The sequence below is a fragment of the Oncorhynchus mykiss genome, chromosome 13, assembly GCF_057628025.1.
Source record: "Oncorhynchus mykiss isolate SJ-2025 chromosome 13, ASM5762802v1, whole genome shotgun sequence".
NCBI lineage: Eukaryota > Metazoa > Chordata > Actinopteri > Salmoniformes > Salmonidae > Oncorhynchus > Oncorhynchus mykiss.
This window is the reverse complement of record NC_143034.1, coordinates 56,684,405-56,828,583: the sequence shown is the minus strand read 5'-3', so window position 1 is coordinate 56,828,583 and position 144,179 is coordinate 56,684,405. Positions and strand designations below refer to the sequence as shown.

At 42.0% G+C, this 144,179-nt stretch overlaps 1 protein-coding gene across 9 annotated transcripts; it reads left to right on the top strand.

Moving 5' to 3' along the window:
* The first annotated feature begins 56,758 nt into the window (after window positions 1–56,758).
* Window positions 56,759–130,691, top strand: LOC110486600 (protein shisa-6). Of its 9 annotated transcripts, none has more exons than XM_036941318.2 (9): window positions 56,759–57,104; window positions 57,659–58,655; window positions 64,794–64,942; window positions 70,805–70,897; window positions 71,688–71,759; window positions 121,843–121,908; window positions 123,057–123,077; window positions 124,064–124,204; window positions 127,309–130,691. In XM_036941318.2, the coding sequence occupies exons 2-9, from the start codon at window positions 58,111–58,113 to the stop codon at window positions 127,935–127,937; spliced, it is 1,716 nt and encodes a 571-aa protein (XP_036797213.1). In that variant the 5' UTR covers window positions 56,759–57,104; window positions 57,659–58,110; the 3' UTR covers window positions 127,938–130,691. The 9 variants fall into 9 exon arrangements, with proteins under 9 accessions (XP_036797213.1, XP_036797214.1, XP_036797212.1 ...); XM_036941317.2 differs by having other exon boundaries at window positions 56,838–57,104; window positions 124,064–124,231; XM_036941319.2 differs by lacking the exon at window positions 71,688–71,759 and having other exon boundaries at window positions 56,783–57,104; window positions 124,064–124,231.
* The last annotated feature ends 13,488 nt before the right edge of the window (window positions 130,692–144,179 follow it).

The window sequence follows — 144,179 nt, the reverse complement described above, 5'->3', positions numbered from 1 at the left end:
ATGATGTATTTAGATGGACAGCTTCACAAATGGGAAACTATTTATGTGCATGTACACAGATACAGAGTCATACTTAGAGAGTGCATCTCTCTGAGATACTGTAGGTGACATGTGCATCCCACCTTTCTCTTATTGGTCTCTTTCAGAAGTTTCAGTTGTGATCTTGCCTACAATCGATGACAAATCACTGGAGATAAAAATCCACATACAGTATATTTAAAGATCAAATGGGAACTCCCCACAAACCCGGTAAACAGTTTTGATTGAATAGTATCCTACAGTACATTAGGTAGTGAACTCCCAGTGATATAGATCAGTCCTCCTGTAAGTGTTAGTCAACAAGCAGCTCTCCTCAGAGTGTGACTCACTCTGGACTGACAAACTCACTACTATTGCAAATGATCATCTGAGTGCTTTTCTTCCAATGATCCTCCAAGGAGAGAGGATGGTAAAAACGTCCTTCTTAAGATTCCACTCCAAGCTGCTCTCGCTCTCTCAATTCAATTCAATTCAAAGGGCTTTATTGGCATGGGAAACATATGTTTACATTGCCAAAGCATGTGAAATGGATAAACAAAAGTGAAATAAACAATAAAAAGTGAACAGTAAATATTACATTCACACACTGTGGTATTTCACCCAATAGACATGGGAGTTTATCAAAATTGGATTTGTTTTCAAATGATTTGTGTCTCTGTGTAATCTGAGGTAAATACAGTGCCTTGCGAAAGTATTCGGCCCCCTTGAACTTTGCTACCTTTTGCCACATTTCAGGCTTCAAACATAAAGATATAAAACTGTATTTTTTTGTGAAGAATCAACAACAAGTGGGACACAATCATGAAGTGGAACGACATTTATTGGATATTTCAAACTTTTTTAACAAATCAAAAACTGAAAAATTGGGCGTGCAAAATTATTCAGCCCCTTTACTTTCAGTGCAGCAAACTCTCTCCAGAAGTTCAGTGAGGATCTCAATGTTGACCTAAATGACTAATGATGATAAATACAATCCACCTGTGTGTAATCAAGCCTCTGTATAAATGCACCTGCACTGTGATAGTCTCAGAGGTCCGTTAAAAGAGCAGAGAGCATCATGAAGAACAAGGAACACACCAGGCAGGTCCGAGATACTGTTGTGAAGAAGTTTAAAGCCGGATTTGGATACAAAAAGATTTCCCAAGCTTTAAACATCCCAAGGAGCACTGTGCAAGCGATAATATTGAAATGGAAGGAGTATCAGATCACTGCAAATCTACCAAGACCTGGCCGTCCCTCTAAACTTTCAGCTCATACAAGGAGAAGACTGATCAGAGATGCAGCCAAGAGGCCCATGATCACTCTGGATGAACTGCAGAGATCTACAGCTGAGGTGGGAGACTCTGTCCATAGGACAACAATAAGTCGTATATTGCACAAATCTGGCCTTTATGGAAGAGTGGCAAGAAGAAAGCCATTTCTTAAAGATATCCATAAAAAGTGTTGTTTAAAGTTTGCCACAAGCCACCTGGGAGACACACCAAACATGTGGAAGAAGGTGCTCTGGTCAGATGAAACCAAAATTGAACTTTTTGGCAACAATGCAAAACGTTATGTTTGGCGTAAAAGCAACACAGCTCATCACCCTGAACACACCATACCCACTGTCAAACATGGTGGTGGCAGCATCATGGTTTTGGCCTGCTTTTCTTCAGCAGGGACAGGGAAGATGGTTAAAATTGATGGGAAGATGGATGGAGCCAAATACAGGACCATTTTGGAAGAAAACCTGATGGAGTCTGCAAAAGACCTGAGACTGGGACGGAGATTTGTCTTCCAACAAGACAATGATCCAAAACATAAAGCAAAATCTACAATGGAATGGTTCAAAAATAAACATATCCAGGTGTTAGAATGGCCAAGTCAAAATCCAGACCTGAATCCAATCGAGAATCTGTGGAAAGAACTGAAAACTGCTGTTCACAAATGCTCTCCATCCAACCTCACTGAGCTCGAGCTGTTTTGCAAGGAGGAATGGGAAAAAATGTCAGTCTCTCGATGTGCAAAACTGATAGAGACATACCCCAAGCGACTTACAGCTGTAATCGCAGCAAAAGGTGGCGCTACAAAGTATTAACTTAAGGGGGCTGAATAATTTTGCACGCCCAATTTTTCAGTTTTTGATTTGTTAAAAAAGTTTGAAATATCCAATAAATGTCGTTCCACTTCATGATTGTGTCCCACTTCTGGTTGATTCTTCACAAAAAAATACAGTTTTATATCTTTATGTTTGAAGCCTGAAATGTGGCAAAAGGTCGCAAAGTTCAAGGGGGCCGAATACTTTCGCAAGGCACTGTATGTGTCTCTAATATGGTTAAAGAAATATCAAAAGGTTTTTGATAAAAATCGACCTGTTGAAGGGTTTTTCCCTGCACAAGGCTCTTAAAGAAACAGAAATCAAATAGCACCCAGGCGGAACGCAGTAATGTTTACTCATTACGAGAAACCTTTTCCATTCTTGTATTGGGTAAACAACACTGCTCGGCGTCCTTGCAGTGATGTTTTCCCTGTGCAATATAAGTTCCACTCAGGTGTAGGAAATATGATCAAACATTTGCTCAGAGTAATGTGGCATCTCTGATCGCCACTTCCACAGTGGGTGTTTATGCCTCGGGAATTATTCAACATATGACCCATAATGCATTCTCTACCTATTAATGAGACAATTCTCATTATTTCCCCCTTCTTATCACACTCCCCTGCAACAAAACAAAACCAATCTGTGTCTGCATATAGCCTCTGTTTGGATCAGGAGAAGAAGAAACAAATCATTCCTGAGCTCTTGTATTATTTCCTCTGTTTTTAAAATGTTGATCTTCACCTCTTTTGAAGAAGAAAAGAATCAGGTGATCAATTAGATATATAAACAAAGGGAGTTTGTCTTGTAAGGAAGGGGGGAGACTATTCTTTGTTTTCCATAGGGAGCAAATTGGGCTTTAGATCCATAGCAGATATGTGAGGGTAATGTTATTGTTTCTTTGGGTTCATAATGACTTCACAAGACACCAATAATACCCACAGGTGTGTAAAAAAAATATTGTTTACTGGAACAGAACTCCCTTGTAGGAGGAAATGACAACAGAACATTCCCACAAACACAATCTATTTGGAAAATCACAAAATGAAGCACTGTTTTGAAACAGCCTCAACCTCCTGCCTTAATTTGTGCTCTCTGTGTGAAAACCCTTTCCATAATCTGGAGATGTATGAGTCACATGTAATACTGCCACATCAATGTCAGCAAAATTGCTGACAATTCTGTGCATGCCGCAGATGTGATTTATCACCATTTGTGTTTACAACATGCAACCCCTCCCTGTAAGTCATAGAACACTTTATGCTCTTGGCCTTGTTAAGGGAACAAACTTAAATCTAGCCACAGCAGAACATACGCAATCGATACACAATCAGGTTATCCGGTTGTTTTTCCTCAGTTTGGTAATTACTACCTCTTCTCCCTGCAATGGACACAGACTATATGTCTCTGAGTCTCTTTCCAGGGTGTTGTCTCTAGCTTCTGGGTCTCTGAATATATTCTTAGCCACCTATCTCTTCATCTTGTCTAAGTCCGTCCCATATTGCTACGTCTCGCACTGAGAACCCATGGTAATCTGGGCTGTGGCATCTGTTTGGCGCAGAGCCTTGATAAGGAGTTTATTCATTTTTAGGGAGGAGGAGATGGGGGACAGATATGTCAGGGAGATCATTTGGTGGCAGCATGTCCTCTACTAAGACACGTCACCCTATAGTGCCTCTAGTCTCTTCCTAGTGTTAGTATAAGGCTGGCTGGAGCAGGGCGAGCACTGAGATGCAGATGTGGAATGACGGGGAGGGCATATGTTAATTGGAAGTCAGATGAGGATCCTGGGTTCTAATTTCAGAGGTCTTTCTCCTGAGAAGAGGGCACCATCTCACAGAGGGGTGGTGCTCCAACCCATTCTGCCCAACCTTACCCCAACCCTTCATCCCCCAACCCCATTCTGATCAGAATGCAGACGATGTCTTCTGACCACCTTGTTCCTTTCTTGCATTACAAATACAACGAATCCTGGTTGTCTAGAACTGCATAGTATCTGGAGTCTTGAGGATATCAAAATAAACACAGATTTCTGTTGTTACAGGATGTTACCATTGGTCTGCAAAAGGTTGAGGTTGCTCCGCAGACAATTGCTTGAAACATCAAGTAAAATATGTTTTGCCCTAATTTCCTCCATACCCGGCCACTAGACTACTGCTGGGGGAATCCTGGGACTCAACGTCTGTGTCTCTGAGAGTAGTAATGACTGTCCCCAGGTGTTTCATGTAGATCTGTCTCATGCTCTATCCTCTGACAGTGCAAATTCTGAAGAAGCTGCTTGATTGAGGCTTCTGATTCTGCTCAGAATGATTCTGTCTGAGACGGAGAAGAAAAGCTGCCAACGAACGGTTGCTTCCAGCCTGCTGACTGTCTCTGTCTGGAGACACACGATAAAGCCTCCTTTTTCCATGTGCCCATACATCAGCCGAGAAGCACACTCACACAATATCTCCCACCGCTAAAGTCTTCAAACCATATCAATAAAGCCCATGTGTGAGAAAGGAATTTAGGACACAACCAAGGGTGTACTTGTACTGCACTGCTGGTATATGACATTTATATGAATTGCTTGGCATCTTTGGAATTATTAACTTAAATAATGTTGGCTATTCATCTTTTTATTTTTTACATTCAATTGGATTCTAGAGTAGAATGGAAATGCATATTTTTAAGATTCAAAAGACACTCGCACATCTGATTAATCTTTTTTGCAGGTGCATGGTAACAGTTGGACAAGATGAGGGAAAAAGGAAACCACATGAGAGACAGTGCCTTCAGAAAGTATTCATACCCCTTGACTTATTCCACATGCTGTTGTGTTACAGCCTGAATTCAGCATGGACTAAATAGATTTTTATTCTCACCCATCTACACACAATACACCATAACAACAAAGTTAAAACATGTTTTCAGACATTTTTGCAAATGTAATAGATAAATATCTAATTTCCATAAGTAGTTACATAACTACATGTTAGAATCCATTTTGGCAACGATTACAGCTGTGAGTCTTTCTGGGTCTCTAAGAGATTGGCACACCTGGATTGTACAATATAATTCTTCAAGATACAGTATGTCAAGTTGGTTTCAAGTCTTGCCATGGATTTTCACGACGATTTAAGTCAAAACTGTAACTAGGCTACTCAGGAACATTCAATGTCATCTTGGTAAGCAACTCCAGTGTATATTTGGCCTTGTGTTTTAGGTTATTGTCCTGCTGAAGGGTGAATTTGTCTCCCAGTGTCTGTTGCAAAACAAAATCCTCAAGGATTTTGCCTGTGCTTAGCTCTATTCTGTTTCTTTTTATCCTAAAAAACTCCCTTGCCAATGACAAGCATACCAATAACATGATACAGCCCCCACCATACTTTGAAGAGTGAAGAGTGGCACTCACTGATGTGTTGTGTTGGATTTGCCCCAAACATAAGGCTTTGTTTTTAGGAAATAAAGTTAATTTCTTTGCCACATTCTTTGCAGTTATACTTTAGTGATTTATTGCAAACAGGATGCATGTTTTGGAATATTTGCATTCAGTACAGATTTATTTCTTTTCACTTTGTCATTTAGGTTAGTATTGTGGAGTAACTACAATGTTGTTCATCCATCTCTAGTTTTCTCCTATCACAGCCACTGGACTCTGCAACAATTTTAAAGTCCTCATTGACCTCAAGGTGAGTGATTTCCTTCCTCTCTGGCAACTGAGTTAGGAAGGTTGCCTGTATCTTTATAGTGACTGAGTGTATTAACACACCATCTAAAGTATTATTAATAACTTCGCCATGCTCAAAGGGACTTTGTGCCTGTGGGAAACTAAGTCAAGCCCAAAGAATGTAACTTCAGCTTTCTGGAACTTTTTATGTAGCCTTGGTGTCCTACTTAGAATTCAGTGTCAATAGCACTGGCTAAGGGCTTTGTGTGCAGTGGGCTGCCGTCGATTCGACTTCCGCACCTCACTCACGTCTAGCACACACTGTGCTAGTCATTACCGGAACAACATCCCAGCCAGCCTGATGAAGACCAGACTGGGTTTGGGTTTGGAGCTCTTTAGCTGCTGGTATTTCTATTTCAAAGCCATATCTAACAAGGGATGATAAAGAGAAGACAGCCCCAGATGAGATGCTGCTTTAATCAATACACTTTAACAGGTAATTAGCCTGTTTTGGCCCAGGATTCCATTCCACTGATTAATGTCAAACTCAGCAGGATGATTGGTGACTGGGAATGTGTTTCGTTCAAAATGCCACAAACCTGCTTATCTCTTTACGCCAGTGATGAGGACACAATAGAAGGCATGAAAAGAGCAAAGTTTGAGAATATAGTAATTAGCAAGTTACTCTGCAAGTAGAGGATTGAAACATACAATTATCTGAAACACTTCATTTTCACAGTCACACTGTAGTGTGTTAATATTTATCAGATATGTATTATACTGTATAAACCTCACATGCGACTCATAATAAATAAGACTATGCAATTGATATGACAAAGTCTAATAAAATGTTTAGCTGATGCCATGAAGATGATTTAGCAATATGCAATAGACTATAGTTGGGTTACAGTAATAGGAATTGTCACGGCTCCTCCTCTGCAGTGCAGGGGCGGTTCCTCCTGCAGGCAGAGGAGTGTCATTAGTGATTGTAGTCACCTGGGCTCAGGGTGTTTAAACTGCTGCTTCACCAATCACTCTCTCTCTGCTCCTCCAGGTATGATCCTGTTTTGTTTGTTCCTTTGTAGTTTTGCATAGTTTTCACTCAGTCATTCACACACACAGATTCACGCATCCCTGCACTTTACATACACCTTACATTATGTTACTTTCACACCTCATTCCTTTTTCTTAGTTTAAAGTTAATCGTTTTGGTTTACAATAAAGAACCTTTTTGATTGGCCTATACCTGTTACCTGTTCGCTGTCACAGGCTATGAGCCGGCCTGTGACAGCATGTCAAAGGCAGATATTTATTATTGTAAAAATGAATGATAACATTATACAAGGCATAAAGCTTAAGTTACAAGACAATACTCACGTAACAAAGTATTATTCTAGGCATGATGGGAGAGGGAGAGAGAAGTCATCGGGGTGGAGAGAGAAAGACAGAGTGCAAGTAAGTTAAAAAAAGAGACAATGTATCTGACACCCCTTTATAATATGACCAATAGCATTACTGTTGAGTTAACGTCCAATCAGATATCAGACCTCCAGGATGTTATCGCAACAGAACCGCTGCTACCTTGAGGTGTGACATAATGTGGGTTGGGAAGAGTCACTTCAGGGGCTGGGCCGCCCTATGACACCACATACACACACAGGACTACCACACACAGAGTTGGTCGTTTTCTGGCTGAAGATAAAATGGAGTAAGAAGCAGAAAAAAGCAATGGCCTCCTGAGTTGAGCTGTTAACCAAAAGCTAGTAACCAAAAGGTTGCAAGGTCAAATCCCTGAGCTGACAGCTTAAAAAGCTGTCTTTCTGCCCCTGAACAAGGCAGTTAATCCAATGTTCCTAGGCCATCATTGAAAATAACTTGTTCTTAACTAATTTGCCTAGTTAAATATAAAATAATCATGATTTTATAGTGACATATAATGACATTACAATTAATGGAAATTCCAAAAACAGAACATTCAATTGTCAAAACGTTGAACATATTTCATTGTCTCTGTCAGATCCATATTGGGTAGACATCAATAGAAAAATAGGACATTACTATGAATTAATAAAATATTTCAGTTGTGTAGATTTATTAGTTTATATTTGCTGACTTTATTATTTTTAATTCCTTAAAATAATCATCTCATCTCTCCTCGGACAGTAGCAGTCAGCCAGCCAGCCAGGCCATCTAACGTTATGTGCTCCCCACACTGTACTGTCTTTAGTCGTCCTAATTAGCTAGCCTGCCTAAGTATGCTGCAGAGCTGTCTGACAACATCAATTTACTAGTTCTTCAAAGTAGATAAGGTATACAGTGTCTTGCAAAAGTATTCACCCCCCTTGGCGTTATTCCAATTTTGTTGCATTACAACCTGTAATTTAAACTGATTTTTATTTGGATTTCATGTAATGGACATACAAAAAATAGTCCAAATTGGTGAAGTGAAATTTAAAAAAGTTATAAAAAAAAAATTATAAACGGAAAAGTGGTGCGTGCTTATGTATTCACCCCCTTTGCTATGAAGCCCCTAAATAAGATCTGGTGCCACCAATGAGCTCTCCAAACAAGTCAAGGACGAAGTTGTGGAGCATTGAACATCCCACAAAGCACCATTAAATACATTATAAAAAAATTGAAAGAATATGGCACCACAACAAACCTGCCAAGAGAGAGCCGCCCACCAAAACTCATGGACCAGGTAAGGAGGGCATTAATCAGAGAGGCAACAAAGAGACCAAAGATTACCCTGAAGGAGCTCCACAGCGAAGATAGGAGTATCTGTCCATAGGACCACTTTAAGCCGTACCCTCAACAGAGCTGGGCTTTACGGAAGAGTGGCCAGAAAAAATAAAAAAATAAGCCAAAACAATTGGTGTTCACCAAATGGCATGTTGGAGACTCCCCAAGGGAAGAAGGTACTCTGGTCAGATGAGACTAAAATTGAGCTTTTTGGCCATCAAGGAAAATGCTATGTCTGGCACAAACCGGGCAGGGTTTGCAAACTATTACAGACTACAAAGGGAAGCTCAGCCGTAAGCTGCCCAGTGACACGAGCCTACCAGACGAGCTAAATCACTTCTATGCTCGCTTCGAGGCAAGCAACACTGAGGCATGCATGAGAGCATCAGCTGTTCCGGACGACTGTATGATCACTCTCTCCGTAGCCGACGTGAGTCGGGTCAACATACACAAGGCTGCGGGGCCAGACGGATTACCAGGACATGTGCTCCGAGCATGTGCTGACCAACTGGCAGGTGTCTTCACTGACATTTTCAACATGTTCCAGATTGAGTCTGTAATATCAACATGCTACAAGCAGACCACCATAGTACCTGTGCCTAAGAACACAAAGGCAACCTGCCGAAATGACTACAGACCCGTAGCACTCACGTCCGTAGCCATGAAGTGCTTTGAAAGGCTGGTCATGGCTCATATCAACACCATTATCCCAGAAACCCTAGACCCACTCCAATTTGCATATTGCCCAAACAGATCCACAGATGATGCAATTTCTATTGCACTCCACACTGCCCTTTCCCAACTGGACAAAAGGAACACCTATGTGAGAAGGCTGTTCATTGACTAAAGCTCAGCGTTCAACACCATTGTACCCTCAAAGCTCATCACTAAGCTAAGGATCTTGGGATCTGCAACTGGATCCTGGACTTCCTGACAAGCCGCCCCCATTTGGTAAGGGTAGGTAACAACACATCTGCCACGCTGATCCTCAACACTGGAGCTCCCCAGGGGTGTGTGCTCAGTCCCCTCCTGTACTCCCTGTTCACCTACGACTGCATGGCCAGGCACGACTCCAACACCATCAATAAGTTTGCTGACGACACAACAATGGTAGGCCTGATCACAGACAACGACGAGACAGCCTATAGGGAGGAGGTCAGAGACCTGGCCGGGTGGTGCCAGAATAACAACCTATCCCTCAACGTAACCAAGACTAAGGAGATGATTGTGGACTACAGGAAAAGTAGGACCGAGCACGTCCCCATTCTCATCGACGGGGCTGTAGTTGAGCAGGTTGAGAGCTTCAAATTCCTTGGTGTCCACATCAACAAACTAGATTGGTCTAAGCACACCAAGACAGTCGTGAAGAGGGCACGACAAAGCCTATTCCCCATCAGGAAACTAAAAAGATTTGACATGGGTCCTGAGATCCTCAAAAGGTTCTACAGCTGCAACATCGAACGGCAATTGCTCGGCCTCCGACCGCAAGACACTTCAGAGGGTAGTGCGTACGGCCCAGTACATCACTGGGGCTAAGCTGCCTGCCATCCATTATCTCTACACCAGGCGGTGTCAGAGAGATGCCCTAAAAATTGTCAAAGACCCCAGCCACCCCAGTCATAGACTGTTCTCTCTAATACCGCATGGCAAGCGATACCGGAGTGCCAAGTATAGGACAACAAGGCTTCTCAACAGTTTTTAACCCCAAGCCATAAGACTCCTGAACAGGTAATCAAATGGTTACCCGGACTATTTGCATTGTGTGCCCCACCCAACCCCTCTTTTAAGCTGCTGCTACTCTCTGTTTATCTTATATGCATAGTCACTTTAACTATACATTCATGTACATACTACCTAAATTGGCCCTACCAACCAGTGCTCCTTCACATTGGCTAACCGGGCAATCTGCATTGTGTCTCACCACCCACCAACCCCTCTTTTTACGCTTCTACTGCTCTGTTCATCATATCATATACTACTTCAATAAGCCTGACTAACAGGTGTCTGTATATAGCCTTGCTACTCTCTTTTCAAATGTCTTTTTACTGTTGTTTTATTTCTTTACTTACCTACACAAACAAACACGCACGCACGCACGCACGCACGCACGCACGCACGCACGCACGCACGCACACACGCACACACACGCACACACACGCACACACACGCACACACACACACACACACACACACACACACACCTTTTTTTTCTCGCACCATTGGTTAGAGCCTGTAAGTAAGCATTTCACTGTAAGGTCTACCTACCTTCGGTGCACGTGACAAATAAACTTTGATTTGACATGATTAGGTCCAAAATAAGCCCATAGAAATGCATTGGGTTTATTTTGTACCGATTTTGGTAACAGTGAAACGTCTCGCTTCGCTTTATCGTCTCTGAGCTGGAAAAAAAATGGCACAATGGATTATGGTCATTGTAGTTAATCACCACATTTCTGCACTGAACTAGGTTGAATATTTGTTTAGTAAAAACTACAACTCCCTTCAGCCCAGTGTCCCACATAGTTCTTGACTTGATTTCTCTCATGAATTATTCCATTTCTCTCTATAGAAACGGCATGTTGGGCGCACAAAAAAAAAAAAGACGTGGAATTCAAGTAATTGAAAGACCATCGAATTGAAATGTTAGCCTCCCAGCTAGCACATTTGGTTCCTTGGAAGTTGGGGGAACATACATTTCTGATTTCCCATGAGTTCCAGGAACGAAGCCATACGTTTCCTGACACGTAAAATTGAAAGTTTTTTAATTTGCAGTGAGATTCTGAGAATGTTTTACTATGGTTCCCCAAAAAGTTTTCCTGGGAGGTTTAATTAACATTCTGAGGATGGACATTATAAGTCATTTGAAGGTAATAAAATAACATTCTGAGAATATGTTTCAGCAAGACTTTTAATAACACTGCTAGCTTAGTTTGGGTTAACTGTTAAATGTTTTGAACTCCAAGCACAGATAGAACACATGCAAATGAATTTGCTTAGGCATTAATCATGCAAACACATTTCTTTTTAATTGTGGCACATCGTCAGTGATATTGAAACCAATGATCTTCTGTTCTATTTCCATGGAATTAGTCCACTGTGCCACCAGTATGGAACTAGCATACCATGTTTTCTTAACTCACACAAAGCTGTTCATTTTAGTCTATTCAAACAGACCCTATTTCAAAGGAAACAATCACTCATTAAGATCAGATCTGGCCAATTAGTGGGCACAGCCAACACACCTGAACATAGCAAGATAGAGGATAGAGAGTTTTGTTGATGCTGAGAACAGATTGTATATGATTTTAAATAACATTCTTAGAAGGTTCTCTGTGCGTCACTAAAGTTTTCTTGTGGTTTTTATGGAAACCTGTTGGAAATGGTACTGAAATTCTCAAATAAGTACGTTGTTTCTTAACATTCTCAGAACAACGTGAGAACATGACTTCAAATAGAACCATTGTAGTGGAAGAATGAAAGAAGGTGATACTCGCGAATAACAACTTGCAGGTGCCGAGGCCCAACATGATGACTCAAACACAATTTATGACATTTTTTGGATGGCTGACCATTTGTGGGCTATCACAGGGGTCAAACACACCTTATGTGTGGTTTTCTCCTGGGAGGGACGTTCCCACAGAACCCTAGGAGCACGGACACCATTGGAGGTGTGAAGACAGATGAAAACTTGTTACTGTGAATTGACATTTAATGTTTGGATTGTTTTAAGAGTTCATAAAGAGCTATAAATGTTGATATGTTTTATTGTACTGTAAGTGCTGTGGATTTACAGGGAAATTGTGTTATTTTGTTGAGCGGACAGTTGAAAAAATAGCAACACTGGTGCGCTTTTATCATTTAAATTGAGTTGATTAGAATCTGCGTGTGTTTTCCGGTCTTTTGTTTTTACTAGCAAAGTGCAAAGAAATGTTAATTCAGGTTGGGGGTGAGTTTCTGCTTGAATTTGATTAAAAGGACAGTGAATTTGTTCGTTCTTTGAGAACTTGCTACCAAGCTCCTGTCTGTATTACGCACATCATTTATTTTCTCTTCAAGATCTTTCTGAATTGAAGAAACGGGTAACCACGTTAAGTCTTAGCCTATTGGTGATCCTTTACTCTGAGTAGTCTGTAATGTATCATGTATTTCATGTACACTGTAATTGTTTGAGTGTTAATTCCATTGTGACTAATACATTCTGTTAGTTGAATTGAGTAAATGCATTCCTCATTTTACAGAGTAATTCTTTGATTGACTATGCGTTCATAATTTAGTAGGTCTATTGGTAGTTGTTATATAAACTACACATGCTTGGGTACCACCTTGACATCTCTTATTTGCTTGCCTCAATAGATTAATGCTAGAACATTGGTCGTAAGGATAACCATTTTGTATCTAGTCTCTTGCATAACGGTGCAAGTTAGACACATGTTCATTACAATCATACTGAGAGGTGATGCAAGGCTCCCTACCTTGACTAGATCCTCCAGAGACACACAGGGCCGGTTGCATTTATTCACATAATAATGGGGTCAGGTTGATAAATGTAGTTTATTATTATATTTAACATAATGTCTACACCCCTACACAATGAGCAAACATGTAGGAAAAACGTTATGCTGAAGTACTGAAATTCCCACAGAAGCACGCTATTTCTTAACGTTCTCAGAACAATGTGAGAACATGACTTTAAATAGAACCATGAGGAAACCTGTAGGAAGTACTGAAATTCCCACAGAAGAAAGCTATTTCTTAACGTTCTCAGAACAATGTGAGAACATGATTTTAAATAGAACCATGAGGAAACCTGTAGGAAGTACTGGAATTCCCAAAGAAGAACATGGGGCTTAAAAAAAGAAGACAGAAGACATGTCAGATATAGAGTTGTAAATGTATTCATTTTTGAGTTTGCATCCCAAAATTACACTTTATATATATCACAGAAGACTGAAATACCATTTGACATAGAAATGTCAGATTTTCAGTGGTTAAAAAAAAAATACTGTTTATTAATTATTCAATTATGATTGTTTTTTAATAACATTCCACCGATGAGGCCGCTAGGTCATTTGACTGTAGGAAAGGGCTACCTATTTGAGAACGTTCCCAATGCCAAACCAGTTGGAGAATGTTGCTAGAACATTAACTAAGTTTAAATGAAATGTAACCATGTTTGAACTTTTAGGAAACGTTCTGCTCAAGTAATGAAATACCAAGAAAATCATGTTTTTTTGTCAAGCTCCTTAAATGTGCTGAGTATGTTCCAAAGCCAAGCAACTATCCTGCACCATTCCCACCAAGCTCTAAGAAACATAGTACATAACGTTCTGAGAACACTATCTGGGCTACCACCAACTGGCACTCTCCCAAGGTGCACTGAACAAGTGTGGACCCTGGACAGGACAGCAGCAGAGGACCCTGGGAGAGAGAATGCTGAGGCGGCCACTGTGGTGCCTGCAACTGATTAACTCCATTTCAGGAGTCATTAACATTCCTGCCGGATCATCACACGCACACTTGTTGATGAAAATCACTACTGACAAGTCTATAATTATGGGACACTTTGGAATTGGCCTGGCCGACCGCCTCCTTTCAGACTCGGGCCGAGAAAGAGAAAACCAGTGGCTCAACAAAGAGAGAACAAAAATGACATTACAGACGTGGGCCAATTTCCATTGATTGCTTGTCAACACATAATCTCAATGTGATATTGGAAGAGGAAGGTCATACGTCTGTGAGGGCCCGCAGGGAAATCTCAGAAATGTAGGTAGCGTAGGCGACCACCACAGAAACGTAATGACGGAGGGAACACAGCCTTTTTCTCTCCTCTCTTCCTGGTCCTTACTCCAGTGCCCTTGTCTTCGCCTCTTTTCCCTCAGCCTTTCAGCATGGCCCACTTTCACAGTGGGCAAGATTTACCAGTTTTTAAATGAGGAGAGAGCACTCTCACTGAGATGAAGGCTATTTATTTCCCCCCTTCAGTGCGTGGCAGATTGAGAGCTTGATATACAGGTTATCAGTGGTGTATCTAGGTTTCCTCCGCTGAGGCTCACAGCCGCATACTGTACTTTAGCCCAGTTCTATCCGGGGGTTGCACTGCCTGGCTACACGCCACCATACACGTGACTTGTAAAGTTCTCTCTCTCTCTCTTTCTCTCTCTCTCATTTGTAGAGATAAAAAAACACAAGTTGAGTGGTTGCATGTGAGGCAAGGGAAGAGTACAACACAATGTCAGTCTAGGAAATGTCCCACTGGGCACAGATGTTAATTCAACATCTGTTCAACGTAATTTCATTGAAATGATATGGACACAAAGTTGATTCAACCAGTGTGTGCCCAGTGGGATTTGTCTGAGTATGACTGGAGTATGTGAAGAAGCTATTCCAGTCAGCTACAGATAGTCTCATTGGAATTACCATTCATGTCAAGTGGGAAAGAGATACCTTTCATTTGGGAAACCTTGACTAGCAGATGTCCACTCTGACTCCCAGGCATGAGCTGGAGGATGAAACAGATGCCCTGGACCTTGTCTCACATTGGGCACTCTGAACTGTGGCATGCTCACACATCCTGTGTGAATTTAGCACATGCACAACCTACAACCTACAGCTAACAGCCACTGTTGGAGTCAACCATTGGATAAGGCTGTTTGAATTCGAATCTACATAACCCTGACACAACTTGACAAAATATCAATCCTTTCTGCCCGTGAGAGATAATAGCAACTCTTAACTGAGATTTGGCTTGAGGTTTCTTTGTATTCAGAGCAGTGACTGTGTCTGCTTTAGCTCATCCAAGCTCTCCGTGAGTGAGCTGGCATCACCCAGAGAACACAAGGCCAGACACCAATCAGCAGAAAACGCCATAACAATATCCACTACAGACACTTACAAAGCTCAAAGGAGGGGGAAAACACTTCATTTGGAGTGTGATCCAGGCAGTGTCATGAGAAAACCTAGCTGTGACTGAGAATTAAGATTCATTTTCAAACAAATGGATTACAGACATACCAGCGTTTCTGGATATATTCTTAGAGGCATTATAGATATAGGAAGACAGATATGTTCTAGTCTTCTGAATAGTGTGATTTGTAACTGATAATAAAGACGGTTGGGAGTTCTATAGAGAGGACAGATTTATAAGAGGAAGTCAATCTTTGTGATGATGGAGAACTCAGTTGTGGGTGACTGGAGTGGAAGCCTTGGGGAGATCCTGTATTTTGCCTGGATCTACACAGTGTGGCAAGACAGAAATATGAATGGCATCAGTGGTTGTGTGGTGTATCGCATTAATGCAGCACCTTAATGCATCACTCTGTGGCCCTCTGGGCTGGACCGCTGCCCAGAACAAAGTGATTGAAAGTCATTTGGATCCAGGGTGCGAAGCAGAACTTATATGAAATGAATACTGGCAACTGCACCATCCATGAATACTAATGAGGAAGGCCCAGACGTGCTGTTGAAGGTGGAGAGAAGATGCACAGAGTCGTTCTTTTGGAACTGCAGCTGTGATTGGGTGTCGATGCATTCTGTCTCTTTCTGTGATGTGTGTGTCCGGTACAGTGCACCTGTAATAACAATATAGAGACAGACTACTGTACTGTACTGTATGTGTCAGATTTGTTAACAGTGTGAAACGGACCAGAGACACTGCACACAGTGGGCTTTTATCTCTCTCTTACTCTTGGTGTGTTTGGCAAACCAACAAATGTTTCTGTGCTAATTGAATGTTGCCCTCTGATAGATGTCTAAAATAATGAGGCCTATTTTACTCTCATTTTCTCCCTGTGGAAGGATCCTCTCTTCCACTTTGGTCCACATCAAAGCACCTTATCGGCATGGAATCTGGGTCTGAGGCAATTATTGATCACACTGAGTGCCCAGGCCTCCATTTTTTCCAGCCCTGCACTGTGTGACATTATGATGATGTGGACAAAAGCTACTGGACCACAGAGATAGTCTCATCTAAGCTAATTCAAGGTACCATCGGGATCTATTACATCACAGGAGTCATAATAGTCCGTGCAAAGAGTGTAAATAGACTCTGGTAGAGACTGGTAGTCTCTGTTTGTGACACTTGTTTTTTTAATCAACAGTGAAAGGAGCAGAAATTCAAAGTTAGTTTGAATAAGCTCTTGACAATAAGGCTAATAACAGTTGACCTTATGCTTGTAGCAGGCAGCCTGTCTTGAGAATGATCAGCACTCTACAATGATTTTGCTTTACTTTTTAAAGGTTACTATACGTCATTGCTTGATTCTGTTTAATGTTTTAGCTAATTTGTTCATATTTACAGACTGCTGTTACCAAACGTTGTTGCAAGGACAAATAGCTGGTGAGGGAGAGTAGAGAGCAGGTCACCACTCATGTTCCTGGTAGATCTGGAGCCTCAGCCTGGTCTGTTGGTGTCTGTTAGCTCAGGCAGGGATGGAGGGATGCCAAAGATTGCAAACTCTGGGGTAATGACCTATTTAGTGTGACTCACCTAAAACCCCATAATGAGACTGATGGATGATTTACTGGGGCCACAACTATGATCTTCTGATGTAATTTATGTGCATGGGGTATTACTCTCTGAAATAGATGGTAAATAGTAATTGAGCAGGGCCTTGACACATGGAGTTATGGAAATGTAATTGTTTTTAGATGATGAGCTACCTGGAAGCAGATCTCTGGCTGGGTGATACAGAAAGCAAATGTTGTCAACTAAATGGGATGGGGATTCTCCAAATAGGTTTATATAGGTTGATAGTGTTAGCACTACAGGATCAATAATGAGACACAATAACACATCGGGTAAAATTGTCTGCTAGTAAATTCCCAACATGGAAAGCTAGTTAAAATTACGTCATTACAACCTGTTTACAATCTTGTCATTAGAAACGTTTTGTCGGTTGGGTTTTGGCTGGCTAAATAGCCATATCATCATCATAGTGAGGTCGAAGAACAAACAATAAAAAAGCCAAATGCTAGCAGACAGAGATCATGGTAGAGGGCACAGAGATTGACAAAATAGGACAACACAGGCTGGAAAGAGCAAGAGACTAATTACGGCCATGCAGAATAGGCCTATAAATAGCTCTGAAGTCAAAACCAGTATGACGCAGGTAGACATGAAGGAGGCACAATGGAATGCATTAATGAATGAGTAAGTGGAGGTTCTGAGCACCCAATCATACAGGCTTTGAGAAGGCTGTATCTCCATCTCCTATATTCCAACCCATTTCACCATAATCCAAGCCATCCCATTGGCACAGCGGTCTAAGGCACTGCATCTCAGTGCTAGAGGAGTCACTACAGACCCTGGTTTGATTCCAGGCTGTATCACAACTGGCTGTGATTGGGAGTCCCATAGGGCGGCGCACAATTGGCCCAGCATTGTTTGGCCGGGGTAGTCCGTCATTGTAAATAAGAATTTGTTCTGAACTGACTTGCCAAGTTAAATAATTAAAAAATATATATTCTGGCCCAAATCACTCACTGTGTTTGGCTATAGCTGGCTGTAGCCCCTTCATCCTGTGGACTATGTAAGGAAGGATAATAAGTGTTTTTGGGACGTCAGTAGAAAACCGCAGCTAATCAATGCAGTCCATTTGGAGCAGAATGTCAACCACTGCTCTGCCGTCTCCCAATACTCTGTCTAAGTGTATTGATGTACACCCAGGACACAAGAGACTTACACCATGACAAATAACCCTTGTGCATTTGCCTTAAAACTTGAGAAATGTACCTGTCAGAACCCAGGGTACCGAGTGGCTCACATCAAAGAGTACATTTACCAAAATGCACAATGAAATGTGTGACGTTTTAGAGCAGGAGTAAATATCTTAGTATGCTGATCCATTAGTTATATTTAGCTGTGTTCTGTTGTCTTACCCAATCCCAAAACATTTGCTTTGGTCAGCACCAATGCCTCGTCCTTTCAGTCTTATTCAGTCATACTCAGGGACAGCATCTTTCATGTGCTTTTGTGTGATTGTTGATTACCCTTTCCCTCTCACTTAGATAACTCTCGCACTGCAGAGGACGGAAGCTGTTATTGAAGGGAAATGGAAGTCAGCCACTAGAGAGAGAAAAGTATAGAAAATCAAGTACATGTCTGCAAACATGCCGCTGAACTTTTTAAAAGTAATTCATTCAGCAGACAGGAGCTGAACAAGATTGATGTTCATATTTCACCCATCAATGGTTTTCATAATTCAGTACACTGGTGCATTGGGCACAGTCAGAACTTGTCATCAACTATACCAAGTAGATTGAATAGCTGGCTTATTGACAACCAGATGATACAAATAAACATGCCTAGTGGCATCAGCTCAAGATCAGGATAAAACCTCTGGCCTGGTGGACATGGGGCCTTGGATCAGTGTCTAAAAAGGGAATGATGTGATATCCACGCTAGCTGACAATGCTAGACAATGCTTTCTCCACTATCATGTATAATGTACATCTCAACACTGCTTACATATAGTAATAACACAGTCGCCAAACCTCTCTAGACAGACTTCTTACTGCATTCAGGCCTTACTGCATACAGGCCTCTGCTATCCACAGATACAGGCCAGGGATGCAGGCCTCTGCTACCCACAGATACAGGCCTGGGATACAGGCCTCTGCTACCCACAGATACAGGCCATTGAGCTCCTTCTGTCAGTGGAGGTAGAGCATGAACTGCTATCCACAGATACAGGTTGCTTCTTACGTCAAGAGGTAGAGCACCACCGTCATCCAAGCTTATCATCCAGCTTTTCACAATCTCTGCTTGCAGGTCAATTGTTCAGGTACTGATGAATTCCAAAACTATGGAAATGAGTTCTGCTTTTTGATATGCATTTATTTGAAATGTACTTATTGGCACACGGTAGACTGTTTGTACTAACCACCTACAGTGCATCTCCCAGAAATAAATATATAAATAATAATCATTAAAATGCAAGGGAGCTCTGGACAGTCAGTTAATATTTAATGAGCAATACGCAGCCTCGCTCAGAAGAAAATGGAATTATTGATGGAATTATTTTCTCTCTCTTAATATTTTACGGAATGACAAAGAGGACATGGTGTGCAGGAGTCTCTCCTAAACAAAACCTTAATGTTTTAAATATGAGAACTTTCTCGGAAGTTGTACTTTCAAGAATGACTCAGAAATGTCAAAGGTCAGCAGCAAAGCGAGTCCTCAGTGTTTTGGCATTGTCCCAAAGCCTGTCTGGAGAATGTGTCACATGCTTTCCAGCCTGTTTTTGCAGTTGTCTCCTTTTGTAGAGTCCAGCAGGGTTCTGTCTAACTGGGGGATTCTGGAATAACTTGTGTCATCTCTTTGTCTCTCTTTTCAAACATTATTTTCATCTTGTGGACAATTAATTGCCTAAACCAATGTCAGGTATTTTTTTTTATCATAAAAAGCCTTTACACATCAAATATGCAAATGAGGAGTTATGCCACAATGTTTGTTTTTTTCCAGTTATGTTCAGGCCTGTCAACTCCTCTCTATTCAACCCTGAGATGCCATTACCTGTGGATGGTTCAGGCGATTTATCACTTTCCACAAGTTCCAGTTGTTCAAACCTCTTAATGGTTTGGTTGAATGGATGTGCGTATAAGACAAATGATAACAAATTACTGGCACCAAAACTGAAGATCTATATTCTTGGCAACTACTTCCACTTCTGTGGAACTCATACCAATACATTTAGCTTAATTGTCTCTGACATAATTTCACCTCCTTTCGGAGATAAATGACAGTATACGTTCACGTCTTGCCAGATATAGTATTCGGCAGTGAAAATACTTGGACCTGCTGTCTTAATTTAGATATATACTTCTGTTACACCCCAAATGGTCCACTGCTGATTTGCTTACCAGTAAATCTCTCCATGCAGTCAATCTTACTGCAAGTTTGTTTTTTATATATATTTTATCCTAGGCAACCATCATAATTACGATACATATCTAATTCACTTCATCTTCTCAGTGCCTAGATAACAGCCTATCTGGAGAAAGTATCCTTAGGTAGACAACTTATGAGTATCCAAGATTGTAAAATTATACCAGACCGTGGAAAGAAACCAAACTCTTTCCTAATGAGGAGAAAAGGCCACTCAGGGCAGAGCTTCGGTGTGAAACCCAGGGAGGGAGGAGAGGAACTACTGGTGCATGCAGCAGCACGGTGGTCTAGTGTCTCTAGGGCCGTGCAGTCTGCGTGCCTCCTATCCCAGGATCACTGGATGCAGCTCTGTGGGGCCCATCTGTATCTGCTGTAAATAATTAGACGTTGCAGATCATGATATACTGTAGAGCCGCTTTCACATCTGTGAGACTGTCATGAACTTTAAAAGGGAGTAGTGTACATTTCCAACTGGCAAGGTATCACTACTATGTAACAGGATGTCAATACTGTCCTGTTATATCCCTTTCATACACAGACCAAAATCCCACAAATGTATCACGCCTGCTTTTTTATACCAGATTTTTTCATACAGTATATCATAAGGGGTAGGTAAAAAAGTTAATCAATTAAAACATGCCTTAGGGAGACTGTTGTGGTGGAGTACTGAGTAGGCAGACAAGATGCTGCTAGTGCAATGCCCAGGATGAGGGTGAAGGAGAAGCTGACTGTACACTATACATATCACAGGAGGTTGGTAACACCTTAATTGGAGAGGATGAGCTTGTGGTAATGATTGGAGCAGAATCAGTAGAATGGTATCAACTACATCAAACACATGGCTTCCATGTGTTTGATGCCATTCCATTTGCTCCAATTTTATGAGCCGTTCTCCCCTCAGCAGCCTCCTGTGGAACATACAGTCATGTCCATAAATATTTGGACATTGACCAAGTTATTATTATTTTAGCTGTTTACAACAGCATATTGTAGTTGAAATTAAATAATGAATATGAGCTGAAAGACTTTGCAGACTTTCATCTTTAATTTGAGGGTATTGTGGCAAAGAAGGGGGTCGGGTGATAAATGGCAGATATGTGAGACCAGAACTAATAAACGGGCTCTGCCCTATTACTAAAATGGCCACCCCTATCAGAACTACAGACCACAAAATGGCCGACCGCCAAAACTACAAGTCCCAGAAGCAAGGGGAACCCTCAGAAGGTGGAGCCGACCCACAGAGGGTCAAGAAAAACCAGGAAGAGGGAGAGAGAGTGCTGGAAGGATCTATGAACAATAGAGAAAGAGACAATAGAGATTGGCTGGATTTACCTGTTGGCGTTTGGACCTGGACCTACCGAGAACCCGATTTGTGTACCGAACCCTGCTATCCTTGACCTCGCCTATGGCCTGGGTGGACCAGGAATGAGAAACAAACACACATGTTTGAAATAACTCTCATTCTTGGGTGATTTGGTGACAGTTTACCACTTAATTTGTGACAAACGCTCCTAACCTTGAAGAGGTTTGCCACAGTATTTACATCCAAATTGGGTGAACGGTGTAGGAATTACAGCACTTTTTAAAATGTGATTTCCCCCCTTTTTAAGGGACCAAAAGTAATTGGACATGTGGCTGCTCAGCTGTTCCATGGCCAGGTGTGTGTTATTCCCTCATTAGTTCATTGACAAGTAAGCAGATAAAAGGTCTATAGTTGATTTCAAGTGTTGCATTTGGATTTTTTAAATTTGATTTATTTCACCTTTATTTAACCAGGTAAGCTAGTTGAGAACAAGTTGTTATTTGCGAGAATTAGAGAGAGCACACTTAAATTCACACAGGACACCGAATAGGACAGGAAAAGTACTCCAGATATAACAAACTGACCCTAGCCCCCCGACACATAAACTACTGCAGCATAAATACTGGAGGCTGAGACAGGAGGGGTCAGGAGACACTGTGGCCCCATCCAAGGACACCCCTGGACAGGGCCAAACAGGAAGGATATAACCCCACCCACTTTGCCAAAGCACAGCCCCCACACCACTAGAGGGATATCTTCAACCACCAACTTACCATCCAGAGACAAGGCTGAGTATAGCCAAGTATAGCTGAGTATAGCCAAAGATAGACAAAGATCTCCGCCACGGCACAACCCAAGGGGGGGCGCCAACCCAGACAGGATGACCACATCAGTGAATCAACCCACTCAGGTGACGCACCCCTTCCAGGGACGGTAGGAGAGAGCCCCAGTAAGCCAGTGACTCAGCCCCTGTAATAGGGTTAGAGGCAGAGAATCCCAGTGGAAAGAGGGGAACCGGCCAGGCAGAGACAGCAAGGGCGGTTCGTTGCTCCAGAGCCTTTCCGTTCACCTTCCCACTCCTGGGCCAGACTACACTCAATCATATGACCCACTGAAGAGATGAGTCTTCAGTAAAGACTTAAAGGTTGAGACCGAGTTTGCGTCTCTGACATGGGTAGGCAGACCGTTCCATAAAAATGGAGCTCTATAGGAGAAAGTCCTGCCTCCAGCTGTTTGCTTAGAAATTCTAGGGACAATTAGGAGGCCTGCGTCTTGTGACCGTAGCGTACGTGTAGGTATGTACGGCAGGACCAAATTAGAGAGATAGGTAGGAGCAAGCCCATGTAATGCTTTGTAGGTTAGCAGTAAAACCTTGAAATCAGCCCTTGCTTTGACAGGAAGCCAGTGTAGGGAGGCTAGCACTGGAGTAATATGATACATTTTTTTGGTTCTAGTCAGGATTCTAGCAGCCGTATTTAGCACTAACTGAAGTTTATTTAGTGCTTTATCTGGGTAGCCGGAAAGTAGAGCATTGCAGTAGTCTAACCTAGAAGTGACAAAAGCATGGATTAATTTTTCTGCATCATTTTTGGACAGAAAGTTTCTGATTTTTGCAATGTTACGTAGATGGAAAAAAGCTGTCCTTGAAATGGTCTTTCTTCAAAAGAGAGATCAGGGTCCAGAGTAAAACCAAGGTCCTTCACAGTTTTATTTGAGACGAATGTACAACCATTAAGATTAATTGTCAGATTCAACAGAAGATCTCTTTGTTTCTTGGGACCTAGAACAAGCATCTCTGTTTTGTCCGAGTTTAAAAGTAGAAAGTTTGCAGCCATCCACTTCCTTATGTCTGAAACACATGCTTCTAGCGAGGGCAATTTTGGGGCTTCACGATGTTTCATTGAAATGTACAGCTGTGTGTCATCCGCATAGCAGTGAAAGTTAACATTATGTTTTCGAATGACATCCCCAAGAGGTAAAATATATATTGAAAACAATAGTGGTCCTAATACGGAACCTTGAGGAACACCGAAATTTACAGTTGATTTGTCAGAGGACAAACCATTCACAGAGACAAACTGATATCTTTCCGACAGATAAGATCTAAACCAGGCCAGTTAACACAGTGCCCAAAGAAGGGCCAGAAGTATACAGAATGGTGTCGTCTGCGTAGAGGTGGATCAGAGAATCACCAGCAGCAAGAATCTGTTGCTGTTAACCCTCAGTATTAAGTCCAAAGAGCTGGCACTACCAGTGAAGCAAGCCATCCTTACAGGCTGACTACACCGCTTGCGTTGCATGTGCGAGCGTTGCAAAATAAATTTAGAAATCTATGTTATTCAATTATTGCACCTACACTGCTCGGGCGTGCCAACGAGCGTCTGCTTTGCCAACTGCTAAAATAGAAGTCAGTTCTATCTGCCTCTGCCATCTCTTCATTGGTTTATAGAAGCAGGTGCCCACGTGCCATCTCCTTATTGGTTATAACCACGTGGGTGACTGAAAGACGAACAAAGTCAGTGGCGGTAATGCACCTAATTTATGAAAGTTGCCAATCGCAATATAAAGTCAAGAGAAGAAAAAGCCTGGAAGGAGGAGAGATGACTACAAACGATTCGGTTGACCGTTTTATGTGTGGATTAATTGGCAGAGTAGAAGACCTTCTGCATTTCAGGTAAATAACAACTCAATGTTTATATCCCAGGACAAATTAGCTAGCAACAGCAAGCTAGCTATAAAGAACAAATTAGCTAGCAAGTGCAAGCTAGCTAGCTAAATTTCCATAAATGTTTAAGGCTTTTCGACCTGTCCCCAAATTAATATAATGGTTCAGAGTTTGTTTTGATATTTTAACCAGCGTGTCGTGATCACGTTTGGTGGGGGGGACAAAATGCATTTATGCACGATGGCGCACGATGCAGCCATTTTGGGTTCCGTGTAAGGCTGAAAAATCTAAACAAACCCATCAGAGAGAAAGCAAAAACATTAGGTGTGGCAAAATCAACTATTTGGTACATTCTTAAAAAGAAAGAACGCACTGGTCAGCTCAGGAACACCAAAAGCCTCGGAAGACCATGGAAAACAACTGTGGTGGATGACAGAATAATTATTTCCCTGGTGAAGAAAAACCACCTCGCAAGGTAGGCATATCTGTGTCAAAGTCAACTATCAAGAGAAGACTTCATGAGAGTAAGTACAGAGGGTTTACTACAGGATGTAAACCATTGGCAAGCCTCAAAAACAGGAAGACCAGATTAGAGTTTGCCAAAAAAACATCTTAAAAAGCCTGTACAGTTCTGGAACAAGACTATATGGACAGATGAGACAAACTTGTACCAGAACGATGGAAAGTGAAGAGTATGGAGAAGGGAAGGAACTGCTCATGATCCGAAGCATACCACCTCATCTGTGAAGCATGGTGGAGGTAGTGTTATGACGTGGGCATGTATGGATGCCAATGGAACTGGTTCCCTTGTATTTATTGATGGTGTGACTGCTGACAAAAGCAGCAGGATGAATTCTGAAGTGTTTAGGGCTATATTATCTGCTCAGATTCAGCCAAATGCTTCAAAACTCATTTGACGGCGCTTCACAGTGCAGATGGACAATGACCCGAAGCATACTGCGAAAGCAACCCAATACTTTTTAATGCAAAGAAGTGGAATGTTCTGCAATGGTCAAGTCCATCACCTGACCTGAATCCAATTGAGCATGCATTTCACTTGCTGAAGGCATAACTCAAGGCAAAACGCCCCAAGAACAAGCAGGAACTGAAGACAGCTGCAGTAAAGGCCTGGCAGAGCATGACCAGGGAAGAAACCCAGCACCTGGGGCTGTCTATGGGTTCCAGACTTCAGGCAGTCATTGACTGCAAAGGATTTGCAACCACGTATTAAAACTCACAATTTCATGTATGATTATGTTAGTTTGTCCAATTACTAATGTGCCTCTAAAATTGGGGGGCTATATATAAAAATGGTTGTAATTCCTACACGGTTCATACAATAATTTTGACAAAACCCTTAAATTAAAGATGCAAGTCTACAATTAAAGCACATCTTGATTGTTTTATTTAAAATCTGTTGTGGTCGCATACAGAGCCAAAATGATGCATATTGTGTCACTGTCCAAATACTTATGGACCTGACTGTATTTACAAAACAAAAATAACAAACATTGCATAGATTAAGACAGGAACGAAACTGGAATAGAGAATAACTGAAAGTAGGCCTAAATCCAATAATAAGTTGGGCTCAAAATAGCCAGGTCTCAATCATGGCTGTAACTGGCAGCACGCCAACCTTACCCTGACTCCCCAAGGCCTCAATTTAAAAATACCAATATTAACCAATCATTAATTAACAAGCTCAAATAAGGCATGAAAGTACAAATAACATTCAGGCAATTATCAGAAATATTCAAATTTTCAATAATAGTGTTAAACCCTGCTTTAAGCAGTAAGTCAACCAGGGAACACATTTATCTCCTTCTTTGGATTAAGCAACATTGCATTGACCACACAGGATAGTTGGTGTTCCTGAACACAGCTCTGTTCGACCCACCCCCACCACTCACCCCACCCATTCATTCCTTTTGGCTTGACAAAAGGATTGATTAGAAGTGGGCGTGTTCAAGCGGATACATATTGAAAAGTTGACAAAGTCTGTAGCATTATGAGGATACAAATTGCCCGACTTTCGCCTACATGTCGACTGAATGAACTTTACAAAAAACATGAAGAAAGGTTATCAAGTCATTGCAGTTTCTTCTCACCAATTGCACCATGCAGCCATCACCTGCATTTTGGGAGCCACTATTTGTCAACCAATCATTAGAGTGTTTTTGGTCGACCCACACGAATGTGACCAAAGACATGACTGGAACATGAACCAACTTTGCCGCAATTCGTACCAACACATTTATAACTTGATGTCAGTGCTTGTCAGGTTGGCTGCGGTTTCTTTAGGATAGAAAGCCCATTTATTCAATACTTCAACTTTTTAAAGAGTTTAGGATTACTTTCCTTGGCCTTTAACTTAGAAATGCAACACTAGTGGCCTGTGTTGTCTAATGGCTAGTCCCGCATAACCTGGCACACATGTACAGCCTAGGCTACCAGAGTTTGAATCTGCCCTATGCCCTTCTGACTCACAATCTATTTTACCTTTCCTGTCTCTTCTTCTTCACTGTCCTATCTCCATAAAATACATTAACATATACAGTATATACAGTGCTGTGAAAAAGTATTTGCCCCTTTTCTAATTTACTCTACTTTTGCATATTACTGATACTTAATGTTATCAGATCTTCAACCAAAGCCTAATATTAGATCAACAGAGCCTGAGTGAATAAATAACACAACAATTACATACTTATTTAATTTATTTCATGAACAATGTGAAAAAGTAATTGCCCCCTTACACTCAATAACTGGTTGTGACACCTTTAGCTGCAATGGCTGCAACCAAATGCTTCCTGTAGTTGTTGATCAGTCGCTCACATCGCTGTGGAGGAATTTTGGCCCACTCTTGCATAAAGAACTGCTTTAAAGACATTTGTGACTGACCGCTTCGATTCGGTCTTATGCAGCAACATTTGAAATGGTATTTTTTACATTGGATAAAAGTAGAGCTAAAAAATGGTATATCATACACTGCAGTTGAGGAACAATGGGAAAGTAATTCTGCTTTGAATGTTGATACATTTGTAACCCCACTTTTGAGAAAATGGCCCTTAAAATATTTGGTACACCTTCTGAAGAGCTCTTCTTTGTCTACACCCATTCAGCATCATTCACAGCCTCTTAAGCCTTAGCCCCAACCATCTCTTTAAGGATTCACATATGAGGCCATGTGGTAAACACACGCTATATCAAATAAAATGTATGTTTATTTGTCACATGCACAGGATACAGTAGGTGTAAACGGTACAGTGGTAGTACTTGCATACTTTCATAGTAGCAATATAGAAAACGGAGTGTACAGATGTTCATGAAATACAATCGATGGCCGTAATCACCCCCAGACACACGTTAATTTGATGGGCCATGTAATAATAATTTGGCCGAAGTGGAGTCTTTTGTTTAGACATGTAGCTAGATAGGTAGCTAGCTAGCTAAACAATGAACCGGCATAACCCCAACTCATACAACTACCAATGCAAAAATGCAAAAATTGACATAGCTGTAGTATGAATCTGCAGGTAGCTAACGCTAACAAACGCGGTTCAATGTTAGCGAGCTAACATTAGACTATAATTAGCAATGAAAATTAATTTCTGATTCAAATAATATTACTACACAGATCATACACGTAATGTTAGCTAGCGAGCCAGCAAGCTAACGTTTGCTAGCTAACTAACAGCACGCTTTAACTTGCAATAAAAACAACTTTCTGACAAAATTAGAAACTTAAATCTGAAAAATGTAGCTAGACTCTTACCTGTATACATGGATGAACACTTCACGGCAGACTGGAACCATTTAACTCCGTTTTGTTTGAAGCTACATCTTGTTTGGCCAGCTTTGTGTCAAGTCACTCCGGTTCACACTGACCGTGGCGTGTGCATAAAGTAGCCCATCACTTTTTTTCCTACTGATCTGTCAATAGCGCCTGCTAAATTAAATGTTGCTGAGAAACGTAGCAAAACTTTTGTAGTTCTCGATGGCTAACATTATATCTTTCAAAAACGGCATGGTAGAAAGGACTGTCAACACATACTGAACAGTTCAAGTTATAGACAGAAGCATGCTACATGGCAGGCCAATCCAAACTCATCTACTGACATGTCCAGCCCATACATTATCTCAGCCAATCATGGCTAGTTGGAAAGTTCCTGCCTTTTTCCATGGCTAAACCAACTAGGCTTGTAATTTAACAATTGTATTTGTATTTATGGATTGAATATATGTTTGTTATTAAGGCACATGAAGGTTCACATGTTCCAGAAGGAATTTCAGCCCAAAAACAAATGTTGATAAAAAAACAAATATTTACATTCAAATGCTGCTCCTGTGAAATACTGTAGTGACATGTGACATACTGTATTCCTAGTTTCCTGAAACAAGTCACATTTGAGGTTTTTCAAGCATGAACTGCTCGTTTCAAGTCCTGCTACAGCATCTCAATTGGGTTAGGTCTGGACTGCTTTTAAACCATTTTCATGTAGACTTTATTGTGTGTTTTGGATCATTGTCTTGCTGCATGACTCTGCTGCGTTTCAGCTTCAGCTCCAGCTCACAGCTGGATGACCTGACATTCTCCTGTAGAATTCTCTGATACAGAGCAGAATTCATGATTCCTCCTATTAAGGCAAGTCGTCCAGGTCCTGAGGCAACAAAGTATCCCAAAACCATCACACTACCACCACCATGCTTGACCGTTGGTATAAGATTCTTACTGTAGAATGCAGTGTTTGGTTTTCGCCAGGCATAATGGAACCAATGTCATGGATGAATACTATGCGAATGCACTGTATATACAGTGCCTTGCGAAAGTATTCGGCCCCCTTGAACTTTGCGACCTTTTTCCACATTTCAGGCTTCAAACATAAAGATATAAAACTGTATTTTTTTGTGAAGAATCAACAACAAGTGGGACACAATCATGAAGTGGAACGACATTTATTGGATATTTCAAACTTTTTTAACAAATCAAAAACTGAAAAATTGGGCGTGCAAAATTATTCAGCCCCCTTAAGTTAATACTTTGTAGCGCCACCTTTTGCTGCGATTACAGCTGTAAGTCGCTTGGGGTATGTCTCTATCAGTTTTGCACATTGAGAGACTGAACTTTTTTCCCATTCCTCCTTGCAAAACAGCTCGAGCTCAGTGAGGTTGGATGGAGAGCATTTGTGAACAGCAGTTTTCAGTTCTTTCCACAGATTCTCGATTGGATTCAGGTCTGGACTTTGACTTGGCCATTCTAACACCTGGATATGTTTATTTTTGAACCATTCCATTGTAGATTTTGCTTTATGTTTTGGATCATTGTCTTGTTGGAAGACAAATCTCCGTCCCAGTCTCAGGTCTTTTGCAGACTCCATCAGGTTTTCTTCCAGAATGGTCCTGTATTTGGCTCCATCCATCTTCCCATCAATTTTAACCATCTTCCCTGTCCCTGCTGAAGAAAAGCAGGCCCAAACCATGATGCTGCCACCACCATGTTTGACAGTGGGGATGGTGTGTTCAGCTGTGTTGCTTTTACACCAAACATAACGTTTTGCATTGTTGCCAAAAAGTTCAATTTTGGTTTCATCTGACCAGAGCACCTTCTTCCACATGTTTGGTGTGTCTCCCAGGTGGCTTGTGGTAAACTTTAAACAACACTTTTTATGGATATCTTTAAGAAATGGCTTTCTTCTTGCCACTCTTCCATAAAGGCCAGATTTGTGCAATATACGACTGATTGTTGTCCTATGGACAGAGTCTCCCACCTCAGCTGTAGATCTCTGCAGTTCATCCAGAGTGATCATGGGCCTCTTGACTGCATCTCTGATCAGTCTTCTCCTTGTATTAGCTGAAAGTTTAGAGGGACGGCCAGGTCTTGGTAGATTTGCAGTGGTCTGATACTCCTTCCATTTCAATATTATCGCTTGCACAGTGCTCCTTGGGATGTTTAAAGCTTGGGAAATCTTTTGTATCCAAATCCGGCTTTAAACTTCTTCACAACAGTATCTCGGACCTGCCTGGTGTCTTCATGATGCTCTCTGCGCTTTTAACGGACCTCTGAGACTATCACAGTGCAGGTGCATTTATACGGAGACTTGATTACACACAGGTGGATTGTATTTATCATCATTAGTCATTTAGGTCAACATTGGATCATTCAGAGATCCTCACTGAAGTTCTGGAGAGAGTTTGCTGCACTGAAAGTAAAGGGGCTGAATAATTTTGCACGCCCAATTTTTCAGTTTTTGATTTGTTAAAAAAGTTTGAAATATCCAATAAATGTCGTTCCACTTCATGATTGTGTCCCACTTGTTGTTGATTCTTCACAAAAAAATACAGTTTTATATCTTTATGTTTGAAGCCTGAAATGTGGCAAAAGGTTGCAAATTTCAAGGGGGCCGAATACTTTCGCAAGGCACTGTACCATATATATATAAAGTACCAGTCAAATGTTTGGACACACCTACTCATTCCAGGGTTTTTATTTATTTAGACTATTTTAAACATTGTAGAATAATAGTGAAGACTTAAACTATGAAATAACACATATGGAATCATGTAGTAACCCCAAAATTCTTAAACAAATCAAACTAGATATTTTATAGTTGAGATTCTTCAAAGTAGCCACCCTTTGCCTTGATAACAGGTTTGCACACTCTTGGCATTCTCTCAACCAGCTTCATGAGGTAGTCACCCGGAATCCTTTTCCAACAGTCTTGAATTCCCATATATGCTTAGCACTTCTTGGCTGCTTTTCCTTCACTCTGTGGTCCAACTCATCCCAAACCATCTCAATATAAAACATTAGGAACAGCTGCTCTTTCCATAACATAGACTGACCAGTTGAATCTACGTGAAAGCTAAAATCCATTATTGATGTCACTTGTTAAATCCACTTCAATCAGTGTAGATGAAGGGGAGGAGACAGGTTAATAAAGAATGACGTTTAAGCCTTGAGACAATTGAGACATGGATTGTGTATGTGTACCATTCAGAGGGTGAATGGACAAGACAGAATATTTAAGTGCCTTTGAATAAGGTATGGCAGTAGGTGCCAGGCACACCGGTTTGTGTCAAGAACTACAACACTGAGTTTTCACGCCAAACTGTTTCCCGTTTGTATCAAGAATGGTCCACCACCCAAAAGACATCCAGCCAATTTGACAGAGGTGTGGGAAGCATTGGAGTCAACATGGGCCAGCATCCCCGTGGAATGCTTTCAACACCTTGTAGAGTCCATTCCCTGAAGATTTGAGGCTGTTCTGGGGGGAAAAGGGGGTGTAACTCACCATTTATGTTTTGTACACTCAGTATATAAATATAAAGGATTGCAACAGTGTATGCACTTACTCTAGAGTGTAGGCCTACTGTATACCAAGCAACTGTAGGCAATGATGAAATAATTATTTGAAATAATTGCAATACATTTACACTGAATCAAATCAAATACACGTTTATTGGTTGCGTACACACACTTTTGCAGATGTTATCTCAGGTGCAACAGAATGCTTATTTTTCTAAGTCCAACAATGCAGCAATATCTAGCAATACAATAACAAAACACACATAATCCAAAAAGTAAAAAAATAATATATATAATTTTTGACAAAACAGAATGAGCAATAGCAGAAAGAGCAATTACAGAGTACGGAAACTAAATATACATGCATGTGAATGGTGTGTTTTGACAGAATGGACAGTATATGAATAGAAAAGATGAGCCATGACTAGATTACAGTATATACATATTAAGTGCTATATAAACATTAAAGTGACCAGTGTTCAATGACTCTAAGTACAAGGTTCATGGTAGGGTACTGGGTGGAAGCCAGCTATTACTGGCCTGGAGATGATCAGTCTCTCTGTCCCAGCACTGATGCACCTGTACTGTCTCCGTCTTGTAGATGGTAGCGGGGTGAACAGGCCGTGGCTCAGCTGACTGAGGTCCTTGATGAGCGTCTTGGCCTTTCTATGACACTGGGTGCTGTAGTTGTTGTGAGAACAAAATTGCAAGATTAGGGTATTATAATGTTGTTATTGCATCAAATCGTTATTTTATGCAACAGAATAAGGGGTTGTTAGAACGCTCATCTATGTGTGTTCTACTGAGAATGGGCCTCTGGAAGATTTACGATGTCTTTGGGTGATAGCGCATTCCAGAGCATAAGTTAATGTTTCTGTACTCGGGTACCAGGGGGAGATGGCTCTAGTATAGAGTTGGGTGTCTCCACACAAAGAGGACAGTTTTTACAGCAGATCCTTGTGACCCATTCCATACATCTGATGTTTGTCATGTAGACTGAATGAGGATTGACTTTGCAATAAAATGCTGTGGCTTAAACCAGCTCGTTGAGTTCTCAGTGATCACCTCCAGGGGTGATTACCGACCAGCTCCATTACTGCAGTAATTAAATAATAAAGTTGGATTGTTTTGAAAAAATCTAAAAGTCTCTCCTTTTGATTCTAATAATTCCAGCACAATGTCCTGGAGGGCAGGTAGTGTGCTTCCGGTGATGCGTTGGGCTGACCGCACCACCCTCTGGAGAGCCCTACGGATGTGAGCCTTGCAGTTGCCGTACCAGGTGGTGATACAGCCCGGTAGAATGCTCTCGATGGTCTCTGAAAGACACTCTGCAGTCACTCGATCTTTCAAGTAGTGACAGAAATCCTGTAATGCTTGTGGGGCCTACTGCAGGTAATGCTTCATAGTCACAGTATAATGATTACGACTTCCTGTACAGGTTAGCCTGTAAAGAATAGCCATTTTTTTAGCCCTGATTATTCAGCCCATGCTTTTCACGCTCCTAATTAAACTGCATATCTTTATAAGTTCCACTGCATTGTCTTCCATTACTTTTACATTCATGGTTTTTCTTTCTTTCTGATTCAATACTAGTTTAATTGACAGTTTCATGAAGGCAGCAGCAATTTCGGATTTATTTTTAACAAGAGAGAGAATGTGAAATAGAAAGGGTCAAAGCTAAATGAGTAATTCGTTATGAAGTGTTGCTCATCATGAAAGGATCTGTCTTCCTGTGTCCTCTGGATGTGTGGTGTCATGAAGTACTCAAAGGAAAACCCCATTGTTAATATAGTATTTGGCGCTGGAGGATTCCCCTTTATTTCTGTATACTTAAACATTTATCTCTCTGTCTTTGTGTCTGCTCCAAGCTGGATAGACTTTGCCCAGCATCGCAACTGGCGAGATAACAGTCTAGCTCTACACATGAATGTAAAACTGGAATAGAGGTAAATCCCAAGTTTCTGCTGCCTTCAAGAATTGGTCAATCAAACTAGTCTTGAATCAGAAAGGAAGAAAAACCATGAATGTAAAAGTAATGGAAGACAATGGGAAACAATGCAATGGAACTTATAGAGATATGCACTTTAATTAGGAGCATGAAAAGCATGGGCTAATACAATGGCTATTCTTTGCAGGCTAACCTGTACAGGAAGAATGAATCATTATACTGTAACTATTAAGCATTAACTGGACAAGCAAGACAGCATTACTGTCATACTTGTTAGATCGAGTGGTTGTATAAATCAAATCACATTTTATTGGTCACATACACATGGTATGGGGCGGCAGGGTAGCCTGGTGGCCAGAGCGGTTATCTCGCCAAAGCAAGTTCAAATCCCTGAGCTGACAAGTTACAAATCTGTCGTTCTGCCCCTGAACAGGCAGTTAACCCACTGTTCCTAGGCCGCCATTGAAAATAAGAATTTGTTCTTAACTGACTTGCCTAGTTAAAGGTAAAATAAAAAAAATGGTTAGCAGATGTTAATGCGAGTGTAGCGAAATGCTTGTGCTTCTAGTTGTGACAGTAATATCTAACAAGTAATCTAACACATTCACAACAACTACCTTGTACACACAAATGTAAAGGGATGGAATAAGAATATGTACATATAAATATATGGATGAGCGATGGCCGTGCGGCATAGGCAAGATGCAATAGATGGTATGAAATACAGTATATTTACTCATATGAGATGAGTAATGTAAGATATGTAAACATTATTAAAGTGGCATTATTTAAAGTGACTAGCGATACCTTTATTAAATCCATTCATTATGTATACACGTGTCCTTCAGTGTAAATGTATTGCAATTATTTTTTAGCCACTATTTCATCCTTGTCTACAGTTGGTTGATGTAGAGTATGTGCATACAGGGTTACATTCCTTGTAGATTTATACAGTATCTCACATTTGTAAATGTATCGAATGCTCCCTTAGCTCTGTTCCACCATTTATGAGTTCAGTCTATGGGAAGTTGCCCTTCAAAGTTCTCCTGGGGTAAAGCTGAGAATGTGTATGCAGTTGATAAAGACAGTGGGCCTATTGCACTTGTCCTCCACACCATCACAGCCGTGCTTCTTGTTGCAGAGATAAGGAGGCGGTTGCCTTGTGGGATCAGGCGCCGTCAAATCACAGATCAGGAAGAGGCTGTCGAGCAAGAAGAGGAAGACAGGGCAGGGGGTGTGTGTGTGTCTGTGTCTGTGTGTGTGTGTGAGTATTCACTCTGGTAATCATGAAGAGACACACCTATTGATAAGCTGCTGTCCTTGTCCACTGACACTGAACATCTGGCCTGACCTAGTATCCCCCAGCTAAGTGAACAGGGCTGAATGATAATCATGTTTTACCAGCCTCCCCACCCACATTAACCTTTATGAACAGGTGTTTGTACAGACCTCTGTTTGTTTGTCTACCCTTCTGCATTGTCGCTAACATTGTTCTACGAGGTCTAACTGCTGCCTGGGGGCATTTTTTAGTACGTACTGTGACTATTAAACTCTCATACTTAGTGAGGATGAATGGAATTGTAGTACTTAAATAGGATTATACAAGTAAAGAGGAAATAGCTCTAAAATATGATCTTGCCTGTTGTTTTTCATGGTGCAGCATGTTGACAGAATGGGCCAGAACAGGAGCACCTGTAACAGGAGCACCTGTAACTTGGCAGCCGTGGAGGAGAGGTTTAAAAGAGGATGGTCTGGATGTGCCTGTCCTGGTTCTGCCAGCCTAACAGTGACGAACAGCTACATTAATCAACCCTGTCCAGCAGACAAGGGGTGAGTCCAAAATGAACACTTCACCAAATTTAGCCGCTACTGAAAGGTTGCTTCCGCCTCCCCAGGAATACCCTGACCCACTTCTCCCTCTCCCTCCATATGTTTCCCCCTGCAATCTCCCTCCATTCTCTACCCCTATTTCTTTATTCAAGAGAATCTTCCCTTTGTTGATATTAAGGTTCACTTCCCTGAACAGTTAGTATGGGAAAATATGAAGTTGGTTTTGGCAGACTGAAGCACTATATGGTATTGTTATGCTGATGACTTTGTGGTTGGATTGATTACACAATCTAGGCTACTTTGCATTGCTGCTTGTCATATCGAAATAATAGAGACTACATTGTCAGGGTCAAAATACTTAACCTGTAAACAAGTGTATAGAAGAAGAGGATCTGATGCACCAATAGGATACCATTTAGGGTGTAAACACATTGGGTAGGTTTGGTGCTGCAGAGCCTGGCTCCAGAGTGATGGGCCTGATTGTTCTGGGGAGATAAGACTCAGGCTTCTCTGATGTAGACAGCTTCCTTTCACACAAAGACACAAAGAAGTGGACTGCATTGATTTAGAATCGATTCAAGGACCCAGACTTTGGAGATCTCTCCAGTTAGTTCTCGTCTAGCTGGGAGTGTGTTGAAGGAAGCAGATAATATTGTGAGAGAGGTGAGACAGCCAGATAACATAGTTAGAAAGCAATAGAGAATAATTATATTATTGTGGAGCTATGATTTTCTCGCCCATCTAAAGGCTCCTGGTAGCGTCCCAATGGCCAATGAGATGTAATTTTGTCACGGTAAAATGAGCACCTGTCTGTTGAGCCTACAGGCTGCTGGTGGCCCGTTAGTTATGGTGAGAGAGAGTATGGCCATTTATCAGCTTGGGCGATTTCTTAAATGAGCACATATTGGGGCAGGTGACAGAGCAGCACGAGAGAAGATTAGGCCTGTAAATCGGCTGTAGCCAGAGAGCCGAAGTGACAGCAGGCATCTCCCCTGGATCTAATAGGAGCTAGGCTGTCTGTCTGTGGGCTCCTACTGCACAGGGTCTGTTCCACTATTCACAGTCAATTCCGGGGGCACTGGAGAGCAAGGTGCTGGTGTCACGTTTTGAGGCATGACCCAGGTGCAGACAGTGTTGAAGAAACAAAAGCTTATTCTTTAAACTGGGGCAGGCAAATGACAGGTCAAGGCAGTCAGGGGTCAATAATCCAGAAAGGGTGTAAGACACCGGAACAGTAGGCAGGCTCAGGGTCAGGTCAGGCAGAGGTCAGTAATCCAGAGTAGTGGGGCAAAGGTACAGGACGACAGGCAGGCTCAGGGTCAGGGCAGGCTGAACCGAGAAAATAAAAAAACAGGAGCAAGTACAGGCGGGAGCAGGGAAACAAATCCTGGTAGATTCTACAAACTAAAACGAATTGGCAACAGACAAACAGAGAACACACGTATAAATACACAGGGGATAATGGGGAAGATGGGCGACATCTGGAGGGGGGGGGGGGGGGAGACGAGCACAAAGACAGGTGAAACAGATCAGGGCGTGAGAGCTGGAGTACCTACGGTATCCACGATAGGGAAACTGGGGACAGAAGGAAGGGAGTTGTCGCTGTTGTAATAATGGCATGCATGAAGGGGCCCTGGCAGAATTTTTGTCATGGTTTCTAATGCTAAATCAGAACAAGGGAAACAGACAGTCCATCATGACAATGACCCAAATGTAGAGACTTTAATTCTGCACAAATGTGAACTTGGAATTCAAAGAACTGTGTATCCCTAAAAACAAATGCAAAAACAGGAACCTCATTGTATAATGGATGTTTTCATATTGCCAGATTTGTGACTGTGTCTGTTTACACAATGATAAATCCCACACTTGTATTTTGAGTATGACTGCAGTCAGCCTGTTATTAATTGGCGTAGGTTTTGCTAAATGGGGTTACTTGAAGAACAGCACAGCCTTGGCCATGCAGAGCATGAGAGATGTGACAAGGCCACTGATGAATTTAAAACAATAGAGTCGACCAAGGAAAGAGGATCATATATTAAGTCATACAGACAAGATAAGTATGGGGGATCAATTATATTTGCCACAGATACAAAGGTTGATGGATTACGGCTGTTCCCAAACAGTAAATTAAAATGCAGTATATTTACCTCTCCAAGTGCATCTTCTGCAAAAACCTGTGATTGGTGCAGTCAGCAGGATGGAATTATAAGTGTCTTTGGCGGTTGGTTAAGACTCATTAAAGAGTTCTATAGTTGGGATCCTACTGAGTCTGTGTGCTTCTGAATAGCCCAGAAAATGAATATTGTGTTTCACCCATAATTTTTTCTCTCCTAGGGATTTGTATTAAAGAGAAAGTGGGCGTGCGGCAATCAGCTAATGGCTAGGCTGGCCGCAAGCTGAAGGCTATTAGCTGTGGTGTTGCACGGCAATTAGCTTGTGATTGCAAGAGACAGCTGAGACATGGCTGGTTTTCTCTGTGGACGATCTACTGTAGCGTTCCACTTAATGGGATGCTACTTAAAATGTTGTCCTTTATTTTTACGAGTAAAACTTTCCCAAACGCCATAACATGGACAAAATGTGTATTCCTTCACAGCTCAAAGGGACATTTGCACATCTATATCACAAAACAGCTATGAATTGGCAGTAATCATTTAGAACTGAAAAAACATTCCCTGATAATAGTATGCTGTTGACCTCCACTGGATCATCATGACTCTGTCATCCATATGGGTCCTTCATGTTCACTACTCTCCATTCTCCCCCTGCTCTCTCCTTCTCTATGCCTCTGAACATAACATGTTCTCTGCCATCGAGCTGTCACCACTCAACTGTAACCATGAAACATTGCAATGTCTGCCTTTTAGAAACATGTGCAAGCCGTTTTTTAAAATTTTTATATATATACACGTATTTATATGTATTTATATGTATGTGTATATGTATGTATTTATATGTGTATGTATGTATATGTGTGTAGGAATGAATGTGTGTGTCTGTATGTACAGTTGAAGTCGGAAGTTTACATACACCTTAGCCAAATAAATTTAAACTCAGTTTTTCACAATTCCTGACATTTAATCCCAGTAAAAATTCCCTGTTTTAGATCAGTTAGGATCACCACTTTATTTTAAGAATGTTAAATGTCAGAATAATAGTAGCGAGAATGATTTATTTCAGCTTTTATTTCTTTCATCACATTCCTAGTGGGTCAGAAGTTTACATACACTCAATTAGTGTATGGTAGCTTTGCCTTTAAATGGTTTAACTTGGGTATAAATGTTTTGGGTAGCCTTCCACAAGCTTCCCACAATAAGTTGGGTGCACTGCGCCCGGCCCACCACAGGAGTCGCTGGTGCGCGATGAGACAAGGAGATCCCTACCGACCAATCCCTCCCTAACCCGGACGACGCTAGGCCAATTGTGCGTCGCCCCACGGACCTCCCGGTCGCGGCCGGTTACGACAGAGCCTGGGCGCGAACCCAGGGACTCTGATGGCACAGATGGCGCTGTAGTACTGCGCCACCCGGGAGGCCCGTGTGTCCTCAAGACATTTTGCCACAACTTTGGAAGTTTGCTTGGGGGATTGTCCATTTGGAAGACCCATTTGCGACCAAGCTTTAACTTCCTGACTGATTCCTGACTTAAGATGTTGCTTCAATATATCCACAGAATATTCCATCCTCATGATACCATCTATTTTGTGAAGTGCACCAGTCCCTCCTGCAGCAAAGCACCCCCACAACATGATGCTGCCACCCCCGTGCTTCACGGTTGTGATGTTGTTCTTTGGCTTGCAAGCCTCCCCCTTCTTCCTCCAAACATAACGATGATCATTATGGCCAAACAGTTCTATTTTTGTTTAATCAGACCAGAGGACATTTCTCCAAAAAGTACAATCTTTGTCCCCATGTGCAGTTGCAAACTGTAGTCTGGCTTTTTTTATGGCGGCTTTGGAGCAGTGGCTTCTTCCTTGCTGAGCGGCATATCAGGTTATGTTATGTTACTGGATATAGATATTTTTGTACCTGTTTTCTCCAGCATCCTCACAAGGTCCTTTGCTGTTGTTCTGGTAATGATTTGCACTTTTCGCACCAAGGTACGTTGATCTCTAGGACACAGAACGCGTCTACTTCCTGAGCGGTACAACGGCTGCTTGGTCCCATAATGTTTATACTTGCGTACTATTGTTTTTACAGATGAACATGGTACCTTCAGGCGTTCTGCCTATCAGAAGATTCTAAAGCCATGACGTAATTTTCTGGAATTTTCCAAGCTGTTTAAAGGCACAGTCAACTTAGTGTATGTGAACTTCTGACCCACTTGAATTGTGATACAGTGAATTATAAGTGAAATAATGTGTCTGTAAACAAATGTTGGAAAAATGACTTGTGTCATGCACAAAGTAGATGTCCTAACCGACTTGCCAAAACTATAGTTTGTGAACAAGAAATTTGTGGAGTGGTTGAAAAACAAGTTTTACAGTGGGGCAAAAAAGTATTTAGTCAGCCACCAATTGCGCAAGTTCTCCCACTTAAAAAGATGAGAGAGGCCTGTTTCATCATAGGTACACTTCAACCACGACAGACAAAATGAGAAAAAAAAATCCAGAAAATCACATTGTAATATTTTTTATGAATTTATTTGCAAATTATGGTGGAAAATAAGTATTTGGTCACCTACAAACAAGCAAGATTTCTGGCTCTCACAGACCTGTAACTTCTTCTTTAAGAGGCTCCTCTGTCCTCCACTCATTACCTGTATTAATGGCACCTGTTTGAACTTGTTATCAGTATAAAAGACACCTGTCCACAACCACAAACAGTCACACTCCAAACTCCACTATGGCCAAGACCAAAGAGCTGTCAAAGGACACCAGAAACAAAATTGTAGACCTGCACCAGGCTGGGAAGACTGAATCTGCAATAGGTAAGCAGCTTGGTTTGAAGAAATCAACTGTGGGAGCAATTATTAGGTAATGGAAGACATACAAGACCACTCATAATCTCCTTCGATCTGGGGCTCCACGCAAGATCTCACCGGTGGGGTCAAAATGATCACAAGAACGGTGAGCAAAAATCCCAGAACCACACGGGGGGACCTAGTGAATGACCTGCAGATAGCTGGGACCAAAGTAACAAAGCCTACCATCAGTAACACACTACGCCGCTAGGGACTCAAATCCTGCAGTGCCAGACGTGTCCCCCTGCTTAAGCCAGTACATGTCTAGGCCCGTCTGAAGTTTGCTAGAGAGCATTTGGATGATCCAGAAGAAGATTGGAAGAATGTCATATGGTCAGATGAAACCAAAATAGAACTTTTTGGTAAAACCTCAACTCGTCGTGTTTGGAGGACAAAGAATGCTGAGTTGCATCCAAAGAACACCTTACCTACTGTGAAGCATGGGGGTGGAAACATCATGCTTTGGGGTTGTTTTTCTGCAAAGGGATCAGGACGACTGATCCGTGTAAAGGAAAGAATGAATGGGGCCATGTATCGTGAGATTTTGAGTGAAAACCTCCTTCCATCAGCAAGGGCACTGAAGATGAAACGTGGCTGGGTCTTTCAGCATGACAATGATCCCAAACACACCGCCTGGGCAACGAAGGAGTGGCTTCGTAAGAAGCATTTCAAGGTCCTGTCGTGGCCTAGTCAGTCTCCAGATCTCAACCCCATAGAAAATCTTTGGAGGGAGTTGAAAGTCCGTGTTTCCCAGCAACAGCCCCAAAACATCATTGTTCTAGAGGAGATCTGCATGGAGGAATGGGCCAAAATACCAGCAACAGTGTGTGAAAACCTTGTGAAGACTTACAGAAAACGTTTGACCTCTGTCATTGCCAACAAAGGGTATATAACAAAGTATTGAGATGAACTTTTGTTATTGACCAAATACTTATTTTCCACCATAATTTGCAAATAAACTCATTAAAATTCCGACAATGTGATTTTCTGGATTTTTTTTCTTTCTCATTTTGTCTGTCATAGTTGAAGTGTACCTTTGATGAAAATTACAGGCCTCTCTCATCTTTTTACGTGGGAGAACTTGCACAATTGATGGCTGACTCAATACTTTTTTGCCCCACTGTAATTGTATGCAATCTTCCGACTTCAACAGTACATACAGACACAAACATATATATACATACAGTACCAGTCAATAGTTTGGACACACCTACTCATTCAAGTTTTTTATTTTTTATTTTTTTTATTTTTTTTTACTATTTAAAAAAAATAATTAAATGTCAGGAATTGTGAAAAACTGAGTTCAAATGTATTTGGCTAGGTTGTATGTCAACTTTCGACTTCAACTGTATATATATTTGCAAAAAAATATATGGGGGATTGGAAGTGACGCAGACATTGATGGAAGCTACAATCTATCTGCAATATTAAAGCTGATCTACCCCCCTAAAGAAAAAAAAAAAAAGAAAGCATGCAAGCTGTTAGACTCTTTCAGGGAACCATTTTTTCTATAAGCAACACCAGTGTGTGTGTGTGTGTGTGTGCTTGTGTCTTTGTGCGTGTGTGTCTGTGTGTGCGTTCGTGCGCATGTGTCTGTGTGTGCATGTGTGTGTTTGATTGCTATATTTCTTCTTTCTCCTGTAACAGTTATACAATATGAAAGCCACAGCACAGATGTAGAGGAAGAGGGTGAGAGTCGTGCTGATTTTTGTCTGGTGCATGTTGTCAGGAAGGAGGACAAGGGGGACAGCTCCAATGTACCAACAGTACTGTAGTGGAGGGACCAGGGCTCTGATGTACCAACAGTACTGTAGCGGAGGGACCAGGGCTCTGATGGACCAACAGTACTGTAGTGAAGGGACCAGGGCTCTGATGGACCAACAGTACTGTAGTGAAGGTACCAGGGCTCTGATGTACCAACAGTACTGTAGTGGAGGGACCAGGGCTCTGATGGACCAACAGTACTGTAGTGGAGGGACCAGGGCTCTGATGGACCAACAGTACTGTAGTGGAGGGACCAGGGCTCTGATGTACCAACAGAACAGTAGTGAAGGGACCAGGGCTCTAACGTAGCAACATAACTGTAGTAGAGGGACCAGGACTCTGATGGACCAACAGTACTGCAGTGGAGGGACCAGGGCTCTGATGTACCAACAGTACTGTAGAGAAGGTACCAGGGCTCTGATAGACCAACAGTACTGTAGTGGAGGGACCAGGGCTCTGATGGACCAACAGTACTGTAGAGAAGGGACCAGGGCTCTGATGTACCAACAGTACTGTAGTAGAGGGACCAGGGCTCTGATGTACCAACATAACTGTAGTAGAGGGACCAGGGTTCTGATGTACCAACATAACTGTAGTGGAGGGACCAGGGCTCTGATGTACCAACATAACTGTAGTGGAGGGACCAGGGCTCTGATGGACCAACAGTACTGCAGTGGAGGGACCAGGGCTCTGATGGACCAACAGTACTGTAGTAGAGGGACCAGGGCTCTGATGAACCAACATAACTGTAGTGGAGGGACCAGGGCTCTGATGGACCAACAGTACGGTAGCGGAGGGACCAGGGCTCTGATGGACCAACAGTACTGTAGTGAAGGGACCAGGGCTATGATGGACCAACAGTACTGTAGTGAAGGTACCAGGGCTCTGATGTACCAACAGTACTGTAGTGGAGGGACCAGGGCTCTGATGGACCAACAGTACTGTAGTGGAGGGACCAGGGCTCTGATGGACCAACAGTACTGCAGTGGAGGGACCAGGGCTCTGATGGACCAACAGTACTGTAGTGGAGGGACCAGGGCTCTGATGTACCAACAGAACAGTAGTGAAGGGACCAGGGCTCTAACGTAGCAACATAACTGTAGTAGAGGGACCAGGACTCTGATGGACCAACAGTACTGCAGTGGAGGGACCAGGGCTCTGATGTACCAACAGTACTGTAGTAGAGGGACCAGGGCTCTGATGGACTAACAGTACTGTAGTGGAGGGACCAGGGCTCTGATGGACTAACAGTACTGTAGTGGAGGGACCAGTGCTCTGATGTACCAACAGTACTGTAGTGGAGGGACCAGGGCTCTGATGGACCAACAGAACTGTAGTGAAGGAACCAGGGCTCTAATGGACCAACAGTACTCTAGTGGGGGGACCAGGGCTCTGATGTACCAACAGTACTGTAGTGGAGGGACCAGGGCTCTGATGGACCAACAGTACTGTAGTGGAGGGACCAGGGCTCTGATGTACCAACAGAACTGTAGTAGAGGGACCAGGGCTCTGATGTACCAACATAACTGTAGTTGAGGGACCAGTGCTCTGATGTACCAACAGAACTGTAGTAGAGGGACCAGGGCTCTGATGTACCAACAGAACTGTAGTGAAGGGACCAGGGCTCTGATGGACCAACAGAACTGTATTGAAGGAACCAGGGCTCTGATGTACCAACAGAACTGTAGTAGAGGGACCAGAGCTCTGATGTACCAACAGAACTGTAGTGAAGGGACCAGGGCTCTGATGGACCAACAGAACTGTAGTGAAGGGACCAGGGCTCTGATGGACCAACAGAACTGTAGTGAAGGAACCAGGGCTCAGATGGACCAACAGTACTCTAGTGGAGGGACCAGGGCTCTGATGTACCAACAGTACTGTAGTGGAGGGACCAGGGCTCTGATGGACCAACAGTACTGTATTGGAGGGACCAGGGCTCTGATGTACCAACAGAACTGTAGTAGAGGGACCAGGGCTCTGATGTACCAACATAACTGTAGTGGAGGGACCAGTGCTCTGATGTACCAACAGAACTGTAGTAGAGGGACCAGGGCTCTGATGTACCAACAGAACTGTAGTGAAGGGACCAGGGCTCTGATGGACCAACAGAACTGTAGTGAAGGAACCAGGGCTCTTATGTACCAACAGAACTGTAGTGAAGGGACCAGGGCTCTAATGTACCAACATAACTGTAGTAGAGGGACCAGGGCTCTGATGTACCAACAGTACTGTAGTGGATGGCCCAGGGCTCTGATGTACCAACAGTACTGTAGTGGAGGGACCAGGGCTCTGATGTACCAACATTACTGTAGTGAAAGTACCAGGGCTCTGATGGACCAACAGTACTGTAGTGAAGGGACCAGGGCTCTGATGGACCAACAGTACTGTAGTGGAGGGACCAGGGCTCTGATGGACCAACAGTACTGTATTGGAGGGACCAGGGCTCTGATGGACCAACAGTACTCTAGTGGAGGGACCAGGGCTCCGATGGACCAACAGTACTGTAGTGGAGGGAACAGGGCTCTGATGGACCAACAGTACTGTAGTGGAGGGACCAGGGCTCTGATGTACCAACAGAACTGTAGTAGAGGGACCAGGGCTCTGATGTACCAACAGAACTGTAGTAGAGGGACCAGGGCTCTGATGTACCAACATAACTGTAGTAGAGGGACCAGGGCTCTGATGTACCAACAGTACTGTAGTGAAGGGACCAGGGAATTCAAGTCTCCCTTTTTTATCTCCAACAACTAACTTGGCTTCAAAGATAATCTTGAGCTGAATGCAAACAGACCAAATTAATACTCTTCTTGAAGCTATTGTATAAAGCCCTCAAAGCATTAAGTCATGGTTTGATTAAGTCATTTAGATATTAGAAGTAGATGAGATTTTGACTTGATGATAATCCGTGGTCTCTGTGTAAATGCATTTTTCTTGTTAAAAAAGTTAAACTCTTTCCAGTGACTAGAAAATGACCACCTCTACCTGAACTTTCTCTTAATCTATATTCCAATTTCACAGTGACTGGTGATACCTCAATATTGTATTATAAATCATGCTATGTAGGCTTAATCTTTTATGGGTACCAAACATTCACTAACTCAAGCACACAAATATAAGTGTGTGTACTGCAGCTCATTATTCATTTAACTGCCTAGTTACATCTTTCCCCTCACGGCTGCTCCATGCCATTCTGTTCTTAATGGAACCGAAAAGGTACACTTAGAGAAAAGGCTGTCCCCTTAGGAGAACCCTTTTTGGTTCCATGGAGAACCCTATATGGTTACACATAAACCCTTTGGGGCTCCATTTAGAACCCTCTGTGGAAAGGGTCCTACATGGAACCCAAAATGGTTCTTCAAAGGGTTCTCCTACAGGGACAGCCGCAGAATAATTTTAGGCTCTGGATAGCATATTTTTTTCCAAGAATGTACAAGCCCTTTGATGTTACATGGTCTGATTGATTGAGTCGTGTAGGCTGCGTTTAGACAGGCAGCCCAATTTTGTTCTTTTTTTCACTAATTGGTCTTTTGACCAATCCGGTCAGCTCTGAAAAAGATGTTAAAATATTTGATGTGATTTATGAAAAGACCAGTTGGTGGAAACAAGATCAGAATTGGGCTGCCTGTCTAAACGCAGCCGTATAGACCAGTTTCTTTATCTGCATTGTCTTCTCAGTAAATATTGTAGTTGTAGTAAGTAGAAGAAACCCAGTGTCTTTACTCTAAATGCGAATCATCAGTGAGAGCCATCCATCTGGGGCTTCTCAGTGACAGAGGTAGGGGTGTGAGTGACTTTCTTCAATGGGGCGGCAGGGTAGTGGTTAGAGCGTTGGACTAGTAACCGGAAGGTTGCAAGTTCAAACCCCCAAGCTGACAAGGTACAAATCTGTCGTTCTGCCCTTGAATAGGCAGTTAACCCACTAGGCCGTCATTGAAAATAATAATTTGTTCTTAACTGACTTGGTAAAGGTCGTGGGTAAAAATTTAAAAAAAATAGGATCCACAAGATTCCTGTCTCTGATGATTCCTGGGGATGTTCCTGGGGAACTTACCCACGATGCAGCCCTTATCCTTGGGCCAATTCCTAGAACAGTGGAGGAGCCTAGTGATATTGTGTTTATATATACTTTTTTGTATACATTATTTTTCGTCCCTCCCTCTTCTTCCAGTGTGCAATGTGCCTGGGAGAGCAGCTCCATTGCCATCAGCTTCATTGTGTACCTTGAAAAGAGTGTACATGAAAAGAGAGTGAGATGCCTCCCCTGCGGTGGATTAATGATTTATTGCACAGCCTTCTTGCTCTTCTCATCTCACTTGTAAGGGGGGGAAGAGAGAGTTTAACAAGCACACTTGTTTTCACCCAGCCCTCAGATAGTTCCCATTTAGAGCAATGAGAAATGTGCCATGGTGCCACTCTGTGCAGCTGTGACCCAGTTCATAGACTCTCACCAGCACAGTGTCAGTGGGGAGGACACCAGATCCAGAGTGGGCACACACATTTGATTTGCTGGGGCATACACACCATCCCACTACACGGGCACTGCCACAGCTTTCTATAGTGCCAACCTTCCAATGACAGACGAAGGCAAAAACGGCATTTGTTGACTTCAAATGTGGCCATCATATCTTATAAAAAAAATTGTGAACTTAGTTTGTTTTAATTTCTTAGCTTGTCAAGAGACTTGCTGTATTTAACAGCAGTTAATTCTGTATAAGACTAGTCATGGCATCCATTTTGGCAGAGGACCTACAACCTGGCAGAAGAACACTGCACTTTAGAGAAAGACTTTATTCATGGTATCTGTGCCCAGGTACTCCAAGTCGGAGAAAGGAAGCGACTGCACCTGATGAAACCGAAAACCCCATTGGGATTCTCATTAGCTGACAAGATTTAGCACTTAGAATACTGCATATTGATTTCATGCAAAGTCTAAGGGATTAGGGCAACCCAATTTCACATTTTGAAAGGAACATCAAATAAAATGAGCTTATTAAATAGAAAAAATACTTTAAAAATAAAGTTTTAAATAGATTTTAACAGTAAGAGAGATGAACAGGGCAATATAGCACCTTGCTGCTATGTCTGTGAACGCATATCTACCTTGTTAAAATGTTAACAATTAAGTCCATATTTTCCCTTTGAAAGAGAGATCTTGAAGTTGAATACAGTCTTGACCATTCACTCTGTTTTATCTTGTCTCATTCTGTCCTCAACTTAAACTATTCTGAATAATAGTTGCTAGTGAAATATTGAAAATGATTTCCTTACCAGCATCTGATAACCATCCATTCTAATCCTTTAGTGTGATTAGACCCAAATTCAATCAGTTTCAAATGAAACCCCCCTCTCTTCCTTTTTACTTTTCTGGCTAATTATCTTTCATTCATTGTGGGAACATCATATCTTTCATCAGTAGTTTAGAGAGTCTCCATTATTAGAGCTTTAGAAACAGCTGGCCACGGGGTTGGTTTACTATGGGCCTTCTGCATTTAAACTGGAGGATAACTTTACTGACTCTGGCACAGGTCAATACACAATTACACTTGCGTGGATGTACTCAGTCACAACCGTGTTGGAGCCAAAACCTCTCAGCATTAACCAATGACGCAATACAGTGCTCTCTAAATGCCAAATTAATTCCTAGATCTATTTTTAGCTTCTTAAATAAATCCTTTCCTACAGTAGCAATACAGTGATCTCCCTCATCTCAATATGAACTATGACCACACCATTCAACAGATTCAACAGTGCATTGGATATAGGAACAGCTTGTGTGTAGAGCTCAGTCATCCATGGGGATAGAGTTGTTGATGCACCTGTAAATTCTGTGTCCTGTGCCTGGAGATACCTGCCCTTATTAAGACTCATGTACAATCACTGCGTCTGGCTGTTGGGTCTGTGTGTTTTGATGTCATTTCTCAATTCCATACAACACAGGACTCCCACTTGATGATCTTTTTCATATGACATTGATTTATAAGGAGGTTATTACAACTGACAATGATGGATAATGCTCCTGTATTTATGATAATTATATTGAGATTAAACATGTTTCAGATATTTAAAAAGTCAAAAACGATTAAAAAGTAAAAGAAGTGAAAGAAAGACCTGTTGCTATGGTTCCTTGATCATTCATTTATTTGAAAGTAAACATTTGAAGAATGTGAGGTTTACTCTCAGGATATTTCCTCTTTATCCAGACACCATTTTCTTCTATTTTGTCTTGCCTGTAGGTGACAGCCTTCCAACAACTTCCATATAGCATAGCCAGCAAAACCTATCCAACAACATATCGTTTGTAAACACATTGCAATTACATGAAAATGACTCCTTAGTTTGCCTTGCCTGTCATGTGAAAACACAGTTTGTCACGCAGTTCAAGTTTCGCAATCAGAAAATATCTAGCTCTCAAAAGGTTTCAAACAGGCTGTGTGATTGAAGTCTGTCAGAGCTTCAATTACTAGTGCAGATAAATGTAGAAAGCAGTGACATGGGAGCAAAGAAAAGACTGAAGTGGACAAGCCAAGACAGGCTTCAGTGAGCCTGTCAATGAACCACATACTTCAAGAGAAAGCTTGAAAGTTTCCCGGGCTGAGAAACCTTCCCCTAGAATGGCATGGTCTTAGTGCCTAATTGGGCTGATTAAAGGAACTCCTAAGCCGGCACTTTTGATTAAGTGGAGTGATGGGGGTGATAAAGCCTGCCTGTCAGGTGGGCCAGGCCTATTAGATGGACAGAATGAAGGGGAGTTCACATTTTCCTCCATCACCACATCACAGGGAGAGAAAGAAATGAACACATCAATCGTTATGAAATCATTATGGGCTGTAGCCATCAAATATAAAGTCACATCTACAGTATCTACACCTACAAATATAAAGGTACATCTACAGTATCTACATCTACAAATATAAAGCCACATCTACAGTATCTACATCTACAAATATAAAGTAACTCCTACAGTATCTACATCTAAAATATAATGTTACATCTACAGTATCTACACGTACAAATATAAAGTTACATCTACAGTATCTACATCTACAAATATAAAGTAACTCCTACAGTATCTACATCTAAAATATAATGTTACATCTACAGTATCTACACGTACAAATATAAAGTTACATCTACAGTATCTTCATCTCCAAATATAAAGTCACTTCTAGAGTATCTTCATCTACAAATATAAAGTCACATGCACATCTACAAATATAAAGTCACATCTACAGTATCTACATCTACAAATATAAAGTTACATCTACAGTATCTACATCTACAAATATAAAGTCACTTCTAGAGTATCTTCATCTACTTCATCTACTTACTTGCTATATTGTATTTACCTTGCCACCAAGGCCTTTTTTGCCTTTACCTCCCTTCTCACCTCATTTGCTCACATTGTATATAGACTTGTTTATACTTTATTATTGACTGTATGTTTGTTTTACTCCATGTGTAACTCTGTGTTGTTGTATCTGTCGAACTGCTTTGCTTTATCTTGGCCAGGTCGCAATTGTAAATGAGAACTTGTTCTCAACTTGCCAACCTGGTTAAATAAAGGTAAAATAAAATAAAATAAAATAAATCTACATCTACATCTACAAATATAAAGTCAATTCTACAGTATCTACACCTACAAATATAAGTCACATCTACAGTATCTACACCTACAAATATAAGTCACATCTACAGTATCTACATCTACAAATATAAAGTCACATCTACATCTCCAAATATAAGTCACATTTACACTATCTACATCTCCAAATATAAAGTTACATCAACCGTATCTACATCTACAAATATAAAGTCACATCAACAGTATATACACCTACAAATATAAAGTCACTTCTACATGATCTACATCTACAAATATAAAGTCACTTCTACAGTATCTACATCTACAAATATAAAGTCACATCTACAGTATCTACATCTACAAATATAAAGCCACATCACAGTATCTACATCTCCAAATATAAAGTCACTTCTACAGTATCAACATCTACAAATATAAAGTCACTTCTACATTATCTACATCTACAAATATAAACTTACATCTACATCTACAAATATAAAGTCACATCTACATTATCTACATTTACAAATATTAAGTCACATCTACAGTATCTACATCTAGAAATATAAAGTCACATCTACATCTACAAATATAAACTTACATCTACAGTATCTACATCTACAAATATAAAGTCACATCTACAGTATCTACATCTACAAATATAAAGTCACATCTACATCTACAAATATAAAGTCTACATCTTCAAATATAAACTTACATATTCAGTATCTACATCTACAAATATAAAGTCACATCTACATCTGCAAATATTAAGTCACATCTACAGTATCTACATCTACAAATATAAAGTCACTTCTACAGTATCTACATCTAGAAATATAAAGTCACATCTACAAATATAGAGTCACATCTACATCTACAAATATAAAATCACATCTAAAGTATCTACATCTACAAATATAAAGTCACTTCTACATGATCTACATCTACAAATATAAAGTCACATCTACAAATATAAAATCACATCTACAGTATCTACATCTACAAATATAAAGTCACATCTACAGTATCTACATCTACAAATATAAAGTCACATCTACATCTACAAATATAAAATCACATCTACAGTATCTACATCTACAAATATTAAGTCACATCTACAAATATAGAGTCACATCTACATCTACAAATATAAAATCACATCTAAAGTATCTACATCTACAAATATAAAGTCACTTCTACATGATCTACATCTACAAATATAAAGTCACATTTACAAATATAAAATCACATCTACAGTATCTACATCTACAAATATAAAGTCACATCTACAGTATCTACATCTACAAATATAAAGTCACATCTACATCTACAAATATAAAGTCACATCTACAGTATCTACATCTACAAATATAAAGTTGCATCTACAGTACAGTATGTAGCCTGCTGTATCTGTTTCTCCAAGAGCTTCTAGGAACTGACAAACCACATATAATTCCTGAGCTGATGCTAGAAGGTATCATTCATATAATATGCATAATCTAACAGCTCTCTAGTACATCTTGTTTTGGTCAACTCTTCACTATTCGCCATATTTTTCTCAAGTCTTATGATTTGAGAATAATCTTCTTTAAACCAACGTTTTTCACGGCACAATACAGCACTTGTAGTTGGCAGATAGCATACCATTTTCTTTGAAAGATATTGGAACAAAAATATGATTCAATTTAAAAACAATAACAAGAAAAGGAGAGGAGAGGCTTCTATGAGATCCTGAGGGCATGTGCCATAATTAAATTTGGATGCCACAAAAACAGTTTGTTACTTGGCTCTATTCCAATGACTTACTGTATGTGTGCTGTGTACTCTGCGACTTTGTCAGTGTGCCCCTGCACCCCTGCTGGGTCCGCCTGGTCCCTGTAGGCCAGAGCCTGCATGATCTTCTGGCCATCTTGATAGGACAGTCTACGTTGCCAACACACAGCAGGGCACACACAGACACACACACACTAAACACAAGGGGCAGGTTTCTCTTGAAGGGCCGGGATGAAACTGAGCCTCTCAGTATAATTTAGGAACAGCAGTCTCTGAAAGACATTGGGTAGTTGGAAACTTGGCATTGACAGGTTGGGGTGGGATGAAGATTTGACATGTGTGGAGAGAGTCACATTGAGGCTTTGGGTTTAAGGTATCTCTAAGGTATCTCTCACACCTGGTTTAATTGGTCATTTCAGATCAGATTTACCCTGAAAAATGTGCCTGCTAGTTTTTACACATTTTGTAGTGTGGAACTAATGCAGGTAAGTTGGGTAAAAATATCTTGACCTCTGATCTGATCAGGACTTCAAATCAAATCAAATCAAACTCAGCAAATGGTATGTGTGAAAGCCACATTAGACCAGAGAGGATGTGCTCTCTCTCTCTCCTTCCCTACTATTCATCTCATCCACTGTCTGTCTTAAGTAGCACTTTGAAAACTCAGCCAGATGCATTTTGCAGGAGCTACTTAATAATGCCTTGTGATCTGAGGGAGAGGGAGAAAAAGAGAGGAAGAGAGAGAGCGACTGGGGTATAAGAATAGCTGGTAGTTCAGGATTAACAGATAACTACTCTTTCATATGAACCATGTCATGACAATATGCCCATTACGTGAATCATTGAAATCATTGAATAAAAAAATTCAGTCCAAGAACAATCTTTTGAGAAGACATGAGAGGGTATGGCCACTATGGAAACAGGCCTATTCCTAGTCATACTACTGGAGCGGCTTGGTACAACCCTCTAAACTATCTTACTTCAACACCTCCTTACAATAACCATTGGCATTTCCCTCAGTTAACTTCCTTTTCTTCAATTCATTGACAATCGCATATCTTATGAAATTCCTTTTGGCCCTATTTTTTTTATAAAAACATTTATTTGGAGAAGAAAAAAGCTTTACATTCCTGGTTGCCTATAGCCTCACTCGTCACTTATCACTACACCATTAATTATTCATATATAAAGGCAGTGTCTTTTGTAAGGTTTTGATATGTACATAAAATCTAAGGAACTACCAGGGCTGGTCATGGTTACTGTCGCTCCAAGTGCCAAGGTAATTTGAGATGTATACAGTTTCATGCATGTTAAAATGTGTGCAAATTCCCCCAGACTCTCTTTCTACCAAGCATTGGTTTCCTCTCAGTCCTGGTCCAGCGACAGTTTGTGATGTAATTCCAAAGCTGTGACATTTACGTCCAAATGGTAATTGATTCAGAGGAAGCTGTTGGTATGCAGCTACAATTTAACAACCCGTCTCAGGGGGTGTCAAGCTGTGGGAAGGAGAAACAGGAAATGAGTTGTACTGAATGTTTACCGAATGCCAATTTGAGACTGCCCACGTTCCACACCACAGAGAGGGCAGCCAAGCCCGGGGAACTGTGTAAGAGGAGATTGGAACAGATTTCTTGTTCTCCACGTTCTGCTTAGCGGCTTACCTTACTCTACAAACATCCAGGCCCAGCACAACCCTGGTTGTGAGACAACCCTGGTAGTGAGGCGACTATTGATTGGGGCCTGCAGGAATAAAGGAACCTAGTGCATGCTATCCAAGCTCTGTGCTGTGTTTACTGGTGCGGCATAGTCTCCACCACTGCAAAGCCAAGCCGCCACAACAGGGACAGACAAGCAATAGTAATCCCCCAACTTCCACAGACGCTGTCAAGCTTTTCCCAAGGAAAGTCTGGCATCAACCTGAATACAAACCACCCAGGATTTTTTTTAAATGCTAAAAGAGTCCCTCACAATTACTTCTCAACAGTATTGACCATGGTCATTTATAAAGCTGACATCGTAAAGACGAATGCAGTAATGACGGGCATTAAACATGACCCTTGGCGATCATCAGCAGTGGTCATTTTGTGCTATTGTCCTCATTACACTTCTCTATAACAGCTGTGTATACCAATGTGCTTATAGCTACTCATTTATCATGAACCACATTAAGAGGCAATTAAGGAAACATAATGTTATCACGGCAGAAGAAAATTGTATATCTGTTCTCTTAATGTTGTTCAGAGGGATAAAAAGAGAACACTCATAATGGTCCTGTAGACATTTTCACTGTGTTCGTGTGTCTGTAGCCTACTTGTGCTGGAGATAATGAAATGTCAGTCTCAGTTAGTGAAGGACCAGGTTAGTGTACAATTGTCTTTCCCTACAGTGGTTGAGTTATTAAAACGGTGTTTTCCTCCATACAACATCCAATCTTAGCTGCCATGATGCCTTCCCAGAAATGCATGTTTGTTCATCCAAAAGCAACTGTGACACACCGTGCTGCCTGTCCTCTGTTCCCCCACCCTCCCCTATTACTGTCTGGGGGGTTGTTTCTGTTTTACTAGTGCTTTTTACACTCACACATTTTGTTTCCTTTCAGTGTGTTTTGCGGCACTGAGATTCCACCATGTGTGAAGATAAACTTGTATAATGTCTTCTACCATTACAGAAATAAAATGAACCCCCAAGGTCGACAATATGTCCGCATCCAATATGTCCACCTCGATTGTGCAATGATGTTGTTATGTCTCCATTAACTGTCTCCTGGACTTATCGTGATGTTCAATACCCAAATGGTGAACTACATCACACAGTGTCACGTCAAGTAAGTAACAAAGCGGTCCACATGGAAGTTTAACCGACCCTTCTACTATGCCCTTCCTCTGAATCACAGAGCACTGACGTGTTGGAGGGAGATAAGGTTTTGCTGGCGTTAACCGCTAACAGCACACCACACAGACAGCCACTCCTTTCATGGTCTGAGCGTGCCAGCAGCAGCAGCAGTTGCCTCAGTCAGTGCTGGCTGTGCAGCTTTGCTGGGGCTGATAAAGCGAAAGAGGGAGAGAGAGGCAGTGCTGCTACAGCTTTGCTCTAATTTTCCCCAGACTGGCTGCTGTTCCTCTTTACTCTGTCTCTCTCTGATAGCATGGTGTGGTGGAACAGACACAGGCCAGAACTGCCTCCTCCTCCTCTTTCTAACCATAACACTTTCCCTCCATCCCTCCATGCTCACTTTCTCTCCACATGCCACATGGGTCTTAACTTTCTTTGACACATCCCACTGGACCATGTTGTGGTTCTTTACTATGTGTCGGTGCATTTCCCGAAAAACGGCATGAAAGCAACCATATGGATACGGCAAAAGTGTTTGAAGTCAGTAACAACTATGCCGTTCTGGCTTTACTCTCAAATTGGAGATAAGGAGTAGGCCACACAGAAGCTGCCTAGTATGCCCCAAATGACTAACTTTGATAACATCAGCTTTGATAACATCGGCTAATTTCCCCATGCCTATCTGCTCTTGAGAGGAGTTCGCTTGGGCCTGTCAAAATGAGGGAGATAGGGTGCTATTACATATGTTCTCATTAAATTGAAAGGTGTATTGGTAGTTTGAAGTGGGTTTACTTCTACATCTCAGAGGACATTCATGTAGATTTACCATAACCCTTCCAGACTCAATGATTTTGTGACTTTGGAATACACGGATGTGGGCTGATGGTACTTCTAGGAATTCAAATCTTATAAAATCTTATACAAATGCCTTAAACAATTCATTTTTCAAAGAGTATTTGCTTTTTTGATAAACATTTGGACAGTTCCATTAACTCAAAAATACCCAAACATTTCAACATTACACACTACTCTGTTTTGCATAAGAACTGGGGCAGACATTTTGGTTATGCTCTGAGCTGAAGCCCAAAAAGACGTCCACATACAGTCCCTGATTGAAAGAGCAGGTTTTTAGACACACATCAAACAGATGTTGTACAGTAGGTGGGGCATATTCATGATGTCATAACAATGACACCTCATTATTGTCACTTAGTCTTCTGTTTGGAGAAAATATAACATTAGACAGTATTGTTTCCAATTAGTTGTTGTTTCAAGATGTTGCTCATTCCACTTAATTGGGAGAAAACAAGAGAGCAGAATTCCCAGGTTGGAACCCTAATGATTTCATTTTTCGGAGGAATAGTCTCATTATTCCTGAGCCAATGTCGACCCAGTCGTTACCTGTCAATGCTTTTTGCTGAGGCTAGCTTTCTCCGCCCTAAGCTGTTAAACATTAATGGACAATCCTTCTTCCCTTTGTGCTCGATATGACATCTGATGTGTCATTTTGACTGACAGAGAGTCGGGGGGCTAATTTGCAAATGCTGCCATCCATAGCATCCAGTGAAGAAACACATTTATCAAAAGCCCTGTGCCCTTTTCTTGTCTCCTTGTCATATTAGCTTCTGAACACTGTCAGGGCAGCGTGGAGATTATGGATTTCATTTCAAAGGCCTCACTGTTTTCAACATGCAACTCAATGTGTGGACAAGGTTAAAAAAGGCTACCTCATTAAACCATGGGCCACAAAGTAACTTACTGTGCTTGGAGAGTAACAGTAGCTCATCATAGCCTTATACTCATACTGTAATATGGGGCAAACACAACTGAAAGTACACAAACCTGTCAAATGAAAAATGAGGTGGGAAAGTACATCAAATATGTAGAGTTCTCTGAAACGATAAGGATTGTTAGATTTAGATTGCACAAGGTCTCCCAGGAACCTCCACTGAACTAGGGACTGAAGTCAATTATGTAGGCCATTGTTCTTTTTCAGTCTCCACTGCCTCATCCAAAATTACATGGAGGTTGAACATGATGCAGTGTCTTTCATTGAAAATTAGGCTACTGCGGTTTCTGGAGCCTCCCATAAGTAAGTGTGTTAGCTTTTTAATGCAGCTTTTTTACTGAATATTAACCAACTGCTTTCCGTTGTAATGTATGCTGTCTCTCTTTCCAGCGAGCCACATTCCAGATTAGTCTTAGGAAATATAGCCATTTTTCTGAACACCAGAATGGAACATTCCAATAGCCTGGAGACAAACTCTGCTATCATGGCATGTTAAACTGTGTATTACCAGCACATTGTGGCATGTTATTGTATTACCTAAAGCAGATCATTCCCAATCTCTCGCATAATAGGGCATAATAAAAGCCAACTATATAGAAGCACCAACAATTGCAACATGCTGCTGTTACATGGTATGAGTGAACGCAGCATTGTGCAGTAGAGCGAAGATTTACACCACCAACGTCGCACTCTGAAAGAGAAAGCTCTAATGCAGTTCTAGAATGATCCAGATTACTGAGTGCAGCCTGTAGGCATGACCGAGCACACTGCTGTCAGGGGCCGATTTCTAATTAACTGAGGTACCTGTATTGGTGACGTAGATGCGCTCATGTGGAGGGGGGAGTGAGGGATGGAGTCGGGTCGGAGCAGAGCGGGGTCTCACGCGGAGCTGAGGTACTTTGGTTCAGTCTGTGACAGAATCGAGATAACCAGTTGCCGGACATCATCAACGGGTAAGTGCTTATCTGTTTCGTTGCTGTGTGATTTTGGTTGTCTTGTTTGTACAAAAGTTTCGTTAGATTAGCCTTCTTCTCTCCATGAATAGAGCTGGAGGAAAGTAAACTTCGTACAAGAAAAGAGGGGGGAAACTACCAGCACTGAATATGTTAGGCTATTTCTCTGTAAAATGAGTTAAGACGTTTTACTTGTCTGCGTTATAACTTTTGAAGTGGACATTCAAAAATAGAAAGCATAGCACCAAGAACTACTCAAGGATATATCCGCATAGTGTCAGCGCTGGGTTGCGCTGTCCATGGTGCTGAAACAGTTCGCGCGTCTGCGAGGGAACGTTTGTTTGACTGAGCAGAATTGTTTTAGCGCGTTCATATGCGTCTGTTTAGTTGGCATTGATACGCAATTCATAACATTAGATTTAATTTGGTGCAGATGGTTATGTTATTTTTCTTGTGCAAAATGTTTGTTCCTTTTTTTTTCTTTTAACAAAGTATTTTTTTTTACAGTAGGAATTTACTGAATCCTCTGTCTTTCTCTCCTGCTTTCTCTACAGAAAACAATCAGCGTTCAACTGTGCAAGATTTAGAGCTTTGCTAATAAAGATATACTTATGGTAGATGGCATTGTCGGAGACAGCCGGAGGGGATTCTTCAGCCCATTTCTCAAGCTGAATCCAAATGACACTTCCTCCACCCAAAAGTCCCCCGATGACCACAGAACTCCACCTATAGTCGGAGGATGCTGCACAGTGTGTGACACGGTCGTCCGACCGCAATTGATTGGTGCAAGAAGCGTCCTTCCCTCAACCAGAGCATGACACTCTCAGCAGTGGACAGTTGGAAAAGGGCTTCGGAAATGAACCCCTGTGGACAGCCGCAAGACTGGGTCAGTGGCAGGAGCACGGCTAGGTAAAGAAGCAGAGGTCTTCGTGTGAGGAGAGAAAGCATACAACTAAAAAAGTGGGGGGCAAACGATCGCATCAGCAAAGACATACAACCTCAAATCATGGGGATACAGCATCTTCTGCTTCTTTTGATTTACTTGGACCCTCTGAATGTACTGTGCGCGGCTACAGCCAACAAGAAGAAAAACGCTCCAAAGCGGAATCAGAAGATGAAGGAGGTGAACGGCACGGAGGCGCCTACTGCGGTTCCGCGGCGAAACACTCAGGTCCAGGCACCTTCGATCGCTACCCATGACACGTGCCTGGGCTACTATGACGTGAGCGGAGCGTACGATAAAGTGTTCGAGTGCAACAACACCGAGCACCGCTACTGTTGTGGAAGTTGTTTCCTGCGCTATTGCTGTGCAGAAAAAGGGAAACGCATAGAACAGAAAACCTGCACAAATTATAACACCCCAGATTGGATCAAAACGCAGCCTCCCTCCCCGGCACCAACAGGTGACACTTACGACCCTGACTTGGATCAGACTAACACAACGGTATACATCACCTGTGGTGTCATAGCTTTTATCATCCTCATCGGAGTTTCTGCAAAAGTTGCCTACGACAAAGCAACCAAGCCCCCTCAGGAAATGAATGTCCATAGGTAAGTCACCCTGACATTCAGGTTAAGAAATAGTAATTTATTATGGGGGGGCACTTTTTTTCCTCTGTGTGTGTGTGTGTGTGTGTGTGTGTGTGTGGGGGGGGGGGGGGGGGTGTATGATTGTGTGTGCAATCACTGTTATGAAACACCAGCTTCAGCTTTCACAGACATGAAAAGTCTGCTGGTGACAGTAAAAAATGTGTGCAGTGGGTATAGAAAGCTAAATTAGATTTGTGAATAGACTAAATCATGAGCACTTCATCACAATGATGCATAGAAATCTGACCACATTTATTCTCAACTTTTGAATGGGGACGAAGCCATAATTCACAATGATGATCAATTTCATTCCTCTCTGGAAAATAGTGTTACATCACCTGCAAGCCATTACGCAAAAGACAACTGATGATTACAATCAACTCCTTTTCAAGTACCTCTCTTATGCAGATATACACAACCCCCAAGTGACAGTCAACCCGATTCACCACTACCACCACCACTACTACTACCACAACCACCACCATACATTGGAACATTAAATGCCTCTTGTCAACTAAAGTATTTCATCAGCAGCACAAACAAACCTCCATGAGGCAGGTGTGGAATTGAATGGCTCTGTCAAAGAAAAGGCATCACATTCATGGTCACAGTATAACATTCAGACTAGGAGCAAGGTTGGGTTGCTTCACTGCTAACAACCCAGAGGACATACTGTACAGATGTCACTCTCCCTTCTTTTGATTGGCTTTGTATCTTACGGGATAATGACCCATGGATGGACTGCTGTTGGGAAAGTATGAGATAAACACATTATGGTGGAATACATCTAACTGCCGAGGAATCAATGTATCAGTGTATTAATTACATTGTGTCCCTATGAATGGAATGAATGCATACTGTTCCACTAATCCATATAATCAGGCAGTCTGAAGTCCAACAACTTCTAAGTATTTGGATAGGTGCTGAAAATAGCGTATTGCCACCAAAATTATTGAAGCTGGTGATTTTTTCCATGACACATTAGAAGCCTTGACTATATTGTTAAGCACGTCCTAGAGCTAGGAGAGTAACTACTGTACCTTAGTCTGAATTGAAAGACAGTTAACCTTCTGAAGTGGAGGAGTATGTTAGGGATTTTGTGCTCTGACATCAACCCACCATGATGAATTTAGCAGATTAAGCCAGCAGCTATCTCATTCACTCACAGTGTTATATGTGAGTAGTATACCTTGCAATTAAAACTATAACAAGACAGTACCCAAAGAGATGGTTTGGGTGGCGAAACCACATGTGGTTAGCCAATCATTGTGGTTGTCTAATGGTGCCCATAGCAGAGGGGGTTATCTACCTGTTCAGCCAAAGCTAAGATCTTGATTAAAGCCCATGTGAGGCTAATTGTGCCTTGCTAGGACTGGCTTCTGTACCCTCGTTACCTGCTGGCTCCATAAAATCAAGGTAGTGATTGGAATTCAGATGGATTGTTCTCAGAGTCCATGCAGCATTCATTTGTCCCCATTCTTAAGCAAGCCCCTCCCATGGCATCAACCCTAGATAGAAAATGTATGTTTCTCCACTAGAGATCATTTGTACCACAACCCTAATGGATATAGTGGCTGGTCTAGCAGACTGGAAGACCTTTGTCTGGAGTTAAATGCAGCTTGAACTGTAGCGGTGGCCAGATGTTCAGTATGGAGTAAGCTCCAAGGATGACACTGTCATCTTCTCATGACAGGGATTCTCAACCATAGATCTGTCTCTCTTCCACAACATCCATTAACCTCGGCACCTGTTTTCTGCATGAATACTTCTGCTGTTAGATGAGTCCCACTCACACTGTTGTTAGAAGTCCATACTTCAGCCTGTCAAATGTCATTGACTCCTAGCTGAACAATGCATATCAAAGCATTAGAAAGGAAACCTTTTTGTTCCCCTCAGTTTATTAAACGTCTGGTGGACGGTTCTGTTGACAAAATATAGATACGAGAACAAGGCTTGGATAAGTGCCCCCCATTCATTTTCCTTTCGGAAATTCATGGTTATGTCTACAACCTCAATAGCTATTGATTTAATAGTCACACCAAAAGATGGTGTCAAGTACAGGTCTTTGGTTTAAGAGATAATGCTCTCAGACACATTTTTCTGCTCGTAGAGTGACATTCAAATATACAATCCTTAAATGCAAGCCAAGCCATTACCTTGACAGTTTCAACGATGACAGTACAAGTAGAAATATGATACCAATATCTGTCTGTCTCTAGTGTATTCCTACAGTTCCAGTCAAAGCTATTTCATGCAACCTACCAAACGACTCACTTTGATCCCACTAAAGACTATTAGACTTCTGAGGCTGTGGCAGTACCTCCATCTCAGTACTCAGAACTGAGGAGACTGTGAGGATTTCTGGCCCCTTAATGCTCTCCTATCCTAGCCATGGGGCGTACTTTCAAATGGAGATGCTTACTGCCACCACCACATCAGTATGAGTGGTGGTGAGAGAGATGAGACAGATGCTGCCCAATTCAGATTTTTTTCTTTACTTTTTGGTCTTTTGACCAATCAGATCAGCTCAAAAAATATATAATGTAGGGCCTCCCGGGTGGTGCAGTGGTCTAGGGCACTGCATTGCAGTGCTAGCTGCGCCCAGGCTCTGTCGCAGCCGGACGCGACTGGGAGGTCCGTGGGGCGACGCACAATTGGCCTAGCGTCGTCCGGGTTATGGAGGGTTTGGCCGGTAGGGATATCCTTGTCTCATTGTGCACCAGCGACTCCTGTGGCGGGCCAGGCGCAGAGCACGCTAACCAGGTCGCCAGGTGCACGGTGTTTCCTCCGACACTGGTGCGGCTGGCTTCCGGGTTGGATGCGCGCTGTGTTAAGAAGCAGTGCGGCTTGGTTGGGTTGTGTTTCGGAGGACGCATGGCTTTCGACCTTCGTCTCTCCCGAGCCTGTACGGGAGTTGTAGCGATGAGACAAGATAGTAACTACTAACAATTGGATACCACAAAATTGGGGAGAAAAGGGGGTAAAATTATATTTAAAATATATATATATATATATATATATATAATGTGAAAATATCTCATGTGACTGGTCAAAAGACCAATTTTCAAATAAAATCAGAATTGGGCTGCCTGTGTAAATGCAGCCAGAGTAGGGATGACTAAACGAGGAGACATTGCATAGTGGACATTCAATAGCTTTTTTTAATGATTTATTTCCAACAATCATTTGGCACATTTGGTAATAATGATCTCTGAAAAAATTACTTCTGTGGCTGGCTTGAGACATACATGCTGATAACCCTGTCGAGAGCTGTATTGGAACATGGGATTAACTATATACTAGGCAATGGTTTAAATGTATTTAGCCCTGTTAAGTGACTCAGAGTTTTATCTCAGTGACTGGGGATGGATTGTGAGGGGAATGCTAAGGCATTGGCAGACCTTTGTTGTTTCTTCTGTGACCTTCACAGAGGCACAATAAATGTCGAGTGAAAGCCAAAGCCAGGGATTTGAGTGGTCTATATTGATCACTTTCTCGAAAGCAAACCTGGATGCAATTTAAGATGGATCTGTTGCAAAAAAGTATCTACTCTCAGATTGAGTACGTATTAGGTTTTGTTATGCCGGTGAGAGTCAGTTCCAATACATTCAAAAGGGATTTCTAAATTGACCTGCATGCAGTGAGATTGAATATGTCATTTTTGAGCGATTTTACCATAATATTGGGCAGAGAAAGAAGATTGGGTGAGGTAGATGAGATAGTATGACTTTGCAATGTCTCTTGTATAACTTTAATGCATGTAAAGCACACCTACATGGATGTATGTCTTCTCCAGTCTCTGCTTTTACTCCATTAGTGGTTGGCATGTCAGTGATATCCTTCTCTCTGCTCACATTGGGAATATTCATTTTTTGGTGTTCCTGACAACCTAATCTCTCATGGACAGACTACATATACCTAATTGGTACTGGTACTGGTCCTCCAGCATCTGACCAAATGACAAAATATTTTATTTCTGCGTCAACCGAGATTACTGACAACCTGATAGGCAGGGTCAATGCTGCAATTCTTTTCTAACATATTCATTCAGCCATGAATCATGGCTTGACAAACATTTTGTGGAGTTCAGGATCCAAGGGGAGTAGAAATTCACTTTGGTTTCCATTTTTTTCTCCCCAATGCTTTTGAACCTATTTTAATTGGTAAATGGCCCGGTGCAGCAAAGAAAGTCCTAGCGAAGCTGCAGTTGGCTCAAAACAAAGCAGCACGCCTTGCCCTTGACTGTACACACATAACTAACATCAACAGCATGCATGAGTCTGTCATGGTTGAGGGTTGAAGAGAAATGTGTTACTTCTCTTCTAGTCTTTTTAAGAAATGTGTGTGTGTTGAAAATGCCTAACCACTTGTATAATCTATATGCATACACTTCAATGAGACATACTGTACATACTCCACCAGATACGCCACTAAGGGTTTCTTCACAGGACCCAAACCAAAGACAGATTTAATGCATCGCTCAGTTACTGTATGTTTAGAGCCATGTCATTGTGGAATGCTCTGCCACAAGACGTTACTCAGACAAAAGTTTAGCTTTAAAAAACGGACAAAAAATGTATGTTGTATCACATCATTTCTCCTATTTCTTGTATATAAGAATATGAATATGTATATACTGTATGAATAGTGTGTAAATACTGTTGTCTCTTGGTCCCATTCAAATATATGACTCTTATTTTTATGTGCATTTTTCATTTGGATTTAATGTAATATCTTGTGTTTTTCTTGTCTATAATGGTTCTGTACTTTGTCATGTATTTGTACATTGTATGTGTACCCCAGGAAGAGTAGCTGCTGCATGTGCAGTAGCTAATGGGATCCTAATAAACTAAACTAATCCGTTTAGAATGCAGATGATAGACTTGTTGAACATCTACGCCACATGCTCATAATAATTCAATATCTGTCTCAGTCTGAAATAACAGACTGAAATAACATGTCGCCATTTCTGTAAACACATTCTAGGCTTCCTTATCTCTTTTGACAATGTAGAAATGTGTTAAGATAGAAAAAAAAAGAGAAGAAAAAAAATCTAATTTCACTGCGGAGGCAAGTCCCTCTGATAACCAACAAGACTGAACTACATCCTCTGTCATGTGCTGCAAGTGCAGTGTAAATGGAATTACAATTTATTTTCACTTCTCTTCTTTACAGTATTTACTTCACTCCCTCGATGGATGATGGGTGTATCGTTTGAAGATTATTTTATACGTTCCCATTTCTTTTCCCTTCCCATACATAGGAATGTACTGGTGCTATTGAAACCTGATTTACCTAAGATATTTTGTAGGAGAGGAAACTGTGACAGGTCTAGACTTTGGGGTTTTCAAACACAATATTTTTTTAAAAGCACCTCTATTCCTCCACTGTGTGGGACTGGTTGAACGTGTTCCTGCCATACAAGACGCAAAGTAGTCAACTGGGGCGATGAAAACCAGGTCGCCTCAGTCTGTGAAAAGGATATGGTTAAAGTGTGCCCATCCTAGAAGGGAAAGGCTATTAATACATAGCTCCCAAAGTCACAGAGAGTTATGGAAAAAAGTTGACTCAGGTCGACTTTGACACAGTTACATTACCCTTTCAGCTCTTTGAAGAAACCAATATGTCCACCATCCTCATCACTATACTTCAATGGGGACCAATGTTGAAAATGGTGATAGCAAGATGCTTTGTGTAGAGCCCTTGAAAATTGGGAACTTGGTAGGAGTTAGATTCCCATTTGAACCTTAGTAGTGGGGGCGTATAGCTCTAGCAGAACATTCTTCAAGGAACATTGATGAATGGCTTTAGCTGTTTTCCCTTGGCCTGAAGGGAAAGGCCCATCTGTACTTAGTGTGGCTCAGTATTGAAACCTGGCCTATCGGCCACCTTGGGTGTAATTACACTTCACACTGTGCCTGGTTCTGGAGCTCCACCAACACAATTGGAGCTGTATGTAACTAAATAAATTAAGTAGACCTTCTGGGGATGTTGAGAATAATGGTTGTCGGTGATTGAAAACAGGAAAGTATTTCTGGTTCTGTTTGTATAGTCTGAAAACGATAAAATTACATCTGTGTTTTTACATTTCTTTTGCAGAGCTCTTGCAGACATTTTGAGGCAACAAGGACTAAATAAGGAGAATGAAAATATTGCAGCATTGGAGGGTTCACCCAAAGACATGGACACACCTCTCCGAACGTCCAAGAACCATTACACCCCAGTTCACACCATGCTAGCAAACCACGGTGGGTACCTGCACTGTTTTTACTTCACATATCCAAGAATATCTTGCAAAAATGATTCAAACTGTACTTGTCCTAAGCATAGGTTCCGAAATGGTCTTTACCTCTAGTAAGCTGCATGGTGCACTATGAGTTGAATCAAAGTCCTTTCTCTGTATAAAATCGATACCCATGATGACAGAGTTACTATGGAAACAGCGGTTATGTTAAATAGTTAGATCAAATGAAACTAGGTTCAATGTAAATGACATGAGAACATAATAGAGAAGGTGTTATTAAAGCCATATTCTTTGCCCTCAGTTACGTTCTCTGAGTGGTGGAGATTCAGTCTGAATTTCATATAGACAGTAGTGATTGGTAGGAATTGTGGAGGTAGATTATAGAAATCCCATAGAAACGAGACAAGCAGGGATGACTGAATCAGGAGACATTCTATTATGGACTTTCAATAGCTTTTTATGACTACACAGTAATCTCCATTGTACCCGCTTCTATGTAACAGTATATATAACTACTGTCATTATACTTGGCTGACATGTGTACAACAATGTTATTTCTATGGTATGCAACCTTTGCATGGTAAAGTGGGACCTTATTGTTTTCATTAATGGTTAAAATGGTCTTTGACACACGCACTGAAATAGATGATGGGCAGTGTTGGGGAAGCTACTCTGAAAATATAATTAACGAGCTACCAGTTACTTCACACTATTGTAAGTTAAACTACACTAAAGCTAACCTTAAAGTTACTTTTAAAAAGTAGTTCACTACAACCAAACTACTTAGCGAAAAAGTATCATACCTGAATCTGAAATGTCACAGACTACAAATTGCAAGAACATATCACTCTGGAGTCAGATGTTAACAGAATGTGTATTCTGGCCTATTAAACTCAAACATGTGAAATTCGGCACACAAAAAGTGTTTAAAGTGAGAATTAGGCAGGTTTAATGCTGAAAAATAAGGGCAATTCTTGCCTACTTCACCAATATTTAATTTTTGAAAAAAAAGTATTGTGTAGTTCCAGTAGTAAGCTACACCACTACATGGCAAAAAAGTGGTGTGTAGTTCCAGTAGTAAGCTACAGCACTACATGGCAAAAAAGTGGTGTGTAGTTCCAGTAGTAAGCTACACCACTACATGGCAAAAAAGTGGTGTGTAGTTCCAGTAGTAAGCTACACCACTACATGGCAAAAAAGTAGTGTGTAGTTCCAGTAGTAAGCTACACCACTACATGGCAAAAAAGTGGTGTGTAGTTCCAGTAGTAAGCTACACTACTACATGGCAAAAAAGTTGCCTACAAAGTTACCTACTACATGACAACACTGCAAGATTTGAATTTAGGTCAACTACCACAAAGCTGCTGCAAAAATGTATTTAAATTTCTAGTTTAACCACATGTAGTTAACTATTCCCCCAAACTGATGATGGGGGCCCTGCTACTTAAGTATATTTTTTAAAGACTGAAAACGATATAGCAGTTTAGACAAAGGGCCTCGGCTGAGTCTATTTTCATGCTGTGTTCCATAAGCCTACTCAGCATTGGCTCAAAATGGAGATGCAACTTAACATGTTCTTCGGGAGACACATGGCTTTTGTCCTGAGATAATTCTGTCTTGCATCGTTGTTCCTCCTTCTTTTATCCGGTCTCCAGATCCCTGCTCCGGGGATCGCTTGCTAAGTGCCCTAGTATGGTGTCCCAGATTCAGTGTTATGTTTCACTCTCGTGTCAAAGTAGACACTCCTCCTCATCCAGGGAATGTGTCCGAGGAGAACTGTTACGTGCTACACCATGGGATGTGAGCCGCTTTTCTCAGACTTGACTCGAGCCACAAAAGCCAAAGCTGCTGGTATGTGCAGTTTATTAAATGAAACTACTGTAAGGGCTAGCCAACAGAGGTAGTTACAGTTATGTTCGCCTGAATTCCAGCACTTGACACTTCAATAATTCTCATTGGAATCAATAACCACTTTGACTGCCATACAGTTGCCCAAAACTAGGATTGTCTAACCCCTTATCGGCTTTCATCCCCTCAAACAGCTTTCACTGTGCTTCATTAATCAATAATGTTAACCCTGAAGTGACCTCAAGACTACCGTGACACCCCAGTGTTTTACATTAAGATATTGTGGGCAATGCTGGATACTTCCCCGGTGTTTACCATTAAGATATTGTGACTATGGTGGATACTTCCCTTGTGTTTTACATTAATATATTGTGGACTATGATGGATACATCCCCAGTGTTTTACATTAAGAGATTGTGGACTACGCTGGATACTTCCCTAGTGTTTAACATTAAGAGATTGTGGACTACGCTGTATACTTCCCTAGTGTTTAACATTAAGAGATTGTGGACTACGCTGGATACTTCCCTAGTGTTTAACATTGAGAGATTGTGGACTACGCTGGATACTTCCCCAGTGTTTCACATTAAGAGATTGTGGACTATGCTGGATACTTCCCCAGTGTTTTACATTAAGAGATTGTGGACTACGCTGGATACTTCCCCAGTGTTTTACATTAAGAGATTGTGGACTACGCTGGATACTTCCCCAGTGTTTTACATTAAGAGATTGTGGACTATGCTGCATACTTCCCCAGTATTTTACATTAAGAGATTGTGGACTATCCTGCTAACTTCCCCAGTGTTTTACATTAAGAGATTGTGGACTATGCTGCTAACTTCCCCAGTGTTTTACATTAAGAGATTGTGGACTATGCTGCATACTTCCCCAGTGTTTTACATTAAGAGATTGTGGACTATGCTGCATACTTCCCCAGTGTTTTACATTAAGAGATTGTGGACTATGCTGCATACTTCCCCAGTGTTTTACATTAAGAGATTGTGGACTATGCTGCATGCTTCCCCAGTGTTTTACATTAAGAGATTGTGGACTATGCTGCATACTTCCCCAGTATTTTACATTAAGAGATTGTGGACTATGCTGCATACTTCCCCAGTATAAGAGATTGTGGACTATGCTGTATACTTCCCCAGTGTTTTACATTAAGAGATTGTGGACTATGCTGCTAACTTCCCCAGTGTTTTACATTAAGAGATTGTGGACTATGCTGCATACTTCCCCAGAATTTTACATTAAGAGATTGTGGACTATGCTGCATACTTCCCCAGTGTTTTACATTAAGAGATTGTGGACTATGCTGCATACTTCCCCAGTGTTTTACATTAAGAGATTGTGGACTATGCTGCTAACTTCCCCAGTATTTTACATTAAGAGATTGTGGACTATGCTGCATACTTCCCCAGTATAAGAGATTGTGGACTATGCTGCTAACTTCCCCAGTGTTTTACATTAAGAGATTGTGGACTATGCTGCATACTTCCCCAGTATAAGAGATTGTGGACTATGTTGGATACTTCCCCAGTGTTTTACATTAAGAGATTATGGACTTTGCAGGATACTTCCCTAGAGGCTGACTATTTTGTTTGGGTTCATGTCAGTCCTGCAATTGGTCTTCATCCCTTGTGGCCTCCTTCTGACACGACTCATCTTTCTGTTGTGAAATGCTGTATGCGTCTCCCTCAAGTCTGGCATCAACTGTACTATATTGGGTTAAACTGGCCTTGACTGAACTAGCCTCAACACATACAGTAATCCATTACATACTGTATTACAGTGCTAGTTGGTGTCTTTGGTGGCTCATGTAGATTATATGTGGATATACCTGGGAATCTGCAGTAATACATGAGATCCTCATATGAATATATCTGTTTTCATAATTCAGATTGTATTCTATGTTGTTTTATTTTTACACTTGGAAATATATTATGTTCTAACATAATTTTCTCATTGATGTTGGTTGGTCTCTGCTTGGACCCTAAAGTCTTCTGCTAAAGGAAAATCAGTTAAATGACCCTTTCAAGATAATGTATCAGTGTATTTCAGCATAAGAACATAGTCGACGTCTCCTACAGTAGAACCTGAATTCAGCCCTTAGGCGCTGTCCTTAGAGTAGACCAAGGATAGAAAGCTGATTATCCCCATCACAGCTTGTCAAACACTGGCAGGGATACAGTGCATTCGGAAAGTATTCAGACCCCTTCACTTTTTCCACATTTTGTTACGTTACAGCCTTATTCTAAAATTGATTCGTCCGCCTCTGGCTGGGCCACTAAAGGGTATTCAGAGACTTGTTCTGAAGCCAATCCTGCATTGTATTGGCTGTGTGCTTAGGGTCATTGTCCTGTTGGAAGGTGAACCTTCGCACCAGTCTGAGGTCCTGAGCACTGTGGACCAAGTTTTCATCAAGGATCTCTCTGTACATTGCTCTGTTCATCTTCCCCTCAATCCTGACGAGTCTCCCAGTCCCTGCCGCTGAAAAACATCCCCACTGCAGGATGCTGCCACCACCATGCTTCACCATAGGGATGGTGCCAGGTTTCCTCCAGACGTGACGCTTGGCATTCAGGCCAAAGAGTTCCACCTTTGTTCTCATGGTCTGAGAGTCATTTAGGTGCCTTTTGGCAAACTCTAAGCGGGCTGTCATGAACCAGGGCCAATGGTCCCAGGTGTTCCTTCTCATTATGATAATTTGAAATGTGGTTCGATCTCTGCCTCTATGGCCCAAAGGTCTGAGTGACACTATTGACTTTGAAGTTGCTCCATTGAGATGAGGCTGTTGAACTATTTGCCAGCTAATGCAGACTGGCACTAACAGGAAGGAAGAGAGCTAGGGGAGGGGAACTCAATAGGCCTTTGTAAGACAGACCGTCATGTTGTTTCTCCTCTATTTTCAGCTTAAGCTTTCACTGTCTGATACACACTCACTTTCTCAGCCTACCTGCATCTTTTTGTGCACAACATTTTGGTGTTCGATTGGCAGGACAAATGGAGGTTGTCAGACTGCTGGCCGGCACTTTGACGGTCCATTGTGGACCTCTGCACTCTCAATTACAGGACTTGTTCCAGCCAGACACACTATATCATCTTGGAACAAATTATGTTACACAGTGATCTTTAAGACCAAGGAACTTCAGGATGAAATGTTTTGTTGCAAGGCACATTTTTTATAAACTGACATTTCATAGATACAGTACTACAATGCAGCTGTCATGATTATGAAGATAGATCCAATTACACAGTTTATGAATCAATTATATAAGGTCCCTCCATAGTGTAGGTCTATGTGGGGTAAAAGTGGTTTACTGTATAAGTTGAGGATGGAATGAATCAGTTTTAAAACACAGGAGAGTGTCTCGGTTAGAAGGGTTCTTTAGAATCTCTCCACTGATCTTCAGGGTCAAGTGCCCAAGCCTGAAAGACATTTTGCCATCCAATTAAAGTTGGAATGTTTTACCTGCTTTGGCAAAAGGGCAGGGCTTTTGACCCTGAATGGGCATCTTTGTTTAATTTGTGAACGATATGAGAAAGGAAGGTCTTCACTAGCTCCCCCAGCTCGCAGCTTTGGGGAGACCTTTTGCGGTGGTGATGATCCTGAGTGTACATCAGACAGCATAAATTGTTAATGTGAAACCTTCCTTTCCCTCTGTGCCCCTGTTCCTTTTCCAGTTGTCTGAGCCAAAGAGGGAGTGAAATACAGAGGCCTCCTCACTATCTTTCAGAGTACTGGCTGAACTGAACTAAGACTCCATAAAAGACAAGCTGCCGTGAACACAGCTATTCAGCTAACTCAGGAATGAGGCTAATGCATCATATAATACGTTCTTTAACTAGGGTGGTTAAGAGTTTCCCAAACTCTGATATGTGTACACAGTTGTTTGTGATTTCGTGTGTGAGGGTTGGAACGAAAATCAGCAACGGATATGCTTAGTGAATTGTCTCAGTCAGATAAATGGTATTGGTCATCTCATGCTATCTTAACTCTGCATTTCTCCCACAGGGCACTATGGGAAAGAGAACTTCCGCCAAGGCCAACTTGATCATAACTTCATCTCCTCTGGATTCGTGACACTGGGACGACCGCACCTAAAAGGTATTGTCTGTTGGTCTGATGACAATTACTATGTCTTCAAGAGTAAAGACAGCGTTGACGTACAGACTTCTAACACAAATCTCACTCTCATTTTCACCTTGCCTCTCACCTCCACACATTTCCTCCACTCTTTGTCCAAAATGTCTTCCTCCGTTTTTCGAACCACTGTTTGAGTAGATCAGGGGGAAACAGTGCAATAGCCCATCCAATTATTTTACTTGCTCACTTCTCATCTGGCAGTCACCTTGGGAAATGGGACTGAAGCTTTTGGCAGAACAATAACGGCATTTCTCAAAGCTAATTGAAAAGAGAAAAGCCTCAACGAGTTACTGCTTTGTTCAGATGTGAAAAGTACTCTCTCCTTTTTGTTATGTTTTTCCCCTTGACTGACTCATAAAGGCATTTAAACAATGGCCATGTGTGGATGAAATAACACTCAGCATTACCAGCACTGCATGCTGTACTTGTCACATCCTCCAACTGTTCTTCGTGCCAGATAACTGTCTACTGTACGAGAACAATGCAGTCAGTTGAGCTGACAGAGTCTCGTCCCCGCTCACTAAGGAGGCTTAAAATCATTGATAATAGTTATACATAAGTGACTTCCTGTCAAATGCCAAGAAAACTACATTATGATATACACCTATTGAATTTATCAGTTGAAATATAAATAGACTGAATTGCAACATAGAAAACTAAATGTTCTTAATCTGAAAGTTTAGGATGATAATAGCTAGAGTTGGTGCATAAAGCTAAGTAGTAAACAAGTGGCTGTTCTCTGTCTTTGCAGCGCAGCACTCTGTAGACGATTTAGGGCAGCTGTCCTGGCAGGGAGATCTGGACGTTCCTAATATCTCCTACAGTATGTAACATGTTCTCACTATGGAGACCCCTGCTTCCTGCCGGAGAACAGCCACACACCTGCTTTCTGCTCCCGCCAGATAAGACCACTCTCACACACTTCACACACCTTGACCCTGGGCCCATAGAGTGGGTTTGGCGGCTAATCGCACCAGCTCCTCATAATGCAGGGCATCAGAGCAGACGCCCTGCCACTATCATTAACCAGCCCAGTACAGCTTTCAGAAAGCATGGCTGTCTGGTGTCCCTAATGCTGAACATAGAGAAACAACTCCACAAGGAGGAGTGGAAAACAGGCTTGAATGTCTGTGCTGGTCTGTTCTCCAAAGTATGAAGCAGTCATGGGTTCTGTAGATGATTAGGATAGACAAGGAGGGTGACAAGCATTAAAATGGTTGCTATGACATGATTAACATTGTGTGTGTGTGTGTGTGTGTGTGTGTGTGTGTGTGTGTGTGTGTGTGTGTGTGTGTGTGTGTGTGTGTGTGTGTGTGTGTGTGTGTGACGAGACACATTCTGATCCTGTTATTGTGTTTGCAATTCCATAACCACTTCTTGTACATTTTAGGTGTCTGCAAGGTAAGTGGTATTTTACCAAGTGACAAAAACAAATACTATTTTACATTTGCTTCTATTCAAATTAAAATATTTCCTTGCAAATCTATATAGTTGTTCAATATGTTCATGTCTTTATACAACAAATGTATGTGAAAATTAGGCAGGCTAAATGGGGTTTGAACAGCAATCCTCTGCCTTCCTGTTCGGCCACATCACTGCTGCCTGGTGTTACAGTAACTGTCATTACAAAGACGAGGGCTTTTCCACCTCAAACAGCTGGCTGTCAACAGGCTCTCTGTCTGCTCCCTGTACCTCCTGTTACTATCACCAGTTTGACATCCAGTATTGGCACTGACCCAGTATATAGCTTACTCTCTTATTTCTTATTTCTCCTGTTTTCTTCATTATATTCATATATATTGTAGTGACCTGCACAGACAGCTGTGTTTTATGTGTTATGCTGTTCGTTGGTTGTGTTGTACTCACCAGTACCCAGTGTTCACGGGGTCCGACATGCCAGTCAAACTGCTATCTGCCAACCACGGGAATGCCTGGAATGTTCTGGTGCCGGGCATCCTGATGGTTGGTGGAGCGGCGGGTGGGGGGTGTGGGGGGGGTTTGGCTGGGGGGTGGAGCATCACCAGTTTAAGACCATGCTTAGCCATTGTTCTCTCTCTTACGTCTGGTCTTATCCAGAGACAGTCATGGTTGATTTATACGGGTATCCTTATTTGGCGTGGGCTATGGCCAAACAGTAGCCTGTGTTGAGTTTGGTTATTAAATTTGGAATTTGTAAACTCAATTCTTTGTCTGGCAATTGTTCATTTATGATCTAGCCAGGTCATTACGATTTATACAGTGCCTTGCAAAAGTATTCACCCCTCTTGGCGTTTATCCTATTTTGTTGCATTACAACTTGAAATTTAAATTGATTTTTATTTGGATTTCATGTAATGGACATAAACAAAATAGTCCAAATTGGTGAAGTGAAAAAAAAATAAAAATTGTTTCAAGAAAAAAAAGAATAAAGAAAGGAAAAGTGGTGTGTGCATATGCATTCACCCCCTATGTATTCACCCCCTATGTATTCACGCCCTATGCTATGAAGCCAATAAATAAGATCTGGTGCAACCAATTACCTTCAGAAGTCACATGATTTGTTAAATAAAGTCCACCTGTGTGCAATCTAAGTGTCACATGATTTGTCACATGATCTCAGTATACCTCAGTACCTGTTCTGAAAGGCCCCAGAGTCTGCAATACCACTAAGCAATGGGCATCACCAAGCAAGAGGCACCATGAAGACCAAGTAGCTCTCCAAACAGGTCAGGGACAAAGTTGTGGAGAAGTACAGATCAAGGTTGGGTTATAAAAAAATATCTGAAATGTTGAACATCCCACGGAGAACCATTTAAATCCATTATAACAAAAATTGAAAGAACATGGCACCACAACAAATCTGCCAAGAGAGGGCCGCCCACCAAAACTCACGGTACTGGCAAGGAGGGCATTAATCAGAGACAACAAAGACACCAAAGATAACCCTGAAGGAGCTGCAAAGCTCCACTGCGGAGATTGGAGTATCTGTCCATAGGACCACTTTAAGCCGTACACTGCACAGAGCTGGGCTTTACGGAAGAGTGGCCAGAAAAAAGCCATTACTTATTATTATTATTTTTGTAACATTTGGTGTTCGCCAAAAGGTATGTGGGAGACTCCCCAAACATATGGAAGAAGGTACTCTGGTCAGATGAGACTAAAATTGAACTTTTTGGCCATCAAGACAAACGCTATGTCTGGTGCAAACCCAACACCTGTCATCACCCCGAGAACATCATCCCCACAGTGAAGCATGGTGGTGGCAGCATCATACCGTATGTCTGGGAAACTGGTCAGAATTTAAGGAATGATAGATGGCGCTAAATACAGGGAAATTATTGAGGGAAACCTGTTTCAGTCTTCCAAAGATTTGAGACTGGGACACAGGTTCACCTTCCAGCAGGACAATGACCCTAAAGCAACACTCGAGTGGTTTAAGGGGAAACATTTAATGTCTTGGAATGGCCTAGTCAAAGCACAGACCTCAATCCAATTGAGAATCTGTGGTATGACTTAAAGATTGCTGTACACAAGCGGAACCCATCCAACTTCAAGGAGCTGGAGCAGTTTTGCCTTGAAGAATGGGCAAAAATCCCAGTGGCTAGATGTGCCAAGCTTATAAAGACATATCCCAAGAGACTTGCAGCTGTAATTGCTGTGAAAGGTGGCTCTACAAAGTATTGACTTTGGGGGGGTGAATAGTTATGCATACTCAAGTTTTCAGCTTTTTGTCTTAATTCTTGTTTGTTTCACAATAAAACATATTTTGCATCTTCAAAGTGGTAGGCATGTTGTGTAAATCAAATGATACAACCCCCCCAAAAAATAATTTTTAATTCCAGGTTGTAAGGAAACAAAATCTGAAAAATGCCAAGGGGGTGAATACTTTCGCAAGCCACTGTATATATTCACTTTTTAAATTAGTTATACTATTTTGATATTGATTGCTGCACTGTTGGGTGGAGATGGCAAATTAAGCATTTCACTGTACTTGTGCATGTGACAATAAAACATATATTTGAACTTACAGTGCCTTGCGAAAGTATTCGGCCCCCTTGAACTTTGCGACCTTTTGCCACATTTCAGTTTTCAAACATAAAGATATAAAACTTTTTTTGTGAAGAATCAACAACAAGTGTGAAGAATCAACAACAAGTGGGACACAATCATGAAGTGGAACGACATTTATTGGATATTTCAAACTTTTTTAACAAAAAAACAAAATTGGCCGTGCAAAATTATTCAGCCCCCCTTAAGTTAATACTTTGTAGCGCCACCTTTTGCTGCGATTACAGCTGTAAGTCGCTTGGGGTATGTCTCTATCAGTTTTGCACATCGAGAGACTGAATTTTTTTCCCATTCCTCCTTGCAAAACAGCTCGAGCTCAGTGAGGTTGGATGGAGAGCATTTGTGAACAGCAGTTTTCAGTTCTTTCCACAGATTCTCGATTGGATTCAGGTCTGGACTTTGAACCATTCCATTGTAGATTTTGCTTTATGTTTTGGATCATTGTCTTGTTGGAAGACAAATCTCCGTCCCAGTCTCAGGTCTTTTGCAGACTCCATCAGGTTTTCTTCCAGAATGGTCCTGTATTTGGCTCCATCCATCTTCCCATCAATTTTAACCATCTTCCCTGTCCCTGCTGAAGAAAAGCAGGCCCAAACCATGATGCTGCCACCACCATGTTTGACAGTGGGGATGGTGTGTTCAGGGTGATGAGCTGTGTTGCTTTTACGCCAAACATAACGTTTTGCATTGTTGCCATAAAGTTCAATTTTGGTTTCATCTGACCAGAGCACCTTCTTCCACATGTTTGGTGTGTCTCACAGGTGGCTTGTGGCAAACTTTAAACAACACTTTTTATGGATATCTTTAAGAAATTGCTTTCTTCTTGCCACTCTTCCATAAAGGCCAGATTTGTGCAATATACGACTGATTGTTGTCCTATGGACAGAGTCTCCCACCTCAGCTGTAGATCTCTGCAGTTCATCCAGAGTGATCATGGGCCTCTTGGCTGCATCTCTGATCAGTCTTCTCCTTGTATGAGCTGAAAGTTTAGAGGGACGGCCAGGTCTTGGTAGATTTGCAGTGGTCTGATACTCCTTCCATTTCAATATTATCGCTTGCACAGTGCTCCTTGGGATGTTTAAAGCTTGGGAAATCTTTTTGTATCCAAATCCGGCTTTAAACTTCTTCACAACAGTATCTCGGACCTGCCTGGTGTGTTCCTTGTTCTTCATGATGCTCTGCGCTTTTAAAGGACCTCTGAGACTATCACAGTGTAGGTGCATTTATACGGAGACTTGATTACACACAGGTGGATTGTATTTATCATCATTAGTCATTTAGGTCAACATTGGATAATTCAGAGATCCTCACTGAACTTCTGGAGAGAGTTTGCTGCACTGAAAGTAAAGGGGCTGAATAATTTTGCACGCCCAATTTTTCAGTTTTTGATTTGTTAAAAAAGTTTGAAATATCCAATAAATGTCGTTCCACTTCATGATTGTGTCCCACTTGTTGTTGATTCTTCACAAAAAAATACAGTTTTATATCTTTATGTTTGAAGCCTGAAATGTGGCAAAAGGTCGCAAAGTTCAAGGGGGCCGAATACTTTCGCAAGGCACTGTAACAGACATGTTACGTGTCTCCACCACATCATTATAACCCTGCTACAATACACCATACTGTAACCCTGCTACAATACACCATACTGTAACCCTGCTACAGTACACCATACTGTAACCCTGCTACAATACACCATACTGTAACCCTGCTACAATACACCACACTGTAACCCTGCTACAATACATCATACTGTAACCCTGCTACAGTACACCATACTGTAACCCTGCTACAATACACCATACTGTAACCCTGCTACAATACACCATACTGTAACCCTGCTACAATACACCATACTGTAACCCTGTTACAATACACCATACTGTAATCCTGCTACAATACACCATACTGTAACCCTGTTATAATACATATTACTGTAACCTTGCTACAATACATCATACTGTAACCCTGCTACAATACATCATACTGTAACCCTGCTACAATACATCATACTGTAACCCTTCTACAACACACCATACTGTAACCCTGCTACAATACACCATACTGTAACCCTGCTACAATACACCATACTGTAACCCTGCTACAATACACCATACTGTAACCCTGCTACAATACACCATACTGTAATCCTGCTACAATACATGTTACTGTAACCCTGCTACAATACATCATACTGTAACCCTGCTACAATACACCATACTGTAACCCTGCTACAATACACCATACTGTAACCCTGCTACAATACACCATACTGTAACCCTGCTACAATACACCATACTGTAACCCTGCTACAATACACCATACTGTAATCCTGCTACAATACACCATACTGTAACCCTGCTACAATACACCATACTGTAACCCTGCTACAATACACCATACTGTAACCCTGCTACAATGCACCATACTGTAACCCTGCTACAATACACCATACTGTAACCCTGCTACAATACACCATACTGTTACCCTGCTACAATACACCATACTGTATCTCTAGCATCTCTCTTCAGTCCCTAAATTCATTTCAAGTGTGTATTATGATATTCTGGATCTTTTCCCCATGCATTCACATGGAACTGTAAATATGTATATATTTTATTGAGCAAAATCCTTTAGTTCTCTGTGGGGGCATACACTCTACTCATACAGACACTATAGGGCTGCAGGCTAACGCACAGTAGCAAGCTCATATAGCTCACGGTAGATCGTTTATGTGGCTGGCTAGTGAAGTGTCTGTTGGAAGGCTTTATGTGGCTGGCTAGTGAAGTGTCTGTTGGAAGTCTGATTTATAAATTATATCAGTGAGTGGTTTGAATTGGCAATGTCTATCCATCTCCACTCTTCCATGATGGATTGGCCAGGCAGACGTGTCCCTTAAGCCACTGTGGACCACAACAGATTTATTAGACACAGCTAAAGGCCAAGCTGCTGCCACACAGGAAATGCTTCAGGAGATTCCACTTCATTCATCTAAATGACAAACATTGAATTGATAAAATGTGTTTTTGAAGCTGGTGAAGATATCTCTGCCAGCTGATATAAGAATCTCCATTTGGAGGAGTTTCTGAAGAGGGGTGAGGTTCTTCCTGCATTGTTTGGAGGTCATTGCGAGGTTGTTGGATAATTTGAGAGAGAGAATCTTATTGTTACAATAAAACTATCCAAGATGTTTGACAGATTAGAGGTATGTTGGAGTGGAACAGCCATAAATCAGAGTTAGAAATGATTTGTCCTCAAATGAGACATTAACCTTGCAAATGACTAATTGGTTGTGAAAATACAAATCTTGCCAAAGCTAAGTTGTGTTACGAATGTAATAAATGCTAATCTGTTTGTCCTAACTGATTTAAGACAAAAATGTGAGGTCATTGCCAGTGGGCGTAGACTAATGTGGGTCGACTATTTCATAATATTGTTTCAAATATAATTTCGTCATTCTGAACCCCAGGCCTTTTTCCTTCAAAAGTACCTCCTTTCACAAAACCTAACTGTTTTTGAGGTCAAAAAAATTATCCTTTGTCCATCGTGACAATTTCAGATATCAAGTGAACAAACATTACCCTTGTCTTAAGGATTTTTTGTGTCCCCCCCTCACCCTCACCCCTCTGGCTGTGACATCCACTGATGTGCATCCTGCGTAATTATTTTTTCACAAGTTGCTCCCTGATTTTGTCCCAGGGGGAATTGGTTTCTTCTCATCCCAATCCATTTAAGGTGACCTTGTCTCATAGGGACAGTGCTGCAGCCCTCCCACATCCCTTCCTTTTTCTCTAATCCCTGAGGCTCCACATTGGTAGGGGAGGTCAAGTACACCAAGCAGGTGTCACCTGCATGACAACCTCCATTATGTAGATCGCTCCAAGTCTCAGATCTAAAGGCAGACATTTCAGCTAAGTGATATCCCAGAAAGGAGGGGTACTGAAGAGGAGACTGTATACAGTATATTTTTATTTAACTAGGCAAGTCATTTATGAACAAATTCTTATTTACAAAGACGGCCTGGGAACAGTGGGTTAACTGCCTTGTTCAGGGGCAGAACAACATATTTTTTTACCTTGGTAGCTCAGGGATTCGATCTAGCAACCTTTCGGTTACTGGCCCAACTCTCTAACCGCTAGGCTACCTGCTGCCCCACTATATCACTAAGAGGGACAGTCAAAGACCCAGTGCAGAGGAGTAAGACAAGTGGAAAAGGAAATTGCTGGGCAGAGTGTCTTAGCTGTGACCTCTACTGTTCACTCCAGACTGGGAGGGTGTTAAAAGCTTGACCCCTGAGTAACCTCCCAGTAGGGTGAGCCCCCCAGCCGTCCATCGCCCCTCCTGACCAGTCTACTGTGACCACTTCACTGTGTCTTCGGCTGTATGACAGCCAGGGGAGGAGGAGAGGCATGCCACGCATGGCCCTGCCAGCTAGATCCTAATGGACAGGCCTGAGCACCAAGACGGACTGTAATCCAATAATAGTGGGCCATTGTGACGGAGGCACAGAACTCTCTACCTTCACACGCATACGACTCTCTCCCCACTATTGTGAGTTTTCTGTCTAAAAAAATACAGGAAGAAATTCTAAAGGATTTATTCATGGTGATATAGTTGATGGGAGAATATTCTCTTTGTTGCCTGTCTTTGGAAAGAGGCGCAATCCATTTTTATTTTAAGAACCAGGGCACTATTCAGAGTTGGGGCTCTTGCAAGACATCTAAAGTGCTTCTTGTTAAGGTCATGTCTGTTGTGACATAACAGTTTGTGTCATAGCATGCCAAATGTTGCGTTAGATATGGAAATGTGTACAAATTGTTTGCAACTGGTAGTTTAGATAATCTTGACATTATTTTCGATCGTAATCCAAAATCAATCAGTCAATCAATGCAGCATGGTGAAGGTAAATCATAGATTAATTCAGATGTATAAAAGATACTTCACAAACCCATAAAGGCTATCGAGCGACACTGCTCTCACTGACCTCGTTCCTTTCTGTTCTCAGCAAGAGCCACATTGGCACAAGCTGTGTTTTCCTTCTCTCTCCTGATGAGCATGTCTCTGAGCAGAGTCCAGCCTCTGCTCTGTGCTGTAGGAATCTGGAACAGTCAAATGCACAATATGAATTGATTATAATCCTTATTCAGTCTGTCTATTAAAGAAGCAGGCTAAAGGAAGTGATTAGGTTGGCTTCATGAGTCTCATGCTCCCTTAGTCCCACATGCCTTTAATAGTGGGCTGAGTGGCTGTGGGCTGGGGCTCAGCTCTCTATCCACTAGCCTTCTGATTTGTATTATTTATTTTATTAGTTTAATTTTACGTTTATTTAACTAGGCAAGTCAGTTAAGAACAAATTCATCTTTCTTTATCTTACTGATAAACACACTGATACCCTCACATCACCTCTAGTGATCCATGGTCATTTCATGCATTATGCACTGCTGTTGTGTGTGTTTGTCCAGTGAAATCACATTTGAAGGGCCGGAGATGGATCAGCATGTACGGTGTGTGTGTGCGCGTGTGTGCGCGTGCAAGAGCAGTATGCATATTGATGCCATCTGAGTTTTGATGGTACTCTGCATTATGAATTGGCATGGAAACAGATAGATATGCATTAATTCATTGCTTACTTAGCCCAAAGTGTCTTTACGTCAAATTGGAAAAATAATTATCTTTCTACCATCTCCATATCAGGAGTTGGTGCATTTATTCTTGAGAACGTACCACTTCAGAAAAGAATTGCAGAGCCTCCTTGAATTCCAATGCGCCTGTTGAGCTTGAGTTAGGATTCAGTGTGTACGACAGTGTTTACTATTCAGTTAAATGATTTTCACATTTGTATCATGTTGTGTGAATGTGCTTTGTGAAAATGATACACCAACTTGCACAGCAATACAAACATAACTGTACAGCCTTTTGTAGGGAATTTGTATTTGTGATCTCACACAGTAAAGCACATGTTAAGTGTGATGCAGGTAAAAGTCCTTGGGAGGCTAGTATGCCTTATTATAGTTCTCCTCAGGTTTAAGAGACTCCTATTCATTATATCCTTTACATAGCATTCCATTCATAATGGAGACAGCAAGGAGGGGACAGCAAAGAGGACAGCAAGGAGAGAGAGAGAGTATATACTTAAATTCACACAGGACACCAGATAAGACAGGAGAAATACTCCAGATATAACAGACTGACCCTAGCCCCTGACACAAACTGCTGCAGCATAAATACTGGAGGCTGAGACAGGAAGGGTCGGGAGACACTGCGTTTGGCCAGTAACTGAAAGGTCGCTGGGTCAAATCTCCGAGCCGAGTAGGTGAAAAATCTGTCGATGTGCCCTTGAGCAAGACACTTAACCCTAATTGCTCCTGTAAGTCACTCTGGATAAGAGCATCTGCTAAAATGTAAAGCATTCCTCCTGTCTTCCCAGCATAGCTTTTTATTTCATTAGTTTGCTCATACAGTTGGAAACATCACACCATATTAAAGACAATGTCAGGCGGGTTATTTGAAGGATTAATTTACATCTATATATTGTATATAGATACACAGCCTTTTATTAGGGCAGGGATATATTGCTGTCTCTCTGCATCAGGGTCATTAATAAGAGACATGCATTATTCATCGACTGTGCATTTTGATGGCAAGGTATAAAACAGCATTTTTGATGTTAACAGGGAAACAGTCGGACACTAGCGAGAGATGAGGGGACCACGCAGCCTTCAGCTTAGGGGTTGAAGTAAAGATGAAGTATAAGACCACTGGCAGGGCTTATTACCTGCCGGGCTGGAGCACGAGGAACCAGAGAAGAGAGGAAGGGTGACAATTACACAGCCATTCAGCTACAGGGCACGGCGTATGCTAGCATGAAATGCTATTAGCGGACCGACAAAGTTGTGAATTGAATGCTATAATGATGAAAAATCCCTCTATGACATATCCAATCATGTTAGGATGGAGATTAGTGTTATCTGCACTCCACCTGTCAATATCTATTATGAGGAGAGAGCAGCACAGGGCAGTGGTGGACATGGAATTGCTTCTGTCAGCATGACGCCAACGAGCTAGCCAACACCAGAAGAGCAGCAGTGACCATACCACACCTGTCTGAATACTAATACCAGGGAGAGCAGATCTAGCATGCATAGTAGGACAGCTACAGTACTGTGCTGTACGTGGCCCAGACACTCAGTGCTGCTATCGAAGAAAGGCTGTTGTTCTGTAAAGGGAGGTTCTGCCATTACGTTGAAGGGATAGCTCATTCAAACCTGGACCAAAGCTGACACAAATGGAGCAAATGGCTGAGAGATACAAACCATCTGACACCCAAATGCCAAAATGCTGCAACAAGCCCAGGCGGGGCTGTGTATTTGGTGGTTTGTTGGCTGTGATGTGTACAGGGAGGGACAATGTCTTAGCTAATGTGGAAAGCCGATGGAGTGTCTACATTTTTCAGAATGTATTGACACATAAATAGAGACACAGGTGCACGCAAACACACACGCACATACACACACACACAGGAATATCCACAATCAGCTCATCAGAGAGAGAGAAAACTGCAGTGAGTGCAAATCAGTGCCCAGTAGGGTGGAGAACGAGCAATGAGATGTGTGTTTTGTTATGCACATCAAATCCTCTAGCTTTTCGGCATAATGGTGGTGGTGGAACATTGAGCTGCAAGCGACAAGCTCTCATTCCAGCCACAAATGGCTGGTAATTGCAGCTCGGTGGGAATGGCGTCCCAAAATCACAATTGCGGCTGCTGGCTGCTTCATTAGGCAACGCCTCAGAGTAGATTCAAATCAAATCAAATCAAATGTATTTGTCACATACACATGGTTAGCAGATGTTAATGCGAGTGTAGCGAAATGCTTGTGCTTCTAGTTCCGACAATGCAGTAATAACCAACAAGTAATCTAACTAACAATTCCAAAACTACTACCTTATACACACAAGTGTAAAGGGATAAAGAATATGTACATAAAGATATATGAATGAGTGATGGTACAGAGCGGCATAGGCAAGATGCAGTAGATGGTATCGAGTACAGTATATACATATGAGTTGAGTACGTAAACAAAGTGGCATAGTTTAAAGTGGCTAGTGATACATGTATTACATAAGGATGCAGTAGATGATAGAATACAGTATAGACGTATACATATGAGATGAATAATGTAGGGTATGTAAACATTATATTAAGTAGCATTGTTTAAAGTGGCTAGTGATATATTTTACATCAATTCCCATTATTAAAGTGGCTGGAGTTGAGTCAGTTGTGTTGGCAGCAGCCCCTCAATGTTAGTGGTGGCTGTTTAACAGTCTGATGGCCTTGAGATAGAAGCTGTTTTTCAGTCTCTCGGTCCCAGCTTTGATGCACCTGTACTGACCTCGCCTTCTGGATGATAGCGGGGTGAACAGGCAGTGGCTCGGGTGGTTGTTAGAGTGACGAGAATATATGTGTATATATATATATATATATATATATATATATATATATATATATATATATATATATATATATATATATATACGCACACTGAGTGTTCAAAACATTAGGAACACCTTCCTAATATTGATTTGCAGCCCCTTTTGCTCTCAGAACAGACTCAATTCGTCGGGCATGGACTCTATAATGTGTCGAAAGCATACCACAGGGATGCTGGCCCATGTTGACTCTAATACTTCCCACAGTTGTGTCAAGTTGGCTGGATGTCCTTTGGGTGGTGGACCATTCTTGATACACATGAGAAACTGTTGAGCGTGAAAAACCCAGCAGCGTTGCAGTTCTTGGCACACTCAAACCTGTGCGCTCGGCACCTACTACCATACCCCTTTCAAAGGCACTTCAATATTTTGTCTTACCCATTCACCCTCTGAATGGCACACATACACAATCAATGTCTCAATTGTCTTGAGGCTTAAAAATCCTTATTTAACCTGTCTCCTCCCCTTCATCTACACTGATTGAACGAGATTTAAAAAGTGACATCAATAAGGGATCATAGCTTTCACCTGGATTCATCTGGTCAGTCTATGTCATGGAAAGAGCAGGAGTTTTGTACACTCAGTGTATATCCTCTGTATCCGGTGCTGTATCCTGTAGTGTTCACTCATTCAGGGAAGCACAGCGTGTCAACTCTCTCCCAGACCTGTAACACGAACATAGTATTGACATCCTAAACAAATCCATAACCCATTCAGAAACACAGCTCTGTGTTGTTCACATTGAAGACACCCTGATGAAGGGAGTTGTTGCTTAGGGAAATGAAAAATCTAATATTTGTGGCATGAAGGAAAACGCGGGTTGACTTCAGAACTGTGCTATTGAATAAAATAGAGGTGTGAGAGCCGAGAGTGGGCCGGTATGACAGGCCTGTTATCAGTAGACTGTCCCTTGGGTGTTGTCCTGGAAAAGAAGGAACCAGGCTTCAGCAGCAGGCAGTACTGACAGAGAGAATGAGAGAGAGGTAGAGAGAGATGGAGAGAGAAGGAGAGGGATAGAGATAGGGAGAGAGGGCAGGAGAACCAGGCAGAACACAAGGTTTTTGGAGTTCTGAGGGGTGCAATCCCCAATAATGTGAGACATCAATCAGGACCATTTCCTCGTGCTGTGTGGACACTTTCTATTAAAGCTCATTAAGAGAATGCAAGGAGTCTTTTATGCTAATTTCCCGATCATCATGTTGCAGTGTGATATCGGCAAGAGGCTGGTCCCATTAATCTGGCAATGGAGAACAGTGGCTTTGAAGGCCATATCTTATAATAGCAGCTATTTGTCTTCAAACAAATCATTGTGGTGCACGTTCTCATGAACTGTCGACACCGCCCATCAGTAATGGCATTTTCTAACACCAAAATCTTGAGAATCTTTATTTTTTTATACAGCCAAGTTGATTACAACGGCAAACTATGATTTACTGGGAAAAACAAATACCTTTCAACTATAAGTCAAATTACAGTCTTATGCATCGGCTTGGGTTTAGATTATCACATATCAGAATATTTTTGGTGTGATAGGGTTCAATAATATAGAGTAAAATACAGAAACAGACTAAAAAACATCTAAGATGTTTGTATAGGAAAGGAAAATAAATCATTTGCCTTTAAGGAGCAGTAATGATGCATTTAGCACTCTCATCTCCTTTGTATCCTTATCATTTCAGGTGTCTGGACACTCTCATCTCCTTTGTATCCTTATCATTTCAGGTGTCTGGACACTCTCATCTCCTCTTGTGTCCTTATCATTTCAGGTGTCTGGACACTCTCATCTCCTTTGTATCCTTATCATTTCAGGTGTCTGGACACTCTCATCTCCTTTGTATCCTTATCATTTGAGGTGTCTGGACACTCTCATCTCCTCTTGTATCCTTATCAATTCAGGTGTCTGGACACTCATCTCCTCTTGTATTCTTATCGTTTCAGGTGTCTGGACACTCATCTCCTTTGTATCCTTATCATTTGAGGTGTCTGGACACTCTCATCTCCTCTTGTATCCTTATCATTTCAGGTGTCTGGACACTCTCATCTCCTTTGTATCCTTATCATTTGAGGTGTCTGGACACTCATCTCCTCTTGTATCCTTATCAATTCAGGTGTCTGGACACGCTCATCTCCTCTTGTATCCTTTTCATTTCAGGTGTCTGGACACTCTCATCTCCTTTGTATCCTTATCATTTCAGGTGTCTGAACACTCTCATCTCCTTTGTATCCTTATTTTTTCAGGTGTCTGGACACTCTCATCTCCTCTTGTATCCTTATCATTTCAGGTGTCTGAACACTCTCATCTCCTCTTGTATCCTTATCATTTCAGGTGTCTGGACACTCTCATCTCCTCTTGTATCCTTATCATTTCAGGTGTCTGGACACTCTCATCTACTCTTGTATCCTTATCATTTCAGGTGTCTGAACACTCTCATCTCCTCTTGTATCCTTATCATTTCAGGTGTCTGGACACTCTCATCTCCTCTTGTATCCTTATCATTTCAGGTGTCTGGACACTCTCATCTCATTTGTATCCTTATCATTTGAGGTGTCTGGACACTCTCATCTCCTCTTGTATCCTTATCAATTCAGGTGTCTGGACACTCTCATCTCCTCTTGTATCCTTATCATTTCAGGTGTCTGGACACTCTCATCTCCTCTTGTATCCTTATCATTTCAGGTGTCTGGACACGCTCATCTACTCTTGTATCCTTATCATTTCAGGTGTCTGGACACTCTCATCTCCTTTGTATCCTTATCATTTCAGGTGTTTGAACACTCTCATCTCCTCTTGTATCCTTATCAATTCAGGTGTCTGGACACTCTCATCTCCTTTGTATCCTTATCATTTCAGGTGTCTGAACACTCTCATCTCCTCTTGTATCCTTATCATTTCAGGTGTCTGAACACTCTCATCTACTCTTGTATCCTTATCATTTCAGGTGTCTGAACACTCTCATCTCCTCTTGTATCCTTATCATTTCAGGTGTCTGGACACTCTCATCTCCTCTTGTATCCTTATCATTTCAGGTGTCTGGACACTCTCATCTCCTTTGTATCCTTATCATTTCAGGTGTCTGAACACTCTCATCTACTCTTGTATCCTTATCATTTCAGGTGTCTGGACACTCATCTCCTCTTGTATCCTTATCATTTCAGGTGTCTGGACACTCATCCCCTCTTGTATCCTTATCATTTCAGGTGTCTGGACACTCTCATCTCCTTTGTATCCTTATCATTTGAGGTGTCTGGACACTCTCATCTCCTCTTGTATCCTTATAATTTCAGGTGTCTGAACACTCTCATCTACTCTTGTATCCTTATCATTTCAGGTGTCTGGACACTCTCATCTCCTCTTGTATCCTTATCATTTCAGGTGTTTGGACACTCTCATCTCCTCTTGTATCATTATCATTTCAGGTGTCTGGACACTCTCATCTCCTCTTGTATCCTTATAATTTCAGGTGTCTGGACACTCTCATCTCCTCTTGTATCCTTATCATTTCAGGTGTCTGGACACTCTCATCTCCTCTTGTATCCTTATCATTTCAGGTGTCTGAACACTCTCATCTACTCTTGTATCCTTATCATTTCAGGTGTCTGGACACTCATCTCCTCTTGTATCCTTATCATTTCAGGTGTCTGGACACTCATCTCCTCTTGTATCCTTATCATTTCAGGTGTCTGGACACTCTCATCTCCTCTTGTATCCTTATCATTTCAGGTGTCTGGACACTCTCATCTCCTTTGTATCCTTATCATTTCAGGTGTCTGAACACTCTCATCTACTCTTGTATCCTTATCATTTCAGGTGTCTGGACACTCATCTCCTCTTGTATCCTTATCATTTCAGGTGTCTGGACACTCATCTCCTCTTGTATCCTTATCATTTCAGGTGTCTGGACACTCTCATCTCCTCTTGTATCCTTATCATTTCAGGTGTCTGGACACTCTCATCTCCTTTGTATCCTTATCATTTCAGGTGTCTGGACACTCTCATCTCCTTTGTATACTTATCATTTGAGGTGTCTGGACACTCTCATCTCCTCTTGTATCCTTATCAATTCAGGTGTCTGGACACTCATCTCCTCTTGTATGCTTATCATTTCAGTTGTCTGGACACTCTCATCTCCTTTGTATCCTTATCATTTGAGGTGTCTGGACACTCTCATCTTCTCTTGTATCCTTATTAATTCAGGTGTCTGGACACTCTCATCTCCTCTTGTATCCTTATCATTTCAGGTGTCTGGACACTCTCATCTCCTTTGTATCCTTATCATTTCAGGTGTCTGAACACTCTCATCTCCTCTTGTATCCTTATAAATTCAGGTGTCTGGACACTCTCATCTCCTTTGTATCCTTATCATTTCAGGTGTCTGAACACTCTCATCTCCTCTTGTATCCTTATCAATTCAGGTGTCTGGACACTCTCATCTCCTTTGTATCCTTATCATTTCAGGTGTCTGGACACTCACATCTCCTCTTGTATCCTTATCAATTCAGGTGTCTGGACACTCATCTCCTCTTGTATTCTTATCATTTCAGGTGTCTGGACACTCTCATCTCCGATTGTATCCTTATCATTTCAGGTGTCTGGACACTCTCATCTCCTTTGTATCCTTATCATTTAAGGTGTCTGGACACTCTCATCTCCTCTTGTATCCTTATCAATTCAGGTGTCTGGACACTCTCATCTCCTCTTGTATCCTTATCATTTCAGCCGTCTGGACACTCTCATCTCCTCTTGTATCCTTATCATTTCAGGTGTCTGGACACTCTCATCTACTCTTGTATCCTTATCATTTCAGGTGTCTGAACACTCTCATCTCCTTTGTATCCTTATCATTTGAGGTGTCTGGACACTCTCATCTTCTCTTGTATCCTTATTAATTCAGGTGTCTGGACACTCTCATCTCCTCTTGTATCCTTATCATTTCAGGTGTCTGGACACTCTCATCTCCTTTGTATCCTTATCATTTGTGGTGTCTGGACACTCTCATCTCCTCTTGTATCCTTATCAATTCAGATGTCTGGACACGCTCATCTCCTCTTGTATCCTTATCATTTCAGGTGTCTGGACACTCTCATCTCCTTTGTATCCTTATCATTTGAGGTGTCTGGACACTCTCATCTCCTCTTGTATCCTTATCAATTCAGGTGTCTGGACACGCTCATCTCCTCTTGTATCCTTATCATTTCAGGTGTCTGGACACTCTCATCTCCTCTTGTATCCTTATCATTTCAGGTGTCTGGACACTCTCATCTCCTTTGTATCCTTATCATTTCAGGTGTCTGGACACTCTCATCTCCTTTGTATACTTATCATTTGAGGTGTCTGGACACTCTCATCTCCTCTTGTATCCTTATCAATTCAGGTGTCTGGACACTCATCTCCTCTTGTATTCTTATCATTTCAGTTGTCTGGACACTCTCATCTCCTTTGTATCCTTATCATTTGAGGTGTCTGGACACTCTCATCTTCTCTTGTATCCTTATTAATTCAGGTGTCTGGACACTCTCATCTCCTCTTGTATCCTTATCATTTCAGGTGTCTGGACACTCTCATCTCCTTTGTATCCTTATCATTTCAGGTGTCTGAACACTCTCATCTCCTCTTGTATCCTTATGAATTCAGGTGTCTGGACACTCTCATCTCCTTTGTATCCTTATCATTTCAGGTGTCTGAACACTCTCATCTCCTCTTGTATCCTTATCAATTCAGGTGTCTGGACACTCTCATCTCCTTTGTATCCTTATCATTTCAGGTGTCTGGACACTCACATCTCCTCTTGTATCCTTATCAATTCAGGTGTCTGGACACTCATCTCCTCTTGTATTCTTATCATTTCAGGTGTCTGGACACTCTCATCTCCGATTGTATCCTTATCATTTCAGGTGTCTGGACACTCTCATCTCCTTTGTATCCTTATCATTTAAGGTGTCTGGACACTCTCATCTCCTCTTGTATCCTTATCAATTCAGGTGTCTGGACACTCTCATCTCCTCTTGTATCCTTATCATTTCAGCCGTCTGGACACTCTCATCTCCTCTTGTATCCTTATCATTTCAGGTGTCTGGACACTCTCATCTACTCTTGTATCCTTATCATTTCAGGTGTCTGAACACTCTCATCTCCTTTGTATCCTTATCATTTGAGGTGTCTGGACACTCTCATCTTCTCTTGTATCCTTATTAATTCAGGTGTCTGGACACTCTCATCTCCTCTTGTATCCTTATCATTTCAGGTGTCTGGACACTCTCATCTCCTTTGTATCCTTATCATTTGAGGTGTCTGGACACTCTCATCTCCTCTTGTATCCTTATCAATTCAGGTGTCTGGACACGCTCATCTCCTCTTGTATCCTTTTCATTTCAGGTGTCTGGACACTCTCATCTCCTTTGTATCCTTATCATTTCAGGTGTCTGGACACTCTCATCTCCTCTTGTATCCTTATCATTTCAGGTGTCTGAACACTCTCATCTCCTTTGTATCCTTATCATTTCAGGTGTCTGAACACTCTCATCTCCTCTTGTATCCTTATCAATTCAGGTGTCTGGACACTCTCATCTCCTTTGTATCCTTATCATTTCAGGTGTCTGAACACTCTCATCTCCTCTTGTATCCTTATCATTTCAGGTGTCTGGACACTCTCATCTCCGATTGTATCCTTATCATTTCAGGTGTCTGGACACTCTCATCTACTCTTGTATCCTAATCATTTCAGGTGTCTGAACACTCTCATCTCCTTTGTATCCTTATCATTTCAGGTGTCTGGACACTCACATCTCCTCTTGTATCCTTATCAATTCAGGTGTCTGGACACTCATCTCCTCTTGTATTCTTATCATTTCAGGTGTCTGGACACTCTCATCTCCTCTTGTATCCTTATCATTTCAGGTGTCTGGACACTCTCATCTCCTTTGTATCCTTATCATTTGAGGTGTCTGGACACTCTCATCTCCTCTTGTATCCTTATCAATTCAGGTGTCTGGACACTCTCATCTCCTCTTGTATCCTTATCATTTCAGGTGTCTGGACACTCTCATCTCCTCTTGTATCCTTATCATTTCAGGTGTCTGGACACTCTCATCTACTCTTGTATCCTTATCATTTCAGGTGTCTGAACACTCTCATCTCCTTTGTATCCTTATCATTTCAGGTGTCTGGACACTCTCATCTCCTCTTGTATCCTTATCATTTCAGGTGTCTGAACACTCTCATCTACTCTTGTATCCTTATCATTTCAGGTGTCTGGACACTCATCTCCTCTTGTATCCTTATCATTTCAGGTGTCTGGACACTCTCATCTCCTCTTGTATCCTTATCATTTCAGGTGTCTGGACACTCATCTCCACTTGTATCCTTATCATTTCAGGTGTCTGGACATTTTTCCCCCTGTTTCTGGACACTCTCATCTCCACTTGTTTCCTTATCATTTCAGGTGTCTGGACACTCTCATACACTTGTAATATGTGGCAGACAGGCTAGCAGGAAGGCAGGCGAGTGCAGGTAGGCAGACGGGCGGGCGGGCGGGCGGGCGGGCGGGCGGGCGGGCGGGCGGGCGGGCGGGCAGGCAGGCGGGCGGGCAGGCAGGCAGGCAGGCAGGCAGGCAGGCAGGCAGGCAGGGAAGCAGGCAGGCAGCACAGCGGTTCTATCAGACCAGATCTGTCCCTGGGCGAGTTGAGTCTTCATGGGGGAGAGACTGCAGCTCGAGGCACATCATATTCTTCCATCTCTCTCCAGCCCCAGACAACAGGCTGAGCAAAAGGACTGTGGGTGCTGCCAACTGTGAAATGAATTGAACTTGTGATCCGAGGGGTAGAGACTAGTATTCACCCTGAGGAGGCATGTGTGTGTCCACGCAAACATTAGCCCATGACAAAGGAACAACAGAGCCCAGAGGCAATGCATCCCAGGTCAGTTTCTTTCCACACCAAGATGTCTACGGACATGGCTGGATTACTGCACCAGTTGACTTGGGTGACATTGCAGCTTTTTCATTTGGCTCTTTTGAGGGATAAAATTTTGGGGAAAAAAGTAGTGTTAAAATCTGTAGTGTTAAACATATCAGACATTTTTCAATAATTAATATTCTCTCAATGATAATCTTTCAAATAGCCACATTATTGTTGTAGGAATAGACTTTCAACCAGTAAATCAATGATTACACAGGGGACCAGAAGGTTAAGAACACCGCCTGAACACACGCTCACCATTTTGGAGATATAATAGAATTTTATCAGTGGACTCAAGAATTCAATTACAGTACAGCCTGCTTCTGGACATACTGATAAATATTTGTAGGGGGCTGTTACATTTTAGTGGAAAATTTATTTTTATTGTCTGCCCACCTGACACAGAGGGGATGGATGGAGGCTTGAAACAGACTGCCGATGCATGCAATACGGAGAGTAGGCCATCACAAGTGCATTGCTTTAAGCAGTTTGTGTCCCTCCAAAGGTTCCCAGAAATGCAGTCTCTGGCAGGCCCCATGGATACAATGCAATCTCTGCTGCCCCACATTAGATAACTACCCTGAAACCTACAGCAGCACTGAAATCCTTAAGGTGGATGGTTGTGGTTTAGAGTTTAGAAGTGACAAAAGGCTCTCTCGGTCAAAAAAGTGTCTAAAATTGCAACCAATAGAGCATGATTTCACTAAGTATATATTTACATCCACTGAATCAGCTCAGTGTAAAGGACTTTAAAGCAAGGATACATGGTGAGAGGAGCAATAATATAACAGCTATCTAGAACCTGGAAGTTTTTTTTGGCTGTCCCCATAGGAAAGCCCTTTGAAGAACCCTTTTTGGTTCCAGGTAAAACTCTTTTGGTCCCAGGTAAAAAAAACTATTGGGTTCCATGTAGAACCTGTCATGACTTTACCTTTATTAATCTGATGACTGTTATTTATTTAATCCATGAAATATGTTTAATTGTTGCCCGATTAAATTAATCATGTAACAATTAACTAATTAGGATTTGGGGCACCACGGAAGAAGTTGTTAAACAAGTTACCATCTCCTGAATTAAACTCTAGAAGATATATAAGTTATATATGGATAACAGTCATTTATTAATCATTACCTCATATCAGTCTCATAATTCTGAACGGTGGCAAACCTTCTTGGATACGCAAAAGCCCCAGCCTTGACTACTATACCAATTGGTTGGTTTGGTGAGCCTTTCCTGTGGGCCACTTGTGCATGTTCTGATTGTCCACCAGAGGTCAACATGTCCTTCTTCTTAGTTGTCTGGTCTCCAATGAGCTGTTTCCTAAGAACAGCTACACAGCCGTACCAGTGATTGTCTGAGAGGGGAGTTTTCTTCTCCTCTTATTCATGTAGATAGTCAAAGGTCCAAACCACTTTACATTCTCAGCTGCAGACTGGTGGCGTCTTGGTCTAGTCTAGTGAGTTTCTTCTTCACCTCATGTTGAGGTTAAATTCGAACCATTTAAAACGTGTGGACCACGGTCTCACGTCTTTCTGGTCTGATATGTTAGTTCTTGGCCAGTCCTTTTAAGCACTCTGGTCGAAAAGGGTGGTTCCATTACATTGACATGCTTTTCTGACCTCACTCGGGGAGTGGCTAGTTACGGTGCAAAGGAAATTATTAAAAGTTATCCCTTATGACTCCTAAAATCCCATTCCTATCTTAACACAAATATCTTCATAATTTGTTATATCCTATGCACAACGTATTGGATGGAAACTTGACATATAAAGGGGGTATCCATTCAAAGTTACAGTATTTGGTCCATACAGTTTTTAATAACATCACAAAATGAAAAGCAATATTACATTAGTTTTCTACATCTCCCCACTGACCATTTCCCACATTCTTTATGATAGAATTATTGTTCCATTTTCCACTTTTTGGATGTCAGAGAGTAAAGTTTTGGCGAGTAAAAGTATTCTGGAGACAAAGGACATCTCAATCCCAATACTAGAGAGACAGAATGAGAGTTCTCTCCTGCTTAAATTTTACGACCAGGTGTGAAGGTGTCAAAACCCCCACCGTTTCCTTCACCCCCCCCCCCCCCCTCCCTTTGCGGGTGGGAGAGGGTCTGGTGATTGTCAGTCTTTGCCAAGCTGATATGACCCATTGTGTTCCTCGCGTGTAGAAATGACCTTCACCTGGAACCGAAAATGGTATTCTTATGGGGAGAGAATAACTCTTTTGAAACCCTTGAAGGGTAACATTTCGTTGAAAACTGTCAAACCTTGCAAGTAAGAGCATCCTGATGAAAAAGGGTAATGCAAATATAATGAGACAAGCCTTTAACAACTCTAAGTATAGTGGAATTGCAACATAATTAAGACATACTAACAACAGTGTGTCACGTTCTGACCTTTATTTCCTTTGTTTTGTCTTTATTTAGTATGGTCAGGGCGTGAGTTGGGGTGGGCAGTCTATGTTTGTTTTTCTACGTTTGGTTTCTGTTTCGGCCTAGTATGGTTCTCAATTAGAGGCAGGTGTCGTTAGTTGTCTCTGATTGAGAATCATCCTTAGGTAGCCTGGGTTTCACTGTTGGTTTGTGGGTGTTTGTTTCCTGTGTCAGTGTTTGTGCCACACGGGACTGTTTCGATTATATTCACTTTGTTGTTTTGTATTCTGTCGTGTTCAGTTTATACTATTAAAACATGGACACTTACCACGCTGCGTTTTGGTCCGATCCCTGTTACCCCTCTTCAGACGAAGAGGAAATCTGTCGTTGCACAGTGATAAAAAAAGCTGTGACATTAGACTGGAGAATGAGTGGTAAAATACCCCTCTACCTCAATAGTCTGTACTCCAGGCTAGCCTACAAGTCAAGATTAACAACCTTACTGCTTCTCCCTGATCTGAAAAGTATTTCAGTTCAAAACTGACCACAGATCATTTGTCAAGGAGAGATTTTTACCTCCAAAAATGGCTTGTGCATACATCAAATATTTATACCTATCCAGAATACATTGTTATGGAACATTTTCAGGAAGGTAGTGAATGAGTTGCTTTACTAGGCATATGATGTTCATGTCTCAAGGCGATGCTGGTCGAATATCATCTTGGTGTTAAATTTCCAGGACTAAGGAAAGGCAGCATGACATTCATTTATATACAGTGCATTCGGACCCCTTGACTTTTTCCACATTTTTGTTACAGCCTTATTCTAAAATGGATTTAAAAAATGAAATCAATCTACACACAATACCCCATGACGACAAAGCGAAAACAGAAACTCGAAATTTAGCTCAGGTACATCCTGTTTTCATTGATCATCCTTGAGATGTTTCTACAATTTGATTGGAGTCCACCAGTGGTAATTTCAATTGATTGGATATGATTTGGAAAGACATACACCTGTCTATATAAGGTCCCACAGTTGACAGTGCATGTCAGAGCTAAAACCAAAGGCATGATGTCGAAGGAATTGTCCGTATAGCTGAGAGACAGGATTGTGTCTGCAGCATTGAAGGTCCCCAAGAAAACAGTGGCCTCCATAATTCTTGAAAGGAAGAAGTTTGGTGTTATGGTGCGTGAATGAGGACCCAAAAGCGAATTAACAAACAGAGTACTTTAATGACGAACATACGTGGGCTCAGATGGACAGGTAGATTCCGACAGGACAGGACAAGGTTGCAGCACACACGATGATAGTCTGGTTCAGGCATGAGACACACAAACAAACAAACAAGAATCCGACAAGGACAGGAGCAGAAACAGAGACAGATATAGGGACCTAATCAGAGGGAAAAAGGGAACAGGTGGGGAACGGGGTGACGAGGTAGTTAGGAGGAGACAGGGCACAGCTGGGGAAAAGAGGGGGAGAAAAGGTAACATAACAACGACCAGCAGAGGGAGACAGGGTGAAGGGAAAGGACAGAGACAAGACACAACATGACAATACATGACAGTACCCCCCCACTCACCGAGCGCCTCCTGGCGCACTCGAGGAGGAAACCTGGCGGCAACGGAGGAAATCCTCGATCAGCGCACGGTCCAGCACGTCCCGAGAGGGAACCCAACTCCTCTCCTCAGGACCGTACCCCTCCCAATCTACTAGGTACTGATGACCACGGCCCCGAGGACGCATGTCCAAGATTTTACGGACCCTGTAGATAGGTGCGCCCTCGACAAGGATGGGGGGGGGGGGGGGAAGACGAGCGGGGGCGCGAAGAGCGGGCTTAACACAGGAGACATGGAAGACCGGGTGGACGCGACGAAGATATCGCGGAAGAAGAAGTCGCACTGCGACAGGATTAATGACCTGAGAGATACGGAATGGACCAATGAACCGCGGGGTCAACTTGCGAGAAGCCGTCTTAAGGGGAAGGTTCTGAGTGGAGAGCCAAACTCTCTGACCGCGACAATATCTAGGGCTCTTCGTTCTACGCTTATTAGCAGCTCTCACAGTCTGCGCCCTATAACGGCAAAGTGCAGACCTGACCCTCTTCCAGGTGCGCTCGCAACGTTGGACAAAAGCCTGAGCGGAGGGGACGCTGGACTCGGCGAACTGAGATGAGAACAACGGAGGCTGGTACCCGAGGCTACTCTGAAAAGGAGATAGCCCGGTCGCAGACGAAGGAAGCGAGTTGTGGGCGTATTCTGCCCAGGGGAGCTGTTCTGACCAAGACGCAGGGTTGCGAAAAGAAAGACTGCGTAAGATGCGACCAATAGTCTGATTGGCCCGTTCTGCTTGACCGTTAGACTGGGGGTGAAAGCCGGAAGAGAGACTGACGGAAGCCCCAATCAAACGGCAAAACTCCCTCCAAAATTGAGACGTGAATTGCGGACCTCTGTCCGAAACGACGTCTGACGGAAGGCCATGAATTCTGAAAACATTCTCGATGATGATTTGTGCCGTCTCTTTAGCAGAAGGAAGCTTAGCAAGGGGAATGAAATGAGCCGCCTTAGAGAACCTATCGACAACCGTAAGAATAACAGTCTTCCCCGCTGACGAAGGCAGTCCGGTGACAAAATCTAAGGCGATGTGAGACCACGGTCGAGAGGGAATAGGAAGCGGCCTGAGACGGCCGGCAGGAGGAGAGTTACCGGACTTAGTCTGCGCGCAGACCGAACAAGCAGCCACGAAACGACGCGTGTCATGCTCCCGGGTGGGCCACCAGAAACGCTGGCGAATGGAAGCAAGCGTACCCCGAACGCCAGGGTGGCCGGCTAACTTGGCAGAGTGAGCCCACTGAAGAACGGCCAGACGAGTAGGAACGGGAACGAAAAGAAGGTTCCTAGGACAAGCGCGCGGCGACGGAGTTTGAGTGAGTGCTTGCTTTACCTGCCTCTCAATTCCCCAGACAGTCAACCCGACAACACGCCCCTCAGGGAGAATCCCCTCGGGATCAGTGGAGGCTACTGAAGAACTGAAGAGACGAGACAAAGCATCAGGCTTGGTGTTCTTAGAGCCCGGACGATAAGAAATCACGAACTCGAAACGAGCGAAAAACAGCGCCCAACGCGCCTGACGCGCATTAAGTCGTTTGGCAGAACGGATGTACTCAAGGTTCCTATGGTCAGTCCAAACGACAAAAGGAACGGTCGCCCCCTCCAACCACTGTCGCCATTCGCCTAGGGCTAACCGGATGGCGAGCAGTTCGCGGTTACCCACATCATAGTTACGTTCCGACGGCGACAGGCGATGAGAAAAATACGCGCATGGGTGGACCTTGTCGTCAGAGAGGGAGCGCTGAGAAAGGATGGCTCCCACTCCCACCTCTGACGCGTCAACCTCGACAACGAACTGTCTAGAGACGTCAGGTGTAACAAGGATAGGAGCGGATGTAAAACGATTCTTGAGGAGATCAAAAGCTCCCTGGGCGGAAACGGACCACTTAAAGCACGTCTTGACAGAAGTAAGGGCTGTGAGAGGAGCTGCCACCTGACCGAAATTACGGATGAAACGACGATAGAAGTTCGCGAAGCCGAGAAAGCGCTGCAGCTCGACGCGTGACTTAGGGACGGGCCAATCAATGACAGCTTGGACCTTAGCGGGATCCATCTTAATGCCTTCAGCGGAAATAACAGAACCGAGAAATGTGACGGAGGAGGCATGAAAAGTGCACTTCTCAGCCTTCACGAAAAGACAATTCTCTAAAAGGCGCTGGAGGACACGTCGAACGTGCTGAACATGAACCTGGAGTGACGGTGAAAAAATCAGGATATCGTCAAGGTAAACGAAAACAAAGATGTTCAGCATGTCTCTCAGGACATCATTGACTAATGCCTGAAAGACAGCTGGAGCGTTAGCGAGGCCGAAAGGAAGAACCCGGTATTCAAAGTGCCCTAACGGAGTGTTAAACGCCGTCTTCCACTCGTCCCCCTCCCTGATGCGCACGAGATGGTAAGCGTTACGAAGGTCCAACTTAGTGAAAAACCTGGCTCCCTGCAGGATCTCGAAGGCTGAAGACATAAGAGGAAGCGGATAACGATTCTTCACTGTTATGTCATTCAGCCCTCGATAATCTATGCAGGGGCGCAGAGACCCGTCCTTCTTCTTGACAAAAAAAAACCCCGCTCCGGCGGGAGAGGAGGAGGGGACTATGGTACCGGCGTCAAGAGCTACAGACAAATAATCTTCGAGAGCCTTACGTTCGGGAGCCGACAGAGAGTATAGTCTACCCCGGGGGGGGGTGGTTCCCGGAAGGAGATCAATACTACAATCATACGACCGGTGTGGAGGAAGAGAGGTGGCCCTGGACCGACTGAACACCGTGCGCAGATCGTGATATTCCTCCGGCACCCCTGTCAAATCACCAGGCTCCTCCTGTGAAGAAGAGACAGAGGAAACAGGAGGGATAGCAGACATTAAACATTTCACATGACAAGAGACGTTCCAGGAGAGGATAGAATTACTAGACCAATTAATGGAAGGATTATGACAAACTAGCCAGGGATGGCCCAAAACAACAGGTGTAAAAGGTGAACGAAAAATTAAAAAAGAAATGGTTTCACTATGATTACCAGAAACAGTGAGGGTTAAAGGTAGCGTCTCACGCTGAATCCTGGGGAGAGGACTACCATCCAGGGCGAACAAGGCCGTGGGCTCCTTTAACTGTCTGAGAGGAATGTCATGTTCCCGAGCCCAGGTCTCGTCCATAAAACAGCCCTCCGCCCCAGAGTCTATTAAGGCACTGCAGGAAGCTGACGAACCGGTCCAGCGTAGATGGACCGACAAGGTAGTGCAGGATCTTGAAGGAGAGACAGGAGTAGTAGCGCTCACCAGTAGCCCTCCGCTTACTGACGAGCTCTGGCCTTTTACTGGACATGAAGTGGCAAAATGACCAGCGGAACCGCAATAGAGACAGAGGCGGTTGGTGATTCTCCGTTCCCTCTCCTTAGTCGAGATGCGGATACCTCCCAGCCGCATGGGCTCAGCACCCGAGCCGGCAGAGGAAGATGGTAGTGATGCGGAGAGGGAGGCGACGGAGAGCGCGAGCTCCTTTCCACGAGCTCGGTGACGAAGATCAACCCGTCGCTCAATGCGAATAGCGAGTTCAATCAAGGAATCCACGCTGGAAGGAACCTCCCGGGAGAGAATCTCATCCTTTACCTCTGCGCGGAAACCCTCCAGAAGACGAGCGAGCAAGGCCGGCTCGTTCCAGCCACTGGAGACAGCAAGAGTGCGAAACTCAATAGAGTAGTCTGTTATGGATCGATTGCCTTGACATAGGGAAGACAGGGCCCTGGAAGCCTCCTCCCCAAAAACAGATCGATCAAAAACCCGTATCATCTCCTCCTTAAAGTCTTGATACTGGTTAATACACTCAGCCCTTGCCTCCCAGATTGCCGTGCCCCACTCACGAGCCCGTCCAATAAGGAGAGATATGACGTAGGCGACACGAGCAGTGCTCCTGGAGTAAGTGTTGGGCTGGAGAGAAAACACAATATCACACTGGGTGAGGAACGAGCGGCATTCAGTGGGCTCCCCAGAGTAACACGGCGGGTTATTGATTCTGGGCTCCGGAGATTCGAAAGCCCTGGAAGTGGCCGGTGGATCGAGGCGGAGATGGTGAACCTGTTCTGTGAGGTTGGAGACTTGGGTGGCCAGGGTCTCAACGGCATGTCGAGCAGCAGACAATTCCTGCTTGTGTCTGCCTAGCATCGCTCCCTGGATCTCGACGGCTGAGTGGAGAGGATCCGAAGTCGCTGGGTCCATTCTTGGTCGGATTCTTCTGTTATGGTGCGTGAATGAGGACCCAAAAGCGAATTAACAAACAGAGTACTTTAATGACGAACATACGTGGGCTCAGATGGACAGGTAGATTCCGACAGGACAGGACAAGGTTGCAGCACACACGATGATAGTCTGGTTCAGGCATGAGACACACAAACAAACAAACAAGAATCCGACAAGGACAGGAGCAGAAACAGAGACAGATATAGGGACCTAATCAGAGGGAAAAAGGGAACAGGTGGGGAACGGGGTGACGAGGTAGTTAGGAGGAGACAGGGCACAGCTGGGGAAAAGAGGGGGAGAAAAGGTAACATAACAACGACCAGCAGAGGGAGACAGGGTGAAGGGAAAGGACAGAGACAAGACACAACATGACAATACATGACATTTGGAACCACCAAGACTCTTCCTAGAGCTGGCTGCCCAGCCAAACTGAGCAATCTGGGGAGAAAGGCCTTGGTCGGGGAGGTGACCAGGAACCCGATGGTCACTCTGACAGAGCTCCAGAGTTCCTCTGTGGAGATGTGAGAACTTCCATCTCTGCAGCTCCACCAATCAGTCCTTTACGGTAAAGTGGATAGACGGAAGACGCTCCTAAGTAAAAGGCACATGACAGTCCGCATGGAGCTTTCCAAAAGGCAACTAAAAGTTACTTTCAGACCATGAGAAATAAGATTCTCTGGTCTGATGAAACCAAAATTGAACTCTTTGCCAAGCATCATGTCTGGAGAAAACCAGGCACCGCTCACCACCTGGTCAATACCCTCCCTACGGTGAAACATGGTGGTGGCAGCATCATGCTATGGGGATGTTTTTCAGCGGCAGGGACTGGGAGACTAGTCAGAATTGAGGGAAAGATGAACGAAGCAAAGTACAGAGGGATCCTTGATGAAAACCTGCTCCAAAGCACTTAGGACCTCAGACTGGGGCAAAAGTTAACCTTCTAACAGGACAATGATCCTAAACACACAGCCAAGACAGCGCAGGAGTGGCTTCGGGAGAAGTATCTGAATGTCTTTGAGTGGCCCAGCCAGAGCCCGGACTTGAACCTGATTGAACATCTCTGGACAGACCTGAAAATAGGTGTGTCCTGCGACGCTCCCCATCCAATCTGACAGAACTTGAGAGGATCTGCAGAGAAGAATGGGAGAAATTCCCCAAATACAGGTGTGCCAAGCTTGTAGCGTCATACCCAAGAAGACTCAACGCTATAATCGATGCCAAAGGTGCTTCAACAAAGTACTGAGTAAAGGGTCTGAATTCTTATGTGAATGTAAGATTTCATTTTATTTAAATTATTTTTTGAAAACATTTCTTAAAACCTGTTTTTGCTTGTCATTATGGGGTGTTGTGTGTAGATTGATGAAGGGAGAAAAACGATTTAATCCATTTAAGAATAAGGCTGTAATGTAACAAAATGTGGAAATCAAATCAAATCAAAAAAAGTGAAGGGGTCTGAATACTTTCCAAATGCGCTGTATAGCATTCAGAATATTTAATTAGAAGGCTTGACTATGGCGTTCAAATATTATGACCTTCATGAACACAACCATCTGTGTTGCAAATGGAGGCTGCTTTACTTAATCAATTATAACGTCTAAGCTTTTAAGCCGCATTCCTCCAAATATCTGAGATATGCATAATAATGACCTCATTACAGAAGGCACGGCAGAGTGCTTGGGCATTGTGTTGGGGAGATTGAATGCAAAACCCACTTTTATCATTTGTAATCTATCCTTCAGAGGACCCTGAAGAAAATGAAGAAGAAAATGGAGGAAGGCAGATTGTAGGGGAACAAGAAAGCGTCAGGCTTTTCATTGAGAAACCAGCCAGTCAGTTCAAAATTGAAACCAGACTGATTCATTCTAGGCACGAATGCAGCTCCCGCCATCTACGGTGTTTGTGATGCAGTCTATTGCAAGGTTCATGAAAAGACACTTTATCAATGACATGGGCTACAGCGTCTACAAATAAAATGTATCAACTGTTACCAATTTTGAAAAAGAAGGAAAATATATCAGAAGAAAATAGTGGTGTTCACTGAGAATATCTTAGATATTTCCCCTTTCCCCCTAGACTTCTCCCAGATCTTTAATTTCTCTAACTTTAAATGTTTTGCAGCTGTGTTTTGGTCTTAAATATTTCAACCATTCATTGACATGTGCACATTTGATTTGACATCACACTTGTATTACTCAAACAACAATTGGTAGTTAGAGTCTTGTCCCATCATTGCAGCTCCTGTACGAACTCGGGAGAGACAAAGGTTGAGAGCCATGCGTCCTCCGAAACATGATCCTGCCAAGCTGCACTGCTTCTTGACACACTGCTTACTTAACCTGGAAGCCAGACGCACCAATGTGTCAGAGGAAACACCGTACAACCAAAGTCACAAGGAGTCACTAGAGCATGATGGGACAAGGAGATCGCGGCCGGCTAAACCATCCCCTAACCCGGACGACGCTGGGCCATTTGAGCGCCGCCTCATGGGTCTGCTGGTCGCGGCCAGCTGCAACACAGCCTGGAATCAAACCCGGGTCTGTAGTGATGCCTCAAGCACTGCAATGCAGTGCCTTAGACCGTTGCGCCACTCGGAAGTCCTCACAACAACAACTATTATTGTACCACAGTAACTATAGCTTGTGGATAGACATGCTCTCTGACCTGAGATCAGCCAGGTGACATTTAGACATTGATACATAGAAGAGTACTATTAAAGGAGACTTAGTTCTCATGTATTCCCCATCATGTGTCACCCTCAGTGGGAGGTTTTCTCATTAACACTCAGATTACTGCACTCCATCATCTGAGATAATATTTCAAATACATTGCATAAAGCGTAATGCTGTGTTACATTCGGGAGGAGATCATCCTCTCAACAGCTCTCTGGTCTTACGGCGCACGATGCCCGATTTCCACTTACAAGTCTGTGTGTTTGTCATATGTGCAGTGTGGTAATGCCATATATAAAAAAAGATGTATCAAAAGTTCCTGTTTTCTGCTTTACTTCGAGGCTGAAGCATCTCCATGAGCCAAACTAACAAATTCTCTCTCCTCTTATCCAATGTCCTCTGACTCCAATCATCTCTTCACCACATCTATCTCCATAACATTATTTCACCAAGTGTTCCACAGAATACCAGGTATGGTCCACTTACGTCGAAATCTTGTTATTTGTGGTGCGTAGCGTGTGGTGCTCAATGACCACTTTAAAGTCTTTCATACACAGCAGGAGATTGATAATTGCCAGACGTGCTAGACAAAAAGTGATCATCATAAGCCCTATTTTGCACCAGAGAATGATCAGATGATGGAAAGGCCTATTCATTGTGGTGGAGGGAAGTGAATAAGAGTATCTTTCTTCAGTCATCTCAACATCTCAGTACATAAGACAATCACCCCACTCCTACTCCACTTCTAAAGCTTAATCGGCATTTCATCTGATCCATTAGCTCCAGTCAGCAGATGAAAAGTCAACCTGAGGCCTGATCCAGTTGACCATGCCTTAACATGTCTCCTAATGGGATCTCAAACATGAATTACTTTCACATTCATTCCAAAAAATGACATTTACAGTATTATAGCTTAAATGCCCAATGCAGTTATTTTGATCTCAATATCAAATCATTTCTGGGTAGAAATTAAGTCCATTACTGTGATTGTTTTCAATCAAAAAGTCAAAAAGAAACAAAAATAACATCTTACCACGAGTGGTCTGGGAGTGTTCTGAGTGGGGAGGGGAAACCTGTGAAAACTATTTAACTAATTTACCACCTGGTGATGTCACCAGGCAGGCCAAAACTCCATCCCACCAAAACAGGCTGACATTTCAGGTGGTCTTTTCAAACAGCTCTTACACTAAAATGGCATTATCATCGTTTTCTTTGTTTTTGACTGCACCAGGTTTTTGTGTGTATATATATATATATATACACACACACACACACACACACACACACACACACACACACACACACACACACACACACACACACACACACACACACACACACACACACACACACACACAGTACTCAGCATTCCAAATAATTTACAGAACTTGTTCAGGAGTGTTGAACTTTTCATAGTAGTTCTCGCAATTAGCCGTAAATGTTTGGCAGGGATCCAAGATGAATGGAGTAGAGCATCTCATCCTATGATCATTTGTTCTGCATCCCATTGCGGTGATGTCCTCGGTGACAACGTAAAGTTTGATCAGCAACATTGTTGTAATATCATAACCACTGACAAACAGCCAGGGTTGCTCATGAGAGAGTGTATTTTATTACAGAAAGACCTCCGGCTGGCCTACGTAGAACACAACACATCACATTCAACCCCATCTGACGAAACCAGTTATGCTCTGCTGGTTTTAACATGATTGTCTTCTCTTTGAAGACATCACCATTCTCTATTGGACTTGGTATCATAACCTTAAAAGGCCTCAGACTGTGGCCAAAGTTTGCTGTTAGCCCAAAAAGTCAGGCAGAGCGAACAAAATTTCATTAGCATCTGTCTGTTCACGTCTTCTGAAGTTGTATGCATTGAGGCTGTAGTGCTGTAGTCGTATAGCCGTGAGGGCATCTCTTCTCTGAGCGCGGAATTGCATGCACAGTTAATTAAATGTGTACACACCCTGGTTTGATTAATCTGCCCACAGGAGTTTGTCAACGTTATTTATGATATAATGCAGTTCAGCTCTTCACATCCATGTTGGGATGTAAAGAAAGCAGAAAAAAACATTTGAATATTGCCTAGCATTTTAAATGCATAACATTTTATATATGAAACAACAACAAGAAATAAATCTCCCTCAAATTGTATAAACGTACTGATTACTGCATGTTACATCAAAGCAGTGTTGGTCTTTAGCAAATGAAAGCCATTTAGAATACCATTACACACATTACGATTTAAAGGACTTCATCGGGATGCATAGGTGTCTGACATTTTGCCTTGGCAATGCCAGTACTCAGTGGAAGTGACTAGACAGACAATTAAAATGTCCTAGCCAAGGAAAAGGCTTAAAAACGCAGACTGACAATAAGACGCAATGAAGCCCAAGCCAGATAACGAGATCAGGGAGAGGAAATGAAATCTACAGTGAGTGCTGGCACTTGACCCCATTATTCAGAGTGAGCGGAAAGGTGTGTCTCGGCTTTATTGCCCTTTGCACTGACTGCGTTCATTTGAGAAAATGATATGATCTTTGTTGCTGCTCATGGCCTAGTTTCAACACTGAAACGAATTAAGTTATGATTAGACACCTCATTGGAGATTTTTTATTTGAAATTACCTCAGATTGGATTGTTTTAGACTGCTCAAAGTTGTTCTGTTTTACCACTCGAATCTACCAATATGTAGTAGAACTACAGAACTTTCTGATTCATGTGTTTTTGAGGAAAGTTTTAAACCTAACAATTACCAACAATGACATAACTTGTTTATTTAGGTGTGTGAATAGAGATCATACAATTTATGACATGTTTTTATTTATTTCTGTGGGTGTGTGTTTTTTAGGGTGCAGACTATCACAGCAGCTGCCGGTCTTATATCAACACCTCTATCACAGGCTGTTACCATAGAAACACAGCCCAGGAAATTGTGTTTTCATACTGTTTTGCAATAGATTGATGTTTGATATACCGTGCTTGGAGTTGGGTGTGGACCTGAAGTTTACACTCAATATGCATGGTAATATCCCTCTGGTCCTGCCTGGGTTGTGTGCCGAGAGGCTCCAAGACATGTTCTCACAGCTGCAGCCAGCCTGTTGACATACTGTGTGGAATGGCTGGATTCTAATGAAACCAGGGGATCCACAGGCTTAATGAGGTGGAGAAATGATCGAGTTTTCCCACCATGCTGCCAGGGAAGACAGATGCTCAGTAGGCAGAGGTTTAGCTTTTCATGTCGGGAATGCAGAACACATTTCAATGCACACTACGTTGTCTGGAGTGGTTATTGCATGAAACATATTCTCATTACCAGGGCTTAATGGAAGATAGAGTGATCTGATGATAATTGACATTCACGTTGGCTGTGTTGCATCGGCTGAACAGGGGTACATTTTTGGCAAGGTTTGGTTACTGGGGGACCACAAATCCATTAAACTCTTCAATTGGTTGAGAGCAGTTCTTTTTATAGCCTGCCACAAGAGATAATTCAACCATCCTGTTTGTTTCAATAACGCTGAATATGACAGATCTCCAGATTTTCTACATTTGAAGGTTCTTATTATTATGTGGCCAAATAATTATCCTAAAATAAGTCCCTCTGTAAATTTGATCTGATGTAAACAAATGTTTTTATTATATATTTACAAACGTATTATACAAGTAAACGCATTAAATTAATATTTATATTAAACTTTATCTTCTTAGTGTTACCAGCACCATGCTCCTACCAGCTGAATCATTTTGACCTAGTTGATCTTTGAAAAGGACTGGTAAGAATTGGGTGGGTGTTTTTGTGAATCTTAGGTAATGTAGAAGAGGCCAGGACCAGCCCATGGCTGGCACTGTGTGGAAGACAAGTCAACAGAGTTTTGTGGAGTGTAATGCCAGGCTATTACCTGGAGCTGGGGAAAGCATGACTCACATTAGATTAGAACAGTCCTCTTTCATTGTTCCCAAAGGAACACATTTGTCTTGTGGCAGTCACAAAATATTGGCTAATTGTGACAAATGCGTCCTGCACAGCACAACACTTTACAATTTATACTGTATTCTCCTGTACAGCGCCCGTTCATTACTAGAATTCATTATGTACTGTGTACAGGCCAGGCGGACAGGCCTGGCGAATTGAAAGGTCCCAATTTACTTTAACAATATGCAGGGCATCCTTAATCCCTTGCTAGACCTCATCAATGAAATGGATGGCTGTGAATGCAGAGCCCATGCATCTTTAAACACCCTACTATATCAGCTGGGTTTAGAGGCCTGATTACAGAACTTGCTTAGTTGGCAACCTAAACTTTAAAATGGAAGTGCCAGACTTTATCTTTGGCTCTGCCTGGTCGCTTTGGGGGCAGCTCACTTGTATTTGGGTTCCACAGTCATGACATCTGTGAGTGACTCGTGGCACTCACCCCTCCCCTTGCACCTTTCTATGGACCATAAGGTCCTGAGACGTGTTGTGTGTTATGTAAGTGCTGTCCTGGGTCCAGACAAATCTCGAAATGAGCTCGTGAGATCAAGTTGCTGGGTCTGTGGACAGGTTGTTGGCACTGCGGGTCGATGCGGGTAGTGTTGGTGCAAATCGACCCCAAGCCTCCTCGCGCTGCACAGGCTGCCCTAGTTAAAGGGGTATTTTAAGACTTCCCAGACGTGTTTATTTGCCCTCTAACGGCGGTCTGTCTCTTTCTTAAGTTCAGCCTCTTCTTCCATCTGAATCATCCATCTCCTACAGATTGAAGGAATCAGCGTAAGAAAGTCAGCCTCGTTGTACATATTGTGGCACCATGTACCTGTCTTCTCTCAGTGAATTGTACGCTACAAATACTACTACCAAAACAGAAGGTCTCCCACTGGGCACACACTGGTTGAAGCAACGTTGTTTCGACATAATTTGAATGAAATAACGTTGAACCAACATGACTTGACACTGTCTGTGCCCAGTGAGCTGTCACTGTCAGTGATTATCTGTTCTACTCAATAATATTGCTCTCTGCTAAACAAAGAAATCAAAGGAAGTGCGTATTACAAGAATGAGATTGGGAAGGCGACATTGTCTTGCATTGTTGAAGTGCTTGTATGATTAATGGTATGAACAGTAATTGAATGACTTGCAAAAACTGCATGATACATCAATAACTGAACCCGAATCAGAAGAAACATGTTTGATGCTGTGAAACCCTTTTAGAGGGTAGTTTCTATAATAAGTAGATAAACGTGCACATTTGTTGTCGAATAGTGAGTCATCTGGGTGAAAGCCCTTGCATTGAGTATCCTGATGAAAAAGAGGAAAAAGTGAATTGATGATCGTCATGACCCAACACAGCAGTGGCTTTCAGTTCAAGTATTTCACATAGCACCATTTTGTCTTCAGATGAGTTTCAGACAAATGTGATTTCAAAATCAAATCAAATCAAATTGTATTAGTCACATGCGCTGAATACAACAGGTACAGTGAATGCTTACTTCTTATAAGCCCCTAACCAACAATTCAGTTTAAAAAATACGAATAAGAAATAAAAGGAACAAGTCATTAAAGAGCAGCAGTAAAATAACAATAGCAAGACTATATACAGGGGGTACCAGTACAGAGTAAATGTGCGGGGGCACCGGTTCCATAACGCCACGGGTCCATATTGCACGGGTCCATATTGCTGTCATTTTGAATAGCCTTTACCAGACATATACGACATATATGAGAACATTTCATTAGCAGGGCGTTGTTTGAAATGGTCTCTCCCATTGAGCCCTGTTATTTGTGTCTGTTTCCATGCTCAACTCTCTCTCCTCTGACTCCTCTGTGAATGATGAGCCGCTCCCCGTTTTTTTTTCATAACATATCCCAAACGGGGATGTGAATGATGAATTTCCATATCTACCGTTGATTGTTTAATCTGACAGACTGATAATAGATGTTTAATGGCGTCAGCAGAGAGGGCGGTGTCAGGCAGTTCAGTTCTTAGAGACCCATTGTCTCTAACACACTTATGATCAGCGTTTCCAGAATGTTTCTGAAGACCTTTTGTAATTGGATTCACATCGCCTTGTTTGACTATTTGGAAGTCCTGACAGGTGTGGTGTGTCAGCTATGTCATTTCCAACACTGGTGTTTAGAGTGGTGTATTCTGTACCCTATGAGACATGCTGTGTGTAAGACTGACTCAACAGGCAGTTCTTTGTTTCTCCCCAAGTTCCCCTTAGTGCATTGTGTTCTGAGTTCTAAGGCAGGAGCAGACAGCACAGCTATGAAATTGAATGACCAGATAGATCATGGTCCTTTTATGCCTGTTGACTATTCATCTCAGAGGAGTCAAAACCCACAAAACCAATGTGCCTTACACCACAAAATGTGCAAAAAGGAGTGTGGTGGAAATATGGGACTTTGAGGAGTACCTGTAAAATCATCCCACTCATAGTCATAGGGGCGCTTTCGCCTCCAAAACCCCATGCCCTCAAGCCATTTTAGCCCATACAGTCTGTGTTCAAAGTCATCTCAGCTCGATGAGGTGTCATTTCCTATTAACACAGATTTGCAGCACCCTCTATCTCTCTCTGATCAAAACATATTAGCTACAGACCTATACTTTCTGTAAACAGTCTGAAAACTACCTTGCTGACATGGTCTCTTTTCAGTGGAAATTGGTTTTTCAGGGACCTCTTGCAACAAGCAGTCTTGAAAAGGCACAGCGAAATGATCTCTTCCTGTTGTCTAATTAAAGAGCTGAGGTGTCTGGCTGGAGGAAGAGAGAGAGGGAAAGAGAGAGGGAAAGAGATAGACATAAAAGAGAAGAGCAACATTTGACCTGTGCAGGCATATTGACTGCAGAAGTCTTCAGACGGAAGACAACAAAAGCAGTGTAGCGATAGCAAGTACTTCAATTACCCTGCAGTTTGATGCCTTCCTAAACACATCACAGCTCAAAACAAACCGTTCCCTCAAATTGTTGTTTAATTTCTTCTATATGTGTGGTTAACCCTTTACACTCGTGGAAATTGGCCCATGTGGACATGGACTAATTAAAAAGTTTCTAACAGGAAAAACTACACAAAGCATATAAACGACCATGGTAGCAATTGAAAGAGAACACTTTGGAGATTATAGGGAAATGATCAGACCCAAAGTTAGGACACAACAGTTCACCTGACACAAGACTGAATCCAAACGTTACACTGTTGATTTCATGTGCGTTTTACATTAACTATACTTTTCACAGCATTTGTCAATAACGAAATCTGAAAATTCTCTGGCTACATTCAGTAACATAATAAGACCATTTATTGACATTTTGGAGTAGGTGCAAGATCAGAAAAAAACAATTACAAGGGTTTGAGGGAGAGGTCTAACTGGTGGTCCAAGTGCCCACACACCTCTCCAAACTCCACATTTCCTGAGTAATTCTAACTCACTTTTATGACAAAGGAAGAGCCTTCAACTATAAGGTACATTTCTGTCTAGCTTTCCCATTGAGGAACTGAAGCAAGCCTCCTTGTAACTCCTAGCTTTCCCATTGAGGAACTGAAGCAATCATCATTGTAACTGCCCACACACACTGGTTGAATCAACTTTGTTTCATCGTCATTTCAATGACATGTGTAGGGGTTGGTTGAAATAATTATGTCAAATTAGGTTATATCTACAGTAGCTTTGATTGGACTGATACTTTCAAAATCTTAGCTAGCAGTCATCATCATGAATCAAGTTGATAATCTACTGGCAAATCCTTTTTAATCCTTGTCATATGAAGATAAATAATGGAGAGAAATTATAGACAAAACGTATCGGTGCTCATCGGCCATTGAACATAAACATTACGCAAACAAGTTTGAAATCGCAAAATCAACGATGAGTGGTTTGGAAGGAATCAGTGGCTAACTGCAAGCCTTGCAAAGCAATCACTAGCCTGGTATTTAGTGTAGTGTTTGTGTGGGACCCAAGTCTGGTTTTAAGGGGTGTCTTTTCCAAGCTTAAAATGATAAACATTCAACATTGATCATGCTGTCAATCCAGCATGACTTTTGAGACGCTCAAAACAACTGGAAACTGGGAACTGGGAAATCTAACTTCAGTGAGTTCAAGACAACTGGGAAATCTGAAGAAAAAAAAGAGCTCTGACAGAGAAAATACACTTTGAACGGCATCCAACTCGGAATTGTAAGTCGGGAACTTGGGCCTCTTTCTAGAGCTACGACCTGAAGATCACTGGCATAATCATGATTCAAGTTTTTTTTTCTGAGTTCCTAGTTGTCTTATAAGCACCATAAATCCAGAGAATGCTAGACTTTGATGACAAAGTTTGATTACAAAATTTGACCATAAAGGACCGCCGCTCCACCTTCCTGTTCAAGTGAGCACAGCACAACAAGGTGAGTCCAACAATGTATTGTATGCTGCTGCATAAATGATGTAATATGCCAGAGAGATATGTATACTGTAACTAAGAAAGTAATAATAAGTGTATGTTGTGTAGTAAGCTGTTAGTAGTCCATGTGCCTCACCCTAATAATTTTGCCTATTGTTCTGACTTGGTGGTGCACATGTAGCCTATAACCTGTTTTAGAGAAACGTAATCATTGAATATTGTAAGAGCTTTTATTCTCTGCTTACAGTGCCTTGCGAAAGTATTCGGCCCCCTTGAACTTTGCGACCTTTTGCCACATTTCAGGCTTCAAACATAAAGATATAAAACGGTATTTTTTTGTGAAGAATCAACAACAAGTGGGACACAATCATGAAGTGGAACGACATTTATTGGATATTTCAAACGTTTTTAACAAATCAAAAACTGAAAAATTGGGCGTGCAAAATTATTCAGCCCCTTTACTTTCAGTGCAGCAAACTCTCTCCAGAAGTTCAGTGAGGATCTCTGAATGATCCAATGTTGACCTAAATGACTAATGATGATAAATACAATCCACCTGTGTGTAATCAAGTCTCCGTATAAATGCACCTGCACTGTGATAGTCTCAGAGGTCCGTCAAAAGCGCAGAGAGCATCATGAAAAACAAGGAACACACCAGGCAGGTCCGAGATACTGTTGTGAAGAAGTTTACAGCCGGATTTGGATACAAAAATATTTCCCAAGCCTTAAACATCCCAAGGAGCACTGTGCAAGCGATAATATTGAAATGGAAGGAGTATCAGACCACTGCAAATCTACCAAGACCTGGCCGTCCCTCTAAACTTTCAGCTCATACAAGGAGAAGACTGATCAGAGATGCAGCCAAGAGGCCCATGATCACTCTGGATGAACTGCAGAGATCTACAGCTGAGGTGGGAGACTCTGTCCATAGGACAACAATCAGTCGAATATTGCACAAATCTGGCCTTTATGGAAGAGTGTCAAGAAGAAAGCCATTTCTTAAAGATATCCATAAAAAGTGTAGTTTAAAGTTTGCCACAAGCCACCTGGGAGACACCAAACATGTGGAAGAAGGTGCTCTGGTCAGATGAAACCAAAATTGAACTTTTTGGCAACAATGCAAGACGTTATGTTTGGCGTAAAAGCAACACAGCTGAACACACCACCCCCACTGTCAAACATGGTGGTGGCAGCATCATGGTTTGGGCCTGCTTTTCTTCAGCAGGGACAGGGAAGATGGTTAAAATTGATGGGAAGATGGATGGAGCCAAATACAGGACCATTCTGGAAGAAAACCTGATGGAGTCTGCAAAAGACCTGAGACTGGGACGGAGATTTGTCTTCCAACAAGACAATGATCCAAAACATAAAGCAAAATCTACAATGGAATGGTTCAAAAATAAACATATCCAGGTGTTAGAATGGCCAAGTCAAAGTCCAGACCTGAATCCAATCAAGAATCTGTGGAAAGAACTGAAAACTGCTGTTCACAAATGCTCTCCATCCAACCTCACTGAGCTCGAGCTGTTTTGCAAGGAGGAATGGGAAAGAATTTCAGTCTCTCGATGTGCAAAACTGATAGAGACATACCCCAAGCGACTTACAGCTGTAATCGCAACAAAAGGTGGCGCTACAAAGTATTAACTTAAGGGGGCTGAATAATTTTGCACGCCCAATGTTTCAGTTTTTGATTTGTTAAAAAAGTTTGAAATATCCAATAAATGTCGTTCCACTTCATGATTGTGTCCCACTTGTTGTTGATTCTTCACAAAAAAATACAGTTTTATATCTTTATGTTTGAAGCCTGAAATGTGGCAAAAGGTCGCAAAGTTCAAGGGGGCCGAATACTTTCGCAAGGCACTTTATATGCCCCCTTTGTTTATCCTACAGTTCTGACTTGGTGTACAGGGAGAATACTGTAAGAACGGCCCATGTTCTGAATTCTGTTGCTGTACATTTCAAAATTGCTGAACAAATAGTTATTTTGACTACGTCCGTCCTAGCTTGCTCATTAATGTCAATCGAAATTACAGATTGCCTCTTATCTGCTCGTCATCCCCTTATGCCACAGTTTGTACATCTCAATTGTAAGTAGAAACCACATTTGTTTAAGCAAGTTAGCCATATCAGCAATGTTTTTTTAAAGAATAAATTAGGCTGAATGATTTGTTTCGGTGCCAGACAAGGCTCAGCTGATAGGCAGGTGTAGCAGTGGTACGGTGTTGGGACTGCTGTTTGGGACTCTGCTGTTGGGACAGATTTATGTCGGCCCTAACAGTTTGTGGGAACTGTTTGTCACCGTTATAGTACAATGAATGTATTGTTTAGTGATGTGTTGTGATGTGTGGAGGCTTTGCTGGCATGCAAAAGAAAATGTTTGGGGGGTTTGCACCACCAAGATTTACACTCTAAAATCGCCACTGGCGGGAGGGATGGGGACATCACCTTGTCGTGCGCAATGCTAAAGTTTATAACTTGGGACGGCAGGGAGCCTAGCGATTAGAGTGGTGGGATAGTAACCGGTTGCTTGTTCAAATCCCTGAGCCAACAATATAAAAAATGTGCCGTTCTGCCCTTGACCAAGGCAGTTAACCCCCACAACAGCTGATCCCCGGTTGCTGATGATGTCGATTAAGGCAGCCCCCTGCAACTCTCTGATGCCTAGGGGTTGGGTTAAATGCGGAAGTTGTGCAACTGACTAGGTATCCCCCTTCTCTTTCCCTAATGGCTGTCAGTCAAAACCAGATGAGCAGAGGACCTGAGCTCTGATGTTATGTATATCATTTTACTGTACAGCCACTGCGTTCCAATTAAAGCGCCTATTAATGACAAAATCTGCCATTTTCAACCCGTATAAAGGATGACAAGGGCTGTGAGTGGAAAGGGCTACTGAGCACTTTGGGGTCTCCCAGTGTAAGCAACGTGTACCTTTCAGGTATAGACTGGGATGCAGATAATTATGTGCGATGAGTAAGCATGGTTTGTTGTAGCTCATAGGCATTGCTGAAAATGGTGTACCGCCACATTTCTTAGTTTAATTTAACGCCTAAACTTACGCTCATCATAGAGGTACCTTTATACGTATATTAAAGAACTTTATTTAAATAGCCGCAATCACACAGAACATCACACAGAGTTTTTTTTGTGATGGGATGTCTGGCTCAATCTGGAGGTGAAAAAAAGCCTCTCAGAAATGCTTTTAGGGCCACTTTGCTCTTTGATTTTCCCATTGAGTCGCCACATCAGGTATCTGACTCAGGCTCTCCTGAAGAAGAAAAGAAGGTTGCAGGGGGTATGTGGTGATCAGAGAAATGCCATTACTAGAGGAGAACATAACAGAGAATGCTCGATTCACTGATACTCACAAAGAGATGTGGCTTCTCTGGGTTTTCTTGTTAGAAATATTGATCCTTTTCAGACAATGTTTAAGTAATATGATCAAGAACAGAGCAAAGCAATAATGTAGACTGACTGCTAATCATTGACGTCAATCACATTAACTTCTGTTTGTGAACTGACATAAGCATAATATAGATCATGACTATAGCTAGAGGGTTGTGTAAATTACAAGGTTCCACAGTAAATTACAAGGTTCCACAGACTTTTTTTTGTATGATTACTCCATTCAGAGACATGTAGACATGAGTATTTCTGCTTCTTTCACAATCAGATCACATTTCATCCTCTCCTCTCTTCACCCCCCCTTAGCAGACAGCAAGCATATGCTCAATGTATTCACCTTCTGGCATCTCACCATAAATCGAAATTGTCTTTAGCTTCTCTATGAATGTCCCCTTATATTGCTGCCCTTATCCGCCCACAAATATTTCTGATTCTCTTCTGACTGCCCTCATCCCCTTCACCTCTCTCCTCTCTGATCCTGTCAAACTCTCCTCTGCTGCGATGCACAGCCGTCCACCCACATCAGTCTCTTTCATGCACTCCGCCCTCCTTCTCATCATTTCTCTAACCTCTCTCTCTCATCTCCCTCATTTCCTCTTGTCCCTTTTCCCATCTCAGCTTCTCTGATTGAACCTTTCACATTTCAGAATAAAAGTGTTCTCATGATACGCTCTCCCATATCATGAAAGCTAATATTTTTTACCCCCATCCCTCAACTCACCCTCAATCTGGCAGGACCTATCTTTTCCTGTTTCCCTCTGAAATATTGTCTGTCCATCAACATCTCGGCTTCAACATGCATACATTTAGATAAGCCTCAACCTAAGAACCTCACTTCTCTTCCCTGACCTCCATCACATGTTCAGTGTCTTCTAATACTTCACTTCCTTCTTGACGTACCATCTTCTCTGATGTTATGCTAGTTAGATTTTAGACTAATGCAGTCCTACTATGAAAACAAAAAGGACAATGTTACAGTGACAATGTTCTATGTGGATGGAATCAGTTCGTATCCTACCAGTCTGGTGTGACAGCCCCTAAAAACATCACTGCATTTATCTATGTTCGATCAATATCTCCCAGTGCCGTCTATCAATGTTTCTCCCTCGAATATAATCCACCACTGGTTCAATCACTTCCATCTCCATCTCATCAATACCATATCTTGAGAAACAGATTCTCCCTTTCTGTCTCTCTGCCTCCCCATTGGTAAGGAGATCATGTGATTATAAGAACTGTTATGAGGAGAGGAGTGGTTAGATATTTGAACAGTTACCAGTCCTGTGTTTCTCAGAGCTACTCCGCTGTTATTTAATTAGTTGTCACTCCTCAACACAGCATCAGAGAAGGGGTTACTGGGTAGAACACTGGACACCCAAACAAACACTCCTCCACCAAACAAGTCAATTAATGAGCCGCCTCTACGAGCCGACAGTAGCCAATAGTTATCACCTTGATGTATGCACATTAATAAGTGCCTCGTGATGCCAAGTTTCTGTGGTTGTACATTTAGAAAGCATGGGGATAGAAGGGTGACACAACCCTCACCATGGGATGTGGAATGCCAGACGAGCTGCGGCGCATTGTGCCACCACCCGCTACGGTAGCATGGGGGACAGGCATATGGCGTCAATTATTTCCCTAGTATGCTAATTAAAGGGAGACCCACCACTTTCCAAAGAAGCCTCTCCAATCCTGCCAGTGTGCAGGATCTGTAATTAATATGGGCAGAACTGTGCTGGAGTGCAGATTGCAGACACTGTTAATCTGAGATACGTAGAAGTGCACTCATCATTATGGGCGAAGGCACATGGAAAGGCGACTGACTAATCAACGTGGTCCATATTTTCTCGAGCGGCGCTCAAGTGTGGCCTTCTCTCCATCACTCGATGTCTGGGGCTGCAGCTCTGGCTCTCACCCTATCAGAGGACAGCACACCATTAATCACGAGTGTCTTAATAAACGCTAGGAGACGAATGTCATCCAGTGCTACACGTCACACGTAGTGCCTCACTGCGTCCAACGACTATTAATTAGCGTCATCAGCGTCCCCAAATGTTTGCGGGCCGTGAGCGATCATTTCATTAGCGAACTTTAGATGGGAGACACGAGGTAAATATTTTGAAGACGGGATAACAAGACGAACAGCAAACAATTCATGCAGATACTTGGCCACGATAAACAAGCTTAACTCTGTAGGACTAGTATCTATCACAGTCTTTATGTAAATAGATACAATCACCTCGTGTACTCATCTTGTGGATTGATTGTTGCAGCATTGGTTACTCGCAGGAGGGCTGGGTAAGAAATTGGGTTGGGTAGGAAAAGAGGCCAGCCATCATCTGGAAGGCTGGGATAAAAAAAGCGAGATGAAGCAACTGATAAACAAAGGGATACTGAGCCAAGTCATCTTTCACTCCCTGAAAAAGTAGTACAATAACATGAAGCTTCCTGCTAAGAGTTTCTATAAGTTATTGTCAAACGGTTGGGTATTGATGGCATATCACCATCCTTTATCGTGGAGTGTCAAGGTGATTGAAGACTATTTTTACTAAGAGGGCTAAAACTTCCACATTGCTCTTAAAGTGCAGTTTAAAAGCTATCCTGTCCCGTGCTCAGCTTTAGATGTGATTCCCTCCAGTCCCGTGCTCAGCGTTAGATGTGATTCCCTCCAGTCCAATGATCAACGTTAGATGTGATTCCCTCCAGTCCAGGGCTCAGTGTTAGATGTGATTCCCTCCAGTCCAGGGCTCAGTGTTAGATGTGATTCCCTCCAGTCCAGTGATCAGCGTTAGATGTGATTCCCTCCAGTCCAGGGCTCAGTGTTAGATGTGATTCCCTCCAGTCCAGTGATCAGCGTTAGATGTGATTCCCTCCAGTCCAGGGCTCAGTGTTAGATGTGATTCCCTCCAGTCCAGTGCTCAGTGTTAGATGGGATTTCCTGTACAGGAGTCACAAGGTTAGGCTGAAGGGGAGAGGGTATGCCACCAGAACATGAATTCACCTCAGCCTAAGATAGTCGGGAGGCGATAGGGAAGGCGATACAGAATCGATGGAAATGGATCAAAGAGTCTCATTCCCGGGGGCCCATAATGGGATGACGTCATGTGGAACGCTAGACCAGCACTCTCAATCCGCTGTCATTAGCCTCTCTGAGGGAAGGGAGGATATACAGAGAGCTTCAGAGCCTCACAGAGTCAGAGACACACTGATCTGTCATTGTAATAGATGGACCTCACAGCGCAAAGCTGCAGTAGAGGTGCTCAGAAATCTCAATACTTTCGCTCAAGGTTGTTGACCGGTCTACCTTAGCTACACAACTGACTTTGTCTCTTCAAAATGTGGGTGAAAACAAATTAGCAGAGCTAAATGAAAGCAAATTGAAATGAAATGTGTAAATGTTTACACTTTGCATTCCATACCTTTGCAGTCAACCCAAGCTCATAATTGCAAAGTCATTTCAGTTGTTATTTTTCCAGCTTGTTATGTCTTCACAAAGCCTGGCATTTCTCCCTCATTAAAATGTTTCCTCACCTCCCCCATTAACAATTGCCTTATGCTGACAATACAAATATAATTGCAGGAAAACATAGAAAGTAATTATTCAAACAAAAAAGTAAAGAAAGGGAAATTAAAAGGGAAATGAATTGATTGTATTCGGTGGGATTTTACATCTCTTTCATGAAAAACCGTCTCCTTTTATTTTTAATTAGCGTCACTTGAATGCTTGTTGAGCATTCTTGAATATGGCTTATTCAATGAATATGAGAGCTCTTTAGTATAGACATCTGTTAGTAATAGAAACAGCCATAGAGAGGGTGTGCAAAAGGCTGATATTAGTCTGTTATCCTCTAATCTCATCTGGGGAAGGTTATGGGAGAAATGTTCCTGTATGCAAAACAATTGGTCTGTTCTGGATTACCACTTAATATGTAGAGCTCAATAGCAAATTCTGTCTTTGAGCTTCATGCATTTCTTTTCAGAGTTTGAAAATAACCTTTCCATTAGAACTGATCCAATCCCATCAATTCATATCATATGACTCTGTATAGCCATTATAATTGCAGTTTTTTTAAATGTTTGTTTTTGTTTTTTTAGTTACATATCCAATCTATAGAGTGCTGTTTTTGCAAGTGGATACTGTATGCTTCTCTCCTATGGCTCCTACATGATTCCAGGTGTTGCTGTTCCATTCAACTTGGATCCTTCAAGAAGATGACAAGATGCTAAGGCAGGGATAAAGGCAGCTTTGAATGATGTTACTTCTTTCCAATTGAAGGAGACATCAGATAAATCTGTGCTTATCCTTGTTAGCAAGTCACGAGATCAACAAACTTCAGGCCACCGGAGGAGGTTTGGTAAAGTTGCAACATGTTTTTGGTTAATGTCATGTAACTGTTGGTTTTTATGTCTCTCCCAATATGGTTGTTACTTCTTTACACTATGCAGTTGTTGTATCACTGGGATCTCTTTGCAGTATGCGATGCAGAAAACTAACAGACGTTGTGATGGCATTGGCAGATGAGCTGGATGAAGAATGGCCTGACCCCCTAAAGATTTGTCAATGTAGGGCAGATACAGTTATAGACCAGCATTAGTTCAAGCTCATGTGGCTCAGTGTTTCTTATAGCAACAGTGATGTATCCAGGCATGCCTTGGAACCTGTTCAAAGTGTCATCTTTCATTGTGCCTCATGACGTGTGCCACATGACGTGAGGTTTACTCTCACAGTATTGTTTTGTCTTCTCTTCCGAGCTTTATTGTTGTTTTGTCTGTAGAGTGACTAATATTCTTTCTTTGAAGCACAGGGATTCAGTTAGTCATCTTGAACTTAACAATTAGAACTCCTGGATTTCTTCTGAATCTGTGAAGAGCTGGAATATTCACTTGTTCAGAATTGTAGCAACAACTACACTGCTGTACACTGAAACAAAGCAGCGCCTGCAAACCATAATCATACCCCAAAAACATCCTGCAAGCATATTTTATTTATTTACTTATTTAACTAGGCAAGTCAGTTAAGATCAAATTCTTATTTTCAATGACGGCCTAGAAACAGTGGGTTAACTGCCTGTTCAGGGGCAGAACGACAGACTTGTACCTTGTCAGCATGGGGATTTGAACTTGCAACCTTTCAGTTACTAGTCCAACGCTCTAACCCTGCCGCATAGCGACATAAAGCCCACATCCATGCAGAACCTGTCTGCGTTGATGGTAGCTTCTTGCAGCATCTTCCCCAGCAGGCTCCTGTCCCTCCCTCTACCATCGCAGGGTGTAAGGGGGAGAGATGAGTTGAGGTGAGCCCCAGCCAGCCACCCTGCAGGACCCACATGGCACTTTACACACGGCCAGGGTAATGACACAGCGTGGGCTCTCATCGTTACAGGCAGTCCATCAGGTTTCACTGACAGAGGCAGAGTGAGGCTTTCAAAATGGATCTGGGTAACAGTGGGATCCCTCTGTCTTGTCCAGCCACTGGAACCTGGAAGGGTTTCACTCAGTGGTGCCCAAAATGCCTGCATTATGTTCAACCAAGCATGTTTGACATGTTGAGGTGATGTTAAACCATTCGATATGTAGTATGTATGTAGTTCCTATGTAATAACGTTTATTCATTATAATTGCCAGAGATATCGGTTTGAGGGTTATGACAAAGTACAATGTGGACTCATAATGAGTAAAATGCGAACAATTGTTGGTATCAAGTAAAGTATTGACCTGTCACGTCTGAATGAAGACTTTCACACACCAAAGCCATTCTAAATATGCTCTATTACAGAAGATATACATATCTGCACTTCAGGTGTAGTCTAACTCCAACAATACTGTTTTATGGCATTCATTATTTCAAATTCTCACAAAGCCCCTCCACTGACAGGCTCCAGAGCATAGAAATATGAATGAATAGAATGGGCTTTCCCATTCAAGCCAATGATGGCATTATAGGGTGGGCATGGCAGTCTTTGCGAGTGTAGCCAGGATTTTGCCAGTAAAATTGCCAGATTTAGAGGTTCCAAGCCTGTTCTATTCATTGTTATTTTTATGATCCAGAGCCCTGCAGGCAGTACAGCTGTTCATCCAAACATTCCTGTACCTGTTTCTGGACACGTTACAGACTGGAATGAAATGACTGGACACCTCTGAATTTCTGAGAGTCGTGTGACTTTTCTACTGTACATCTGTTTCATGAGTTGATGCATTTACATAGTGGTGGGTGGATATGGGAGTCCTGGGGCATGACATCTTCCCACCCCCTTACACACACCAGACAGGATGTAGGTGTTCTTCAGCAAACAACATAATCTGCGGTTGTTCACATTTGCTTAACTTTTTAAGGCGTGCAACTTTAGGAGATCCACTCTGAGAAGATAATCAATGGTGATGCAATACAAAATGGATGCACATACTGTATAAGAAAAACAGAATGTTACCAACGTTTATGAAAAGCCAAAGGAAAGCCAATACAACAGGAAGGCAGATATAGGAGCAGTCACTCCAATCAGTTTTTGAACAACCTTTAGAAACCTGAAGTATTCCAACACGTTTCTTTGGGACGGCCTGATTGTTAGACAGTTTGTAGATAGCAGGGAACCTCTTCTTTTCAGTGTAAAACTTTTTCCCTGGCAAGCTCACAGCAGGTTAGTTTAGCTCAGCCATCTGAAGATCGTGTAATTGGTCCCTTGATCAAACAGGGTGATTGAACAGGGCAATACAGCTATAGTGTGAAGGGAGATTGGGCACAAATCTCGTTTTATGTTCGTAAAGGATATTGGGATTTGGAATACCGGTACATTGCCATTTAATTGGATGATGTTGTCTATTGGTTGTTGTTCTACTCCGTTGTATTGTTTCTAAAAAGCTATTCCTTCAGAACTGTGGTAAAATCCAGTTTAACAAGGTACTTGACCCTACTGTGCTGATTGCTTTGACATAAATCTCTCCAACAGGAGGCAATTTTCCCTGCAAAATGTCTGTTATGCGCAGTTCCAGCTACTTATCCGAAACCAGAAGATGAAATGAAGGCTTGTGTTGCCACACATCTGTTTTGTAACTGTCACAACTCTCCATTAGCAAGTCACAGTGACGGAAAGAAGGCAACTTTTTTTCTAACGCCACGGAGATGCTCTCCTGTCACTTCACGTTAAACATTCGAAAGAGTTCACCTTTTATTTGAGTTTCTTTTGTGTTTAGGGTTCTAATGGGATGATCAATGGGTTTGTTGAAATAAATAAGGTACAGTGTCCTGCATCTTCTGCTGTAGTAGAGGAGAAGCTGTGAACAACATGGACCAAATAGACCTTATCGAATAAAGGGAACATATTCACTCCCTCACATGACATGGAGTCCCACAGATGTCAGCAAGTTGACGATTCTGATGAAATCTGTCTTCCCTCATTCTTCGTTGCTCAAAAGGGAATAGCACAAAATGCCTGCCTTCAAATGTGACTGTGTAGTAGAGTAAAGATGCACAAAATCCACTTTAATCAAAGCACACCACTGCCATCTCTGGACATATCTCTTACTTTGAATTTGGTATCGCAAAGACAATTTACTGAAATGTCTGTCAATGGGACATAGGTTCATGTGATCATTCACAGTGGAGTCCAGTCAGTCTGCATTAAAAGAGTCAATGATCACAAAAATGAGGGAAACGTTGATCATATTGTCATGTATTAACAGCCATTTATTTGACATGAAATGCACATAATGTGAATCTGTGGTAATGTTTCATTTGATTTCCAAACCTAACCTTTTCATGGTTTTCCCAATAGGCAGCCACCAACATGATTATCAACATAGTCACCTGGATCTTACCCAGGCCCACACACCTAAAATTGGTAAGGATATTTAAGGTTTGCATGTTCACATAAGTACAGTATGTATAATATGACTGTGGTTGGTTGCTAATATTTCACTCTTTCCAATGAGTAATACAAATGTTTAGATAGTAACTAACCGTCTGTAGAGATATATGGTAGATGGAAAGTACATTATGGATACTAACCATGCCCTTTTAAGTGTGAGATTATACTGCCACACAACGCACAGTGGCTCTTGGGTATGCTACAAATATGCCTTTGTTTACCCCAATAAAGTTGAGGGAGGATTAGGCCATATTGATTTCCTGAATGTATGGTTTTATCAGCTCCAGTACGACACATGAACTTTGACTAAATTCGAAATAAGTCAAAATATGCTTTTTTTAAAGAATTCAAGCGAGGACAAAACCATTTTTCTTGACGGGAAATGAATAGCTTGGATAGCAAATGAAACGGGGTCTTGTGGAAAATGAATTAAAATGGCATCTGTATGGCTTTCTCAAGTTATTGAAAAACTTAAATTACTTATATTGTGCCTTATCTATTTTCCTAAATGAGACTTTCTATGAAAAGAGAGGTGCTTTTTAGCATGAAATTATTAAGTGGTCACAGCTCTAACACTGCAGTGAAACACCATGAGTTCAGAGAGAAAAGCTATGTGCATTGTTGCTAGATGCCTCTCCATCTATCCTACATAATTGGCTAAGAACAAAGTTCATATTTTGATATTTTTACGCTAAGAGGTCTGCACTGAAACGCTACACCATGCTACACTGTCTGTTTCAACATCAGTGGAGCTGTGGACTCCAACCTCATGGCAGGACAGTTTTCCAATTGTATGTTTTGAGGCCAACATTTTCAAAGGCAAAGGGACTTTTGAAAGTACCCATAAGTAGATAGATCTCTCCAACACAGACACCAAAGGATAGCTTTCAAGGTGGATCAAACCAGAGCTGATTATGAATAACTACTATTGAGAATGGCCACAATACATAGAAATCTGATTACTTTATTTGACTAGTACGATCATTATAAATAACATAGACTTTCAACAACTAATTTGAAACAGAAAATGTCAGACACATTGGTTTGGTTATTAATACATACTATGAATAATGTTTGTTATTGTACTGATCCATTTTCTCTTACTTGGATTTGTTATGTAGCCCACAGACAAATGAGACATGGTAAGTAATACGCATATACACCTGCTGTACATGTGTATTCCCTTTCTCTTTTACGTACTGTATATGTCGACCTCTTGTTCTGACAGTTGGTGACAGTGACGTCTTGTATATTGCTGGGGTCAAGGCGGGGGGTCACTCTTCCTTTTTGTTCAGACTGAATGAACCAGAGTTGACACACCAAACTCTCACTTACCTTCTCACTCTGCTCTGCTCTCTTTCTCTCTCTCTCCAGTATCTCTCTTTGTTGGGTTAGCTGCCACATAGTGTTTGCAATGGTAGAGTCTCATTAAGATCTGTGGTAACGCTTCAGAACCGGACCTTTGTTACACAAAATACACATTCTACTCCCTTCCATCTTTTCTTGCTCACACTCACACTCTCTTTCACTCTGTCTCTGTCTCTCACAGAATGCCTCACTTCTGTTCCACATGGTCCTTGGTGTTGTGTGTCCCTGTCCTCGCTATCACAGTAGTCACCCAGCCCTATTTTTAAACCTGCCACCGCTGACCAGCACCTCAGAGGACTGGCAACGACCCACCCCAACCTAAAGCTGCTAACGCTCCAGCTGTCTGCGCCACGACCACTTGTCCCACATAACCATGGCCACAGCAGGCAGGCAGGCAGCATAGCCACCCGCAATGGTGCCACGCATACTAGTGACAGCTAGCGTGGCAAGTGCACTTACAGTCGCAACCAATCCTAGCACACCAGAATTGCACTCTGAAATAACATTTTTTTAAAAACACAACAAATCATGTTAAATCCCGGTTAGACGAGTCGAACATAACAGTCCCCACTTCATCTATCCTCACCCACATATCCCCACCGCACCCACACACCCTCCTCACACCCACACTCTGTATCCCCCTGTCTCCTCCAGTGAAGACCCCCTGTGTACGCGCCCCTCTTTGTGGCATCCTCCAGACTGTCGGCTGTCTGATTGTAGCCTAATTACACTGCGTCAATCTCTCCTGTCTCCACTGCAGAGAAGCCCCAGCGCATGAACAACATCCTAACCTCGCAGACAGAGCCATACGACCTGGACATGTCCTTCTCACGCTCCTTCCAGAACCTCACCCACCTGCCTTCCAACTACGAACTGGCGGCAATGAGCAAAGCTGACTTAAGTAAATACTCCTCTCTCCACAAATTAAGTAGGTGGTCTTTCATTACATACACCATCATGTTTGTTTGATCTCCTGCCTGGACCCCTCCAGTCCACAGGGGGGAGAAAAGTTTGATCTTAACACATTGTGTTGAAGACCACATTGCATTCAAGTACTGTGATGCAATAGTAACCCTGTATGGATGCCTATTACAGGGATGCAAACATAAGTCATGAGCACAAAGTCATTGGGGTTATGAGCTGAATCCAGAGGAAGACATCTCTGTGTGTGAGATGGGTTTCTTGAAATGCACAAGCACATGGTAAAGTCACTGGATTCAGCCCCATTGTCCCCATCTACCGACCCATTGACTGACATCTAATTGTCGTGTAATTTGGCTCCATCTGTGGCCCGTGTCATGTAGCTAATGTCTGGTAATGACATATTAACAGCCATTTCTCCATACCCACATGAGTCTAGATGCCAACAAGATGGGACTAATGTCTCTGAGATGAGATCTGGGTCAGCCCGATTATTATCATTATACTTCCTCTGCATGATGGCTTGACTTTCACCATTCTCCATATCCCCTATGACAGCTGCATGCTCTACAGTATGCTCCTTCTCTAGTATCCTGTGGTTAGTTGCGTTGGTTGCGTCTATACTCAGCAATGTGTTGTACTGCTTCTTCATCTAGTACTGCTCAATAGAAACATTGCCCACTGGGCACACACTGGCTGGATCAACATTGATTCCTCCTCAATTCAATGTAATTACGTTGAACCAACGTGGAATAGATGTTGAATTGATGTCTGTGCCCAGTGGGTAGATAGAAGACCATAAAATAATCCAACATACTGAAATCACAGAGAGGAATCCAATTAAACAAAAAACAGTTTGAGCTGGGACCCATAAACCCTAAAGTATTGGTCAGAAAAGGGAATATTTCAGTTCTCTACCTACCTAGAGTACAGTGACAGCTCTTCTGAGAGGAGAGTTCCCTCATACCTCTGATAGATGCTGTGGCTTTGTGCAAGGAGAGAGGCTTTGGAAAAGCGCCAAAAACGTATATAATGATTTGCTTTTTTAATGAAACCATCTGGAGAGATGACGAAGAAAATCAAATTAATATGGTTCATTTGTGATTCTAAATGCACATACTGTAGTCTGTGTGTGATCCCTCCTCCTCCTTCGTTCTCCCCTGTCCGTCAGACAGGACTGGAGGGAGCCGGGGATGGAGATGGAGGACACGACTCTAAAATAACCTGTTCAGACCCTCCAAGGAGCTAGCGGGTGGAGGGAAGGGGAGGAGGCAGGAGGAATCTTATTTGGCTCGGTCTCCTTGCCTCTGTAATCAACTTAAAAGGCATTAGAACACTCGTCAGAACAACAGAGCCCCTTTAATCCCCATGCCAAGCAAAAAGCTAAATGATATTATTGTGGGCCCCTTTCTCTTACCACGTCTTATCTTAATCCCCTCTAAAGATCCCTTTATAATTGATGTTTCACAAGTTTTTCTACAAGTGTATGTGCATTATGTGATTACTGCTCCGTCTGGGCCGGATGATGGCGTATTGGGATCAATAGCTGCCACAGATGAATATACTCACCATATTGAATCTAATCTGGGAGAGGGGAGACTTCAGTTTAATTAAGGGTAAGGAAAGGGAAAGAGGATACCTAGTCAGTTAGCCACAGCTAGCAGGTTTGTGGTTTCACCTCACCTTTGAGACCCCGTGCCCTCTCAATATCGAATGCAAGTTAAAGCGCAACGTCTTATTCGAAGCAGCAAAGAAATGAATCCAGCATATATCTCTTTAACATAAAAGTAAAAAGGAAGGAAATACATTTGTTATTTGTAACATCATGAGCATGGACACAAAACACACAAGGTTGACCTGCTTATGGATTGCCTAGTTTAGTGAGCTGTCACACTCCATGCTCGCCATGATAAGAGTTACAAAGTTGCATCTTTCATACTAACAATGTGGCCTAATGCCCTATGTGAATTATTTACAAAAGGCCTAACATTTTTAACAGCAGTTAAAATGTCAAATTTAAATTGATTTTGAAATGTCAAAACTAAAGCATCTGAGGAGAGTTGGTGGAAATGTCTCTGAGTACAACATGAAATCAACCCCTATTTTCAATGCAATGATGTCAATTCTAAATCTTTGATCTATAGGCTTAGAATAAACTGAACCCTAATCCTTACAACTCTTGGCAACGAAGAGGAATTTAAATGAAGCTAAGGGACATGTCCTGTCTATTGTGGGCAAGCTATAGCCTCTGGGTCAGTGTTGTTGACATTTCTTACCATAATGTCACACCTAAAGTGACCCCTGGAGAAAAATACAAAACGCTATTGCCAGAAGCCTAACCCAGGTCTTCTTCATTAGTGATGCATGCTGGGGAAAATAAATCCCTTATGGAGAGAAAGAAAGGTGATCTTCTCTATCCAGGCGTAGCATCTATCTAAGGAGGAGGATTTACATATCCATACCAAAACAAAATCCTTATCATCCAAATCTTAGTCAAGCACGGTCTTGTCCCGACATTTTTAGACCACCTCTGTGTGTTCCTGAGGCCTTGGGAAATTAGCTTCCGCTGAGGTATCTAACCCCCAGAGATGACAGTTAGTCACAGTAGTTTCAGGGTGCCATCAATCTGATGTTGCCAGGCCCAGCCGGTCTAAAAGCCTGTTTAAAAGTCATTTGAGAGGAGCCCGCCGCTTTCCTCATGCAGATGTAATGACTTTAACATCAGGAGAGTGTTGGCACTCGCTGTAGAGCCCCTCTGCTTTTGGCAGAGTCAAACCACTGGCTACCCTGCAGTGCAACACTGGCACCACTGACAGTTTGATTGTTTTGCCTCACGGCAGGCGTGTCATCCTTTCCACACCAGAACAGGAGTGGAATTATTGTGATGCGAGAGAGCCCCTGCCTTCTCCCATGAAAGCAGGACAGAAAATGCAATCATAATCAAAGGGGAATTGTAGGAGTTGTCACAGTAGAACTGCTGAGCTGATCCACCCAGGAGGAGGTATAGAATAATTGTTTATATAGAGTGTAATGTTTCTCCTGTCCTTCTCCCTCTCTCCTCCCCCTCCCTCCTTTCCCACTCAGGTGATAAGGACATAGATGAGTACTACATGCGGAAGCGACACCAAGACTTGGCAGGTCGGCAGATTCTGCAGCCGCCCCACATGGTGAAGCTGAACACAGAGCCCCACCAGCAGCACCGTCAGCGGCCTCACCGTGTCCAGAGGGCCATGTCCCAGGACCATGTGCTGTCCCCAGAGAGGACCCCACGCCATGGCTACGGCCTCTCAGCCTACAACATGGGCGTCTCTTCCTACGGCAGCCGCATTCTCTCAGAGGAGCAGCTGCTCTCCGCAGACCGCCTCCAGTCCCAGGACCCCCTGCTCTCGCCGGACAAGATGCTGTCGCTGCGGCGCTCCAACTTCCGGGAGAAGGCCATGTCGCGGGCCATGTCCCATGTAGACATCAACTTTGTGCCCACCACACCTGTCATGGACCGCAGTGAGCGCTACGCTAAGATGCAAAAGATGCACTCCCATCCCACTACCATCAACGACTCATACAACACGCTCACCGTCAACCACCCGACCACCAACAAGAGGCAGCAGTTTGCCTCGCGACGGACACACACGGTGGACCATCTACAGTACATCCCAGGCCACCAGCACAACAACCAGTACCGCACGGCCAGTAAGAACGAGGTAACTGTTTAACGAGAGGGTGGCTGGCCAAGGATTCCTGTGTCAACAGACTGTCAACAGATGAAAACAGCAGATACTTCCAGAGGTGTGCAACCTCACCTTAGGTCTTCTTTTCAAAGTAGCCAACAACTAACCCTTCTTGCTTTCAGCTCAAGCTCTCAGTTTCATTCCGATTTGGATTATCACAACTAGAATCAACCACAAAGACATCTGTACTTTCTCTATAGGGCAACATAAGGGCTTTGCACGTTGACACATAAGGAATGCTTTATGTGAGGTTATCCGTAAGAAGACAATATTTTTTAAAAAGGGGAATTGGAAAGGAACTGGATCAACTTTATAAATATATACATATATTTACTATTTGTATTTTCAGTCCTTGTTATAGCTTTAGAGATTCTTATTGAACTTATCTGGTGTTAGAACTTCAAGAGGTGCCTCTCGAAATTGTTCCCATTTCAACGATGAAGTGGATTTGTGGGTTAAAAAGCACAATTAATGGGTTTCTTTCTCTGTTGATTTATTCTTGTTTTTTGGTAACGGCCAGCACATATCAGCTTATTAGTGGCTATAGTGGCAATTTCCATTGCATAAATGATTGTAAATAGGCTATATTAGCAGAATTATACACTAAATGAGAAGAGCTGGACAAGTGGAATTGTTGAGTTTCTACCCAAGAGTCTACAGTCTTTTCACAAGTAAAGATCACAATTTCAGATTAGTCCAACCCCTCAACAAATACTTGATACCAACAAACATGTTCAATAATGTGTGTGCGTATGTGTGTATATTTTTGTAACTGTGCTTGTAGGATGATTGTGTATGGGTAGGGTTGAATCAACCTCATGCCACTGTTAATTAGCAGCTTTAGACTGTAGGCACACTACTCCACAGGTGACTATGTAAACTAATGCTTCTTTCAATAGCTTCATTTTCTGCACTCATTCCCTCGCTATATAATCCAAGTGGATGACATCCATTTTGTTTTCAGTTAGGAAAAGCTGCTTTCATTTTGATATACAGCATTGTTGTATATTTGACTCCATTCATCAGAGTTGAAGAATAATAGTTGTTGTTATGTGTTTACAATTGTTACATTGTTGCAGGTGTGTTGACGTACCTGAAACAGTCGACAAAGAGGACATCAATATAATCACTAGCTAAGCAAGGATTAAAACTGTGATTTTTATGTCCAGATGTTTTCATTAAAGCAATGCCTTATTGTGTGGAAGCCCATACTCATGTTCTTAATTGTACAATCACGCTTGTGTTTTTATGTCTTGTATCTAACATGTTGATGCGTAACCAGCTTTGTATGTCATTTTTTTTATCATGGATGATTTACCAGCACTATAGAAGAACAGAATCAGTTTCGGTGATATACCTCAGAATCTATAGGGCACACATTTTACAAGGATGAAATTCTTAAATTAACAAAATGTTATTTGAAAAGAAGCAAAGGAAGTGATTATTTTAAGCAAAAAACTTAAGAAACTAGAATTGAACAAAATATTTCACATGATAAAAAAAAAAATGTCTTCCACATTTTCAAATTCATCCAGACTTCCTTGTGGACTCCCACTGTGTCCTCTTATACTTATAGAGTAACAGACCCATCAAGTACATGATTTGTCGTTGTTTTTACTTTTCAACTTTCTCTTCAGTTAACAAGAAAGTCCAAATATTATCGTAAAATCCTGGGTCATGGAAATGGGTATATAGACATTTACTGTAGAGATGTTGTTGTATAAATTTGCTGGTCATTCACAATTTCAAACATTGTCACTGGTGTACTACCTTAAATATTAGGAGCTTGCATAACGTTGTTACAACTTGTGCAGTGTGTCCATATTTAAGACTTGATTTTGCTTAAAATTTGTCATTACAACAGAGGCTAACATTGCAATTTTCTTAGCAAATTATATGCTTATATCATTATATGACTAGCTATACTATACTGTATGTTCACATGCAATGTAGACACAGTAGAAATTGATGCACTTGAAATATTAAGAGCAATTATTACACTAGTTTCAAAACCCCAGTATCAGCTAAGATATTGAGAGGATGGCAACTAAAATGTCATTTCTTTTGAGGTTCAATTTAAGGCCAGAGTACCAAAAGAAACCATGCTAGTTCAATATGGAGTTTCATAGTCCTTGTCAAGCTCCAATGATAGCTACAACAACAAAAAATGGCTATAAAACTATGTCAGAGCAACAAAAAAATTGAGCAACGAAAAAATGACATTTGATGGCCCTGACTCTGACATGGTGGGAGCTGCAACACTGTGTTCTACTGATGTTACACCACCGGAATCTTACAGACACGTCTCTAAGCAACCATCTATCTGGCTCAAATACATCCACCCCATCGCAGAGCTCCGGTTTTACTTTCCAGTCAGTCAATGATAGTGTCCACAAGAAGCTTTTCCCACACACATGAGGCTAGAGCTCAGTTTTTGCCGTAGGTTCTGGGACTAACGTGCTGCTAAGTTGTTGCGTCCCATGATCTATCTGCTGTAAAAGCACTGTTTACTTTTGTTGCAAATATTCCTTGCCATTTATTAAGCTTGTATTTTTATGTGTCAATGTGGTATGAATGAAAATTCCTTTGTGTCTTTGTTGCACAAACAATGGAGGACTCATTTAAAAAGCTTCAAAGCAAGCAGTATACGACTGTTCCTGTGCAAATGTTTTTGTTTACAAATGAATTATTAAAGCACATCCCATGTGTATTGTACAAAACAGTAATCAGTTTAGTAAATATGGAGTCTGGGGGAATTTTGTTCACATGTTCATTTAAACAATATTCATGAATTAGAGTGAATTGGTAATATTGGTATTATGTTTTAAACATATCAACTGTTTGTAAAGAATGACAGAGAAAAATAACCCACATCTACTGTATATATGGAATTATACAACTTGTTTGACAGTCTAATAAACCTAAACATTTCAACATCAAATTGGCATATACCCCATAGATATAATACTATGGACCCCCAGGTTAAGTTACAAATCGTTGTTATCCTGTCACCTATATTTAACTAGACTAAATGCTACTCTGAGATTTTTGCAAGAAGTTGCCCAAATTGTAACCTCCCCCACAAGGTCTTACACGCCACACATTTGGAATACACATGAAACAAGATAAAGAAACGACATCTTTATCCAATGCAGTGCATTGATGACAAGACATGCTATAGTATATCCCTTTGTCATTAAACAAAGCTTCCAGTCAATTTGCCGGTTTGCTCTTCCACTGCCGCAGTTTGCATAATTCTCTTGGTAGGTAAAGTTGTTAACTACACATTAATGATTCAAATCAATAGGGGAGCATTATCAACTATTTTTTTCCCCTCCTCTTCTTCTGAGAGCTTGAATCTACTGTACTGTACTATCGACAGAGGTCATTGACCTAATGGCACTCACCGTAACAACAGATACATTATGACTGCCATTACTCTGATGACACACATATTAATACCCACTGTTTCCAGAACAGCCAGTACAATATCAAAACCTCTTTAAATTCATAGAGTCAGAAGAAAAAATTTCCTCGCAACATGAAAACAAAAACCTTGTGGTTACAATTGTGTACAGATAAATGGGAAACAGCTATGTTTTTCACTTTGTGTAGGACCCTCCCATTTGCATTTAGATGGGAAAAGGTCATGGCTATTGGAACCTGTGAAGTAAGAAGGAAACAGCAGTGGTCAGACACATTAACAGACAGAAAGGAAAATGAATAAGCGCAAATTGGTCCATGGCAGAGTACATTAACCAACTGAACTTGTTTTTCCACTAATAGTTTTTAAAATGAAAAAAAAGGTCCTGCCAAAAACGAACTTAGGATCAATTTGATCAATCTTTTGTTGCTGAGAATTTTCCTGCGCCGCTTTAGGATTTACATATATTCACTGAAAACCCACACTAACAGTATTGCATTTTCATGTAGTCTACTTTTGACCAGCTAATAGCCTAACCACCAATCAAGCAACATTATAGAATAAATGTTCAACTCCTGTTGCTGCAAGATTATTTTGCTCTGACAATATAGGTCAAACATCTGTATATTCTAAGCCATACAACTCAAGGGAGTTCTCTGATATCAGAGAAGTTGTGGCTTTAACTCAGGGTAAACAGTTCAAAGGAAATGCCACTGCCAACAGGAAAACGCCATGTTTTTTCTGCCATGGCACTTGTCATTCACTGCACATTTCGCCAGACTACTGCTTTGAGGCCAGGTTTTTTATGTGACCTTTCTATCCTTCTGGGAAGAATTTGAGCAACATGACAACTTAAGAGTATGACAGACTTCTCGCTGTATTTCATTCCTCTGTATTACAATTGGATCTGTTGGTTAAGCTGACTTGTGAGGTGAAGGAATTCAGAGAACTGGGGTTGACCTTCTGTCTCAGCACCTACGTACCTGATCAGATCAGAATCCACAACACCATGGAGAATAGGTTGACTAGGATTGATAGCACAGTACAGGGAAGGAATACTATGAGGAATGGAGACGGGGGTACCACACTGCCCTGTCACTTACAGTAAAAACTCAAATGACAGGTGTTGACCAACCAGAACGGAAATAGTAGCCATTTCCTCTACAGCAATTACACTTTAATAACCTATTCAGAAACATAGCAAAGATTGGACAACATTTATTGGATGTGTGTAATGTATAGGTCACCACTGCAGCTCCATGGCTCATGGGTACAATATAGGCTATGGATGTGGGCAACATGTAAATGCAGAGAGTAAGTGTTGGTGCTAAGGGAGACCTGTGTGTGAGGAGTGTTAACAGCATGACATTCAGCGCTGACCAGCCAACCATGTGTGTCAGATGATGAATGCACCTAACGGGGCCCGGCACTGCTCCCAGCACTAAATCCCCAAAGCTCACACACAGCCCCACACAGCCCCACACAGCCCCACACAGCCCCACACAGCCACACACAGCCCCACACAGCCCCACACAGCCACACACAGCCCCACACAGCCCCACACAGCCCCACACACAGCCCCACACAGCCCCACACAGCCCCACACAGCCCCACACATAGCCCCACACAGCCCCACACATAGCCCCACACAGCCCCACACATAGCCCCACACAGCCCCACACAGCCCCACACACAGCCCCACACAGCCCCACACAGGCTGAAAGTATTGATCCCCCCCAACACTGCCTCGCCACCACTTAAATGAGAGCAGTCAATTGGATACCGTGCAGGCTCGTAGGCGGCCAAGGTATTTTCTCTTGGGAATGGTGTGGTTGGGTGGAGGAAGGAGAGGGGAGAGGGTAGAACGAGTGTAACTACAGTTGGTAAGGTTTGGTGTTGTAAAAGCCTGTAAGCATCTATGATGATGTTCGACTTTCAGTTAAACCAATAATGAACCTTCAGTCAACTCAAGTCAACGGCCACTCAGCTGCTTAGCCAGCCAGAACTTCCCCTCATCGAGTGGTAAATTAATGGACGATCATGAGAAGTGGCTGTATGCAGGTAATGATACATAATGGATATACTATTAGAGTCATTTCATGATGAGGCTTGACGAAGCGCCACCAGACCACGGGCGGCCAACCATGTTCTCTCATATCGTTGATCTGGGACCTCATCACCTTGGCTGCTTTCAGCCACAGTGTGAGGTTAAGAGCCCACTGTGAGAGAGGACTAAGTGGGAAAGGGCATCTGCCCAGCAAATGATGAGGATGATTACTGTAATAACCCTAATTACAACAATCAGGGGAGTAATTATGGAAAACCTTTCTACTGTACAGCTCATGAGAATAGCTGTTCAATGGAGCACTGCAGTAAGAGAGAGGGGTTTAGGAGAAACCACATTACATAGACCATAATAATAAATAAAGCATCATCACATAAACATTACAGACGTGGGTTTCATCCTTGTAGCTATGTTGGTTAATATATTAAAACGTTTACCTTGGGGTAAGTTGAGCCAATGGCCATAGGGTGTAAGGTGAGCCAATGTTTGAGCCAATGGCAAGTTGAGCAAATTGAAGTGTTTTCTTCCCAGGGGTAATGTAAGGCATTATCACTGGGATATGAGGTAACAACTGGGCCTGGCCTTTGTTAAAAGTGTTTTTAAAAAGTACAATGTCTTTGTTAGGTGTTAATCCTGTGTTAAAAGATGCTTAAAATGATTAAAAGACCAAAAAGTGATTGTGGTCGTGTTGAATTGTGTCTGGGAAATAAAGACAGACATGGTTTTAAAAAGGTTGATTTAAAATTGAATTCAGCACAGAAATTTGTACGTGACTCAACCCACCCTGTCCTAGGCTCAATTTACCCCGTACCAAGAGTAAGTTGTGCCAATAGATCACTTTTTGGGGATATGCTATGTTTTCAAAACTGTAATGTTTCCATGAAATCTGATTATTTCCAGCGATACACAACATCCTGCAATATATATAGATATCGATTTTAGAAAAAATATAATATTTCCCTTGACGGAGTGATGCGAATGTAAAAAATGGTTAGTCTTACCCCACTCTCCCCTACCTATTTCTTTGGCGTTGCACACAACAGACTGCTATTGCCTAGTTATCATATTAAATAGGCTATATTACATAGTTATCATATTAAATAGGCTATATTACATAGTTATCATATTAAATAGGCTATATTACATAGTTATCATATTAAATAGGCTATATTACATAGTTATCATATTAAATAGGCTATATTACATAGACGTGTACACCTAAATGTAGGCCTACAATGTTTTGTCTGCCTTTTTAGAATCATCTGCTTTGTCACATATGCTTTATTTGGCACGAGGAGGATGAGCATTACAAAGTGTACGTATAGTAGGATGGTAGTTTGCACTCTAGTTATCGTCCTACAGATGGCAGTATTGCAGTTATTTTAAAGAAGTTTATCGCAAATCCATAGGACTTGAATCGACAGTCTTAATGTAGGAAAACACTTCCTATTAGTAGCAAGTAGCCTAGTCAAAGACGCGTCAATGCAATGTTGGCACACAACATTTTGTTACAGACCAATTGAACAAAAGTAAACCTTGAATTTGTAGATTTTAAATGTTCCTCTAGTGGCCAGGGTTGGCCTATTTTAAGAAATTCCATTGGTTGGTCAATATAAAACCTCAGATCTTTGATAGGCTGATGAAGAATTTGTATAGTGTTAACATACAGTATGTCATGTCATCTGATGGGACCAGCTACAATTTAGCGTTCTGTCACATGCAAGTAAATCCAGTCTGCAATGCATTTTGTACAGGAGAAAATGTTTAAATGTAAATGTTTTCTTATGTTCGCAAGTAGGCCTATGGACCTCATGCATTTGGGTCAGAACACTCATAGACATATATTACATCATATGGTGTTACATTATATTAGCACCTTTCTGACACATGAAATTACTTTATCAAATACAGTGGAGGGGGAGGTTTTTGTCAATTTGCCCTTGGGCGGGGGCGCTTGACCCTGGTTGCTCCTGTGGGTCGCTCCGGATGAGTGTCTGCTAGATGACTGAATGTCATGTAAATGTTGAGTGGCTTCACTGCAGGTAGATTGTATATTTTAAAATTCCCCCCACCCCACCCCCAAAATAAAATAAAAAATAAATGCATCTAAATATATACATGTTCGTCTCTGTTTCAGCACCAACTGGTATATTAAAAATACTCTGATTTTGTAGATTATTTAGGCACATTTTGGGGTGAGGAAAGTATGTATGAATCATTAAAAAAACAGGTTTGGTGAGCCTTTAAACACAAAATATACTGATTAATCAGAAATACAGTGTTTGGCTCATCCTGAAAGTTGTCATATTCAAGTTCAATCCATTAAATATTGGAAGTTGGATAAAAGTGTACAATAAGGATGAACAATAGTTTTATAAATCTACCTTAATCCTCACTAATCATGGAATTGTGATGTCAACGGTCCAGTAGTTGTGAACCATGCACCAGGCTCCAGGTTTAAACTGCTACATGTGGTCTGAGTTCCATAAGGATTCAAATAGGCTATGTGTCCCCATTTATCGCACAACGTTAGCTTAATATGATCCAGTATTGCTAGCAATCCTCAGGAACATGCACAGGTTGACAGAGGAAAGAAAGGTAAATGGAATGGAATGATGCCAAATGTAAGCTACAGTACGAATTGAAGAAAACTAACGTTAAAGTCACAGTTATAAATGTCTGTGGGTATTACTGACGGTGGCTCCTGATAGTGGCTAACATTTAATATGATATCAATTGTCAAATGGATTAAAGTCCGGGCATATAATTTGAACATTCTAAAGTGCATTCATCAACTCGGCAGGTTCAGGCCTACAGAAGCCTCTAGCTTGGGTCTCCGAAATTTCATCCACGCAAATTATGAGGGCATACAATAAAAATTCTGAATAATGGCACAGCTATTTATAGCCTACTTCACTTTGGAAATGGGTCCGCCACACGTCAGGTTAATATGATTTTCAGTTAGCTTCCATTTGACTGGTTTCACATTTATCTCCAGGGATCTTAGGGAAGAATCATCTAAAACAATTGCTATGTGTATTTACAATCCCCTTCTCCAAACAGATTACTTATTTACCTAGCTCTTATCAACAGCTCTTATCATTTTATAAATTACAGTGCTGTTATTTCTATCAGAAAAAATAAAGTAGATGCTTTTTCCACTGCTTTTTCTACAAAGTTGGTGGAATTATGAGGGAATTAATTCAAGGTCAGAATACGACGTATCTGTAGACACACCTCCACCACACCTTCATTTCTTAGATCTCCACCCTGACCAAATAGTGTGTGAATAGCATGCTATTCTTATGCTTAAATTCAATGTCAGAATAGGCATAGAGAGAAGAGTGCAGTGGCGACCCGTCATTCAGGGCAGGTGGGGCAGAGCCGTCATTCAGGGCAGGTGGGGCAGAGCCATCATTCGGGGCAGGTGGGGCAGAGCCGTCATTCGGGGCAGGTGGGGCAGAGCCGTCATTCAGGGCAGGTGGGGTAGACCCGTCATTCTGGGCAGGTGGGGCAGAGCCGTCATTCGGGGCATGTGGGGCAGAGCCGTCATTCAGGGCAGGTGGGGCAGAGCCGTCATTCAGGGCAGGTGGGGCAGAGCCGTCATTCGGGGCAGGTGGGGCAGAGCCGTCATTCTGGGCAGGTGGGGCAGAGCCATCATTCGGGACAGGTGGGGCAGAGCCGTCACTCGGGGCAGGTGGGGCAGAGCCCCACATGTTTTGAGCACCACATTTTTGGGTTACCTGTTTTGTCACATATCAGTTTGCAAACAATGTAAAATATATATATATAAAAAAATAATTGAGTTAATAAAACTGCATACAAAGATGGTCTATTTTATGCCTTCTTTAGTAAGGCAGCTCAAAATGCAGGTGTTTCAGCCTAGCTCAGTGCTTTATGTGGTGGTGGGGCAGCCAGTGGAAAATATGGAGCATAGGGGTTGGTAATGTTCTCTAGTTGCATCGTGATTGGCTCAGTGTTCTGTCACTCATGGGGACACTACGTCACAGCCAAATCTAAGGGTAGGGCTCAAAAATTCAAGCCCTTTGGGTGCTGCTATAGAGTTACATTAGAAGTGCTCAAGGTCATTGGCCGCAGAAAAAAAACATGTCAAATCACGTTATATCTACAGTACCTTTTATTGGACTGATCATGTCAACATCATACTTTCAAAATCTTAGCTAGCAGTCATCATCATGAATCAAGTTGACAATCTACTGGCAAATCATTTTTAATCCTTGTCATATGAAGATAAATTATAGATAAAACGTATCAGTGGTCACTGGCCATTGCACATTACACAACACGTTTGAAATCGCAAATTCAACAATGAGTGGTTTGGATGGAATCAGTGGCTAACTGCAAGCATTGCACAAAAATCACTAGCCTGCTATTCAGTGGAGTGTGTGGTCCTAAGTCTGGGTTCAGGGATCTCTTTTCCAAGCTTAAAATGATAAACATCCAACACTGGCCATGCTGTCAATCCAGCATGACTTCTGCCGCGCTCAAAACAACTGGAAACTCTGAACTGGGAAATCTGACTTTAGTGAGTTCAAGACAACTGGGAACAGTTATCCAACTCGGAGGAATTGTAAGTCGGGAACTGGGGCCTCTTTTTAGAGCTACGACCTGAAGATCACTGGCGTCATCATGAGTCTACTTTGTTTTTTTTTTCAAATTCCAAGTTGTCTTGAAAGCCCGATAAATCCAGAGAATGCAGACTTTGATGGCAAATTTGCCCACAAAGGACGGTCGCACCATCTTCCTGTTCAAGTGAGCGCAGCACAACAAGTCCAAAAATGTCTTGTATGCTGCTGCATAAATGATGTAATATGCCAGGGAGATATGTATACTGTAGCTAAGAAAGTAATACTAAGTGTATGTTGAGTAGTAAGCTGTTAGTAGCCCATATGGCTTACCCTAATCATTCGGTATTTTTTCCCCTCTTAATTTCACCTGCTGTTCTGACTTGGTGGTGCACATGTAGCCTATAACCTGTTTTAGATAAATGTAATCATCGAATATTATAAGAGCTTTCATTGTCTGCTTATATGCCTCCTTTGTTAATCCTACGCTCTGACTTGGTGTACAGGGAACACTGTAAGAACGGCCCATGTTCTGAACTCTGCTGCTGTACATTTCAAAAGTGCTGAACAAATAGTTATATTGACTACTTCCATCCTAGCTCGTTCAGTATTGTCTTAATCGAAATTACAGATGGCCTCTTATCCGCTTGTCGTCCACTTATGCCATAGTTTGTACATCTTAATTGTCAGTAGAAACCACATTTGTTTAAGCAAGTCAGATATATCAGCAATGTTTTTTTAAAGCAGTAAATGAGGCTGAATGAACTGTTTCACTGCCAGATAGGCTCCGCTGATAGGCAGGTGTAAGGGACTGCTGTTGGGACTCTGCTGTTGGGACAGCTTTATGTAGGCCCTAACAGTTTGTGGGCACAGTTTGTCACCGTTATAGTACAATTAATGTATTGTTTAGTGTTGTGTTGTGTAGTGGCTTTGCTGGCATGCATTCCCCCTCCCCCCAAAAATGGTTTGCCCCACCAAGATTTACATGCTAAAATCACTACTGGAAAAGTGCATAAAAAGGGAATTACGTTCCATTTACATGCACTTAACTCAGGTCGGAATTCCCCCTTAAGGGTTAACTCATGTTTAACAAAGTCAGTCATGAATTCTGTAATGTTGTGACTCAGAACCTGTCAAAACAACTGCAGTCATATGGATTAATTATGCATGTACTGCTGAAGTCAAAAGTCTCGCAATTGCTTACATTTCTCCACTCTCGACTACTCCACTACTCAGGAAGTGTTTTTAATTATTGTCAGTGGTTTCTGCCACCTTAATGAATACGCTGTCTGCTTTGTCTTATTGACAACCGCTTCCATTAATCACCACACATACATACACAGTCCACAATTCACTCTCCATCTGGTCCTCCTCCTCTCCCTTTCTCTCTCGCTCTCTCTATTTTTCTCTCTTCTCACTTCTTTCTTTCCTTTCATCTTTTTTTTTATCACAGCAAAGTCACTTTGAATTTCCGTGCTAAACATCAAGTCAGGAGCTTCACCTCCCATCCAGACTTCACATGGCCAGGGTCAAGCAACAGATCAATGCACATCAGACTGGAGATGAGGCAATCCCTCAAGTCATTGGTGTGTGATTGGCAGATATTTCCATTTGATCAAATGGCAGCAAAAATCATTCAACGAGAAGGCCCCACTCACCTTATGATGCAGGAACATCACCAGGAATGTGTTCAACCACTAGCATGCTATTCTGTTAACAACAAACTGATAGGTGTCATTCCTTGGTGGGTATTTTTTACAGTTTCTTATGTAATCCCAGGCAGGTAAATACATAAAAAACAATTTTGTATACTACAAAGTGAGCTCTGTACTCCAGCACTTTGGATTTGTAATGATATAATGACTATGAGGTTAAAGTGCAGACTGTCAGCTTTAATTTGAGGGTATAGCCTAGTAAGGCATTTTTCGTTTCATTATTACTTAACTCTGAGTAATTATTTATAGGCATGTTGTTGAAGTGCTGTTGTTGATGTGTTGTTGAAATGTTGAGTGCTCCTGCCAGCCTGTAGCGCGTCACAAACGCTTCACAATTGATTTCTTAAATGGCAGGCTGTAGCCTTGAAATAATAATATTATAAACAAAATGATTTATTTCCGTTCCTTCTTAGGCTACCTGGCTTGCTCCTGACTGATGTAGAGTCAGTATGTTGTTATATAGCCTGTTGAAATGTCAAATATCAATTGATAGTGACAGAATCACACATTACTTCCCAAGCAAAGTACATTTTTTATCTCCTATCAAAGGTTGTAGTGCAGCCTCTGAATATCATAGAGACAAATCCTAGATATCTTATATGCATCTGTCACGTCTTTCGGCACATTTTACAGCTTGTTTCTTACTTAAAACATTGCGGACTAAAGTGTTGTTCCAGATCACGTTATATAATCAGCCATTTTCTCACATACACCCTCAATTCAGCCCTGGTTTTAACTCAAACAAACCAAGCTCTTCACTGACACTGGGATATTTAAGGAATGCATGGAGACTAGGGTTGAATAGCAGAAACTGGGTTACCGAGATTTACCACCCAAACCCACCCCCTTTTCCAGGAATAAATAACTGGTAAATTATAATAAATTATTTATATGAACAGCATGATGTAAAATGGAACTGTTCAATCATTAGCAATGTCAAAATCTGGCTTCTCTATGGCCTTCTCTGTGCTATCTGCATGATCAGTCATCAACGCCCAGGGTGGGGACAGAAAGCACATCTCAGTCTGGAACGCAGTTCACATTGCATTTAACCTACCATCTCATCATGGTAACTTTTTTTCTTGTGACTGGTAGGCCTGCATTTTCTGCAGCATGGTCTATGCTACAGTAATACAATATAATATAATATTGTAAACATACATTTTTTGATTGCAGCTGCAGAGTTTTAAAACAGCCTATCACACGCCGGCTTCCACCCAGTTACGTAACCCTGCACCTTAGAGGCTACTGCCCTATTTACTTAGACATGGAATCACTGGCCACTTTAATAATGGAACACTAGTCACTTTAATAATGTTTAAATAATTGTTACATACTGCTTTACTCATCTCATATGTATATACTGTATTCTATTCTACTGTATTTTAGTCAAATTCACTCCAACATTGGTCAATCTAATATTTATATATTATTTAATTCCATTCTTTTACATTTAGATTAGTGCATATTGTTGTAAACTGTTAGATACTTCTGCACTGTTGGACCTAGAAACACAAGCATTTCGCTACACCCGCAATAACATCTGCTAAATGTTTGCATGTGACCAATAAAATATGATATGATTTTAGTCTTTCTCTCTCCATCAATTCCATTCAAATTGCATCCAATATATATATATATATATATATATATATATATATATATATATATATATATATATATATATATATATATATATATATATATATATATATATATATATATATATGTCCTAGATGACCTCTTTCAGGTAATACATTCAATGCAGTATTATCATAATATTTAGCTAATAAATGATAGGTTCTGCATATTAAGCTTCTTACTTCTCTCTCTCTCTTTCTCTCGGAGGACCTGAGCCCTAGGACCATGCCTCAGGACTACCTGGCCTGATGACTCCTTGCTGTCCCCAGTCCACCTGGTCGTGCTGCTGCACCAGTTTCAAATGTTCCGACCCTGCTGACCCTGCTGGTCATCTATGAACATTTGAACATCTTGGCCATGTTCTGTTATAATCTCCACCCGGCACAGCCACCCCTCATAGTCTGGTTCCCGTCTAGGTTTCTTCCTAGGTTCCGGCCTTTCTAGAGAGTTTTTACAAGCCTCCGTGCTTCTACAAATACATTGCTTGCTGTTTGGGGTTTTAGGCTGGATTTCTGGACAGAACTTTGTGACATCAGCTGATGTAAGAAGGGCTTTATAAATAAATTTGATTGATTTATTGATCTAACATTCTCAGCCTTTCGGCATAGTTAGGATTTGCATCGCTGCTGAGGTCAGCGATCAATCTTTCAGTGGGTGAGGGTTCACTTATTAGTGAGGGAATGGGTGGCAACACATCTGACAGCTTGCTCATTATTATGATTACTAGCAATTTAAATGTATGTAAAGTTTGGTTTGTTGGAAGCAGTACAAGCCATTTTTATCTGTTTATAGACGTCAATGAATCATCAATGCTGGATCAGTAATGTGGGAGTAGGGCTATTAATGAACTTGCAAAAGCAATTTTAATTGACTAATCAATATTATTGATTAATCATACCTGTATAGGCCAAGCGTTGCTATATCTAGGTTAATGTGGGAACGTTTAAATTGTCTCATTGGTTGGAACAAACTAATTTGGTCCTTATCCAAATTATCAACCTGGAAGAAGGTTTGTTTGGCAATTTAACTTCCTTGTTAAATTGAATGAGACAACATATCCAGTCAGTTGAGATTGGTTGGATATTATACAGTGTAACTCGTTGGAACAGAGGTGAGAAGGCGTGACCTCACATGAAATGTTTTCTTTCAAAAATGACTGGCGAACCTTCACCGCCAGTGGTCACTTATCCCTGAAAGCTGAAATCAACGGGATTTCCACACGGTGCGGGATTTCAGTGTGAACCAAGGAAATATGGCTGCTCTCCCTATTTGAGCTTAGCTACTAGTGCAAAGCTAGCCTTTCTTGTACAGGAATCTCATTTTCAAGCACAACAGGGTTCCCTTCATCAGACTCAGGTAGCATCAGGCTGGAATTTTCATGCCAATCAAAGCTCTAATCAAATCCAAATATGCAGTAGTTATATGCTTTTGAATGACACTTCTGGTTTTGTCGGGAAATACCGGGAGAAAAGTGATGGAACATTTGTAAAATACCGGGAAAATATTCAACCCTAATGGTGACTGAAGGAGTTGGCTGACAAAATCTATGGATAATAGACTATAACTTTGTCTGTGAAATATCTTCTTGAATAGGAAGAAATAGACTCCATCACAAAGCCCTCATGTTGTTAATAGCCTAAAGTCAAATGAAAATGAAGACTGTTTAAATGAATTCGGCCTCCTCGAATTAGCGTACTTTCAGCACCCATGTGCTGTCATCTCAGCGACTGCCGCTTCGTAGTAATGTAAGTTATGTAAAATACTAGAATATGGCTTATTGTGACGAAACATACGCAACGAAACATATTGTTTTTTTATTTTAATTCATTATAGGTGTAGCATGCTTACCTCTGGTCCGCATGCTTACCTTCTTCTCATCTTCACACTCTCCCTCTCAAACTGAACAGGACATCAGTCGGCCTAGTCAGCGTGCACAGATATTGTTTCTTTTTTTGTTGTGGCAAATTGCCTCTCCTCCTGAAGTGCCACCATACACAGCACAATCATTGGTTTGGCTGCACAAAGCAAGAGAAGGGCAGGCCGAGGCTCATGATTGGGAATTGCAGTGTGTAACGTAGTGTAGCCTATTTTATATACACGATCCCAGCAGCTCAAAAACTCGGGAAGGAAGTACAATTTCTTAGGAAATGTCTTCTCCGAGCATGCTCTTCGTATAACCTAGGCCTATAGCCTATAGAATAGGCTATGGATCATTTAATTGAGACCACACTAGGCGCAGTTGATATTGTGCGCCCAGTCGAGAATCAGGGATGAGGGGCATCATCGGGCAATAATCAACTAATTCTCAAACCCTGAGCATTTAAGTGGGCTCCTGAGTGGCACAGCAGTCTAAGGCACTGCATCTCAGTGCAAAAGACTTCATTGCAGTCCCTGGTTCAAATCCAGGCTGCATTACATCTGGTTAAGTCCCTTAGGGCAGCGCACAATTGGTGCACAGTGTCATCTGGGTTTGGCTGGGGTAGGCCGTCATTGCATTGTAAATAAGAATTTGTTCTGACTGACTTGTCTAGTTAGATTTATAATGTTTAATCAACTACATAATCTTCCCTGGACTAAATTTCAAAAATATCATCTTCCTCCAGGTAACTGCTGTGTAAATTTCCATCTCTCCTTAACTAAGCAGGATTGTTTAAATCAACTACACTGTTTATGATGGTAACAGAGGAGCAGGGGAGCTGGGACCTGTTTCCTCTGTCTAAAGAGACAACTAAAGTCCAGGTGTTGGCCTCCATGTAGTTTAATATGCTGTAAATGGAGCGTCCACAGCACCTTCCT

What these genes read in the sequence shown, in the direction of transcription:
- LOC110486600 (XM_036941317.2), top strand. Translation starts at nt 58,111, where the DNA reads ATGGGGATACAGCATCTTCTGCTTCTTTTGATTTACTTGGACCCTCTG. An exon ending in CACCATGCTAGCAAACCACG is followed by an intron (nt 64,943 to 70,804) that starts GTGGGTACCTGC and finishes TTTCTCCCACAG; the next exon opens with GGCACTATGGGAAAGAGAAC. An exon ending in GGCCCACACACCTAAAATTG is followed by an intron (nt 121,909 to 123,056) that starts GTAAGGATATTT and finishes TTTGTTATGTAG; the next exon opens with CCCACAGACAAATGAGACAT.